This window comes from Tursiops truncatus, chromosome 1, assembly GCF_011762595.2.
Source record: "Tursiops truncatus isolate mTurTru1 chromosome 1, mTurTru1.mat.Y, whole genome shotgun sequence".
Classification (NCBI taxonomy): Eukaryota; Metazoa; Chordata; class Mammalia; order Artiodactyla; family Delphinidae; genus Tursiops; species Tursiops truncatus.
In genome coordinates this window covers 153,608,743-153,749,588 of record NC_047034.1, presented here as the reverse complement: position 1 = coordinate 153,749,588, position 140,846 = coordinate 153,608,743, and the positions used below count along the sequence as shown (strand labels likewise).

Genomic DNA, 140,846 nt, shown 5'->3' with positions numbered 1-140,846 from the left:
GGTAGTGCAGCCAAACTCCCTAAGTTCAAGTCCTGGCTCCACTGTTTATAAGCTGTGTGCCCCTGCTCACTTCCCTTTACCTCTTCGTGCCTCAGTTTTCTCATCTGAAAAATGGGCATAACAAAAGTACCCACGTCACAGAGCTGTGTTGAGGATGAAGTGAGGCGATGCAAGTAAAGGGCTTAGGATAGTGTAAGTGCTATATAGATGTTGGCCATTGTTATCATAAGTGTGTCTCCAACTATAACCGTAGCTTCGCAGCTTCGTAAGACTTGGGAAAGGACAGGAAATGCAAGAATGAATCCCACAGTCTCTGCTTTCAGGAGCTAACGTTGGGCTGGGGACACTTAGATGTGATAAAGGTTTATAGACAGTCCATAGAAACACAGAGGGAGGGCAGCACCTTCACATAAGATTCAATCTGGGGATGAAATATGAGTAGCTCCACAGATGAGACCATGGAGGAAGAACATTTTAGGGAGAGGGAACAGCATGGACAAAGGCACTGATGTTTGAAAGTTCATTGGTACTGGGCACCATTGAGTAGTTCTGGGCAGAAGAGTAGGTGGGATGGGGGATGGGAGTGGAGGGAGGTGACTCTGGTGAGCTGGGTTGTCACAACCAGTGGTGGCCAATGACAAAGAGATCTTGGTCCAGTGCCCTAATGAGCTTTGATGCTGGCCTTATTTTTACTCCCAGAAGGAAAATGGAGTAAGTCTTATCAATAGCTATGATCTCCAGGAATAATATGAGAATAACACATTCAAGCGAGACTTTTTCATTCATTCACTTTTTTGCATTCACTTGACAAACATCTAGCCTGCAATAACAAAAGACAAATGCAACTGGTGGAAAATATAGGGGACATGTGTACTGAGCAAGGCCTGGCTGTGAAGGACCTGGGGCTGCACATCGAAAGGAAAGAAAGACACAGAATGGTGGTGGGAGGGGGCTGGAAAAGCTCTGGGGGGAGCAGTAATGTTAAAGTTGGTCCACATGGAGAGGAATCAGAAGGACCAACAGGGTGAAGGAGGTTTTTTAGAAAAAGAGGGAAATGGGGAGAGGGGAAACCATGGGAATGCAAAGAGAATGTGTTTGTGGGAAATTGAGATGCAATGTCTGTGGACATTTTGTTGGTTTGGTGGTGGGAAAAGAATTATAAATATGCATGCTCGGCAAATACCTCATACAATAAAATACCTTGTGAGAATGGATGTGAGGGCATGGGAGAAATCAAACAGTCTTCAGCAATGGTTCTGCCCTTGGGAGACAGGCCAAGTACATATTCAAGGCAGTTGTTGCCCGTCTCCCAGCCGCTGGGTCAGATCCGAAGTCTGAACCAGAAGGGTTTTCTGGGTATCTCAACCGGCACAAGCAGCTGATGGGCCATCATCATGCTTTTCTGTCTGCTCCCTTCCTTCCATGTGGAGTCCAGCCTTTGAAAGGTGGCTGGAGAGACCAGGATTCCACTTGATGGCCAAAGAGAGGTGACTCCAGCTTCAGGCCAGTCCCAGAGTATGGCTCACTTTGGGCTTTGCTCTGCCTTTGGCTCCCCGGCCCCATGGCACAACAGATCAAATGAGTAGAGAGCAGTCCAGTGCCCTCTAGGATGTGGTTTCCTCATGCCCCAGGTGAAAAGCACAGAAATGACACACTGGCCCAAACCAGGAGCGATTATCCAAACGTAAATCCCTCAAAGATGAATCGAACGATAGAGATGTTCAGATGAAAATGCTGGGTTCTGCGATCACGAGCCTGCTCCTCACTTGGCCTTGACACCCGAGTCCTCCCCCTTTGAATCCTCCAAGATGAGACAGTGGGTTCGACAGCCCACATGGCCATCTGCACGTGCCCTCCCGGCAGCCCTGGGGCCAGCAGAGCCAGAGCTCATGGGGCCGTCAACTCAACTTCCCCAGCTTCTTTGCAAGTCAGTGTCTTGCTCCGGCTCCCAATCCTTGAAAGTACACTTCTCATGGTCCCTGGGATTGTGACACCCTCATTGTCACCACCATTGCCAAGGGAGCCATCCAGCACTGGCCTGGGAAAGCACTTTTCTTTGTTCCTTGAGCTGCCAGCTTATTTGACAGGCTTGGATCTGGTCTGGCTGTCCCAGCATCACTTAACCCCCTCCGCTGCTCCCAAATCCCTGTTCCCCCTCTTCCAGTTCCCCTGCCCTGAAGGCTGCCGGCTTATTCCTTTTGGAGATGAACTCATTGTTGACTTTAACTCACTTCGATGTTTCCCAGGGAAGCATGCTGGCGGGAGGCCCACCCCAGCTCCTAGAAGAAGACAGCAGGGCCGGTGCCAAGACTGGGTGCCAGGGGCCTTGGAACTGCCAAAATGCCTCCCATTTTATGGACAGGGCTGGCTCGACCTGAAGACATTCCAAGTACTTAATCAGCAGCCCATGGTACATATTGGGTTGCAGAGGGAGCCCTCAGAAGCCAGCCCTTTCAGGAGATGAAACTCAGCCAGAGGAAGGAACCGGCCTTCTCCATGGGCCAGGCTGATGCTCCGCAGATGGAAAAAGTGCCTCCCAATAACAATAATCAATAACCAAAGGCTGGCAGCTGCTGCGGCCTGGCCTGAGGGGCCCTTGGGGGCCTTGGCTCTGCCCTCTTTCCCGCACAGGACTGAGTCCAGCCAGGAATCCATCTCACCCGCTACCCTGCACCAAGCTCCGGGAGAGCGAACAGGCGAGGGAGGAACCATATTTCACATACTTTCTCTTTAAAAATGTAGCCCTGTTTCGCAATTTCCTACTTAAGCTCTGGAAGGCTCTAGGGTAGGACCCAAGCCACCCACTCCAACCACTGGTCTGGGTCTCTCGTCCTCCCCACCACTAACCTGATAAGCTAGAGGTGGGAGAGAAAGGTAGGGACCCAGGTTGAGCGGCTCTCCCACCCTCCCCATCAGGGCTGCTGACCCAGGGTCTATTTGATGCCGAAGCCAAGCAAGGCTCCAGGCAAAACCTGTTTATTCTTCCCCCTGTGTCAGCTCTTTCCCTAGGGAGAGCCAGGAGGGACACCACACCGAAGCAGGTGCACCCAGCTCTGGTATGCTCCGTCTCAGCAACCCCTGAGGCACCTGATCTCCAGATTTTCTCTACAGCCCTGTAACTAGGCTTTTGTTCCGGCTCACTTTTACTAGCCAGGCAGCACTTTAGTCCCTTTGCAATGAATCCATCTAATCCTTCAGAAATGGGACCTGTTCTCTCTGGTTGTTTTCTCCTTCCTTACCGCCGTTCATCAGGGTTTTCACCGTTTAGATCTAATCTGGACCACAGCTGGAATCAGGGGCAAAAACCCGCCAGCACCTGGATTACTGGCCCTGGGTCAGGGACTTGAATTGGGCCCAGGAAGCTGACCTTTTTCCTAAATTCTCTCTGTGCTTCCAAACCAAACCAAACCAAACAAACCAGGGTGGAGCGGGGGGAACACACTTAAAAAAACAAACTCAGAAAACATAATCCCATCACCCGAAATACTGAAATGGAAAACAAATGCATTCTCTGGAGAATTGATCTGAAACATACCAGAGCTGGCACTGGGTAAGGTGGCCAGAAATGTGTTAGTCCGAGCAAGTCTGCGACCCTGTAGAGGAAAAACTTAACATTTTCCAAATGACACTGTGGCCAGCTAACAGCAGTATACACATCACATGCTATTGTTGCCTAAACCTGGGAGTAGGGTTAGGAATTTTTTCTCTTTTTAAATATTTATTTATTTGGCTGCGTTGGGTCTTAGTTGCAGCATGTGGGATCTTCGTTGCGGTATGTGGGCTTCTCTCTAGTTCCAGAGCACTGGCTCTCTAGTTGTGGCGTGCGGCCTCAGTAGTTGCGGCACGTGGGCTTAGTTGCCCCTCAGCACAGTGGATTAGTTGCCCCGTGACATGTGGGATCTTAGTTCCCCAACCAGGGATCAAACCCACGTCCCCTGCATTGGAAGGCCAATTCTTAACCACTGGACCGCCAGGGAAGTCCCCGTGTTAGGAATCCTGACATGACTCCTCTCTCCAGCACACCCTCACTCTGAAAATCACAAAGTGTGACTTCTCATCCAACCTATGGTCTCTGGCCTCAGGTGGGTTGCTTCTAAGGCTGCGAGCAGGTAACTGCCCCCCCCCCCATCTTGAAACCCATACCCTACCTCCAGCTCAAAAAAAGCATTGTTAGTCTTGAAAGGACAGAGTGAGGCAGATGGGGGTAGATCCAGGTGGGAATGTTTGCAAGGACACACTGGAATTGTACCTGAACGCACCTGTATATCCGTACCAGGAGAATTCCCTCCCACCGGTAATTCTGCAGATGTGGAAGCTCAGGACCCCCTGGAGCTCCTATTAAGTTCCCTCCCTTAATTGCTAAAGCATCAAGAGTGGCGTTAGGAGGGATGCGGAGAAGTGGAATGCCTCAGCGTCACCCGGGTGATGCAGGAGACACAGGAGGATCCAGCTCACTCTGATTCTAAGACTCTGGGTTTTGGTTTTGATGTTTTAGAGGAAAGCTGAGGACAGTGCTTCTGAAACGTTTAACATGCATGTGAATTACCTGGGGGATCTGTTACGAGGCAGATTCCGATTTCTAGGGCTGGGAGGGGCCTGAGAGTCTGCATTTTTAGCAAACTTTCAGGTGAGGCTGAGGTTGCTGACCCATGGCCACCCTTCAAGTAGCAGGGACCTGAGGTTCTGGGAGATGGGGACAAATCAGAGCCAGAGACAGCCAAGACATGCAGGGCCTGATACCCAGACAAAGACAGAAAAACAGAGAAGCAATGGCACACACAGACAGAGCTAGGGGCTGATGAGGTGGGAACAGAGAAAGACACGGTGACAAGAAGTGGGACAGAGAAGGGACAGAGTCAGAGAAGCAGGAGGGGCAAAGGCAGAGAGACCAAATCAGAGATGGACGATGCATAGGGCTAGAGAGACTGGCAAAGACAGAGCCGGGGCAGAGAGAGAAGGCAAAGTAAGGGGTTAGGGGAGAGGCCGGAGCCAGCCCGTGACCACCCAGGCTCCTAACCAGCAGCGAAGGGGCTCAGAGATATGGGTGGGTCGATCCCCACAGTGTGTCAGGTGCACAGACCTGAGATTCCCCACTTCCAAATCTCCCAGCCTTCCCGCTCCGGCACCCCCGTCTCTTTGCTCCTATAAGAGCTGTCCCTCCCCACAGAGTCTTTCAGTACTGATTTCCCCTTCTCTCTCCTGTGTGTTCAACCTCTTCCTCTTAACTGGACCCTTCCCAGCAGGTTTTAAACATTTTCAAATCTTTCCCACCTAAAAAAAAAAAAAAAAGACACTCTCTTGAGCCCATATCTCTTTCTAGCTCCTGTCTTACTTCTCTGTCTCTCGACTAAACTTCTGGAAAGAATTTGTGCTGAATTCTGCCTCCATCACCTTCTCCAAACAGCTCTGGCTGAGGCCACTACTGGTGCACATGTTGTAAGTCAGTGGTCAGTTCCCAGGCCTCGTTTATTTGCATCTAGCAGCTTTTGGTCCTCTTGATCTCCCCTCCTGCTTGCTGGCTTCTGGGACGTGACACTCCCTTGGTTTTTCCTTTGCCTGCTTGTTCTCTGACTCTTCTGCCAACCGATCCTCTGTTATCTGATCTTTATCCTTGGAGGGCCCAGAGCTGGGTGCTGAGGCCTCTCTTCACCCAGGGCTCTTCCCAACCCACAGCCCCAGCGATCTTCTCTACGCCAGTTGGCATTCCAGCTCAGATGTCCCCTGTGCACTCTAGACCCGTATCTGTGTCAACGCAACGTCTACCCACCCTCGTCACCAGGATGTCTCATGGGCACCTCAAACTCTACACGGTCAAAACCAAAGTTTTGGTCTTCTTTCTCCTTCCAAACTGGTCTTCCTCACGAGTTCCACATCTCGGAACACAGCACCATCCTCTGTCTGGATGTTCAAGCCAGAAATGGGGACTTCATCCTTGATACCTCCCTCTCCCTTTCTCCCCTTTTCCATGTCCGGTTTATCACCAAACTCTGCCAACTTTATTTTCCAGATACCTCTGATTGTGTCCTCTTCTCTCCATTTCCACTGTGACCACCACATCTCACCTGGATGACAGCAACAGCCTCCTGAACAACTTCCCGAAAATCTGTCGTCTATACAACGGCCGACATGATCAGACTTGCCTTTTGCAAATCTGGTCCTGTGGGCTGGCTGCTTAAAACTCTTCAGCGGCCTCTCTTGGCTCTGAGAATAAGGACCCAGCTCTAGGCGACCTTTCTGGGGACATCTCACCTTTCTTGCCCTCCAGGCCTCCCAGCTGTATTGGCCTTCTTTCAGTTCATTGAACACCAAGCTCCTGGCTGCCACAGGACATTTGTATGTGCTGTGCCCTCTATCTAGGACTATGCTGTCCAATACAGTAGCCATGAGCCACATACGGCTAGTGAGCAATTGAAACGTGGCCAGTGCAACTGAAGAACTGAATTCTTAATGTTATTTCATTTCAATTAATTAAATTAAAATTTTTAAACACATTCAATTCAGTTATCAGAAAATTTTAACCTAGTCTTTAAACACTTTGGGTATGTGAATCTACTTTTCGACTTGAATTTTTATTAAATCAAAATACATATCAAGTATTCCTGGTGAAAATTTAGTATCTGAATTAAGATACGCTGTAAGTGTAAATATATACACAGAATGTTGAAGACTTAGTTTAAAAAAAGAATGTAAAATATCTCACTAATAATTTTTTATATTGATCACATGTTAAAAAGATAACATTTTGCATATATTTGGTTAAATATAAGATATAATTAAAATTAGCTTCACCTGTTTCTTTTTACGCTTTAAATGTGGCTGTTAGAAAACGGTTAAATGAGATAAATGGCTCATATTGTATTTCTGTTGGACAGCACTGGTCTAGAATGCCGTTCCTCGTCTTTGTGTCAACTCTTATATTTATCCTTCAGAGCTTGGCTCAAAGGTCACCCCCTCTAAAAAGCTTCCCCGAGATAGGGTCTTTTATTTTTATTTAGTTTTCTTTACTTTCATAGCTCTGTGTATGTTTCAGTGGTTGCCTGCCTTTAACTCCTCTCATTTATAATTATACATTTATTCAAATGATTACTTGATTCATGCCTGTTCCCCCACCAACCTCTAAGTTCCATGAGAGCACGGCACCTGTCTGGCTCCCCTCTGCAAACCAAACATTCATCCAGAGCCTGGTGCCCGGATGGCTGCCAGTGGACACTTCAGAATACCGCAAGAAGTGATTTTATCCACTGTTCTACCTTCCCGTCCAACGGTCCCCAACCATCTCAGAGAGCCTGAGCACTCCCTCCCCCTAGAAGTGCTCCTATAGCCCTTCCGTATATAGATTCTACCTCTCCCAGGTGGGAAGTCTCCCTTTACAGCCGACCAGGATCCTTCCTGCTGCAAGCTGGCCGAGACCTTCGTTCCATCCTTAGAGGTAATTAAAGCAGTGTTTCTCAAACTTGAACGTGCATGCCAGTCACTTGGAAAAATGCAGACTCTGGTTCATCAGGTCTGGGATGGGACCTGAGATTCTCATTTCTCACAAGCTGCCTACTGATAATTTTGATGCTGGTCCGCAGACCACACTCTGAGTGACAAAGATGCAGAGAATCTGGTTACTGCTCTACATATCCCCCAAGTTTCCTTCCTGCTCTGGACCTTCTGTAAATTAGACCAGGAGGGGTCTCTTGAAATTCATTTCCTGCTCCCGTGTCCTCTACCAACCCCATACCCTGAAAAGAAACGTGGTACCTGTGGCTACTGTGGTCATTTGGTTTTCGTTTTTAATTTGAAATAAACCTTTAAGCAGTTTTCAGAGTCAGGAAAGCCCTGATATGGATCATGGAGGTGTAACAATACTCTCCAAAGATAAAGTCACACAGCTGGAGATGCTGAACACCTCTCAAGCTTTGGCTGCGGTCCACCGGGCTGGTCCTATCAGCTCCTCCAGAAGGCTCCACTCTGCAGTCTGGGCTCGGAGGCTGGAAAATGTTCTCTCTGATGTGCCCACTGGGGGCATCACAAACCAAGTGTGCGCCACTAGGCCCTCTGCAGGGCAGAGACGACCCCTCTGCCTCCGTGCCCTGCTGACCCAGTGATGTCCGAGGGACAGAAGTGTCTTCCGGTAACCTCGATTGTGTGTGTGTGTGTGTGTCCGCGTGTGCGCGCGCACACGTTTGCATGTATGTCAGTTACACGTTTGGACGTGGGGTCTGTGTGCACGTATCTGCGTGTACGTGTAGGTAGGGAGAGTGTGTGTATGCGTTGCCCCCAGTGCTCGAGTTCGGTAAAGCTCTCATCACACAGAGCAGTGCTGGACTCTTTCTGCACGGGCCCGGACGCTGAACAGTGTCCCTAGGTGGACCCCGCAGAGGTGACCGGCCCCACTGTCCCTTGCTGCTGCCGCTGCTGGCCCTTGCGTCTCCGAGCACCGGCGCCCGCCTCCTTGTTCTCCTTCCGGCCGGGGTTCCTGTTGGCATGCTCCCGCCGGCCCTGGCCGCCCTTCCTCCTCTTCTGCCCTGTAAGAGTCAACAAAGGGCGTCCTGACACAGCAGGGAGGCCCTGGGCATGGCCAAGGGCCGGAGGAGGAATGTGGTGAGGAAGCTGGGCAGGGGGAGGTGGGGAGGAGGCCCATAGGCAATCGGGGTCCCCTCAAGGCCTCCTCTGAGAAGCAGCCACTGCAGAGGGCGCTGCAACATGGGTACTGAGAAGGGGTCCCGTGAGCCTTTTCACCCTGCACCCCTCGATGAACCAGACGCCCTCCTCTTCCTCACGTCTTCCTCAGACCTTTGATCCCAATGGGCCGAGGGCATCTCCCAGATGGTCACTGCAGCTCTCGGGACAGGCAGGACGCCCCCCCCCCCACCACTCCTCCACCCCAGGACACTGCCACATCATTGTCACCTGCAGGCTGTGTGACCTTGGACAAATCACTGCACCTCTCTGGGTCTTAACACCCCCTTCTACGTCCCCATCATCTGACCTCTGAGGGCGCTTCCAGTGCCGACATCCACTGGCTCAGAAGAAATGGGGAGGGATAGGGCCATAGCAGCTTCCCAGCCCATCACACAGCTGCGGGGCCCACTCTCTGCCTGACATGGGTTTGCACAGTATGGAGTCCTGGCCTGAGCCCTCTCCTGGGCCACAGGCAGGAAGCAGAGGGGGTCAGAGCTCTTGTGGCTGTGCTGACCCCCGACCCCAGGGAGGTGAGGCCGCAGCTCACCCTCCGGGCAGGGTGTCCTCCGCCCCGTGCACCTCCGGGTCTCCTTGGTGTCGGAGCAGACGGTGTGGTCCCCCCCAGGGGCGTGCAGCACTCTCCGTGTCCGCTCCTCCGAGCCCCTCCGGAAGCCACAGAGCTTCTTCTTCTTGGAGCACGGCCCCCACAGAGACCACTCGCTCATTTCACATTGCGCTGGCAGGAGGGGAGGGAAGCAAGAGGACAAGGGGGTCACGTCTCCTCCCCTGGCCCCGGGTACCCCAGGGGAGCCCCTCCCATCTGCTCTCAGCCGCAGCCCCAGGCTAGAGGCGTCTTTAGCCCAGAAGGCAGAAGAGTCCTGAGGGGAAGCTCAGAGGGTGGTGGTGATGCGCTTTCGCTGCACAGGGCCCAGCCCACGCTCGCCCTGGCCGGATCCCCCCAGCCCGCTCCTCCTCCGGGGTCCTGGACCCTGGGCCGCAGCGTTTGCCCGCCGTGCCTTCCTGCCTTACCGGGGCTGCTGCACTCCATGGTGCCGTTGGCAGCCGCAGAGCCCTCGGGACAGGCGGGATAGCAGCGGCCCTTGTGCAGGTACAAGCTCTCCTTACACTTGGTGCAGAAGTTGTGGCTGAAGCAGGCCTCACAGTGTTCGATCTTGCATTCTGAGGAGAGGGCCAGATTGGGGGCCTCTGGCTCAGCCGCGGATAGACGCCTCCCCGGGTCCCCGTGGCCACCCAGCCACGCCCACTCACGCAGGGCAGGACAGGGGTCTGGGGCTGCAATTACCGCAGGGGAGTCTTGGGACGGAGAGAAAGGAAGGCAAGGGGATGGGGGGAGAGGAGGTCAAAGCAGTCTCTCTTGAGGGCTGGCTGGGACTCCTGCCACGGTCAGCCAACCTCAGCCCCAACCCAATCCCAGGCCCGGGAGCCCAAGGGGAGGCCCAAGAGAGCCGGTTTCAGAGGAGAGGAGATTAGTGGGGGCGAGAGGAGTGTCCCAGCCTCTCACGGCACCCCGAGGACCACCTAGTCAGAGCTGAACCGAGGGATACAATGACACCCCGAGAGTGGCTGTGTGGTCTCCTCTCCCCCTATTGCCGGGCATCCACAGGACCCCAGAGCCCGGTTCTCCTCCTGCCTGGGGCAGCAAGAGTCTGCCTGGAGTAGGGGAGAGCGATCCCGGGGCAAATTCCTCTGCCTCTACAAGGCCGGCTTCCAGGAACCACCTTGGTTGGACTCCTGGGTCCCTCCCCAAAGCCGTCCTGCCAGCTCTCCCTCCTCTGGGGAAGTGGGGGGAGGGTGGGTGGCCGGGCTAGGCTAGAAGCTGGAGGGGTCTTTCACAATCTCTCCCCTCCTGGATTGTGGGTGGAGCTGACTTCTCCCCAGTCTCCGCCCCTGAAGCCTGGGATGACAGTTTCCCAGAAGCTGACACAGCCAGGAACGCCCTACCCCAAATCCCTGAGGACCAGGGTTCCAAAGGACCAGTCCCAGGGTCCTACCTCCATGCTCACAAGCTTCCCAACGCCACCCCACCCTCCTCTGTGCCTCCTGGCCTCTGATTCCTGGGTTTGGTGGCAGGCAAAATATGAACAAAAGTAAGAATAACAGTAGCTGTTTATTGAGTGCCAGACCCTGAGGACCTCCACATGCCTCTTACAACAGCCCTAGGGGGGTAAAAGCAAGCAGCCACGTTTTGAAGATGAGGTTTTGAGAGGCTGCGACTTGCCCAAGGTCACACAATGAATAAGCAGCAGAGCTGGGATTAGAACCCAAGTCGGCTGAACTTGGATCAGTCATTTCCCCTGAGACCTCGACGTTATCAGCTATGAAAAGGGTACCATCACTTAAGTCCGTCTCCCTCCAAAGGTGGTTGGGAGGCTCAACTGATAGGAGGTCTGGAAATGCCTTCTAAACTCCAAGGCTCTGAACAGAATGGGAAGGTCACTGGCATTGTTTACAGGAGAGTGTTCGCTGCATGTCCCCCAGCCGAGAGGGAGGTGTGACAGCATGTGTCTTGGAGCATGTGGGACGGTAGCTGGTGTGAGAGAGCGGAGCAGAGTGAGAAGAGTGGGGGGAAAAGGGTGGGGAGAGAAGGCTGACCAGGGCTTGAATTTCCCTGCCCTCAGTGGAGCCAGCAGTGATTTTCTGGTTATGTGTCTCAGAGGCATCTTTCTGGCTGCAGTGCAGAGGGAGGGTGGAAGGGAACCAGATGAGGGTTGGGGGACAGATGAATAGGCTATTGCAATGGTCAAGGAGAGACGTGATGGGACCCTGAATAAGACCATGGCAGTGAGGATGGAAAGAAGATGAAGGAGGCACAATTTGGTTATTGGATGGATGGGGTGGGGGCATAAATGAGAGGTTGGCTCTCAGGTCTGTGGCCTGGGTGATGGGTTGGGACACTGAGAGTGACCCAATACAGGTCAGCGCAGGTTTGGAGGGAGGAGATGTGGCTACGGTATGGGTTGGAAACGTGGGTGGGATGTCTGGGGAGAGGTCTGGTCAGCAGCTGGATTTTTAAATCAAGAACTCCCCTCCTCAGTATCCCTCTATTTCTCTTGTAGTACATCAACAGTTCAAAGCACCGCCCCGCCCCACCCCCGCCCCATGTCCAGAGCTTCCGGTGCCCTTACCCAGCCCCGCCCACACTCACTGATGCACTTGTTCATGTCAGGGTTGCGGGCATCAAAGTATCCAGGTGGGCAGGACGGCAAGCAGACGCCCACCTGGCGGATGTCGCTCCTCTCCAGCAAGATGAACAGCTTGGGTGAGCACTTAAGGCAGCCGTTGACCTCCGAACAGAGCTCACAGCCTTTGGCACAGGCCTGGCTCCCCTCGGCGCTGACTGCAAGGATGGGGCAAGGGTGAGAGGCAGCTGTGGGAGAGACCTCCATCTTTCCCAGAATCCCACAAGGATGGGAAGTGAGTAGACAGGAGTTTCAGCCCGTAGAATGAATGTGCTTCTCAGAAAGCACAGGCCAGGCTGGTAGCTCTCTGCAAGGCTGCGTTATAAACCTCCCCAGTATCTGCTTTCAAGGGAGCTAGCACAGCAAGAGCTGCCACCCACCCTAAATGCCTCTTTAGGTCCAGGTGCAACACAAACTCACCCTCCAGGCTTGCCCCGTCATCCCCAGAGGAGGCACTGAAGCTGCACCCATCCTGGAATTTACACATTCCCTCATCCCCACCCCCACCCCAGAGGAAGGAACGCTCAGCCTCAGGTATGGATGGAGGGCTTTCATCCTTGAGAAAAGTTCAAGGACAAGAGGCATAATGAGAAAGAGGCCACCTGCCCAGAGACAGGAAGACAGCTGGAATAACCTGCATCTAGAACAGTGCTCTCGAGCAGAGATGAGTCTGCTCCCCAGAGGACATTTGGCAAAGTCTAGAGACGTTTCGATTATCACACTGGGGGGGGGTGGGTTGCTAGTGGCATCTGGGGGACAGAGGCCAGGGAGGCCGTTAAACATCCTACGATGCGGGGGGGCAGCTCCTACAAAAACAATGTGGCCCAAGATGTCAAAGGCGCTGAGGTTGGAACCATCCTTTGAGCCAACGTGGTCCCCAGCCCCAGCGTCGAGTCTCAGACCTTTGATCTTGTTTCCTCATTCACTTGTTCAACCAACACTCACCCGGCCCCTCCCAGGTACCATGTGCAGTGTGAGTGCTGGCGACGTGGAGGGAAAGACGTCCGGCCAAGCTGAACTAATCTCTCAGGGGTGCAGACAGACCCGCAACCAGGAACATGCTGGCAGCCACAAGGCCAAGCAATAGAGGACCCAGAAATAAGGGAGGAAGGAGTCACAGAGGAGGCGCCATTTGGGCCAGCTCTTGAAGAATAAGTAGCGATTTGTCCATTGGGAAGTGGAGACAAGGGCCCTCCAGGGGCAAGACCACAGAGGCGCAGAATGACCCCAAGGGAATTGCGGATAATTTGGAGTACAAGTGAAAGATAAGGTGTCCTATCAGGAGGGGCCTTTTATATCATGCCAATGGCCTTGAATTCCATCCTGTCGGGCAGCTTTTCCCAAAGAGTATTCCTTGGAACGTGACTCCCCTAAATGTTCATAGAAGGATGTGGAGAAAAGGCCATTGCACCAGGTGAGACTGAGAACCACTGGGTCCGACAAGTCTAAGCAGGATTCTTTACAGCAGGGCTTTTTGCAGCCTTTATTAGGCTCCTGTGAATTAGAGTGACTCCGTAAAATGGGGAAAGAGTGAACTGCACCTCTGAGACATTTTGGCCACAGAACCCTTGTTTTGCAGAGTTTGGGGGCCATCTTTCTGAGAGCTGATAAGACAACAGGAAGTCATTGGCAAGTTTTAAGCAGGAGAAACACCCAGTCTGATTTACACGTTGGAAAGCTTCCTCTGCAGCCTGGGGAGAGACCAGAGACTGGAGGACCTTTAGGGAGGAAGCTGACCTGATCATCCAGGTGAGAAAGATGAGAAAGTCTTAAACCAAGTTCTGTTCAGGGGAGATAAAGAGAAAACGATCTGAGAGTTGCTTAGGGGAAGCAATCAGTGTGGTCATGGTGACCAAGCGTAGCGGGAGGAGGCTGCGGTGCTTCCCGGGGTTCTGGCATAGGGGATGAGCGGGGCCAGTCACTAAAAGAGGAACCAGGCAGCGAGGTGCTGTAGATACAGGCTGGAGGCAGAGAGCCAGGGGAATCAGAGCAGAGATGGCAGGGGGTCGTGCTGCAACGGAGGACCCAGAGCTCAGGCTTCAGCTGGCTGGACCTGAGCCGATGGCCCAGCCTGTGACCCTGGGAGAAATACCGCATCTTGTGGGCCTCCCTTCCCACCACCAAAATAGGGAGATCAGGAGGCCCACTCTGCAGGGTTGCGGGAAGGAGCATGTGCTCCAGGAATGATCCCTGATTTCGGAACAGGGGAACGAGTAAGAGAAAGGTGAACAGAAGAGAAGAGGGGAATAACAAACACAACAATAAAACAACAACAACAAAATCATAATCATAATCATGACAGCTTATTCCTAAAGGTTGAACACTTATTCTGGGGCAGGCACTGCTCTCAGTGCTTTACAAATAGTAACTCATTTGAGCCTCACAACCCGTGAGGGGGGTGCTACTACTTTTATTTCATCCTGTTTCTCACAGATGAGGAAATGGAGAGGTCGAATTACTTAAACAAGGCTTCACCGCCAGTATGTGTTCCAGGCAGAGGGGACAAAGTTTATGAAAGCCAGGGGGTAGGACAATACAAGGTGACATGCAAACTGAAAGCATGGCCAGACTGATTTTTTTAAATAGAGAATTTATTTATTTATATAGAGTCAACGTTACCATTTAATTAATCAATGAATTTAAAACTTAATATCAGGGCTTCCCTGGTGGCGCAGTGGTTGAGAGTCCGCCTGCCGATGCAGGGGACGCGGGTTCGTGCCCCGGTCCGGGAAGATCCCACATGCCGCGGAGCGGCTGGGCCCGTGAGCCATGGCCACTGAGCCTGCGCGTCCGGAGCCTGTGCTCCGCTGCGGGAGGGGCCACAGCAGTGAGAGGCCCGCGTACCACAAAAAAAAAACATAAAACTTAATATCACTCTTGTTGGTTGGGTCATTGTAAAAGAAAAAAACAAGGCTCCCAATGTGGTGTCGAAGTTACGAGGGAGCCCCCTTGGGATTAGTTTTCTAGTTCGGGCCGTTATTCAGCTGTATTACAAATTAATGTCACTGTAGATTTTAGTACCGCTTTTGCTTCAAAGATATGAAGTTGTCTATACTCAAGGTTTTTATTTAAGTCATTATTGAAATGAATGCTCCTTCTAGGTTTTTGCCTTGGTTTCGAAAACCAAAGTCATCCAGGTGTCCCAGCTGTGGGCCTCTATCACTATGCTCCCGTAACTCATTTATTCCTTCCTTATCACTTCTGTTAAGGACAGATTTGCAAAGGGCCTTCTCAGAATCCTGCTGCCCAACCCCACTCAACCAACAACAGATCTCTGTGTGCATCTCCCTTCAGAGCTCTCAGTGACACGCAAGAGAAAGTGCGGCCCGTGGGGGATCTGAAATTAGTTCAGCATGGCTGGTGTGTGGAGTGAGTGGAGAGGGAAGCAGGGGCCAAAGCAGGAACAGCCTCGAACCCTTATAAAGGAGTATGGACATTACCCTAAAGGCCATGAGGAATCCCTGGGGCCTTTAAAACAGGAGACATGGCCAGGATTCCGTTTTAGAAAGATCACTCTGTGGTGTGGAGACCAGATTGTAGGGATGGCAAACCTGGAGGGAGGAGGACTCCCAGGTTCAAAGAGATGGAGCTGAACCAAGAGGATGGACAGGTGTAGACACAGGTGAGATATTCAGGCGGTAGAATCAATGAGACTAGGTGATGAACTGGACGTGGGGTGAGAGCCCGGGGAAAGCACACGTCAAGGGTGATGCCTAGGCGTTGGGCTTGGGTGGTGGGGTAGCCGTTGGTCCTTCACCAAGAGAGGGCCCACAGGAGGAAGAGCAGATCTGGGTGGAGGAAATGATGCCTTGTGTTGAGTTTGTGGTTCTCATGAGACATCTGGGGGGATCTACTAGGCAGCTGAACCTGTGGGTCTGGAAGTCAAGAGAAACATTTTGCCTGGAGATGGAGACACGGAGCCCTTAATATAAAACAGTCATCAAAGGCCTAGAGGTCCGTGAGATGACTAGGAGAGAGGGTACAGACAGTGAGAAAAGGCATTAGCCATTGAAGAGAAGAACAGAAAAAGAAGGGCCAACTAAGGGGCTGAGGAGGACCCAGACAGGTAGGGACACTCAGAAGCTCGCTGCATCACGGAAGCCAAGAGAAGAGGACCCTCAAGGGGGGAGCGGGGAGTCCAACGCCAAACGCTTCTGAGATGTCACGTAAGGAATCAGCCACAAATCAGCCACGTAAGGAATGGCGTCCCTGGTGGGGGTGGAGAGTGGAGGGCAGTGGCTGAAGGGTAAAGGAAGGTGAGGAAAGAGAACCATCTCATTCAAGAGACCGGCTATGGAGAAGGGAGAGAACTCAGGGATCCGTCCTGGGAGACATCACTGGGGCTTAAATCCCTGGGAGAGGAAAGCGTCCCGGGGGAAGGAGCTGTGCAGCTTGAGAAGAGGATCAAGAACTGCGGCCCGGGCAGTCCTCGCATTCAACACACAAGTAGAGGAAGGTGCCCGGAAAGAAGCTGAGAAGGAATAGTGGGAGAGATGGAAGGACATTGACGGGGGTGGGGGGTGGAAACCGAGTGGAAAAGGGCGAGATCTGCGGGGACCGGGGCTGGGAGGAGACCGTGAGTGGGGAGCCCTGGGCAAATCTACAACACGTGCACTAAGAGGTGATTGGGTGACCTCAACAAAGGCAGTTTGGTGGAGTGGTGGGATGCCAGACAAACCACAGGGGGCTGAAGAGTGAGTGGAGGGGATAGAGGTGGGGGGGGTAAAGTGAGGAGAGGGACAGAGGGGGTCAGGGAACACAGACAGAAAGGAGAGACCAGCTGGGGGTGGGGAATGTGATCACAAGACAGAGGCAGGGTGAAGTGATGGAGTGAAGACCCAAGGATACGAGAGGGTCAAGATACAGAGCTCAGGTGGTAAGACAGGCCTTGAGGCTTGGGGCTGGGGTCAAGGACAAGAGACTAGGGAGCTGAGCTCCATGAGGTTTGGGGGCTCAGGAAGGGAGAGTGGTGCTCAGCAAGGAGGAGGGGGCTTGGCGATGGGCAGGGCCAGTCCGATGAGGAAAGAGACACTTATCAAGGGGAAGGGGAACCAAAGGGTGTTCTCGGCTCAGTGAGGCGAATAGATGGGCAGCGAGCGGATGGAAAGCCAGAGTGGAGGGGGCTCTGTGCGTGCCGGGCTGGGGGTGTCCAAGGAAGATGCTGGGTATGGGCAGAGGTTACATAATGATTCAAAGGGAGAAACAGGCTCATTCATTCCACGGACGTTCACCACACACCTAACACGTGTCAGAACTGCTAGGAACTGGGGATGTGGAGATGCAGCAACAGACGCCCACCTAGGGCTGGCTACACACTGTGAGGACTGTAGGAGCGATGAAGGGCATGCCCTTATGCAGCAGGCTAGGTGAAGAGGGAGTGCAGACAGGAGAAACAGCCTGTGCAAAGGCTCTGAGGCACTGACCATCCGAGGGCATCCACAGAATGGAAAATAGGGCTTTAGTCTATTGACAGGGAAAAGGACCTCAGAAGGGCGTGGTCAGATTCACAATCTGAAATGCTGCCTCGGGCTTCTGTGCCCCTGACAGGAGGGTTGCATGCAGCGGAGGCAGCCTGGCAGGGCTGGAGCCTGGCTGAGGATGGGTGGGCTCAGTGATGGGGAGGGCGCTCAGGGAGCTGACGGAACCTCCTTCCAAGCTCTTCACAAAACCCCCTCATGCAGTTCTGCCCTTCCCACCCCCACCCTACTGCCCCCGCTCCCAGGCACTCAGTGGAGCCTGAGTGCATGAGCCAGGAAGGCAAGGCTGTGTCCTCCTCCCTTCCCTGGTGCTTCTCGCCCCCTTCAGCCCCATGCAAACCCCTTTCGGGCTGATGTTTCTACAGTCAGGCCTTGCCCCAGGGTGGCTCAGCCCCCACCCCGCTGAAGAATGGCTTCTGGCCACAGTGCCTCCTCTCCAGGGACTTCACTTCTCCCAGGTCCCCAACTTTGTCATCTCGAGATCTTTCCAAAACCCCCATTCTGATGGTGTCACACCCCTGCCTAAAACCCATCAATAGCTCCCTATTGGCTGCAGAATTAATACCCAGCTCTTCCACCTGGCCTAAAAAGCTTCCATAGGCAGATCCCATCCACCTCATGTCTTCACACTACTTCTAAGCAATATGGAATTATTTTTGTTCCTCTGAACACATCACACTACTTCACACTTCTGTGCCTTTGCTCAAGTTGTTCCTTCTGCCTGGAACACCCTCTGCCTCCTCTTGAGTTTAACTTTTTCAAGTCTCAGAACTAAGGTCACCTCCTACAGGAAGTCTCCATTGATCTCACCTCCATGTAAAATCTGGATGGAGTATTTCTGTGTGTTCCCTGCCCCCAGTACTTGAATCCATCATGGTAGACGTCACCTTGTGTCGTTATTATCTGCTAATATGTCTTTGCCTCTCATTAGAAAGAGCTTTGGAGGGTGGAGCCTGTCTTGTTTCTGAATGGGAGCCCAGTAAGGGGTGAGGCTCCACAGGGATAGGGCTACGCCAGAATGTAGGGCTGAGGATGTGATGAGTGAGGCAGAGGCTCAGGGAGGGGGTTATACGGATGGAGCTTACTGGGGGGCTTGATAAAGTGTGGGGAGCAGGACAGGATAGGAATGAGGAGTTACGGGGGGTTGGGTGAAGGTCAATGCCAAGGGAGGGGAACTCTCCATGACCCAGCGGAGGGCTGACCTTTGTTTAGGGTGGTATCTAGTCTTGGAGGAATTAGACTCAGTGAGAGAGCCCTGAGTTAAGTGGGCGGGGGCAAGGACAGGGCAGGGGGGGTGACAGGAACTGGCACCTCGCTGAGCGTGCTGAGGCCACATGGTCTCCCAGGAGATGTGCCCATTCCTGGTGCCCTGCGCACATCCCCCGGGAAGATCTGGCATCCTTTAACTCAGCTGTGAGCTTAGTTTAGACCTACACTTTTTCCTCGACTGGGCCCAAATAGCCTTTAACTGGCCTGTTTGCCTCCCATCTCGAACCACCTCCCCTCGCCCGGTCCTGCAGCTGGACCACACTGCACCCCTAATTCAGACCTCTCCGTGGGTCCTCATTACCCACAGCTCAAGTCAGGTCAAGGGCCAACTCCTCAGTCTGGCGGGTACCAAGCGCTCCACCCTCCGACCTCTGCCCACTTGTGCGGCATCGCTCCCAGGATGCTCCCTCAGCTCCAGGCAGCTTTCGTTGCTCTACCCTGATGGGCGTTCAGCTTTTTGTTTTAACAGCACAACCCTTCTTTTCAGTAGAAAAGAGCGTCCACGTACAACACAGAATGAGCAGAGCGGCTCCAGTGAAAACCTCAGGGCTCCCTAGAACTGCACCCAGAAACCACTCCTCCAGCTACCCCTAGCCGCACCCCACTTCCTGCACAGTCTGTGCCGCGTCCCAACTCCTCACCTTCGGACAGGCTGGTCCCCTGCCTGGAGTGCCCTCTGCCTCCCCCACCCCCCCACTCCCTTGCCTGCACATCAACTACTCATCTTTAAAATCACATCTCAGGAGTCACTCCCTCTGGGCCCTCGCAGCCCTCCTGGTTCCTTTCCACATCCTCTACACCAGGTTAAATTGCCTCTTCCCCCTTCACCCACGGGCTCCTCATGACCCGTCTCTGCCACCCGGGGCTGGGCTCTGGGGGTTCGCAACAGGCGAGTGGGGAATGGCCCAAGGAGTGAATGGGGCTTCAGCCAGGGAAGAGGGATTCTACAGATGGTTAGTGGCAGAGGGGAGGAAGGCTCCAGTTGGAGGACGGGGCAGTGAGAAGGGGCAAAAAGGGGAGTCCAGAGAAAGACAAATATGATATGATATCCTTACATATGCAATCTAAAAAAGTGGTACAAATGAACATATTTACAAAACAGGAATAGAGTCACAGCTGTAGAAAACAAACTTATAGTTACCAAGGGGGAAGGGGAGGGGAGGGATGAATTGGGAGACTGGGATTGACATATACACACTAGTATATATAAAATAGAGAACTAAAAAGGACCTGCTGTATAGCACAGGGAACTCTACTCAGTGTTCTGTCGTGACCTGGATGGGAGGAGAATCTGGAAGAGAGTGGATTTACGTACACGTGTGGCTGGTTCCCTTTGCTGTGAGGCGGAAGCTAACACAGCATTGGGGATCGACTATATTCCAATAAAAATTAATTTAAAAAACGGGGAGTCCAGCTTCTGGAAGAGTCAGGGTTCCGTGAAGGAAGGCAGGCTTCATGGGGGGCAGGACTGAGTGAAGGGGCCCAGGAATCAGACGGGAGAAGGGTCTCAGTAAGGGGAGGGGCACTCAGTGAGAGGCATGGTGAGGGAAAGACGGCTCCGTGATGCAGGAAATCCAGGTGGGGAGGCGGTCAGCAGAGGGCAAGGGCCAGTGAGGGTGAGTGAGGAGAGGGTTCGGGGAGGGGAGGTGTCCTCAGTGAGTGGGACAGGAGGAGGACGCCCTGTCAGGGTTTAGGACTCACAGCTGAACTCCTCCCCTCTGTGCAGGGACACCATCTCTCAGACCTGAGATCACACATTTCTGGGCTCAAAACTGGTGTATGGCTCAGAGCTATACTGGGTGGCTTCTGGTGGCCCCACTGGCATGCAGTCACGGGATGGCAGAGTCGGCAGACCTGAGGCTCATATTCACAGCAAGGCTGCCTCTGCCCCCCAGGCTGCCCACTGCCCTTGCACGTGGGGGGGGGCCAGAGCAGCCACACGTGCTGTCTCCATCCTTTCTTCCCTCCTCCACTCCCATGGAAACCCTGGGGCAAAATGGTCCACAGCTTGTTTATATAATAATGACACGCATCTAAAAGAGCGGATATATGTATATGTATAACTGCTTCACTTTGCTGTATGCCTGAAACTAACACAACATTGTAAATCAACTATACTCCAATCAAAATTTTTTAAAAAGGGGCTTCCCTGGTGGCGCAGTGGTTGAGAGTCCGCCTGCCGATGCAGGGGACACGGGTTCGTGCCCCGGTCCGGGAAGATACCACATGCCGCGGAGCGGCTGGGCCCGTGAGCCATGGCCGCTGAGCCTGCGCGTCCGGAGCCTGTGCTCCGCGACGGGAGAGGCCACAGCAGTGAGAGGACCGCGTACCGCAAAAAAAAAAATAAAAACCATGACATGCATCCTGACCATACAGAGCTTGATATTTCACAAAGGTGTCACAATATGTGGACCTGTTATCTCACGTAACCCTCGCTGTATTCCTGTACAGTCACACTTGCAGGTTTATGGTTATTTATGGTGTTGCCTAGCAACGTCTACCCCCATATCCCCCCCGAGCCTCTGTCCATTTTGGACCCTCGTTGCATCTTGAGTCTTTCCCACACCTCTCCCCAACCTCGTCGCCCCCTTGATGGTGATCAAGGATGTCTGTCAGTGACGCCGTTTGGTAATAAACACTGGGCTAAATGCTGTCGAGGCTGTGAGATGCGGCTCTATCAAAAGCGGGCACATCAAAATCGCTGCATTTGACTGGCTGTTGCTGGGAGTGGCCCATTCTGATGGCCAGACCAGCACTTTTCTCTTTTTTTAGTGCAAGAGATGAACCCAGGTCTTCTGACCCCCCCTGGTGTAGGTGAGTGTGCGGCTCACCAGTGGAAGCGTGACCACTAGTGCACATCCCATGAGGATGAGTGGCCTCTCCCGTTCTTTCTCTCCTCTCGGAAATAGAGGAGACTGATTATAAATCGCTAAACCGCATCTGGCCCGTGGAGTCCAAACTACTGGCCACGACAGATGAGAAGGGAGGAAAATCAAGGCCTCGCTGCTGATTAAACCTAACCGTCTCTAATTGTTTGTTAAGCCAGGGATTTTCAGCTTCACCAGTTCACTGAGCTTCTCTCTCTGGGCTGGGTTCTGGCCTTGGCCACTCCCGTGGAGACCCAACAAAACTCCATTGCCTTTCAGCCTTTCCTGGCGGACCTCAGTCAGAAGGCCTCAGAAGTGAAGCAAGAGATGGTCGGACTAGACTTCGGAGGACCTGTCTGCCTGGGGGCGTGACATCTCTTCCGGGGGATGCTGAGAGACAGATAGGCTTGGGTCGGGCCTCCACCCCACTCCCTGGCACTGTCCCTCACACGCAGTGGCCACTCCCACCACACGATGGCAGGTACTGAACCCCCATCCCTGGAGGCGTCAAGTGGAGCATGGGGGACCTGCTCTCAGGACTGCCTAGGATGGGATCCTGGGAGGGACGGCGAGGATGGTGGGGACAGGTAAACTCCTTCAGGCTCTGTTTTCAAGAAGACTGGGCTCACGGGGACCAGGAGACCTGGGTTCCAATACTGACTGTGTGTCCTTTGGAATGTCATCTCTTCCCCTTTCTTAGCCTCAGTTTTCCCATCTGTACAATGACAGGATTTAATTTTTTTTAGGCTGTGAAGACCCTTTCCTCCAATGACATCTTACGTGGAATCTTCCCAAAAGCAGGGAAGAGGGAAGCTGCTCTGGTTTGAAGGTGGGGGGCCAGCCTCCTGCCCACGGCCTCCCCTTCACCCCCCAGCACACATCTTTGAATCCCACTGGGCAGGTTTAAAAGCCACAGCAGTGGACTGTCCCACGACCTTCTCTGCTCCATTGTTTCTGCCCCATGATCTGGGCAGGGACATCTGTTGCCCACCACGAGGCTGTGTGGGGTTCCTGGCCCCAAGGGGTTAAGGGCTGCACTTCAGACACCACTAAAAGAAAGGAGCCCTGAACTCCTGTCCATAAATGGGAGGACACAGCACCCCAGGAGCACCGGGCCGAGAAGCACTTCCATGGATACCACACAAAGCTGGTGTTATATCAAAGGGCAGAATCCACAAACTGGACCCTCACAAGAGAGGGGTTAATCTAGAAAGCAGAGTCTACAAAGGGGAAAACAGACAGAGTGAGTAATCTACAGAGTGGGTAATCTCAACAAATTAACCCACAAACTGGATAATCTACTGAGCAATGTAATAGACAAAGTAGAAATCTGCAATGGTCATCATAGAATGAAACGACCAAAGGCCCTAGTCCCCAGACAGCACCCTCACCACCACCACTCCCAAGGCCCACGGTGGTCCAGCCGCATCCGTTACTCACTCCGCCTCTGCCTCTTCCCCTTGATCCCCCGGCTGCCGGCAGCGAGATGCATCCAGCTCAGAACCAGGGCCACCACACACAGCCCAAGCCGCATAGTCACTCGCCAGCTCGGGCCCCTGGTGGGAGGGGTGGTCTCTGGGGGGTGGATGGCACAGGGCTCTTGCTAACGCCTCCGGGGCTGGGTCAGCAGCAGGAGGCCCAGGCCTGGGCTGTATCCCAAATCCACCATAATCTCAGCTGGGGACAGAGAGGGTGTGGGGAGCCCACTTCTCCATCAGCCCATAAGGAGGTCCAGAGAGCTTTCCTCAAAGGCACCTTGGGGTGTCACATGGGAGAACTCTTTGTCCTTCAGCAGGGACACCTCCAAAAACCAACCTGTTGGGGGAGGAGAGAGAAGGGTTAATTCTGGGGAAACATGGGGCCCCCCAACCTATGCCACCTACGCTCCCATGTGGTCCCCTACCCAGGAGACTGTGAGAACTCAGAATGTTTGGACATTACAAGTTACCCACCTGGCGCCCCTGTAGGAGAAATCTGTCCCTCTTCCTATCTTGTAAGAGTCCCTAACATGGGATGGGAGTTGGCTACCCAAGTGGTTGGAATATTGTGGACACTCAGATCAAACTTGTGGATCCCTGGAAACCAGCTGCCTGGCTTCCGACCTGCCCAATGTTAGGAAGTCCTTCTTTAGGTCTACCCTACAGACTTCATGCTGCAGTAACATCGTGTCTCTTAAAGAACAGCTCTCTCTGTCCTTCTGTGAGTGACCCCTCAGCCTTCTCTCCCCAGTGCTGAGTCACCAATGTGCCTTTCACCTGCCTGGAGCTAGAGCAGTGGCCCCCGACAAGCTGGCAGACCCTGCGTGGCCCTCTGGGCTTGGCGGGAGAAAAGGAAGTAAGGCTTCCCCTGGCCACAGAAACTCTGACACAGCAGGCCCTGCGGGCCTGGCCTTTGTGAAAGGATAAAAGAGGCAGCGACGCCCGCCCTGGCCAGAGACACAGAGAATGGGGATAATCCCCCTGCCCAGCGAGAGCCAGGTCTGTGGACCCGCTGGCCCGGGTGATGGGGGCAGGGGGAGCTGGTCCCTCCCCGGTGAAATGTGTCTGGGAAGTTGGAGCCCAACCTGGGAGTCGGGGGACGAAAATCCACTTCCCACTCCCAGTATTGCACACTTTCACAACAGATGCCTGCACGTCCATTGGCCCACACACTTGCTGCACACACACCCACACCCACACAGGGACGGGAGGAAACAGAGAGCCTTAGAGAAGCTTTGTAGATGCCAGAGAAGCATCACCCTCCCACCGGCTGCTTAAGATGCCTTTGGACAAGTCACTTAGCCTCTCTGAACCTCAGTTTCCTCATCTATGAAATGGGGATAAATATTTCACAGGTTTGCTCTGAGAGCCGGCTGAGTTTTGGCTTAACGAATGAGAAAGCTGAAATGCTAGAGCGGAGGTGTCCCTCCCAACCCCGTCCCAATCCTTTCCCCCTTCGCCTCCAGGGAGGCCCCAGGAGAGCCCACCTGCATGGGAGATAAATCATTATCCCACAGGGGAGTTCAGCACTCCCTCCTTGGCCTCTCCCACCGGCTTTGAAGGCCAGACACACTCAAGTGGTTAAGCTGCTTGTGAGAAGTGTTTACATGAGACTGATGGATCCCACCTGGTGCTGTGGCCAGAGCCTGCGGAGATGCCCCCAGCCACCCCCAAGCGCCCCGTCAGCTGCCAGCCCCTACCTGCCCTTCCAGTACTCCCTGCGGGAACCACCAGAGCCTTCCCGCCTTCTCCAGCCCCCACCACACACTTCCATCACCCACAGATTGCAGACATCCGGCTGAGCTTATCAAACCGGGGTCTTCAGCTCCAAGTACACAATCCCAGACGCTGGCCGTGGAGTATGATGGTTAAGGTCATAAACTTCAGAGTCAGACTGCCTGGCTTTGAATGTTGCCTCTGCTACTTATTAGTTGTTACCTTAGGCTAGTTGCTTAGCTGGTCTGAGCCTCCGTTTCTTTATCTACAAGAGGGTGGTTGTTGTTTTTAGAGCTTAAGTGAGTTAATACATGAAACTGCTTAGAACAGTGCCTGGCACGTAGGGACTCAATAAATGCTGTATTTTCTATGACCAAGACTGCATTTTGTGTCCACCTTCTGATGGCCGTCTAAAAAGCAATAGAAACAGTTTTCCTACCATCTGGATACTAATCTTAACACTGAGCACGGTTATGCCATTTCCATATTTGCATTTATCTTTATGGTTGATTGCCTTGGCCCCAGTGATCACTCGAAGTGATAGGGTTAAACTTTAATGGTGGCCTGTCTCAAACCGAGGTCTGAGGACCCCTGGCAGATGCATCCTCAGGGTGCCCTGAGTCCTTAAACTTGACAAACACTGGAGGAAGACCGCATCGGACAAAGCTGGTGTTAAATCCGGAGTGCGTGAGACTTTGGTCTCACTGTGTGATCAGTAGCCCTGGGTCCTTGGGGCAGAACAGGTCTGTGCATCTCTGCACTCCCTCTGCCTGCCCAGCACGGTGCCTGGTACTTCAGAGTTAGTGCACAGCAAATGTTATCACCCTTCCTCTCCCTCCCTCTACTTCCCCCTCAGTCCTCCTGGGTCTTAGCTTTCAGTCTGGCCCTTGCCAGGCTCACCCAACCCTTGCCAGGGAGGATCTTCCAACCCACTCCCACCAGTATCCCCATCAAACCATGATCTCAGCAGGGAAATGGGGAGGAGGCTGCAGATCTGCATGTCACTGGAGCAAGTGGCACTGGCCCTCCTTGCCCATCACTGGATAGGAAGAGTTTCAATACAGAATCAACCCTGGAAGGGAGCTAAGAGTTCATTCTATCAGGGATACAAGCAACAAATAGGAGGGACACTGGGTGTGGAGAGGGTGAACTGGAGGGCAAATGTCCCATCCAAAGGGAGCCTCTGCTATTCCATTCCAACTGATAGTTGATAGGCAGAAATACTGGTTCCACATTGCTAGATCTGATTTTTTAAAAGAGAAGTGGAAAACTCTGAATTTTATGTGATATCTGATTTTAAAGGCAGGACAGGTCTCAGACTAGGAATGCTGCAGTACCAAGCCCCAGAAGGTCACAGGTCCCTGAATCCACATCCTTCCAGAGTGGTGGTCCCTGCCCCGCCCCGCCCCCCCCCCCCCCGTCCCCGTCCCCACACACACATATGCAGTGGGTACACACACAGAGACAACCTTGGATCGAGGCTGAGAGAGGGGATAGGAGCTAATGACTCTCTTCTAAGTAGGCTGTCTCATTCCCCTCGGTTCCTCTGCCTGATTTCCTCTGCCCCTTTGGCTACATGGCACAGACAGGTCCTATCTGGAGGCCCATCGCTCTGCACCGGCAGAGCCAGCAATGGGAACTGCTGGCAGTGATCAAGGTCTCAGGCATCCATGGGAGTGAGGAGGGGCATTTTGTCTCTGCCAGGGTCGGGGTGAGGGATTCACATTCATGACATGCCTGCACCACCTGCCGTGCGCCAGGCCCTCACTGACTCCTCACCACAAGGCTAAGAGGAAAGCAGAATTACTCCCACTTTATGGGCACGGACAGGTTAAGGGTCTTGGGGTTACAAACCTCGTCAGTGAGCGAAGGGTTTGCTGCTCAGGACTGGGGATCTGGAGGGCAGAGCAAAAGGCGCAGGGAGAGGAGGGGTGTAGGGCACAACCCAGCTTGGGGAAGGGGTGGAAGGCAGAGGCAGAGGCTGGGGCCCAGGAGAGAGGCCCCGCGTGCTAGGTGGTCCGAGGAGGGGAGGACAGACTGGGGAGGGGCGCACGGCTAGGGGTGGTGCTGAGGGCAGGGACTCAGTGCCCCCAGAAGTCTGGATAAACTTTCACCTTCTTCCCTGCAACGCTATTTGGATAAATTGGTACCCGGTCCGGGGCCGGATACAGACCCAGAAATGTAAACCATCCAGATAATTTCTCCTTAGCCCTCCCCAGGACCAGCTACGGGTGGAGAGGGCTGGCAGGCGGGGGCAGAAGGATTGCTGGGCTGGGGGCGGGACCTAGTACGTGCCGGCCCGACCTGTCGGGATTAGCGTGTCTGCCGGAGCCAAGCCAGGTGCTGGGGCCCCCCGCCCCCCCGCCCCCCAACGCCAAGGGCAGCGGGGAAGGGCTCCTTCGCGCCCCTTCATCACGACTTCAAGCGCTCAGAGCCTTCCTCCCTATTATCGGGAGAGGCCCAACAGGTGCAGGGGGAGGGGAGGTGGACCTGAAGTCCCCCTGACTGCCCCCCAAAATCCAAGAGAATTCTCCAAGTCCAATAGGTGGGTTTCACAAGAAAACCCTTGCCCCAAGCTCGCGCACCCGGAATCCGACCCGGCCCTCCTGGGAGCCGTGGGTTAACAAACAGCCCCCATCTTTCCCCAACCAAGCAAGACCGTCTGTCCCTCAGCCCCCCGAACCCGCGGGACAGTGAGCCGCGCCACCCCGCAGCGCACCGTGGGGGCGCGGCACACACCGCCTGCCACGTCGGACCCGGGCCCGGGCTGCGGCACTGGGGGTGGTAACTGGAGGCCGTGGGACTCGGGGGAATCCGAGGCGAAGACACCAGGAATCAAGAGCTTCTGGATCGGGGGTGCTGGACAATAGGTCTGGTGGATTTGGGGAGTTCAGAACTTCGAGTGAGCACGATCACCGGGGGCTGTCGGGTTGAAGGCAGCCCGAGGCAACACCGCGAGGAGGCTGCCCACTGGCTTAAGGGATGCCGGGGGTGGGGACGGCAGGATTCGCAGGAGGGACTCCAGAAGGTGCCCTCCCCCGCCCTCGCTGACCCGACAGCAGTCATAAGTCCCCTTGCTCTGGCGGTCTCCCCGCCCCCCCTCCCCCCGCGCTCAGCTCGGTCAAGCCCAGATGAGAGGGCCCACGGCGCCCCAGGTCCCAGTGGAAGGGGGCGCTAGGGAGGAGGACGGGGCAGCTCCGTGGGGACTCACCTCCGCGCTGCCAGCCGCGGCGGGGGCAGGCCCGGGAGGGGCGAGGGCGCGGCCGGCTCACCCGCTCGCCGCGGAACTGTCCTGGGCGCCCAGCGCGCCCGCGCTCCGCCCGCCGGTTTCCAAGTTGCTCAATCTGCGGGCGGCTCACGCCCTCCGGGGCCAGCGCCCCACCCGGCGCATCGGTCCTCCGGGGCGGCCCGGTCCGGCCCTCCTCTCCACAGTGCCCCACTCGGCCGATCCGCTCCCGGCTCTCTGCCCGCGCCGGGGCTCTCCGTTGCGCCTCGGCTCCGCCGGAGCTCCCAGCCGGGAGAGGGGCTAGTCCTCCTAGCGCACGAGGGAGGGAATCCCCCCCCCCTTTGCAGTCCCACCCCCGAGCCGGCCCCCCTTCCCGGGATCCGCAGCAAAAAACGGACTGGAGCGCCAGGCCCGGGAGTTCGTAGCCCCCCTCCCGCGCGCACTTGCCCCCAGCTGGGGCGCTGCGCTTGGAGCGCAGGGCGGGCACCCGCACACTTGGTCTGGACCCTGGCGCAGACCCTCTGTCCTTGTCTCCTCCCCTTCCCCCACTCCGCATCCTGGGGATTCCACGCAGCTGGAGCACCGGCTGCAGCTCCAGGCATCTTGGGGTCAGAACAGGGCCGGGGAGCCTCTCGAAACCTCAGTTTCCCCATCAGGAACCTGGAAAGTGACAAGGAACAGGCTCAACGGGGCCTGTGGTCCCGGCCACGCCCTCCTCTTCTCAGAGTCAACTCTTCATAGCATCTTCCCAGTTCAGAGGAAATGTGAGGCTATAACGTCCCAGGAACCCAGGTGAGGACCCTCCACTGGGACCTGGTGCAGGAGAGCGAGGTAGATTTTGAAATAAGACGGAGATTCAAATCCCTGCTCTATTACTTACCAGCTGTGTGGCCATGCCTAAGTTACTTAACCTCTCTGAGCTTCAGAGTTCTCATCTGTTTTTTAGGGGCAGTGAAATGAAGGGTGCAAATGCCCGGTAAACGGTAGGGACCCTATGCATGTTTGTGGACTGGGTCTTGAAGGGCTGCAGGCACCTGCAGTGACCCAGATGCTGTTGAAGTCAAGCCTGAAGAAGGGAGGGAGGGAAACACTTCTTAGGGTGGCAAACAGCTGTTTTCCAGCATCATTTCAGATTGGGTAAAGGGAAATGGGCTAAAACTATAGTTAGCAGGAGTTAAGTTAGAGCAGAAAAGCTATACTGATGGGGGGGGGAGGGGAGAGGGGAGGGGGTAGGAGTAATCAAGACAGGCTGTGGAATCTCCTTCTCAGGAGAGGAGGGGGGAGCCCTAACTATGGAGACAAGGGAACAGGGTCTTTTACAGTGACAGGGGCATGGACGGAGTGACCTCTGGTGTGTCCTGATGGCCAGGGAGCAGAGCTGGTGGATGGCCAGAGAAAGTAGAGCAGTTGGGTCCCAAATACCAGGATTTGGGCTCATTCAGCCAGATCCTTGCCAAGTTTGCAGGGGGCAAACAGCCATTTCTGAGTTGGTCCTGGGCCCCCTCCACCCCTGCTCTCCAGCCCCTCCCCTCTCCCCTCTGCCCTGAGCCTTTCCTCCATCTCACCGGCCCTTGGCTCTGCTCTGTGCCTAATCAAACAGCCCCAAATGCCGAAAACTCGATGTTTATTTTATTTTATTTTTTTACACACTTGCATAACTCCCTGACAAGCCACGCCAGTCGTTGGGCTTTTTGTTTGGTTTTATTTTGTTGCATTTAGGGGAAAAAAAAGAGAGAGAGAGAGAAAGAGAGAGAGAATGAATAACACAAACCACCCAGCCCCAGAAGCTGTCCCAGGCCAGGCAGTGGGTCGGGTTTCCTGCCTGAGGAAAAGTCTGTAGGAGTTGGGGGGCCTCGCTACTAGGCTCAGGAATGAGTGCGAAAGGGAAGAAAGCCACCTGGGTCAGAGAAGATAATGAATTAGAACCATGTGAAAAAAATGGATGAATGAGAAAGAGAATTTCTTGTGCATCTAATATATGCCAAGCACTGTGCTTTGCATCTAAATTCCGTTACCTAATTTTGCAACCATTTTACTTTCTTTTTTCTTTTTCTCACAAATGTGAATTCCAAGCCTCAGAGACATCAGGTAATTTGCTCAGAGACACACAGCCTGTAAGTGGCCAGCCCGGTTCCCATTATGCTAAATAACTTGTAATTTCCCTGAAAGAGTCATGGTCCCCTGGGTTTGCATATGCTGGTCATTCTGCCTAGAAATGCCTTCTTCTCTGGCCCTTCTCTTACCATCCTTCAAAATGTTTATGTGAAGTTTCACCCAGCCACCTTGCACATCAGCCTCCGGACCTCGTGTAGACCTATTCATCACTCATCACTGGCCTGTGGTCATCTCTCCCACTGCAGTGTGAGCCCCTTGAGGGCAAAGGCTGTGTCTGATTCAGCCTTATGATCCCAGCACCATAAACATACTTAACTGATGTTTGGTAAACTGAACCCCTAGACAGCCAGGATTGCATCTTTTGTAGTTCCTGCAAGCTTATTCAGATGATGTCCCAGGTCACTGTTACTATTCACCCAGGCCAAGATCATCATTCTCATTAGAAGACCTAAGGTCAGTGGACTCAGGCCAGGGCAGTAGCTCCTAGAGATTAGTGAAATTCTTTATACTTCATGTCATCCTCTATCAGACAAGAACCACTGTACCACCTGCAGTGTCAGTATCAATATACTTTTAGCTACAAGTAATAGAAGACCAGCTCAAAATGGCTTAGAGAGCAGGGTGGTGTATTATCTCATGTATCGGGAAGAGCTGAGGTAGGAATGATCCAGCAGCTGAGGAACCACACACATCAGATTCTGTCCTCTAACCTCATTCCACCACCCTCAGTATGTTGGCCATTATCCTCATGATCACAAAATGGCTGCAGCAGCTCCAGGCACTACATCTTCAACCAAGTCCAGCAATAACTTAAAGAGTTACGTGCCACTCTAAAATGGTTAAAAAGATAACACTGTGTTATTTTATCCCAATTAAAAAGAAATTTAAAAGCGCTAACTGGATCACATGCCCACCACTGAACCAACCAGACAAGAGGGATAATGTTACTAAAATTATCTTAGACCAGTCAAGATTTACCTGAATTATGGGGGGTAGGGTGTTCACAGACAAAAGCAAAACTCTGACAGCACTGAAGAAGGGGAGATGGGCTTTTGGGTAGGCAACAAACAGTCCTTGTGATCACACTGTGACTCAAAGAAAAGATGACTTTGTTATTGTCAATTTATTGCAGACTCTCCTGCAAACCTCAGTCTCCGTGACCCCATTGTCCTCTGAGACCTTGTCCTCTGCCTCTCTTTCATGGAGGCAATATAGGACAGTGGTCAAGTGCACCGACACTGGAATCAGGCTTGTCTGAGTTAGCAGCCCATCTCTAGCACCAAGTAGCTCAATGTCCTTGGACCAGTCACTTCACCTCCCTGAGCCTCAGTGTCCTCATCTGTAAAATCAGTATAGTAACACTGCCTGCTCCACCACAGTTCTTATGGGCCTAACATAAGGAAATGCATTTAAAGAGCTCACCGCAGTGCTAGGAATCTTAGTATTTAGTACATACTGTTTTTTTATAATTAGCTATAATTTTATCCTGTCATTCATAAATATTAACTGCTTTTGTATCCCAGGCATTGGGCTGGGAATGGAGGATAGAGAAATGGATATAAGGGAATTCCCTGGCGGCTCGGTGATTAGGACTCAGCGCTTTCACCGCGGTCCTGTAAGCCGCATGGTACAGAAAAAAAAAAAGAGAGAGAAATGGATATCATACTGTCCTCCTAAGGCACTCCTGGTCGTTGGGGAGATAGATTTATGAAACAAGGTAGATGAGGAAGAGTGACGGCACAAAGAAAGGGGCAATCGTGGCTCCTTGAGGGCATCAGAGAAGCTTCTCCAAAGAGGAGATGCTTGCTTGAAAGACTTGGCATTTTCTAGGCACGTGAGATGAAAAAGGCATTCCAGGCAGAGGGAATGGTGTGTGCAAAGGGCCAGAGGCCTGATGCATCATGGTGCCCTTAGAGGTATAAGTTCATCCTGCTTTGTGGGGATTTAGGATGAGAGAGGTGGGAAGGAGGGCAGCAGGTGAGATCCTTCCAGAAGGGCCTCGTGGACCAGGCTAAAGGACAGGGACTTTACCCTGAGCGCAGTGGGGTTTATGAAGTGGATAAGAGGCAGGGTGGAGTCGTGCATTAGAAGGAGTGCCTGGCAGCTCTTGTGAAGGCTGGCTTTGAAGGGGAGAGTCTGGAGGGGGTGAGGAGCCCCAGAGAGGGAGGATGGGGGGTGGAAATTTCCTGCTCTTCCCCTTTCCTCTCTCATTCTCCCTTCCGAAGGGCCGGTGTGTCCTCTGGAAGCCTGCTCCCACCACAAACCCACCGTCCCAGAGTCTCTGCCTTGTAGGGAGCTTGGGCTCCCCTAACACACCTCTGGGATGCCGCAGCCCCCACCCCGCTGGGTCTGGAAAACCCACCGATTCTCGCCCGGGGCGGGGGTGGGGGAGCACGAGCCATCAGCCTCCTTCCCCTCGCCCCCCCTTCGTGGCCCTCCCTGCAGTATTCTGGGAAATTCCTGCTCTTTTCCATTCCTGCTGTTCTGCATCCCCCCTCTCCTCACTGGGGTTACCTGCCCTCCAGTAACTTCTTTGGTTACCCAGGACGCTGATGTCTGTCTCAAGGTCCTCTTCTCCATCGCAGGCACAAGCGTCACCTCAGGGACCTCACGCTCTGTGTCAATGCCATGTTCAGCACCTCCCGGACCTCCCAGACAGTGTCAATAGTCCACTTCAGCCTCCTGCTCACGTGGCCACTCCCTCCTCTTGGCCTCACCCAAACTGCTCCATCCCTGAGATCCCAGACTCCCCTCACGGGCCCCCACCATACCCTCCCCCCCTAATTCAGATTCTTGACGTTTTGACCACTGGATAATGATTTCTGCCCTGGCCTCACCTCAACATCTCAACTGCCCTGCAAACCCTCAGCGCCTTCCCACTGAGCTCTGCAGAAGAAGCCCCCAGCTACCTGCCAGCCTCTACTGGGCACTCTGCCACAGTGTCGCCCCACGCTCAAGCCACCCAGGCCCACCCTCATCAAGACAGCTAAGACAGCTAAGAGTGACCCCTTCAGTGTCCTGCCCCTAAAACTAAACTCGTGACCCAGAACCTCTTTCTCTGCTGATTTCCCCCTTCTTGGTAAACAGCAGTGAACCTGACAAACAGGAAACTGGGAGTGGTTTTCCATTCTTCTCCGTCTCTCACCTCCCACATCCACTCCATTGGCAAATTCTGTCGGTTCTACCTCCAGACCATTTCCCAAACCCACCTACTGCTTACCTCACTGCTACCCCTTTATGCCATCTATGCGGCTTACCTGGTCCATTGTAAGCGTCCCTGATGGCTTCCCCTCTATCCCCGCTCCCTCCCAGCACAGGCTTCACACAGTAGCCGCAATAAACTTTAAAAATTATAAAGCAGATCTCATCACTTACTTCCCTGCTTAAACCTTCTAGTGATTTTCCATCACACTTAGAATAAAATGCAAACACCATCCCTTATAAGGCCACATCCCTCCGGCTTCATCTATTGCCCCTCTCTCGGCTTCAGCCTTACCGAGCTTCTTCCAGCTTCTTGATCACTCCAAACTCTTTCTCATCTCAGGGCCTTTGCACTGGTCCCCTGCCGGCTCATCCTTCCCACAGACCTTCACGTGGGCAGCTTCTTTTCTTCCTTCCAATCTCAGCTTAAACATCATTTTGTTTGAAGGGCCTTTCCTGACCACTCCATCCAAGTAGTTCCAGTAACATTCCCTATCACAGCTTCCTTTCTATTTCATTGGATGTTGTATTTTTTAAAATTTATTTATTTAATTTATTTATTTTTAAACTATAAATTTTAGACAATTTTTATTGGAGTATAGCTGGTTTAAAACGTCATGTTAGTTTCTGCTGTACAGCAAAGTGAATCAGTTATACATGTATCCAGTCTTTTTTAGATTCTGTTCCCCTATAGGTCATCACACGGTATTGAGAAGAGTTCCCTGTGCTATACAGTAAGTCCTTATTAGTTAACTATTTTAAATATAAAAGAGTGTTTATGTCAATCGCAATCTCCGAATTTATTTCTCCCCCCCTTCCCCCCAGTAACCATAAGTTTGTTTTCTTCATCTGCGACTCTATTTCTGTTTTGTAAATAAGTTCATTTATACCACTATTTTAGGTTCCACATATAAGTGATATCATATGATATTTGTCTTTCTCTGTCTGACTTACTTCATTCAGTATGACAATCTCTAGTGGGCATTGTATTTTGTAATCATTCACTTGCTGGCTCCCCTGTGGGACTCGAGTTCCCATTGCTTGCATGTGAAGAGCCCTTCTTCCTTTCATAGTCCCTGCGTGGTCCGTTGCTAAGGTCACCAGCAACCTCCTAATCGCCACATTCTGTAACTCCTTTGTCTTCCTTTTCTATCTCTCTGCAACTTTTTTTTTTCTTTTGGCCGCACCCCGCGGCATGCGGGGATCTTAGTTCCCAGGGATCGAACCTGTGCCCCCTGCAGTGGGATCTCAGAGTCGCAACCACTGAAATGTCAGGGAAGACCCTCTCTGCAGCTCTTGATACCCCCTCCTTCTTGGAAGGCTTCTCTCCACGGTCCTGGCTCCTGTTCTCTGTCCTTTGCCAACCTCTTCTCCCAGCCCTTAAGGGTTTTTCTTGGCCCTCTGTGCTACTCTTTGACCATGAACTAAAATAGATAAAAAACACAATGTCTGATAGTAAGAAAAGTAAGTGTGATGGTTAATTTTGTGTGTCTACTTGGGCAGGCCATGGTGCAAACATTATTCTAGATGTTTCTGTGAAGGTACTCTTAAGATGAGATGAACATTTAAGACTTTGAGGAAAGCAGATTACCCTCCATAATGTAGGTGGGTCTCGTCTGATCAGTTGAAGGCCTTGATAGAATAAAAACTGACATCCACTGAGCAAGAAGGAATTCTGTCAGTAGATGGCCTTTGGACTTGAACTGCAACACCAGCTCTTCCTTGGGTTTCCACCTTCAGCCTATCCTGCAGATTTTGGACTTGCCAAGCATCCACAATTGTGTGAGCCAATTCCTTATACTACACACACACAAAACACATTGGTTCTCCTTCTTTGGAGAGCTCCACTAATAGAGTGTTAACTAAATGTTAACTAAAAATCTCCTAAAGTCTTTTCCTTTGTGAGATCATCCTCACAGATTCAAACGTGTTGGGGCTGAGAGTTCTAGTCCTGGGTTTGCCACTTTCTGGCTGGGTGACCTTTTCTGAGTCCCTTGACACTTCTAAATCTGTTTCTCCCACAGTCTTTCCCATACCAATAAATCCAATTGCTGAAGGTAAAACCCAGAGGCATTCTGGATTGCCATCTCCTTACTCCCCAGGCTGTTGCACTTCTGCCTCCAGAGGGTGTCTGAACCCATGCACTGGGCTCCATCTCCTCTCCCATCACCCTGGTCCAGGCACTGTCATTGCCTGCCTGGTGATGCTGGTCTCCTGGCTTCCTTTTGTCCCCACAATCCATAGCAGCCAGGGTGATTTTTTTTTAAAATATAAATCAAATCATAGCACTTGTATGAGTTTCCTATTGCTGCTGTAACAAATTACCACAACCTCAGTGGCTTAAAATAACACAAATTTATTATCTTTACTCTTCGAGAGGTCAGAAGCCCAATGTAGGGCTGCGTTACCCCTGGAGGCTCTGGGGAAGACTCTGTTTCCTTGCCTTTTCCACCTTCTAGAGGCCACCCACATTCCGTGGCTCGTGGCCCCTTCCTTGCATCGCTTTGACTGCTGGCACTGTCATCACATCTTGTTCTCTGACTCTGAGGCTCCTGCCTCCCTTTTATAAGGACCCCTGTGATTATACCGGGCCCACCTGGATGATTTAAGATAATCTCTCCATCTCGAGAGCCTTAACTTAGTCAAGCTGTGAAATCCCTTTTTCCAGGTCAGGTAACACATTCACAGGTTTTGGGGATGCATGTAGGAATCTCTGGGGGGCTGTCTACCATGGCACTCTTAAATCTTCCCAGTGCACTTAGAATTAAGGCTGAACACTTCCCCTGATTCACAAAACCCTTGGTGGCCTGCCCCTGCTCTCCGACTCTGCCATTGTGACCTCTTGCTGTCCCCTGAGAGCCCCAGACTCAATCCTGCCGGACAGTCTTTTTTTGCTTTTCCCTCTGCGTTGAATGTTCTTTTCCCAGGTCCGTACATGGCCTGCCCTTCTTGTCATTTACGTCTCAGCTCAAGTGTCACCTCCTCAGAGAGGATTTCTCCGGCCTAAAGTAGCTCTAACAGGCCGTTCTGTATTATTTTCTTCACAGCACTTTATTTCTGCCTGGTGTTTTCTTGTTTATTATTTGTTTGTTTGGTGTCTGTCTCTGCCATGGGAATACAGGCATCTTCAAAGCCAGGCTCTTTTCTCTCCGGTATCTCCAGCACTGGAACTCAACTAGTATTTGTGGAATGCATCAGTGAGCCTCAATTTCCCCATCTTTCCAATGGGTATGATAATACCTTCTGTCTTACCAGGTTACTTTGAGGAGTAAATGAGATAATAATAGCTACCATTTTTGTTGTTGCCAGTAATGAGCCAAGCACTACACTAGGCACTTTACACTTAAGACAGAATGTTCATGTGTCAATTCGATGTCATTTGGTGGCAAAGAACAGAAACCCTCTTAAGCCAGCTCAAGGAAAATGAGGTTTACCAGAACGCAACAACTGATAATCTGGTGAGTATCCAAGGAGAAGAATCAAAACGCCAGAGAGATGGGCTGCCTCCCGGGAACCAGAAAGGTGACAGTCATCGCTCTCCATCTGTCCCTCTGTGGGGTCACATGGTCCCTTATCACCACTTCTGTCTGTGCAGCTGTGCCTTCTCTCTGAAGACCAGCTTCTACAAGGCTACTTCCATCCCAACCCGGCCTCAGCTCTCTGTGACCTAACAGCGTGGCTGCCCAGGATCTACTTCTGTCTCCCAGGGTCCCAGCCCATTCCAGGGAGAGAGCGTTCATGTGGCTGCCTGGGCACGTGCCTTCAGGAGGGATTGTGGGAAATTCCCTGGCAGTCCAGTGGTTAGGACCCGGCACTGGGTGCAATCCCTGTGCAGGGAACTAAGATCCCGCAAGCAGCGAGGCATGACCAAAAAAAAATTTCCTTCCAGGAGGGATTGTGGATAGAGGACAATTCCAAAGAACAGGGTGTGACTGGGCAGACACTCCAAGACACAGCGGCCATAAAACAGAGTACTTAGCACGTTCTGGCACGTAGTACCTCCTCAACGAACACTCTCCCTTCTCCAACTGCCCTGCCATCTTCTTAGTCCAGAGCCCTCTGTCTCCTTCGTATATCTATCTCCAGCTTGGTTCGCCTATCTTCACACCTGTCAATACTTCAAGCTGCCGGCCATCTCTCCAAATTCAACCTAGAAAAACTCAGATTACTCCTTCCCTAGAAACGAGCCCAGCTCCCTAGTCCTCCTGTCTCTGACCCAGCTGACCTCTTCCAGGCAGCCCAGCTCCAAATCCCCACGCCTCCCGTCACCTGTCTCAGGGCTTCGGAAGGTGTCCGTACTTTCCTATCCTCTCCCCGGCCCCCGTGGTTAGTCATCTCTCCATCTCTTGTCTCCAGCACCAGAGAGTTAGTGAGTGTTTGTTCTCCCACAGCGTGGCAGGGCAAAGTGGCAAAGCCCAGCGCTTTGGAGCCAGGCTAAAGCTGGGTTCAAATCTCAGCTCTGTCTGTTAATTTTGAGACCTTGGCAAGTCTCGTGAACTTGACAAGTTCTGTTTCCTCATGTGTAAAAATGACAGTAATTATAGCTCGCCGCTTACAGGGTTGTTGGGAGAACTGATAAGATGCGTGTAAAGCAGGCATATAGGTATTTTCTCAATGACAGATTTTTGTGGGTGTGTGGTACGTGGGCCTCTCACTGTTGTGGCCTCTCCTGTTGCAGAGCACAGGCTCCAGACGCGCAGGTTCAGTGGCCATGGCTCATGGGCCCAGCCGCTCCGCGGCATGTGGGATCTTCCCGGACCGGGGCACGAACCCGTGTCCCCTGCATCGGCAGGCGGACTCTCAACCACTGCGCCACCAGGAAAGCCCCCTGAAGTAACCTTTTGAGTGGCTTCTATACGTGATGTCATCAATGTAACAACATATATTTGCCACTCTTCCATTGTTAGACACTTGGGTGGGGAAATCCCCCATGATAAACAATGCGCAATGGACGTCACGTGTTCATAGGCTCTGCTACTGACGGGGCAGTCGCTTGAGGCCTGGCGTCATATACCTGTTGGCTTGCTTAGTGCTCAACAACGCTGTGGGCTGGATATGATCATCCTCATTGTACAGACAAGGAAACAGGGCGTGACCACGCGGGCAGCTCCCCTCAGGTGCCACAGCCACTAATGACACACCCAGGTTTGCATCCACGTCTCTGTGAACCATCACCCGACTCAACCATGTCAATCAGCGCCGCAGACACGACTTCTAACTGCACTGCTGCTGTGCGTGCTTGGAAAGTTCCTTGTCCGCTTCGCCAACCTGCTTCCCAGCACACAGAACGGTGCCTGGTGCGTCATATGTGTCTGAGAAATATTGAATGATGGGCTTCCCTTGTGGCGCAGTGGTTAAGAATCCTCCTGCCAATGCGGGGGACACAGGTTCGAGCCCTGGTACAGGAAGATCCCACATGCCGCAGAGCAACTAAGCCCATGCTCCACAGCTACTGAGCCTGCGCTCTAGAACCCGTGAGCCACAACAACTGAGCCCGTGTGCCACAACTACTGAAGCCCGCGTGCCTAGAGCCCGTGCTCCACAACAAGACAAGCCACGCACTGCAACGAAGAGTAGCCTCCGCTTGCAGCAACTAGAGAAAGCCTTCGCGCAGCAACAAAGACCCAACACAGCCAAAAATAAATAAGTAAAACAAATAAATTTTTAAATAATAATAATAATAAATATAGAATGATGAATGGAAAAGGTGGCTGTGTTTGAGGTTGTTCTCATCATGATTTTACCTCCACTGGGTATTCTCTTTAAAGAAAAAAAAACTTTGCTAATTTGACAGGCAGAAGTGTTACCATTGCTTTAATTTGCGTTTCTTTGATGACTGATAAGATGGAATATATTTTACAAACATCTGCCACTAAACATTTATAATTTCTCTCTTGTGAATTAAAAAAAATTTTATTGAGGTATAGTTGATCTGCAGTATTATATTCTCTCCTGTGAATTTTGTATCCGTATCGTGTGCCCATTAATCTATGGAAGTCTTTGTGGGGTGTTTGCCCCTTAAGTTGTATGATTGTTAGATGGCAAGAATATTCATTATTTGCTTGTCATATTCATTGCAGCTATTTCCCCCAGCCTGTCCTTTGCCCCTTCCCTCAGATGACATTTTTTTCCCACGGGGCTCCTGGGTTTGCATCCATTCTCTTGGTTAGATCATGAGTCCCCAAGAGTAGGCAGCAACTTTCCCAAATCTCTCAGCTCCTTGTCAGGGGCCTGAGCACAGAGCGGGTTTCTGATGAATCATTCTTCAGGGTCACACGACATTCAGTGTGCTTTGCAGACACTTGCTTCCTTTGATCGAAGGCGTCCCCACAGGGAAGGTATTAGCATTTACATCTTTCTGATGAGGACACTGAGGCACAGAGAGGCTAAGTGCCCTACCCACGAGCGGCCAAGCCTGGATCTGAACTCAAATCGTCTGACTCCGTCCCACCGAGATGCTGATGGCGGTTCAGTGACCAGCAGCTGGTACAGCCCTGAAGCCCCTTTTTCTTGTGGACCTGTTGTTTTGCATGGTGTCCATGAGTGTGTGTGTGTGTGTGTGTGTGTGTGTGTGTGTGTGTTGCATGGGCTGAGGGGAGGGAATGAAATAAAGAAGCAGTTGGGGCTGAGACTGGATGGTGGAAGGTCTTGAATGCCAAACCAGGGTCAGACTTTATCCTGTCAAGGATACTCAGATTCTCCACTCATGTCCCTGCCCCTCCATGAAAACAAGGGCCAGCACTGCCCAGACTGCAGGGCCCACGATTGGTGGCAGAGCTGGAAGGACATCAGGAAGCACCTGGCCATCAGCTCTCCTGTACCTCATGGAGGAGGGGACCAGGCCCAGTGAAGGGAGGTGAATTGCCCAAGGTCACTCTGCCGCTTAGAGATTAGAAGCCAGGTGTCCCGATTCCCAGCTGAAGAGCGCATCTTCTATCACCCAGCCCCTCCAAGCAAAACCAGAGTGTCTAGAAGGAGATTGGGCTGAAGCTCTCATTCATTCATTCACTCATTTCATGTATTCAATTAGTATTTATGAGGTGCTTACTATACATCAAGTTCTAAACTAAAACAAAAAAAAAAAACCTAGAAAACAATGACAGATAAGACAGACTTGGCCCCTCTCCTTGAGGGCAGCACAGATGAGGAGAGGAACAAGTCATGCAGCAATTACATTTCAGAGGAAAGGTGCACCCTTTGGGATGAATTGGAGGCAGTGGGACTCCCAAGCAGAGGTGGACAAGCCATAAAAATTCCCGGAGAAAATGACTCTCAGCTGGGACCAGAGAGCACAAGTTGTTTAGGCCAAGAGCGGGAGGGAAAGGTTCGTATTGAGAGCAAGAGCTCGTGGGAAGTCCCAGAGGCTGAAGGTAAGTCATCGTCAGAGACCCAGAGGAAGTAGGACATGGCCAAGTGTGCACTGTGGGGTTGGCGTAATGAGAGATGATGCTCCCTAAGTCCCTGCAGGACTTACACAGACCAAGCTGGACAGCCAATGAGGTTCAGGTGCTCCGGTCCCTGGACTCTGTGGGGAGGGGATGGGCAATGGAGAGCCCTCACTCATCCTGCAGAGTAAACCTTCAGTTCAGTATGGCCCAAGCAAGCTCAGGGGAAAGGAGGGTATTGGTGGAGGGAGAAGGTGGATGGGGCAGGTAGATGAGTCAGGCAGGGGCTCATATGATGAGATTGGATCTGTTCATTGTGATGTGTGTGTCTGTGGATCTGCGTGCTCATCAGGAGTGTGTGTGTGTGTGTGTGTGTGCGTGTGCGTGTTTCTGTGTGCATAGGAGTCCATGTCAGTGCATGTGTCCAGGCACGTTTGCACACATAAACCCATCTGTGTTTGTCTTTGTGGGAATCAGTGGTTATGGGTGTGTACCTGCATCAGTGTGTGTGTGTGTGTGTGTGTGTGTGTGTCTGTACATATGTGTATGTGCTCTCACTTGACCCTAGCTCTGATGTACCCCTCCTTTTCGGGGATGGAAGGAGGAGGGTGGGGATTTGCTAACCCCCATCCCAAGCATTACTCCCTGCCCCCTGGCTCCCTGAGCCTGTGCCCATCCCACTGCCCGCTCCGTGATGCACTCCCACCCAGGCGGCACCAGGCCGAGAGCTGACTTCTTCCAGCTTCTCTGTCAGCCTTCCCAGGACCCCATTTTGTCTGTGAAGAGTTGGACCCTGAGGTAGGGCAGGCCAGGATCTCTGAGGCAGAAGCAACTCAGGTTCACATGCATACACGTGCACACCCAACACACACACATGCACGGAAGTGTGTGCACACACACCATGCACAACTGAAAATATGCACACGCAATCACATCCTCTGGGCACTGGTGCAAGAGAGACAGGAGAAGCCAGCTAGGTCCGGTGTGCCCCAGAGAGGCCTGGGTGCCCTGTCCTGTGTCTTACATCTTGCATCCCGTGTCCAGTCCATATTCAGTGGGTGTCCAGGAACACTGATGCTGGGGCTGGTGGAGGGGCCGGTTTCTGAGTGCAGAGCAAACATGGGAGCCCTCACAGGTACCCTGAGGCACCAGAACACACAAGAACATCTATGTCTGTTTATGAGACTGTAGGGGCAATGCGCCCCATGCAGGGGCACCTATGCACACAGAGTAACTGTGGTCATCTGGGCCTGCTCATGAGTGAAGTGGACAGAGGAAGGGCTTTGACAGCCAGACAGGCCAGTTCTTCTATTTACCTGGCTGTGTGACCTTGAGCAAGTCACTTACCCTCTCTGAGCCTCCGGTAAAGACAATGTAACATGGAGATAATAACTGCACCTCCCTCATAGAGTTATGAGAGAATGACAGGTACAAACTCGTTCATTCAGTGTATATTTATTGAGTGCCTACCACTTACCAGGCACCCTGCTAGACGCTGGGGTTATAACACTGAACAAAACAGAAAAGTCTCTGCCCTCATGGAATTACATTCTGGTACATGCAGACTAGCAGGCACATTGCTCTGGGGCAAGGCCTGGCACACAGTATGTTCTCAATAAATATTTACTCCTTACGCTCTCCTCCCACCTGATGTTAGTTCCCGGGTGAGGAGCACGGCAGAAGCCCCTCTACCGGCCCGCTCTCCTCCCTCTGCAGTTTCTGACTCCAGCTCAAGTACCTGCAGAAGCCTTCTTCAAGGGTAGGAACAGGGAGGACGCACAGATGCAAACCCTGCAGATGTGCAATAGTTGAAGTCATAGCGGTAGCATGTGCTGCCCTTGGCCTTGGGATGGGGGGGGGAGGGCTATGTCCTGACTGCCCTCCCTGTGGCTGGGAGGAGAGATCCGTTTCAGAGGGCACTGGGCAGCTCCAAGCACCAGCAGCACCCCTGCTTCCCCAAGGGCCTATGGTCCTTCAGATTCGGGGGACTGACAGGAAAACTGGGGGAGCCAGGGAAGGCTCTTTGGGAGAGATGCTGCCCTTCCTCATCCAGGCAGACCCCCTCCTACTGAAGTGGAGGCCCCAATGGGAGTGTCTGCTGAAAGAAGAAGTTCCCCAGGGCGCAGCGTCGGGACAGGTCACCTGGCTTCAGGATGGAGTCTGCAAGCTCTCACTGAGCACCTACTGGGGGCCAGGCCCTTTGGTGGCCATGACCTCAATGGGTCCTCACCACAAAGACTATCATTTGCCCATTTTGCTGGGGAGCAAAGCAAAGCTTGGGGAAGTTAAATGTTTTGTCCCCAATCACGGCGCAAGTCAGCGGCTCAGAGGATCTGAACTCGGGTCTGTTCTGATTCCAAGAACAGAGGAGAGAAGAAGGAGGTGGCCCTAAAGCTTGGGCAGGGAAGGGAGGGGAGCTGGGGGGCCCCTGGCAGATGGGCTGTGACTCAGACCCCCCAACACACACATGTGCTGAGCTGGCTGCTCTGAGCTCATCGGGGTCTAACAAGGAAAACCCCTCCTCCCACCTGCTTTGGGGTCTGGGTTGAAGGAGCAAAAGGGCCGTGACTCACAGACAGCTGGAGGGTCAGCTTGGGGGAAGTGGAGCGAGGCATGGTGGGCCTCGGAGACCCCCTCTGCTTGCTCTCTGGTGGTCAGAGCTCCTCTGCCCCACAGCAGTCCACGGCCAGGCCCACCCTACCCGGGACTCAGGGGAGCTGACGGAGGGATGGGCTAAGCCTGCCTGGAGCACCCCAGGCCGGAGCGGCCCTGGGTTGGTCTGGCTGAGCCGTGATGGAAGCCACCTGTGGTTGGCGGGAACAGGGGTAGATGGGAGGGCAGAGAGAGAGAGGGGCTCTTGTTTCCAAGTTCATGGCCCAGACCTGGGGGCTGGGGTTGGTGAACAGGAGGTGCCAATCAGTGGACCATCTGGGCAGAGAAGTCATCACCCTGACCTTTCACCCTACTGATCTGTGCCCCCCTCCCAGCCTCCCTTTTCCCTGGAGCTGCTTGAGAGTTCCTCCAGAGGTGGGGTGACCCGGGTGAGCACTGCCAGGCATTAGAGAGGCGCGTATCATCGCCCTGCCCTCCCCGCTCCGGGCCCCCAGAGTTGAGCGGGGCTGTCCTCCCCTCCCCCCTTCAATAGTGCTCCCAGCCTGCCTAGTAGCAGGAGAGGTGACTTTCTCCTTCAGCCCCAAGCCAGATGTCCAGCCCTAGGCCCTAGGAACCCAGACCACCCCTACCCGGCTGATCCCCAGCCCCGCCCCCAGGCATTCCGTGTGTAGCTGGGTGTGAGTGTGTGAACCAGCTGAGAAGGGAGTGCAAGTGTGCGCCGCGGCGGTGGCGGGGGTGCGTGTGAATGTGTAGGGAAGTGTGGGTGTGTTAAGGATTGTGTATGGGAAGGTTTTGCTCCTGAGTGCACGTGCCTTTGTTTACGCCTGCACGTGTGTGTGTGTGTGTGTGTTGGCCTGGGTTGCTGAGCACGCAGCCACATCCAGCTGTATACATTTGGGGGGCAGGTGTCAAGAATTGCAGGACCTCAAGGTTCTCAGGGACCCTAGAGCTCTTTCAATCCCACCCCGTGCCCGTGTATTCAGCATAGGAGCAGATGTGTGGGGGGTGCGCGTGTGCGTAGGGGAAGGTGGAAGCAGCAGCTGTAACAATGACCTGCGGTCTAGCCCGGGAGCACCCGCTCGCTGCCAGGCATCAGGCCAGGTGCTCACGTGCAAGATTTGAACCAGCATGATAGCCCCCTGAGAAAGGAAGGAGACGACATCCTTCTGTAGACAAGGGAACTGAGGCTCAGAGGACGGGCATGGTCCCTGGGCTCAGAGGGTCAGCGTCTAAACCAGAAGCCAAGACTCGATCCGGGCCACCCCTCTACCCCACCGGGGGGCTGTGAGGCTCACCCGCAACCTGTCAGGTGTTCAGATAGCGGAGGACCCGCGGCGGGGAGCTACGAGGGGACAGGTGCAGGGGGCGCGTGGGCACGAGCGCACACTCTAGGGTGTGTGTGTCAACTGGGTGTGTTGGGTGTGAGCACATCTGTGGAAGCTGAGCAAGCATGAGCATGTGGAGTGAAAGTAAGTGGGATGTGAGTGTGGCGAGGATGTGGGGGTGGATTGTGGGGGTCTCTGGGAGGGAGGGGTGTGTGTGCCAGTCCATGTGCATTTGAGTAGGGTGTGTGAAACACATCGAGTTTTCCTTTTTGCTTTTTAGTTTCTGACTTCAACCAGGAACAGATGTGTGAGCAGGCTAACGAATTGGAAACATCTGAAACAACTGTCCGAGCTGAAGTATAATAAATAGGGCTTTCATCACATTCCCTGGAAGGGGGTCGCTGGGGACCAGCTCCAGGGAGCATTTAGGGGGGTTGGGGGTTGAAAGTGGCTTGAAGATGGGTGGGTGGAAGAACAGACAGACCAGCCTCCCTTCCACTGTCCCGGGAAGATGGAAAGAGAGAACTGCGCCCGGCCCCTCCTAGCAGCCACAGGCCTCAGTTTTCCTACCTGTGTACTGGGCTTGGTGTTTGTTCTGGGGTCGGAGACCTGGCACCCTAAGGAATAAGCATTTGTAATTTGGAAACAGGCTGACAATTGGCCAGACATGGGGCTGAGGGCCATCAGCCAGGCCTGAGCAACCGTCAGACATGCTGGTACCCTGGCCCCCTGGCCCTGAGCTCCTTGGCCCTGGACTCTGTGCTCCCCCACAATGCACACGAGGCCTCCTCCTGGACTTCAGCTTTCCAAAGGGAGACACACTGTCGTTTCTGTGCCCAGATGTGTCACTTTGAAGCATCTGATAAGAAAATTACAGCTGGGACGGAGGAGGCAGACAGGGGCTTGGAGAGGGGTACTGGCCATGGGGTGTCCTGGCAGGCCTCACCCTCACCCCTCATGATGGCTTCATCCCAGGCCCACAGCTGCCACAGCTGCAGACACACGGTCCTGAGCACGGCCCAGGGAACAGAGGCCCAGAGGCCTCATTCTGACAGGAGCCAGATGCAGCCCCCAGGAATTGCAGGGAAGGAGAGGTGGGAAGGGGTGAGACCCTCTGAGCTTGGGTCTCCAGCCTAGGCCATCGAGAGGCTGAGTATGGGAGGAGGTCAGACCACAGGCTCAGGATGGACAATGGTGGCCCAGAAATTTGGGCTCCAGGCATTTTGATCTCAGATCCCAGGGGCTACATCTCAAAGGAAAGGGCCTTGTGGGCCTGTCCCCAGCCTGCCGGGTCATGCCTGGTCTTTGTTCAGGGCTCCTCTGCAGTAGCAGCAAAGAAACATTCCCATGACCCTCCAAAGCCAGCTGAGGGGTAGACTATCCTGAATCGACCACTGAGTCACCGCTAGCTGTGTGCCCTTGGCCACCGATGCAAGGGCCTCAGTGTCTCTCTGTGAAATGGGATACGTTAGCCCCATCTCACAAGGTCGCTACAGAGATTCCGTGGGATGAAGTGTGTGTCCACTGCAGGAGCTAGAAAAAATCAGTGCTTGGTCAATAAATAACGACTGAAGACTTACCCTGGGCCAGGCTCTGGCTAAACCCTGGAGCTCATAACAGTGATCTAGACATCCTGCCTCCAGGCCTTTACACACACTGTTCCCTCTGCCTGGAACACTCTGCTTCTGGCTCTTTACCTGACTATTCCAACTCACCCTCCAGGTCCTACCTTGAACATCCCTGCCTTAGGAGGCCCCTCTCCAGCCCTCTGCCCAGGTTGGGACCCCATGACCCTAAAATCCTGCCTTCACCCATTACAACAGCCATCACGCATTACTGTGACTACTGCATCAGGATGACACCCCATCCCATGCCCAGGCCCCCAAGGCTTTGAGCTTTGTGTCCACCTTACTCACTCGTGTGTCCCCAGCCTTCCGTGTCTGGTGTGCATCTGTACATTTTTTAAGCTAGCATTTACACAGCACTTACTCTGTGTCAGGTGATGTCCTGTGAGTTTTACGTCTATAATAACTCATTTGATCTTAACAATCCTGAGGAGGGTGCTATCATTAGCCATCTTTTAGAGAAGAGAATGAATGGCCCCAGGTTACACAGCTCGTAACAAATGACTGACTGAATGAATGAATGACATAAAATAAGGTCACCCTGTAGTGAGGGAGGCAGGTAATTGTTTACAATACAGAGAGACACTTTGCAGTCCGGGAGCCGGAGGAATGAATCGGAGTGGGGGAGTAATTAGAGAAGCCCAGGTGACTTGGAGCTCAGGCCTTGGGCCCCAATAGAAGCAAGTCTTATTCGAGATCACGCTCACGGTGCTCGCTCTGGACCCTCTGGCCTCGGACGAGTGGGGCCTCTCTTCCTTTACACAACCCTGGTCCCTTCCCTCCCTGCTCCCTCAAAGCCCCGGACCCTGCCTCTCCCCTCCAAGCCGTGCTGCCCAGACTGGGGGGCCTACACCAGCCGTCCTGCGCAGGTTTGCTGACCTGCCCTTGCCTTGGTCCCCACCCCACATTTTCCCTGTCTGCTGGCAGCATCATGGGAACAGGAGCCTGGGCCACTTGCTCCTCCTCCTTTTGTCTAAGCAACCAGATAAGCCCAATATTCTCAGCTGGGATGGGACAAGGTGTCCTCCCTAATCCAAGCCAGTGCTTCTCTTTGGCAAGGCCCCCTGTGAATCCTCCTCCCCGCCCACCTCCCCCCAGAGCCCCTTCCTTTTGAGAGCCAGCCCCGGACTCTAGTACCTGAGGTTTTGAGTCACCGGAGGTGATTTCCAAAGGACCAGATCAACAGGGTCCATCCGGCAAAATTCAGATGTCGTGAGAACTCCTTGACCTTGGAGCCTGGACCGAGAGCTGGGTCTCTCTGTGGGTGCTACTGCAGCCGCTGGGCAGAGCTGGCGAGGGCCTGCCAGGAGGGGCTGGGCAAGTGCATTTTCAAAGTCCCTTCCCGCGCTTGAAACCTAGGGTTCCTTGCATGTAATCCTGCCCTGAGGACGAGGACACTCCTGCATGCGTCTGCAATGCATGTCCGTGTGTGTATCTGCAGGTGTGCCTATTGACATGTGTGTGCCTCAGCGTATGCTCCAGAAGTGTGTTTGAGTGTGTGACTCTCAGTGCCTACATGGAGTGGCTGCGTGTGTGTCCGTGTGTGTTAGCACACAGCATTGTGTTTGTGTGTCAGGAAGTGCAGACATCTGTGTGTCTGGGGGGAGCGCATCTGTGAGGGCAGGTGTGCGCGTGCACATGTCAGGAACTGGGAGTGAGGGTCCTGTGTGGGTCTCCGTGTGCCTCTGCAGCTGTGACAGAGGTGTGTGTGCCCTGGGAAGTGATGGGAGCTCCGGCAGCTCAACAGTTACACCCTGCCCCGTCAGGGCGGTGGCGGAGGAGGTGGGAGGGCCTGGCTCAGACTCACAGAGATTTCAGAATGTTCGAGAAGGAGGCATCCCGGCCGCCTCACAGTCACCCCGACAGACCCGCTGGGTGGGGAGGAAACCGGAGCCTTCGGAGCCCTCGTTACACAGCTTCTCCACTGTGAACCCAGCACTGTGGAACAGCGTGGGGTGCATGTCCTCCTGCTGGGAGTGGGGAAAGGTTGAGGAGGGGGCCCGGGTCCTGGAAGACTGTCCCGAGGGGCCCAGCCCTGCCCTCAGGGAGCCCTAATCAGAGGCGAGGTAACTAGAGGAGCCTAGAGCCGATGCCTCTTCCAGCCCCCAATGGGTGCAGGTGAAGGCAGTGTGGCCTGGTTCTAAACGACTTCTCTTGGGAAGCCCGTTCCCTGCCCCTCTGGGCTGGCGCTAGGTGAAGGCATGGGCACAGCTGTGTCCACCGTGCTGGGAGTCCCCTCCCACCCCCAGGGAGGTGGGAGAGGCCTGACTGCTCTTCTCACGGGAGATGCGCCCTTACTCCCCCAACCCTTCGCAATTAGACGGTGTGGTTTGCAAACCCAACACCAGCCTGATAAGAAGCACATTGCCTCCCAGAAGAAGCTGGGAGGACAGGAGAGGGCAGCTCATCACGCTGCCACCTTAGGGAGGGCCTCGGAGCTGAGCTGGAGGGAAGAAGGCCAGGCGGTCCTTCGGCCCACCCGCTCCAGCCCCCTCCCCTCCCCCTGCAGCGTGGTCCCCAGGCCTTTGCCTTCCCTCCTGGGGGGTCATTTGGGAGCCAGATGTAGAGCTCCAGCCTCTGCGAGGGAGGGGAGCAGAGGGAGAGAGAGAGAACGGGCTTCGGAATCAAACAGATGTAGACACTGGAATTTGGGCTTCACCACTTGCACACACACTGTGTGATCTTGGGCAAGTTTCCGAACCTCTCTGAGCCTTTGTACCAACATTCAGGGGTTGCTGAAGACTAAAGTAGATTGTGGATGCCACGCCTGTGAAGCCGTGCCCGACACAGTAGCCCGCTGGTGCTCTATGCTTGGAGACTCCGCAGGGACGGAGAGGAGAGAGGAGACATGGGGCGTGGGTGGGGTGGATTTGTAGCTAATTGCAGCAGGCCCTGTGAGTGGAGGTAAGTGCTGGGTGCTGAGAGCGAGGGGCTGGTGGGAATTCCAGCTCTGTCCCTGATGCTCTCTTGGGGGCCGGGTGCAGGTCCTGGACAGCCGAGTAGCTGCTGCAGTGCTGGGGCCAACTGCACAGGCTCACACGGTCCCAGCTCCACACTTACTGGGTGTGATCACAGACAAGCCAGTCTCTCCTCCAAGCTGTGGTTTTCTTCTCCCTAAAGCAGACAGGATAGTAGAATGACCTACCCCGGGGTGGTGATGTGAGAAGCAAATTACTACAAAGGGCTCCCAACTCTGACTGCCTTTGTAAGCCTGCAAGGAAATTTCTCTCTCTCTCTCCTTAATCTATTTAAAATTATCTGATATTGACTGATCTAATCACTTTACACACAGTATCATATTTAACTCTTTTTCTAAAAAATTTTATCTATCTATTTATTTATTTTGGGCTGCGTTGTGTCTTCATCGCTGCACGCAGGCTTTCTCTAGTTGCGGTTAGCGGGGTCTACTCTTTGTTGCGATGCACGAGCTTCTCATTGTGGTGGCTTCTCTTGTTGCGGAGCACGGCCTCTAGGCGCCCGGGCTTCAGTAGTTGTGGTGCGTGGGCTCAGCAGTTGTGGCGCACGGGCTGTGTGGGACCTTCCCGGACCAGAGCTCAAACCCGTGTTCCCTGCATTGGTAGGCAGATTCTTAACCACTGGGTCACCTGGGAAGTCCCATATTTAACTCTTAAAATACCCTTTGAACAACCCGTGTCTATCAAATGGTGAATGGATGGACAACATGGGGTACACCCATAAATGGAAGACTACTCAACAGTAAAAGGGGGTAAAGGCGTGCTACCTGCTACAACACAGATGCATCTCAAAATACGATACTAAGTGAGAGAAGTCAGACACCAAAGACCACACACTATATGATTCCATTTATAGGAAATGTCCAGAAAAGGCAAATCAGTAGAAAGAGAAAATAGATTAGTAGGTGCTTGGGGTTCAGAGTGACTCACACGGGCATGAGGGATATTTTGGGGGTGATAGAAATGCTCTAAAACTGGACTGTTGCACAACTCCATACACTTACTAAAGATCATTGAACTGTACACTTAAAGTGGCTGGGTTTTACAAGGGAACTTTATAACAAGATTTTTTTTTAAACCTATGAGATAAACATTATTAGCCCTTTGCCCTTAAAAAAATTCATAGTAAATTTCTGGAATTCAGTGCCAGGGCTGTTTGCTTCCAAAGCCTTTCATTTGGGAGAGAAAAGAAAAAACAAACAACCTGAGATGGATGATCTCTGACTCCAGTTTCCTTCAGGAACCAAGAACTGGCTCAGAGAAGTGAGGTGAGGAACAGGGAAGGGGGATTGTTCCAGAATGCCTCACCCAGGGAATAACTGAGAACAGTTATTCCCTGGGTGAGGCATTCTGACACTCCCAGTCCTGTCCCGTGGGCCGTGCCTGGGCACTTCCCCAGGCACCACTGAGTTCTCGCTGCCATTCTTCCCCCGGCCCATACATACACACAGAACATATAATATATATAAGGCCATGTTCTGAGCAACATTAAGCTCCAGGCTTTGCACTCAGTATTGTACAGACATTATTTATACGTGACAAGGTGATGCTACAAAATAAGAATGATTATTTCCATTTTGCAGATGAGGTAAGTGAGGCCCAAGGAGCTGTGACTTGAAATGCCGCCAAAAGTTCCCAAACCTCCTTTCTCCCTCCTACACCAAGTGGCCTCGGATCTCTCCATCTATTTCTCGTGGGCTCTAGAAGTCTCTATGCGAACCTCCTTCTGTCTCCGTCTTCCCAGCTCCCTCTTCAATCAGTCTGTCTTTTCTTTGTCTCTCTTTGCTTGCCTCTGTCTCTCAGTCTCTCTGTCTCTGTGTGTGTGTGTCTCTGTCCCTGGCTCATTTATTTTTTAATAACCACAATAATGAGAAAAGCTCCTTTCCGAACCTCCTGGGGAGGGAGACAAAAGGAGGGGAGCCTGGGGAAGAGGGGGAGGGATAACCTCCCTTCTTGCTCCTGAGAAATTTAATAAAGGGCCTGAGAAAGTGCTGGGCTCCAGGGCCGGCCAGTACCCTGGGAAAGGGGGCAGCCCCTCCCCCACCACAGACACGGCTCTGCACGGGCCTGGGGTCAGGGGAGGGAATGTCTCCATGCTGGGCCCCCCTTCTCCAGCTCCCAGGCTTTATCTCTCCCCTCCCTGCTGGTGGGAGCAGTTCCCCCAGCTAATCCGCCCCTGAATATGGTCCATACCAGACTCCCTCCCCTTGACCCAGACCTGCCAGCTTTCCCAGGAGAGCTGCTCAGAGGGGAGAATCACTCAGGAATTGCAGCCTCTGGGCTCACAGGAGGTCAGGCGGTCCAGCCTCCTGCCTTCTGCCGCGTCCAGGCCAGCTCCCCACAAGGCTGTGCCCAGCCCCCCAGCAATGTCTGGCAAGAGGGGGCTAGGCCTGCCCACTCCCATCCTGGCCTGCATGGAACCTGATGTCAAAGTATTCAGCTGTCCCTGAGAGCCTCCCCAAAGGCCCCAGCCCCTGGCCAGAGAGCCCAGGATCCCGGGAGGGAGAAGACTGAGCCCTTCCCCTGCTCCCTTGAGGACCAGCATCAGACAAGAGAAGAGAGAGCGGGTTACAGGTGTCTCGCAGCCAGTCCCCAGCCTCACCTCCCCCTCCAGGGGTGACCTGGAGAGGGCATTAGCAGCTCAGAGGTGGAAGAATGCCCTCATCTGATCTCCTGCAACTTTTGGGGGAACCAAGGTGCTGAGAGTGGCTGGTTGATGGGTGAGAAGGGACTTCTCACTTCTGACAGTCAGGGAAAGGAAGGCCAGGTCCTGCTGCGCAGCTGACACAGACCCACAGCGAGGGGCGGAGCAGCGGGTTGGTAAGATGCTCCAGCTCATCAGACAACGTTGAGGCCAAGTTCAGTGGTGCAGGTGGGCACATCCAGCTCCCCACGCACGAATGTGCTCCAAGGTCCTGTCTACCCAGGGAGGCCGAGGGCCCTGAGGCTGCCTGGGTATAGTCACCATGCTGCTCCCAGTTGTCTGGACAGCCTTTCCCAGGCCGGGAAGCCACAATCCGGCAGAGCTGACAGCATCTCTCACCTGGCCAGGAGCCGGAAGGAGGGGCTGGGGAGCTGGGGCCTGGGGCCTGGGACTGAATCTGGGACTGGATATTCGCCAGGCCTGCTGCTGTGTTGCAGGGCTAGGGGGAAAGTAACAATAGCAGCTTATCCCTCAGAGGGCTTGCAAAGTGCAGATGCATTATCTCACTAGATCTTCATGGCAATGTGCTATTTGCACTTTAAAGATGAGTGAATTAGAGGTAAGGAGAAGTTGGGGCCCTTGTCTAAGGCTACACAGCCCATTAAGAAGAGAGTCACAGGGCTTCCCTGGTGGCGCAGTGGTTAAGAATCTGCCTGCCAATGCACAGGACACGGGTTTGAGCCCTGGTGCAGGAAGACCCCACACAGCCCATGCGCCACAACTACTGAGCCCACGCACCACAACTACTGAAGCCCGTGCGCCTAGAGCCCATGCTCTGCAACAAGAGAAGCCACCGCAGTGAGAAGCCCGTGCACCGCAACGAAGAGTAGCCCCCGCTCGCCGCAACTAGAGAGAGCCCGCGTGCAGCAACGAAGATCCAATGCAGCCAAAAATAAATAAATTTATTTAAAAAAATAAGAGAGTCACAATTCAGGCTTGGCACTGAATGGCACTGGATGGAGCATGGCTGACTGCAGGGCCCGGGCAGCACTGCTTACCCAGGGATCATGAGATACCCTTTCTGTCTCAAGAAGCTCACAGACAAGAGAAGAAGTAAAGTGGGGCTGGGGTGTTGGGAGGGGTAAGGAGGGGCACTAGGGTGGGAGCCAAGGGACAAAAGGTTTCAGAGACGGCTTGAGCCGGGACTTAGTCCTATTTCATTAGAAACTGGAAGGCAGAGCAGTGACCTCACAGGCACTGCCGACAGATGCCAGCTGCCGACAGGCTCTTCCCAGACTAATAGAGCTGCCTGGTGCCTGGGGGCAGCCAGAAACAGCCCACACTCCTGCACACCTGGGCCGAAGGGCTGGCCTTGCCTTTTCTGGGCCCTCTTGCCTGGGGCCACAGGCAGAGGAAGGGAAAAAGGGGCCAAGAGATAGAATGAAGAGACAAACGCATCCCCAGCTCCCAGCCTGACTCTGCTGTGTGCCAGGGCCTGCCCGGGGCATTGTGCGGGTGTTAGATGAGGCCACCGGGCAGCTCCCTGCCTGACCTCGAGGAGCTGACGATCTGGCATCCTAGAATCTTCTCAGAGAGCTATGGCCATGGGAAGTAGAGTGTGGTAGGCATAGAAGGGAAGGCCGATGAGCCAATGCCAGAGAGTCTGAGCTGCCAAAGTCCCCTCTTCGGCTATAGGGAAGGCCTGCCTGCTTCCTCTCCTAAATCTGTAGGAGCAAAGGTCAGAAAAGTAAAATATTTCCCAAATGTCCTACCCCACTGGCAAAGCACTTTGTGCCTTTTAAGACCTTCCCTGGTTCTCTCAGATCATTTTGGTCCTCCAATCCTTCAAGCCAGGGATTATAAACTCCATTTAAAAAAAAAAGAATCTGAGGCCCAGAGAGGTAAAGAGCTTTGCCTGAAGATGCACAGCCTGTGAGGAGAACTGTGCAAAAGCTGCCTCTCCCAGATCCTTGTCTGGTGTGTTTGGGGTGGGGGGGCTGGTATAGGCTGAGCTTGGCGGAACTCGGGGGGAGCTGAGCTGGTCCTGACCCCACCTCTCGCCAGGGGGTGGCTGCAGGTGGATGGGCACAGCTCCCACCTGGAGTTTAGCACCAGCCCAATAGAGGCTGATGGGCAAGGGAGGCTCTTCAGGACACGTGTTTCCACTTTCACTGGAGTTGGGAACTAATAGCAGAAAAACCTGTGAAGCTGCTAATGGGATAATAGAGAAAGTATTTATTTATTTTTCGAAGGAGGCCTGAGAGGATCTGGAGAAGGCTCAGTGTGAGGCCACTGAGGCGGGAGGTCAGCCTGCTGTGAACAGGGATTAAGCAGACACCGTGGAATGAGGGGGTTTCCGGAGAGGAGGCTGGAGACAGGGTCTGGTCGGGTGTCTCAAAGTCACTCCCCCTGGAGGGGGGCAAGGCTGGCCTGAGGACTCAAGTCTCTTCTCGGTAGGGGCGTTCGTGCTCCAAGCTTTCCTCCACACCTGCCATCCCCACCCAAGGTGTCGGGGCCCGGGGAGGCCATCAAATCGATCTCCTGCCTCTAGGCAGTGTGTCCTCAGCCCCTCGAGGGCAAAGCCCGGGACCCGTCTCCCTCTGTGTGCGCTGCTTCAGGAGGGTGGCGGTTCTTATTACTCCTTCAGCTGGAGCTGGGACCATCTGCAGGAAGCTAGTTCTATTTCATGATCAAGGTACAACGAGCCTAGCCTCCCCCATCCTGCTGTTGAACTAGTTGTCAACAATTTTCCAGCTGATAGCACTGCCCTTGGACCTCCCAGTGCTAACCCACTTAGGAGCCCCGTTGAACTTGAGGGCAGCAAGTCTCTTAAAGGTCATGAGGTCCTGTGACTTTCAGCCGTGGGTCTGGGGGAGGCTGAGCAGGTGGGGTCCCAGACCCTTCCCCCACTCCAACCAGAGCAGCTCTGCTTTTCTTTGTTTTAAACATCGACATTCCAACTCAGATTTTTCGCCAAAATACTGAAGCGTCTGTTACTGTAAAAAACAAAAAGCATGTAAATATCCTTGTCCTTGCCCACTCTGTGCAGGGAAATAACTCAGGACTCAGAGAGAAGAGACTTGTCCAAGGTCACATAAAGCAAGCCACCGCCTCCTGGCCCCGAGCTGTCCCTCCATCCTCTGCCGGAGTAACCAACGTGACTTTGGGAAAACCAGAGACAGATGGAAAACAGCTCTTTAGGGCGCGAGGAGGCAGGAAGGAGTGTGTGGGCTGGTGTTCCCGGGCCCTTGTGAGTACTTTGCTTCATGCCTCCAGGCCGCAGGAGGCCTGCGCGGCAGAGGAGACAGTGAACACCGGGGTGAGGGCGGAGAGGACGCAGTGGCCCGGCTGTAGTCTAGCTGGGGGGCTTTGGGGTTGACCCAGACTGACGATGGGGCCCTTCCTTCTTGTAGTGGTCCCTGCCTGAGGCTCCTGCTCGCTGGCCTGCTGGGTGGCAAGTTATCCTGGTCCAGGCCAGGCTGACTTTCTCCTTTCAACCCCAGCCCAGCCTGGGAAGGCTGGGTTTCTGGAGACTCCCACTCGGACTCTGCCCAGTAGGCATTCCAGGATTCCTGATGCCCCACACCGGGCACCCAGCTGGTGAGAGCTCACCCCTCTTGGTTGCCAGTGCCTCTCCACCAGGAAAGCTCTTAAGATTCTGGTCAGATGCAGGCCCGAGTCTCCAAGCCCCACTCGCCACAACTACATTCTGTTTCCTCGGGGACATGTGCTTGACCTTTGTCAGTCCCATTTCCAACCCACCCCCACCCCCAGGCACTTTCCTGTTCTGGTCCCTCATGCAGTCTTTTCCTTGGGGGAGCAGGGAGAGGCATTCAGGGAGGATGCCCGTCTGCCTCTGTGCTGCCTGGCTCTGGGACAGCAGGCTTAAGTTATTCCTGGAGATATAGGCAGACACTGGGAAGAACTTCCTGACCGACAGGGGCTTAGCGGCTGGAATGGGAGCCAGAGGAAGACAGTGAAATCGTTGGCCCTGGAGACATTCCACAGGGGCTGGGCATGGGGGCAGGTCCGAGGGGCTGTCCAAGGTGGAGGTAGGTTACCTCTCAGAGGCCCCAGTCCTACACCTGACCACAGGGCCAAAGTCCGTGCCTCACCCCTTTGTTTGACAAATATCTGTCGAGTATCTATTCCATGCCAGGCATCCGCTAGGTTCTGCAGAAGAGCAGAAAACAAGAGACATGGCGCCTGCTCATCCTAGGTCATGGACAAAGTACCGGCAACTTCAAGATACGCATTGTTAGTGACAGACAAAGAATCAGGAGCTAAGGACAGGCCACCTGACCTTAGCTGAGGAGTCTCAGCTGAGACTAGAAAAAGAGGGAAGGCATAAACAGAGGAAGGTCCTAGAAACATGTCACCCAGGACCTGAGCCCCATGGAGATACCCCAGAAGCTCCGCTGCGGTGGTGTCAAGGAACCTCTTTCCTTTCACTGGTGATTTTTAAAAGAATCAATAGCCCAGCGAAGAGAAAAATAAAATCACCAGATCACATGAATGACAGTAATCCAGATAGGCGTTCCTATCAACGCTACATTTTTAGCCCGGTGCTTGGCACACAGTAGTACCTCAATAAACATTCGTGAAATGAACATTTGGTCAGTCTGGAACTCAGCCCTCCCACTCGTCCTCTTTCTCCTCCCAAACTGCAACTTGTCTCAACTCGGAACCCCACCAAGGAGAGGATTAACCTCCAAAGCATCCCAAATAATACATTGACTAGGGCTTTCTCCTATAACTGTGACCTACAAAGGAGTAAAAACAATGACGACTAATGTGTATCAAGTGCTTATCACGTGCCAGGCACCCTTCTAATCACTTTGCATGTGTTAACCTCATTTAGTCCTCACAACTGTCACATGAGATGGGTTCTCTCGTGGTCTCATTTTACATGAGGAAATCGAATCCCAGAGAAGTTATGTATGTCACCCAAGGTCACACAGCTAGTACATAGGTGGAAAGAAGCACTTTCTGTGTATCTACAGGGTGTCAGGCATAGTTGGGGCCTTAATTCTTAGGATAATTAAGAGAAGTAGGTATCATCCTGTTTCGACAAACGAGAAAACCAAAGCTCAGAGAGTTAAGTAACTCACCCAACCTGGACTGCTCCTCTGGAATTTGACTCCCAATGCAGTGCTCTCTCTCCCCTGCACCCCATCAGTTTCCTGAGGTCTTTCCTGAACTGGGGGGCAAACAGCTGCCCCTGGTGAGCTACGGGGAAGAAGCAGCTCCAGGAGGAGAGCTGGCCCAGTGACTCGCCAATGGGATTTATGTCCTGTCCAGGGTGGACATTTTGGCTGCTGAATGAAAGGCTGAGCAGAGCTCAAAGATGGAACTTATTCCCATTAAACGATTGCAAATGTCAGGCAGCACGGCCTCGGAGCTCCTTGCGCACGCACCCAGGCGGCTGGAGGCCAGGCTGCCCATAACAAGCATGCCCGCTGACCTCATGGTTACTCCTGATGCAATTGGAGCCCACTAGGAGACAGCGGGTTCCGACAAGAGCCTGAGCAACGTGCTGTCCGGGGGACACTGGGGCCCCTCCTGCCTGAGAGATGGCGCTGGGACAGAGGCTGTTGTTCTAATTGATTGAATGAGATCTGTTCCAGTGCAGATGGATGCAGAAATTACCTGCAGATGTGACTATGCACAACCATTTTAACTGTCTGGGCTGTCACGCAGGCTCAGGGAGCCAGGGCCTCTTAGAGCAGGATTCATTTCATGCAGCCCCCCGCCTCTGGGCAGGGCAGGCTGGTGCCAGACTGAGCTGATGAGTGATGACTACCTCTTTAGGGCTTCCCAGCCATCAGTGCTTCTCGGTCCTGGGCTGTCCAGAGGCCCAGCTGGCAGGATGGGACTCCCAGGGGTCCTGCCTAGTGGCTTCGTGGAGAGCTTCTGCCGGGGCACGGGGAAGCCAGGTGCCAGTTGTCCTCTGTGCAGGCTCCCGAGATTCCTCTTCCGTGGGCTCTGCAAAGCCCACCTCCCTGGGTCTTTGAATCCCTATGCATTTCTGGGTTGTATAATACTGGATAACGCATTTTTTTAAAAAATCCATATAACTATAGCAGTGGTTCCCACACTGATGACACAAGATCCATGAGAATACTGACTCATTCATTCATTTCAGCACCCACGAGCCTCCAAACTCTGGTCCTTGCTGGGACGTAGCAGAGGATCAGCCCTGGCCCCTGTCCTGGAGGAGCTCACAGCCCAGGGAAAGGAGGTGTATGTATAAATAGCCGGTTATCACAAAGTGGGATGGGCTACTCTACTGGAGTACAGGGTACTGTGGGGACTTAGATGAGGGAGGTGACTCAGCGTGGGTGGTCAAGGCCAACTTTACGAAGGAGGTGACATTTCAATTGAGCCCTGAAAGGTGAATAGAATTCCCCCAGCCCTGCAGATGGATAAGGGGAGTAGGGTTTCCCTGGCAGGAGAACTCCCATGAACAAAGGCATGGGGGCAGAGGAGACCTGAGGAGTGCTGGGAGATGAAGTGGGGTTGGTGGGCCAATGAGGGGCCTTGAACACCACGCTGAAGAGTTTGGGTCTTGGGACTTCCCTGACGGTCCAGTGGTTAAGACTCCGTGCTTCCAATGCAGGGGACGTAGGTTCGATCCCTGCTCGGGGAACTAAGATACCACATGCCATGTGGCGTGGCCAAAAAAAAAATTAAATAAAGAAAAAAAGAGTTTGGGGGACTTCCCTGGTGGCGCAGTGGTTAAGAATCTGCCTGCCAATGCAGGGGACACAGGTTCAAGCCCTGGTCCAGGAAGATCCCACATGCCGCGGAACAACTAAGCCCGTGCGCCACAACTACTGAGCCTGCGCTCTAGAGCCCGTGAGCCACAACGACTGAGCCCGTGCGCCATAACTACTGAAGCCCACATGCCTAGAGCCTGTGCTCTGCAACAAATGAAGCTACCGCAATGAGAAGCTCGCGCACCACAATGAAGAGTAGCCCCTGCTCGCCACAACTAGAGAAAGCCCACATGCATCAACGAAGATCCAACACAGCAAAAAATTAATTAATTTTTTTTAAAAAAGAGTTTGGGTCTCTACCTAGACACCCTGGGAATCTTTGAAAGACTTCAGGAGTAAGAGGATACATGGTTAGATTTACGTATAGTCTAGAACAATCCTCTTGGCAGAGGGTGGACTGGAAGGACAGACTGGAGGCTGAGGCCAGCAGTAGTCCTGGCACTGAGAAAGGAGGGGAAAGGACAGACTCCTGAGAGGCGTGGACAGTGCCACCATCTTGGGGACTGATATGCTGGAGCTGGGGCAGGGGTACGGGGACCAAAAGGCAGAAGAGAGGGAGGTGTCAAGGCTGATAAGCCTGGAGGGATGGTGGGAGGAAGGTGGCCATGGAGGGAAGGAGGAAGAGGACCATCAAAGCACTGCTGCCCAGTGGTCCGGTTCAGGGAACCAGGATTTCCATATTATGATCCTGACTGCTTTCAGAAGTGTTTTGAGAGTTTCTCTGCTCTTTCCTCACATTAAGTCAGCATGTTAATCCCTACTCCTCTTCTATGCATTTCCTCTCAATATGGTGAAAATAATCGGGAAACATCTGGGGAAAAGTATGAGGAGCTCTTTGAGGGGAATCACTGCTTAAAGGCAGTCTATCTGGTGTTTTCTGAGCCCTCTGGATCCACTCTGGGTGAGGGGCAGAGAAGTCCCAAGCCCAGCCTTGCCGCTGAGCCCAGAAGCTTCCTCACCCAGCATCCTTAGTGGCGGTCCAAACCTTCCCCTCCCTCTCCAAGCCTCCACCTGCCTGATCGCCCCTTCTACAAACCACCTTGCCTGCTACCTGCCACTCAGATGGCCCTTCCTCCACTATCCACCTTCCACCCAAACTCACTGTAACTGTTTCTGCTCTTCCTTCCCCCGGCCCTGAGCCAGCCTCTCCACCAGTTCCGGGACTTTGTGCCGCCAACCATCCCCTCAGCTTACATAACATTTCCTACCTCCTCCATCCCAAAAGACCCCCTCCGCACCTCCTTCAAGCTATTTTCTTCCTTCCCTTCCTTCCCTTCCTGGAAGTCTTTCCGCACACATCACTTCCATGTCCTCATCTCTTTTCACCCCTCAACCCGCTGCAAACTAGCGTTCCTGCAACCCAAGAAACTTCTTACAGCGGTCACAGCCATCCTCATCCAACACGACCCCTCTGCACTCTTACCAGCCCAGACCTTCCTTCCTTCTTGAAACAGTCTCCTTCTTTGGCTTCTGGCCCCCAGGACCTTCTGGTTCTCCCCCGACCCCCTCTGGCATCAACCTGTTCCATGTCCTGCAGGTTGGGGTTCCCCAGCAAAGTTCCTCCCTTCTGCACACATTCTCCCAAAACTTGATCACTGCAGCCCTGACTCCTCCAGTGACATCCAAACCCACCTCTCCAGAAGCCAGCTGGACATCCCCCACCCCTGACACCTCTCACATTCTGTCCTCCACCACCCACCCTAAAACTCTTCCAGTTCCTGTGTCCCCTGCCTTGACGAATGGCCAGCAAGCTGGAGCCATCCTCCTCCATTCTACATTTCATTTATCACCAGGTCCTGGTGACTCCACCTTCCAGATATCTCTGGAATCGACTTCTCTCCGTCTGCACGGCTGTCATCCTGGTTCAATCTTTTATTTCACACCCGGACAGCGTCTCGGTCCTCCTCTGCCTGCAGTAGTCCTCCCTCCAGATTCCTGCATGCCTGGTCTCTACCTTCCCCTCTGACCTCACCTGCCACCAACCCCTTTCTCTCTTCACTCTAATCTCCTTGCCTTCCTACTGTTTCCTGGACACACCAAGCTGGTTCCCATACCTCAGGACCCTCTGGAAGCCTTTGCCCCTGGATCAGCAGTTTTCAAACTTTTTGGTCTCATGACTCTATTGCATTCTTAAAAATTGAGGACCCCAGAGAACTTCTGCTGGGGTTCATATGGCTTGTATCTATCAACATTTGCCAAAATAGACATTAAATCTGAGAATGTTTTAAAACACTGGAACACACAAGCACATGCCTCGTTAGCTGTCAGAGTAAGGATGTCATTACACAACACAGGGCACCTGAAAACTCCCCTGTACACTTGTGAGAGAATGAGAATAGAAGAGGCAAACAGTGTCTTAGTACAGTTAGCCCTCCGTATCCACGGTTCTGCATCTGCAAACTCAACCAACCAAGGATCAAAAATATTTGGAAAAAAAATGCCAGAAGGTTCCAAAAAGTAAAACTTGAATTTGCCATGCTGGCAACTACTTACATAGCGTTTACGTTGTATTAGGTATTGTAAGTAATCTAGAGATGATTTAAAGTGTACATACGTGAGGATGTGTGTAGGCTATATGCAAAAACTATGCCGTTTTATATAAGGGACTTGAGTACCTGTGGATTCTGGTATCCTCGTGGGTTCCGGAAACAATCCCCCATGGATACCAAGGGACCACTATGTTATAAAACGTTTCCACCTTGTAGATCCCCTGACAGGGCCTCAGAGTCCCCAGACGACACTTTGAGAACTGCAGCCGCAGCTAATACCCATCTCTTTCACTGCATTACTGCTCCATGTCCCTTACAGCATTTATTCCCATCTGCAAGTACCCACTCCCTTGCTGCTTATTTTGTCTCCCCACTAGAATACAGGCCCCGTGAGGGCAGAGGCCCAGACTCTTGCTCACCTTGGAGCCTAGCAGAGCGTGTGACACATGGTGACATTCAAAAGCAAGGTTCTTCAATGAATGAGTTGTATCAATGCAGTTGTTCTCTACCTTTGCTGCATATTAAAGTCACAGGGAGGGGGTGCTTTCAAAATGCCTGCATCCCAGCCAATTAAACCAGAATCTGGGGGTGGACACAGGCATTGGTGCTTTACAAAGCTCCCCCAGTGACTCCCATTGCAGCCAAGAATAAGAACCACTGGTCTCAATCCTTCAGTCCTCACCAAGGGAGAGACTGTTTATTCCTTGTTTGTTCAGAGTTACACAGGGTCTAAATGATGGCCGCTCTACATCTTGCCTGTCTCCTGCTGGGCCAGGCAGCCAGGGCGAGAGGGACTGGATAGAGGATGCTACTAGGCTGGGATCCTCAGCCAGAAATAAGTGCCCTCCTCAGACCCCGGGCCTTGGATCAGTGTGCTGGGGTCCACAGCTTGCACAGGAGGTGCTGGTTATTCCCACAAACTGGTCTACGAGGCTGGCTCACTGGGTGCACTTTCCCCCACACAGTGGTGTGGAATTCTGCTGCTTGGGTGACTCGTGGAGCATGATGGAGACTTCAGTGGATGGAGACAGAAATGAGGCAGGTCCCAGATTGCCCTGGGCAGCGGGGTGTCTCACATCCGCCAGCCTTGCCTCTGAGGAGTTGCCAAGCGTAGCCGGGAAATGACACAGCCTTATGCTCCTACCTGAGCCAGGCTTCCCTCACTGAGTGGTCCCCAGAAACCCTGCCTGTGATGGGCGGATCGCAGGCCTTGCTGGGAACCACTGCTGTGGGTAGAGTCAGCCACCATCCCACCCGCCCTGCACTGTGCCAGCCACACTCCTCTCCTGGGCTCACTTCCTCTCCTCCACTGCACAGGGGAGGGAACCAAGGCACAGAGGAGTCTTGTTGACTGGCTGAGGACACTGGCCAGGGCTGTCTTGGATGGCTATGTAGTAGACAGGAACGCTGGAGCTCCTCAAGGATTAAATCCCAGACCAGCTATGCGACTTTGGAGAGCCAAGTCACCTGAGCCTCCTAAACCAGACTCATCTGTAAACCGGGGGAATAAATCTACCCCACAGGGCAGTTGTAATGGATCTAAAAGCACTAGACGTAAGCCTGAAGCAGAGAAACTGCTCAGTAAAGAGTGATTATGGTATAATTCTCGTTGGACTCCCAAATCCCCCTTCTTTCCGTCACACCCCGCTGCTTCTCAGAGGAACGTTCCTTCTCTGTGTATATGATTTGAAGCTCTTTTACATTTATTAGCCCATTTAATTCTTGCAGCAGAATTCTTGTTAAGTTGAAACTTTCGTTTACTATCCTACTTTGTTTTTGCTTTTTTGATGAAGACACCGGGCTCCAGAGAGGTCGGGTCACCTGCTCAGGTCCCACAGGGGCGAGTGGTGGATGTCCTGATTCCCCGTCCAGAACCTTCTCCACCTCACGGCAGCAGCTGCCACAGGGGCCTGTGGCCGACCCCGGCCCCAGGGAGAGGTTCCACCCTGGGTTCTCTGGGGAGGAAAGAGGCTGGGAAGCCTGAGGTGGGAGGGGGTGCAGGAAAGAGGGTGGAGCTCTGTCCTTGATGTGGTGGCCAGGCCCATTCAGGGCTGTCGCCAGAGTCCTGGGGTTTGGCTGGGACAGCAACCATCATAAGGCAACCACCATTTCCGCTGGTGTGGCAATGCCGGGTGGATCTGGGAAGCCAAGCCAGGCAGGGCTGGGGAAGGGAGGAGGTTTTGCCTTGCCTGGCCTGAGGCTCTTCGTCATTGGGGTGGGGGGTCCGCTCCTGCCTTGTTTCACTTCTGTCACCAGCCCAGCTCCCAGACACAGGTAGCCAGGGACAATACCCTCAGCCCAGCTGATACCTGACAGAGGAGGAAAGGCCTCAGCTTTAAGTCCTCCAGAGGGTGGAGGAGGGCAGCATAAAACAGTTACTAAGAACCTACTGTGCGCTGGGCCTTATCCTCTATGCTTTGAATAAATTAGCTCACTTAATTTTCCTAATAGTCCGGTGAGTCAGGTACTGTCCTCATTTCACAGGAAGAGAGGTAAAGCCAAGGCCCTACAGTCCTAGGTGGTACAGCCAGGATTCTGTCGAAGCTCGTGATCTTTCCAGGACACCATGGCTTTAGGGGAGGCCACGGCCACCGGTGGCCGGTCAGCTCTGCCAAGGACCAGCCCCCCGACCCCGCACAACCCCACCAGGTGGGGCAAGTCCACCTTCTCCGAGCCGGGCAGCTGCAAAATCTCTGCAGCATTTCTGCCACTCGGTTCAGTCCCCAGAGGTGCTGAGCACCTTGCTGGGCCAGTAGGGGTGTAAGGATGGATACAAAAAATGAAGTGATAGAGATACAAGGAACATGCTGGAAAAGGAAGGGTTGTTCTTAGTAGGGGAATAAGAGAAGACATCACAGAGTAGATGGTGTCCCAGCTGGGCTTGGAGAAAGAAGGTGGGTTCCCCCTCCCGTGCAGGGAACTGTGTCTTGCCTTTGGGGCGGGGATGGGGATTAGCAGCTGTTTTTTTCTAGCAGAGGCTTCAGTCCCTCCATCAGAGCAGGCAGCTTCCTCCTAGCATTAACCGAAGTCTTTTCTGGTGAAGGTGAAGGTGATGAAGGGCCAGGAGCAGGTGACGACACTCAATGAGTTAGGATTGGAAGAGGCCTCTTCAGGGCTTTTCGAGATGCTGTCACGTGATAGGAAGTGGCTGAAACCGGAAGACTGGATAACGGGAGCCCTGGGGAGGGGGAAAGGCCAGATTCCTCCTGGACAGGCGAGGAACCTGCTCTCCACAGTCTCGGACTTGGACTTGGGAGGAGAGAGAGGGTCTGTCCACAGACCTGGGGCAGCTCCTTACAGCAGGACCAGAGGGAAGTGGGGCAGGGCTGGCAACGTAATTGGCACGGCCCCATGCAAAATGAAAATCCAGCCTTTTGTTCAAAAACTATTAAAAATTTCAAGAGGGTGACAGCAGAGCCTTAGGCTGAGCTGGGGGACCCTTATAAGCACGGGTCACACGCCCAGGAAGCTGCCCTGAAGTGGGGTCTAGGGAAAGTGAGCAAGAGATGAGGCCACGTGAAGGGCAGCCCCAGGGGTCTTCTTCGGGCCTAGTGGTCGCCTGACCAAAACCAAGAGACCCTGCAAACAGAGAGGTGAATGATTCTGAGAGCACAGCCTTGGGCCACATAGCATTTCCTAGACAGACAACCTGCTCTGCTGAGGCGTCTGTAGCCTTCCCAAGGAACCAGTCCGCCTCTGCCAGCCAGCATCCTCAGAGAGGCCAGGTCTTGCCTTATTTGGAGGAGGGAGGGCATTTAAATTTCCTCTCTGTGTTGGGGGAGCTCTCGAAATGCTGGGAAAAGATGTCATGCTTGGAGACCATCTGGGGAAAAGGCCTCTGGAGCTGCTCCTTTAATTTACGGAACTGACAACTGAGGATTCGGGTCTTTGGCAAGTACAAAGGGTGACGGCCCAGAAAAGAATCAAAGTATTAACAGTGGACTCAGTTGGCACTGTCCTTCAGTCCCTGGCCCTGGGGTTCGTGTGGCTGGGAAGCCTGATCTCTGTTTCAGCAGTGGGATCAAAACCAGCTTTCAGGGCAACATAAGCCAGACGTAATTTTTAGCACAGACATAACTTTCTAGTTCCTTTTTCCTACCCCTCATTTTTCAGTTGCCTTTAAAGAGGCCGCAGAGAGCTGAAAAACAAATCCAAGTTTAAAGAGACAAGTGCAGAAATGCAAACTGGGCAAGGGGACAGAGCCGCCAGCTGGACAAAATGTGCCTGGAAAACAGCATCCTCTGCTTGGCAGGTGCCGGGGATTTATGGTTGAGTTTTGCAGACGTTTCATCGCGTTATGAGCCAGCTCAGGAGACCCTCATAAAACTCTGCTTATGTGAAAGAACAAACGAGCTGATAAAAGTCAGCTGCTGCCTATAAACGCGCTGTGGGGACTGCAGCTGAGTAGTGGATTTATTAGTCTGGGCTTTCTGTGCAAATTAAGAACTACTGCGCACGTCTGAATCGGGAAGATGATACTCCCTGCTCACATGAGGGCAAATGGGCCGGGCTGACCCCCTCCTCCATCTCTCAGTCCGTTAGAGACCGGAGGGAAGATTCTGGCTGAATTTAAGTTGCTGGACACCTACTTTTACGTTCCCTTTTCTTGCCTCCCACAACCGCCCAGAGAAAGGATCCGTCTCTCTCCATCCACTGCATCACCAGCACATCTTTATGACAGCACATCTCACGATGGGCTTACGTATCTGCCGGACCTACCAACTGTGTACTTCCCCCTATTTATCTCTGTGTCACCGGCAATTTGTCCTGTGCCGGGCACACAGGGAGGCCTCCGAATGAATGAATATGGAGGTGGCAGACTGTCAGGTGCCGTGTACGTAAGCCACTACTACCCCGCTCCAAACAGCACAGAGGGGTTGCGGGAACAGAGCCGAGGTGTCCGTTGGAATTGAGGACCAGCTAGGTGCTGGGAAGCCACAAAAAGGGAAGAAGAGGTGCAATGAGAAAGTTAAGTCTGGTTTCTTCCCCAGAGAAGCACAATCTTTGTGGCTATCCTACCCAGCTCTCTCTCTCTGTGCTGCTGCTTTTTCTCAGGACTAAGGCTATTTCTTCAAGAATGACCCTGCAAGAGAATGGGGGGGTACTTGCTAAGCATACAGCTACCTCACCCCTGCCCACACATACTGGATCAGAATCTCTGGGGCTGGGACTCTCATACGCTGTACCAGGCACCAGTCTCAGAAAAAGTGACTTTCCTTTGCACTCGGCAGAAACCAAGAAGGAGCCTTCCAGGAACGATGTGGAGGAGGGAGAGTGCCTGGAAGGACTGGCTTTCTCCTCCCAGCGCCTGGCATAAAGGGCACAAGTGTAAGACTCTGGCAGACGGCCCCAGGACGCACTCCAACCCTCCTGGCTATGGGATCAGAAAGGAGGGTAACTGGCAAGGTTGTAGTGCCCTGAGCCTTGGACGCCTCACGGGCCCCTGCCAAGCCAGACCGGGGCAGCGCTGCACTCACCGCTGCATTTGGAGGACTCACGGCCCAGGCATGGCTGGGTATTCGGGAAACCAACTCCTGTCACAGCTGAGGAGGTGTGAGGGAGCTTCTGCCTTCTGTGGCAGAGAGGAAACAGTGGTGTAAGGAAAAGACTCCTTTCACCAGAACCAAGAAAACCCTGGTACGAATCCCGGCAATGCCACTGATAAGCTGTGGCCACGTAGAAAACTTTCTCAAAGCATACTTATTTCACGGCTTGTTAAGGGTTGAGGAACATGTTAAAGGGCACAGCCCAGAGCTATGCACTCAGTAGGTGACTAATCAACCTCAAGTGAATTTCAGCTCCTTCAATGTTTATAAAATTACCAAAAGCCCTCACACGTCTCCTCCCACTTGAGCCTTACAACTCTGTAAGGACAAACGTCATTATTTCATTGTAGAGATGAAGAAGCTGAAACTTAGAGGAAGGAAAACAACTCGCCCAAGATCACCTGTCTAGTAAGAGGCTGACCTGAGATTGGACCCAGGTCTGGGTCACTTGAATTCAGCAAGGTTTCCCCAGAGTTGGCTATCAACACACTAGCTCCTTCCCCATATCCCTGAATCTGCTCCTCCAAATGTGCGCTCTCCCCACCTTCTCACAGGGAGAAAGAATTACAAACAACCCAATGCTTGAACAAGCTGGAGATGGTCCCCGGCCTCCATCATCCTGAGTAAAGTCAGACCACACAGCCTGGATTCTCCCTAGGCAGGGAGAAGTTCTTTTCTTCAGAGCCTAGGGTCCCACTGGCTTTGAAAACCCTCTACTCTGCCTGAGAGAAGAATTCTGAGGTCCATTCTAAATGTGGATGGGGTAGAGACAGGAAAGAAACACAAATTCTTCATTCCGTCCCAACAGATTGTCTCACGGACAGGGAAGAGGGTTCTGAGCACCAAGAGTCTATTTCCCCACCTGAGGGAAACAGAGAAAAGAACTCACATTTAATATCTCAACCCATGAGCCAGTGGCATGCTTAAAGGAGAGCAAGAAGGATTCCCACTATGATAATTCTCCCTAAATTAGTTTATAAATTTAATACGATTCCAGTAAAAATACCAACAGAATTCTTTTTTTATTGGGGGTGAGTGCGTGGGGTGGTATTAACTAACTGAAAATTCCAAGGAAAAAACCATGAGCAGGGGTGGCAGTGAGAGGGAGGGCTACCAAAACCTAACAAGTGTCAAGACTTTGGAAACAACCTAAATGGCCATCAGTAAGGGGCTAAATAAATTATGTTATACCCACACAACAGAAAACTATGCAACTGTTTTTAGAAAAAATTAAGGAAGCTCTTTACGCATTCGTATGGAATGATCTCTAAGATACAGTAGGTGGAAAACACGAGGTGCAAAACTGGATACACAGCATGCTACCATTTGTATGAAGTTACAGAGAATACAAAAATACTTGCTTCTTGCATTAGTCACCTATCATTGTGTAACAAATTACCCCAAAACTTAATGACTTAAGACAAACATTTATTATCTGTTTCCATGGGTCAGGAATCCGGGTCCGGCGGAGCTAGGTTGCCTTTGGCTTAGGTCCTCATGAGGTTGTAGTCAAGCTGTTAGCTGGGACTGTGGTCTCATCTGAAGGCTCAGCTCGGGAAGAGGGTCTGCTCCCAAGTTCACTCGGGGTTGCTGGCAGGCATCAGGCTCTCGTGTGAGCTCTCCACAGGGCGGCCTCACAGACGACTTCCCCAGGAGAGCAAGGGACAGCACCCACCATGGAAGCCAGTCTTTCCTCATAACCTAGCTCCAGAAATGACCACCACTACCACTGTCTTCTATTCATCAGAAGCGAATCTGTAAGGTCAGCCCACACTGAAGGGGAGGGGAGTATACAGGGCATGGATCATTGGGGTCTATGGGGCTATCTTGGAGGGTAACCACCCCTGCACTCATAGAGGCAAAGAATATTTTTGGAAGGACACATAGGAAACATTTAACATTGGCTGCCTCCAGGGAGGGGGACTGAGTAACGGGGAACTTTCACTGAATATGCACTTGCACCCTATGAATTTTGTACAATGTGAAAGTATCACTTACTCAAAAAATAAACCAAATTAATTGTAAATTTAAAAAGGACAATTAGAGGGACTCCCTTGGTAGTCCAGTGGTAAAGAATCCACCTTCCACTGCAGGGGACGCAGGCTCGATCCCTGGTCGGGGAACCTACATGCCGCGGGGCACCTAAGCCTGCATGCTGCAACTACTGAGCTCGTGCACCTCAACGAGAGCCCATGAGCCACAAACTACAGAGCGCACGTGCTCTGGAACCCACGCACAACTAGAGAGAGAAGCCCATGCGCTGCAGTGAAGAGCCCAAGCCACAACGAAAAGATCCTGTACACCTCAACGAAGACTCCGAGTACCGCAACTAAGACCCAACGCAACCAAAAAAATAAGGAAAATAAATAAAATGGAAAATTAGGATAGCAATTTAACAGCAGAAGAAAAAAGCTAAGAAGGAAAAATTATACTTAAATAATACAGTTATTACTTAGCACCTTAAACATACTTGTGTCTATTCAGTCATGATTACTTGCTTCAATGAGGGAGGTTTAAAAAGCTCATTTTTACACACACACACACACACACACACACACACACACACACACACACATACACACACACACACAAACAAGCAAGCAACTCCCATTTGCAAAATACATACTCTTGATCATGGCATTCACAAATTCATTCCAGTTCACCTTTACAGACCCATTTCCTGCCACTCTTCCGTCCCCCTGTGAACTCCAGTGACTTGCTATAGTCAACTGTTAATGCTTCCAGTTCTAGGGGGTACAAGCCACAAGCACGATGCCCACACACTTCCAGGAGGTATCAGCTTCCATTCTTTCTCAAATACTGCCTTTGCTTAGACTGTCCCTGTACGTGCAGCACCCTGCACTCCTTTCTGAGCCTCAAGGCCTGACTCAGATGTCACAGTCACCACGAAGGAGTCCCACAAGCAGTTGGCTGTCACCTCTATTCTCTCATGGAATTCTGTTTTGATCTCAAATACAGCATTATTATATTACAGTTTAAATCTATCCACTTAAAGTCTGGTCCTTGGACCATCAGCATCACCTGGGACCTCATTAGAAATGCAGAGTCCAGGGCCCCACCCCAGGACCTACAGAATGGGAATCTAAATTTTAACCAGATACCAGTGATTTACATACATTTTCAAACTTGAGAAACACTGGTTTAAATCTTTCCCTGGTTTAACTATAAATCTTTTTAGGGCTCTCCTTCACCTCTGTACCCACAGCACATCATAAGACCTGATACCAAATGTCCTGAGTTAAGTTATTTACAATTATTATATATGTGATAGATTTTTTTAAATTTCTGGAAGAAAAAAAAAATTCCTGGAAGAATATACACCACATTATTAAAAATGATTACGTATCTGGTAGGTGGACATTGTGCATTTTTCACTTTCTGTAATACTTCAATCTTTCACAGCCAGAATGTATTATCCTTACAGGTAGAAAAACATGATGACTTAAAAAGATACATGTAAAATATAACATTATAATACATTCATAAAATGATATATAATTGTATTGAGCTATATTCACGGATATGAAAAACTGGCCAAACTATATTAAGATTTTTTAAAAAGATAATTTAAACAACAATATTTATCAATAACACCCTAATTGTTTTGTTAAAAAAACTTGTGAATATGGACACTAAAAAGATACTTAACAAAATATCTCTGGTGGAGCTTGTTTTATACTTTTCTGCATTTTAAATGTTTTCTACAATTTTTCTGTTTTTTTTTTTTTTTTTTTTTGCCGTACGCGGGCCTCTCACTGTTGTGGCCTCTCCCGTTGCGGAACACAGGCTCCAGACGCGCAGGCTCAGCGGCCATGGCTCACGGGCCCAGCCACTCCGCGGCATGTGGGATCTTCCCGGACCGGGACACGAACCCACGTCCCCTGCATTGGCAGGCGGACTCTCAACCACTGCGCCACCAGGGAAGCCCTCTACTGTTTTTTAAAAAGCATATATCACTTTTGTAATACGAAAAAAGTCATTTTCATTTTGAAAAATATCTATATTCTTTATTAAGCCTCTTTACATCCAATGACCCAGATTTTTACACCAGCCCAGGAAGTTGACAGGTCGGGAAGTACCACGACCATTTCACTGATGAAGGCACTGGGCCTCAGAAACCCAACCCTGAACACCTGACTGTGAGCTGGTGTTCTCCCATCTACGCAGCCACCCCAAGATCACAGAACTGTAGCAAGTCAGTCACCAGCTTTGGTTTAAAAAAAACAAAAAACTGTTATTTGAGGAGTCCCACTATCCCCAGTTACTTACTCTCAGTAAGAGCAACAAGAGAACCCCTCCAAACACAAAGCATTCAGAATAATTCATGCTGCACCACCTCCCCCTGGTGGTAGGCTCTGGAAACGAAAATTGTTTTGATGATAAGGAGCTACTGCAATTCGAAAACAGTAATTGTTTTCCACCAATATCACCTCTACTTCTTTATTTTTCTAAAGTATCTATTATTTATTTGGCTGTGTCAGGTCTTAGTTGCGGCACACGGGATCTTTCGTTGCAGCACGCAGGCTTCCCTCTAGTTGTGGCACGCAGGCTTAGCTGCCCCTCGGCATGTGGGATCTTAGTTCCCTGACCAGGGTTCAAACCTGTGTTCCCTGCATTGGAAGGAGGATTCTTCAGCACTGGACCACCAGGGAAGTCCCACCCCTTCCTTCTTTAAATCATCAAAGCCACTTTTTTTCATCAAGGAGTTGGATACTGACACAAATACACGAAACCAGGACCTGGTGTCAACGAGGCTCAGAGCTCTGGATGATGCTGGGGGCAGCGGCACTCTCTACCCCTGTCCTTTCCTTCCTTACCACTTCTGTGGCTGTTGCTTCTGCACCCAGTGTTCTTCTGCACGGCCTTTCCTGCATCCTCTCTGTCTCTGTTCACTCCCCTGAGCCTTAGGAAAGGGCAAGGTGTGACCATGTGCCCTCACCCAGGACCTGGCATGAAGAAGACCCAACATCCAGTACAATCCTCAGGCTCTAGGCACTGACATTTCCAATAAGTCCAGTTGCAATGCTGACATTTCTTTAGAAATATCAGAGCGCAGTAAGGTCGGTCTTCAACTGCGTCCCCTTAGTCTCCCGATAAACACACGGCTTCTTCACTCTTCCAGGAAGAAGGAAACATTCAACAGGATATCTGGAACAGGAAGAGAGAGAACACATGGCATACCACCTCTCCAGAAAACACAAAACATCAGATTTGTAAAAGCTACAAAGGCACCATGAGGGCATCTCTACATGCTTTCAAAGAGGTGAGACACAGAAAGAAAGGAGGGGAGGAGACACGAAGGACTAAATGAAAACCAGTACCTCGTACAAGGTCTGGGTGTTCGTCTTCCGAAATTCGGTCCCAGGCTTTGGGCAAAGCTTGGATGTTTCCCAAGTCTCCCCACTGGATTGAGGACAGAAGGTACTTCCTCTTCAGGTACCTTCCTGGGAGTTAAGGAAGGTGCTCAAAAAGAAAATGAAATATGCTGAAGGAAGAAAATACCCTGGAGAGAGCTCCTGGGAGCGAGAAAAGTGAAGGCGCAGCTACTGCTACATTTACCAGGTGGGCAGGACTCGCCTCTGCTACACATCTTTACCGAGCCCTTCTTTACACACATGGCTCTGGGCTACAGGGAAAAGGACAGAAACACTGTCCCTGCAATCTGGGATCTCACCGTGGTGAGAAAAAAACAGAAACTGAAAAGACTCTTAAGTGACAGGAAAGATAAAACTCAGTGGAAGTTCAGAGGATGAGTTCATCGCTTTTAGAGGACAGGAGGAGGATTCCAGCACATAATGGATTCAGGGGCAGGACATTTCCAGTGCGGCTGGCATGGAACGATGTGCAGAGTAGCAGGAAAGGTGGCTGAGAGGGCAGGTGGAGCCAGAACACAAAGACCAGCACGGGGGTTCTCGTCCTCAGAGCACCAGAAGCTACTGAAAACTCCTACACAAGCAACAGGATCAAAACGAGACTTCCGGAAGATAGATCTGCGGAGTGAGGCCACTGCCCGGGGGTGGCTTAGAGGGAAAGAAGCCAGGGTCAGGGAAACCTGTCTAGAGACTGCATGTGACTAAGGGTCCAAGTGAGAAACAATGGTAGAGTCAGTGGGGATAGAGAAGGAAACTACAAGAAGCACCAAGGAAACAGAATGGAAGGACTTAACAGCTGAGTGCTAACATTCTTACAACGGCAGCTGGCACACCATAAGCGCTCAGTGAGGGTGGCCCCAGCTACTGCTCCCACTGCCCACGCTGCTGCTGCCACCACTGTGGCCGATGCTGCTACGCTGCAAGCAGAAAACAGCAGGAAGGGGGGAAAATGCTGCTTAAGTTTCCAGACTAAGCGATCAGACAGGTTTGATGCTACAACTTAAGGAAACAGGAGCTGCACGGGAGGGCTGGACGGAGGATTTCAATTCTCCATTTCAGCTTGCAGTTCCGCGAGATTCCAGTGGGAGGCATCTGCAGGAAACTGAAAATCAAAACTAGAGGCAAGAATAAAGGTTGGCTTGGGAGTGATTCAAATGAAGGTAGAAACTCCAGCCAGAGGGTAGATGCGACTAACAGGCAAGAATTGAGAGGAAAAAGGTGAGAGAACTCCAACTAACAGGTCTTTCTGCTTCCACCCAAGTCCTTCCTCAGAACATAGCTGGGTGATACTGTTGAAAACATAGGTCTGATTAGGTTACTCCTCTACTCAAAATCTTCTATAGCTTTCCATCTCACTCAGAGTAAAAGCCAAAATCCTTTCAAAGACCTTGGAGGCCCCACCAGGCCTAGCTCTGCCTCTCTGACCACATCTCCTGTTAGACCACCCCCCTTTCACTCGGCTCAAGCCCCACTGGCCGCCTTGCTACTTCCTGAACATACCAGGCTCGCTGTCACCTCAGGGCCTTTACGCTTGCTGTTTCTTCTACCTGGAACACTCTTCCCCCAAATACCCCCATGGTTCTCTCCCTCACCCTCTTCAGGTCTTTTCTCAAATACCACTTTCTCAGTGAGGCCTTCCCAGACCACCCTATTTAAAACCACAAGCCCACCCTCACCCCTCGCTTTCCTCATTCCCTGCTCTATTTTTCTCCAAGGCACTTATCACCATCTGACATTCTATATAATTTCCTTTTTTTAATGCCTATCTTCTAGCACCTAGAGCAATGCCTGGCAGGGAGCAGTTACTCAATAAGTGATTTAAGGAATGACTGTACAAAGGAATGCAGAAAGAATCCAAGTTCAAGAACCAAAGAGAACTGACCCATACTATATATTTTTGGGCAATCTTGTGAAAACTGAAATTAAAAAGACTTCCTGGAACAGTTCTGGAACTACCTGAAATGTGTGCAAAGGATACAAACTTCGATAATGTCTCTCGATATCCTGTAACCACTCCAACATTTCAGCCACAGAGGGGCTTGCAGCTGAAGCCTGCAGGACAGCATCGAGGCTGATCATGTCTGCATGCTGCTCATAGACCTGAAGCACGTGTTCCACGTGGCTGCTGACTACATCACGCACCTTGAGGAGGGCAGCTCTGGGGGAAGAGTCTGATATTAGGCAATATCATGAGAAAGGCCTAAGGCCAGGTTCCTTAACCTCAGCACTAAGGACGTCTTGGACCAGATGATTCTTTGTGGTGGAGGGCTGCCCTGTGCATTGCAGGATGTTCAGAAGCATCCCCGACCTCTACTTACTAGACGACAAGAACAAACCATGCCTCCACCGTTCCCAAGGTGTGACAATCAATAACGTCTCCAGATATTTACTGCCACACATCCCAGTGGGAAAAACTGCTCCAAATGAGATCCATTCGTCTACGGAGATTGATGATGGTGCCTTGGAGGCAGGGGTGGCTCAAGAATTCAGAACTGACTTAAAGATGGAGAGGCTGAAGTTACATGGCTCTCAAAGCTATGTGATGATGTTATTCCCAGCTGCCAAAGAAAGTAAAGACCAAGCGGCCCTTCTGGGGCTGCCATACAGGACAGCAAATGCTCACACACAGTCCAATGCAATGTACGTGAGAGGAATAAGCAAGACGAAACTGAAGCAACAAACCAGCAGTGTTCTCATGCTACCTCGTGCCCCATCCTAGTGAATTCTTGAACAGGTAAGATTTGGGCTCTTGACACACCCAGACTACTGTGGATCTTAGGAAAGTTACTTATTCTCAATCACGAATAAAAACAGTCTCTTTTGTTCACTGTGCATCCTAAGTACCTAAAACATCGAGACCGGCAGACAGAACAACAAACAATTGTCCAATGAATGAAAAGGATTGCTGTGAAGAGTAAATGCAACAATGCATATTAAGTGCTTCGCGAAGTGCCTAGCTTATGGTAAATTTTGTTATTGTTCCATTGGTGACTCCAAGGGGCCCAGCCACCAAGACGAAGGCTACAACTTCCCAAAGGGCAAGGCAGTCCCTAGCCTAGAACTGCAGCTTTCAAAAATGTTTGACTGTGACTCACAATGAAAAAATAGACTTAAAAGTAACAGCCCGATACTCACACACAAACACGTAATCAATTGAAATAAAAGTTCACAATCTTAGAACGTACCGTGACCTAATTTAATTGACTGTCTTGTCTCTCTCTTTTACTCAGCTTAGGAACTAAGTCTGCTTCATTGTTGTATTCCTAGCACCTGTGCTTGGCATCCCACAGGTGCTTAATAAATGTTTTTTGTACAAATGAATACAAAGAAGGCCCCATCTTTGACAGTTTCCTATTAGTCTATGGCACAGACTCTACACACTAGAACCTTCTCTTGTCCTGGTCAAGGAAAGGCCATACGTGCCCTGTCTCTTCTCTATCCTCAATTACCTGTAACTCTAAGGTAGAGGGTCTAACATTAGGCATAGTAAGAGCTTAGAGACGTGCTACTCGTGGCACGCAGACACCAATGAACAGCTGAACAAGTGGCCCTGGTGTCAGGCATACTTGGGTTAGAATCCCAGTTTTACTATTTACTAACTGCACAACCACAGGCAATCTGCTTGAGCCTCAGTTTCCTCACCGGAAAAATTAATTAAGTGAGGTTAAGTCAAAGAGGTGTTGAAAAGATTTTATGAGATAATGTATGTAAAACCCTTAGCTCTGGCACCTAATAAGTTTACAGTATAGCTCCTCACTGCTTTTTACCTAAGAAAGACTATAGAGGAGGGCCAATAAGCGATCCCCATTGCTCTTCTGTTCTGCTTTGATAACTTTTACTAAGTCCACCACTGTCACGCCTAGTCTGACAAGGGAGGTGCCAGAAAATGCCTTCTTGACAGAGATCCCATTGCAACAAACGGAAAGGAGGTAAGGTTGACATATCCCTAAATACCACGCTCTCAAGTAAGAAGAAAAACACCCTTCCGACTGATCCTAGCTTATTAAACACGCAGTTTTAAAATCTTTCCGCCAAGAGCGAGCGCCACTGAGCCTCTTACAGCCTCTCCCCTAGCCTGTCCAGGAGGGTGTCACCAGCCGCCAGCTGCTTGCGCCTCAGCCGCTCCTGTAAGTCTGGGAAGGCCCGAAGTGACGGCACATCCTCAAATCGCAGGTTCTGTGCGGCCTGCAGCTGCTCTGCCAGGTTGCTGAGGGAGGCCAGGAGGGGCGGGCAGTCCCTGAGAGCGCTCTGCCACAGGCCCTGCTGCTCCTCCACCACGGGAAAGCACTTCCTCAGGGCCTCCTGCACCGCGAGCAAAGGCTGGTCTTGAGTCATCTTCCGTTGGGGGAAGGAAAAACAAAAAAACAAAAAAAGCATTAGGGTTCCAAATCGATAGGGGAAGGACCGGGTCATGGGTGGGAGTTATTTCCGTTCGCAGGTGAGAACAGCGTTTCCTCAGGTAGGGCCGTCTACTCCTCCCGACAGGAGTTTAACGCAAGGCGTTGTCTTACCTTTAGAGGGGCTCTCGGAAGGCAGGACCCTTGTTTCCCACCTCGGGAAGCGTTTCCTGACTATTCCTCGGAGGAGGCTCGTCCGGGTTCGGGCAGTTTCCTGTTTTAGACTGCGGGTTCCCCGGGCCTATCCGTGCATCCGGAGCCAGAAGCTTGTCTCCTCTCCTTGAGACTGCGCGTCGCTTTCCCTAAACCACCTGGAAAACTTAAAGCTAAAGCAATAAAAGTTTAAGAACCTTCCAAGGGCCCCAGCCTGCCTCCGAGTCTCTCTACGCATGCCCCAACATGGCTACCGAGTCGCGAAAATATGCCGTCAATGCCTTCTGGGTACTGTAGTCCTATATGTGGATTGGCTGTCCGATCGCAGAGCTTCCCTGTGATTGGTTATTGTGGGATCCTCCTAAGACGGCGGCTTCTCACTGGTCAGACTGTGGCAGTTTGAATTTGGTGGCGGCGGTCGCACGTCCGGTTAGCCCCGGAGCCGCTCTCTCTCAGCTGAAGCAGCCAGGTTTTTCTCAGCCCCTGTTTCGGGACCCACAGGTGGGTGCCTCGCAGATCTTTTATGCCCAGGCCCCGAAGGGCAGGGGTCCCCCTCCAAAGCCCCTGGGGTGCCCTCCGCCCTCTCCCTCACCCTTGCGGCCCCTTGTCCCTCCCCGTCTCCGCCGCTGACGCCTTGTGGCTCGGCCCCCTCTCCCCGCAGCCTCCATCGAAGCGCCATGGCTCCGGCTAGGAAGGGCGGCAGTCGGGTGACCAAGACCAGCTCGGTACGGAGCCGAAAGCTCGCCTCTTTTCTTAAGGACTTCGACCGTGAAGGTAAGGGGCGGAGCCCGGGTGGTCGCTAGCACCTGGGGCAGTCGCGGGGTGCTGGCGGATTGGGGCGCTGGCAGCACGGATTCCAGGCCGCATTCGCCCGCCGGGTGACCCGTGTCCCGTCCGCTCTGCCCTCTCGCAGTGCAAATACGATCCAAGCAGATTCAGTCAGACAGGCAGAACCTCCTCAAGGAGATGGATAACTTGTACAACATCGAGATCCTGCGACTCCCCAAGGCGCTGCGCGAGATGAACTGGCTCGACTACTTCGGTAAGAGCTGCTAGTCTTTCCCCAGGCCTCGGCCTGGAGCCCTTCTGTGGTTACCTTCGTCTTCTTAGTGAGGTCTTCCAAGATCACTGTAGGAAACTGCAGCCCTACTCCTTCCCCCCACTCCCTGTCTCACCTCCCGGCTTTACTTTTCTCCTTAGCTCTTGCCCTCATCTACCTCTGCAGGCAGGCAAACGTTTTCTCTAAAGGACCAGATAATAAGTATTTTAGGCTTTGTAGGCCAGAGGGTTCGCTGTCGAAACTACTCAACTTTGCTGTTATAGTTCCAAAACAGCTGCAATGAATGGGCATAGCTGTTTTACAATAAAAACTTACTTATGGACACACTGAAATGTGAATTTGACACAGATGTCACGTGTCATGAAATACTCTTTTTGGGGGGGGGCGGGGGGGATATTTTATCCAACCATTTGAAAATGAATGAGTGGCTTGGTTTATTACCAGACCTCAGGTGGAAGGATAATCCCAAGCAGGTCTTCCTGCAGCTTAGGGAAAATGCCAATTTAAAAATGGGCATATCAAATGGTGAAGTGCAGGACTCAAAGAGTTTTCCTGGCCAGAGAAAAATCCCAGCCTGTTCCCCACCCCTTGCTAAATGTCCAAGGAAATGCAAAAGGCTGTCCTTTTGCTGGGTTACCCTTACTTTTACTATTTTCCTTATTGTTCTTTACCCAGTATATAGCCTCCTTCCTGGATAGCAATGCATGTTCTGTTCACATAGTAGACGTTCAGTGATGCTTTTGACTTCCCCTTTTATTGATTAACCTATTTGTGCATCTCTGCAAATATTCATTGAGCATGTGTTAGGCACAGTGCTAGGTGCTGAAGATGCATTGGGAAATAAAACAGGCGTTGTCCTTGCCTCCAGGAACTTACAAGTTAGTAGAGAAGGATCATTTTTAAAATTTGGACATGATTATATATTTAAAATTATGAGTACTACTAAAGAGAATAGAGTAGTGGTCAATGAGCACATTTATATAGTGCTTTCTATGGCAGACAGGCACTGTACCAAGTGTTTTCCATATATTAACTAATTTCATCCTCATCACAACCATATTAATTGTTAATATTATCCCTGTTTTATAGACAACAAGATTAAAGCACAGAGATTGTATACTTTGCTCAAAGTCTCATAAGCTAGTTAGTGACAGAGTCTACTTGAACCTAGGCATTCTGGTTCCAAAGCCTGAGTTCTTAACTATTATAGGGGATACTACCAGTTTTTCCAGCCAGAGGACCTAACCTAAGTTTTTATTCTACATCTAAATCTGCAATACACATTTACTCCCTACTTACTGTGTGACATTTTTTTGTGTGTGTGTGTGGTACGCGGGCCTCCCACTGTTGTGGCCTCTCCTGTTGCGGAGCACAGGCTCCGGACACGCAGGCCCAGCGGCCATGGCTCACGGGCCCAGCCGCTCCACGGCATGAGGGATCTTCCCGGACCGGGGCACGAACCCGTGTCCCCTGCATCGGCAGGAGGACTCTCAACCACTGCGCCACCAGGGCAGCCCTGTGTGACGTATTTTTGCCAGAAGCTATGGGTATTATCTCTGTCCTCAAAGAGTTCAGTTCAAGGCAGGGCACTTTTACAGTTTTGAGTAGTTGTTGGATGTGACGATAGTGAGCAACTAACTCAGCACATTGCAGCGATCTGCTGAGAGAGAAAAATAAGCAGAGTTTGCGTTTGAGCTGAGTTTTGAAGTATGAATTAGAAATTTTTTGGATGCAGAGGAATATTTCGGGCAGAGGAAATAAGTACCAGGGCACTGAGTCATGAGAGACAGTGGCACATTTGGGAAATAACAGGCACTTTGGTGTGGTGGAACCTAGAATAAGCCATGAGGGGAACAGTCAAGCTTGGAGAGAGATTAAACTAGGTTGTAAAGGCTCCTGAGTGTTGGATCAAGGGCTTAATCTGTCAAGTGTAAGAAAAGTAAGTGGTCATATTAGGGAGGATGGTTTATTATTTAAATTATTAGAATCTGATAGTAACTAAACAAAACGTTCTTTTCAAAGCCCTTGGAGGAAACAAGCGGGCGCTGGAGGAAGCAGCAACAGTAAGTGACTTCTCCTATTTTTGAACTGTTGGTTAGTTTTAAGTTTAGTCTGTTCACAAAATTCAACCAGTGGGTGCTGACTGTGGAAGAGGTTCCAGAGGGGAAATATCTGTGTCAACAAAAAAATTATAGTTGTCAAATGCTGAGTACATGAAGCCCAGATAATTTCAAGGTTTATAAAGAGAGGTAGTTCTTTTCTTGGCAGGTTCCTTGCAGCTCTTTGCCTGGACCTTTGCAGGGGAAGAAGAAAGCCTAAAGTCCAAGTTCCTTTAAGCCCCTGCATCATTACACGGTGACCTGGCCTGCTAGCTGAGGCAGAGTAAAGAGTTTAGATCTGCACTGTCTGTTACAGTAGCCACCAACTACGTGTAGCTCTTTAAATTAATTATATGTATTCAGTTCCTCAGACACACCAGCCTCATTTCAAATGTTCAGGAGCCACGTTCCATTCCATCATCCGTTTCAGACAGCACTCGTCTGTCTAGCACAGCACTTTCTAAGCTAAGCCTTGAGAGCTTCAGAATCCCCGTCTGAGTACTCCATGTAGTCTCTGCCAGCCCAGAGATGAAACCTGTGTCATTCCTAGTCTGTAACGACTATTCTGATATTTACACATGCCCTGCAAGAAACGGCCTGTGAATCATGCCTGCTTTTGCCTATTCCCATACATATACTTACCACTGGGAACAAATTTAATTAGAATGGCGACTGGAAGCCTTTTTGAAGGCCCCAGGGGCAGAGTAAAAAAACTTTTGGCCCTCTAGACTTTAAAAAATAAAAAAAAGTTTTTTACAGTAACTGTGAGGTGCTGAATGTGTTAATTAACTTGATTGTGGTAATCATTTCACAATGTGTATGTATCACAAATCCTCATGTTGTACACTTTATATATGTTAGAATTTTATTTGTCAATTATACCTCAATAAAGCTGGAGGGAAAAAATGAGAAGGCTGACATAGCATCAAGTGTGGTAGAGAATATGGGTCATTAGGAACTTGTTTGCTCCTGGCATGTAAACAAGTACAATCACTTTGGAAAACAATTTTGCATAATATTAAGGCTGAACACTTGTGTACCCTACAACCCTGTAATGCCCCATCCCTAAGTATATAGCCAAGAGAAAACTTGGACAGGTGTGCATCAGACACATGTATAAGACAGTTCAAAGTAACAGTGTTTGTAATAGCAAAATACTGTTGAGAGGAGATTGGACAAATCCATCGTGATAGATATTACATAGCAGTGAAAACAAATTAACTACAACCACAAATAGTGATCAAAAACAAAAGCAAACAAAATATTGTTTAAGCACATACACATTTGTGGAGAAACACACACACACTTTCTTTCAAGCAAATGGAATGATGACAGTGGTTATCTCTAAGGAATGACAGAATTAGGAGACTGGTCACCTTTCGAGGAGAGGCAAGGAAATAGAACAGGGAAAAATACATAGCCTAGAAGCAAGTAATTGGCAATGTTTTAGGCCTTCGTTAGTATGGTGGGTTTATGGAAGTTCAATATTTTGTATTATAACTAACAACAATCTTTTGTATGTATCAAAGAATATGTTTTGGGTTTTTTTGTTTTTAATATTTTACTTATTTATTTATTTATTTGGTTGTGTGGGGTCTTATTTGCAGCAGGCAGGCTCCTTAGTTGCAGCTCATGGGCTCCTTAGTTGCATGTGAACTCTTAGTTGTGGCATGCATGTGGAATCTAGTTCCCTGACCAGGGATCGAACCCGGGCCCCCTGCATTGGGAGCACGGAGTCCTATCCACTGTGCCACCAGGGAAGTCCCAAGAATATGTTTTTTAATTAATGTTTTTAATCTTAAAATATTGTTCCTCATATTTGATGGAATATACCTTTTGTTTTCTGGCTGTGTTCATTACAGGCTGACCTGGATATCACAGAAATAAACAAACTAACAGCAGAAGCTGTTCAGACACCCCTGAAATCCGCCAAAAGTGAGTACTTTTCAAAACCCCTTGTTGAACTGTGAGAATGAAGGCCTAGTGTGGTTGGCTGGCTGGCTGCTTGGGGAGACCTCACTGGAGGAACCTCTTCCCTCTAATGCCTGGTCCTCAGTCTTGCAAATCCAAAAATTTGATTTTAGCCTCTGCATTCAGTTAGTGATATGCAGGACTGATAACTAACCGAACTCTTTAGACCAATGTGTGAGCTAAAGTGAAGGTGAAAGAAGAAAAACAAAAGCTGTGCTGGAAACCAAACAGTGTTGCCTGCTTGCTTCCCTGAGTTAGAGAGCTGAGCAAGGTTTGGAGAGGTGCTACGAGACACGTTAGTGCCGGCCAAGACTCTCCCTGATGTGATCAGAAGGGTTCAAAGAGCATTGTGAAAGGAGCAACTGTCTAAGCATGTCATTCCATGTTGCTCAATTCACTGACCCATCTGTGGAAAATTCTCTCACATACACGTCCAACACTCTGAGAAACACTATCTTAAAGGGTAAGTTTGGGGGAAGCTGGGTTGTAATTAGTGAGCATAGACTCAGGCCAGGGTGAGTTCTGTTATGGACGTGATTTCACTGTCATTAAGCTCCAGTAGCTCAATGCATCCAACTCCAGTGAGGATGAACCTGACCCAAGACCTGGAGTTTGGGGCTGCCCACCAAGCGGGCACCTTCTCCACTGGGCCAAGCCAGAAACACCGTCCAGTTCTTGTTCCAGCTTGCCTTCCATCAGAGCTGTCCTGTAGCATGAAGACGGCATGATGGGATTTTCACTTTCCTAGTGTCATGTTCCAGGCCTGCCCCAGCAAGGTTGTGACGTAATTGGACTTGGGTGTTCCTAGAGTTAGTTCCTTAGCTGCAAATCTGCAATCTGTTAGGTCGCTTTGGGTTATTTCTACATTTAGGTAATGTCCAATTTCTCTTTTGAATTCCACTTTTTTTTTTTCTTACTTGGTGTGTGGGGTGTGGGGGGGCTGATCTTCCGATTTCACCACTGGGAACTGAACACACTGGGACCCAGGTCGGACAACAGTAGAAACTGGTTTTGTGTCCTCTCGACTACTGGACTTCAACTACATTGTAAGCTATTTTTTTTTTAAGGTAAATATATTTAGATTCTTATTTGTGTCAGGGAGAAAAAAAAGCTTAAAAGTCATTAAGTCTGATCTCTCCTCCCATAATTAAATTTCTCTATGGAATCCCTGCTTGGGATTTTCTAGCCCATGGCTGCACGTATTTAGCAGTGAGACTACCTGTCATCGATAGACAGCTGTGATGGTTAGAACGTTTTTTCTAATTTTGAACCAGAGTTTCCTGTGGTATCTACATATTGATACTGGTTCTGCTCTTTGAGGTCCCATAGAGCTGTCTTCCATATGACAACCCCTTAAATATTAAAAATTGGTGCTATTTCCTCCGTTATCATCCATCTTAAACATCCCTCGTATCCCTTTTCCTTCTAAGATGACAGTTGTAATAATTTATTATTTATAAATAGTATTTTATTATAATAAATAGTAATACTTACAATGTGTTCAGTACCGTCCAAGGGACTTTACATTCATTTGTCCCACAAATATTTAATAAGCACTTATACAGTAGGTGCAATTCTAGGGTTTGGGATGAATAACAAAGACCGTGTTTTTGTGGAGCACACATTCCAGGTCTCATCATATCCCTATGAAGTGCCTCCTCCCTTTTAGATGATCACCATGAAAGCCATGTGACCTAGTCAGAGGCAGGGCCAGGCCTCAAGCTCAAGGCTGTCTGACTCCATGGTCTGCACTCTTATTCAGAATGCTGGGCTGCCGTACAAAGCATTATATGGGGTTTCTTAACCACTCTTGAGACCCTCTTTTTTGTCTACACCCTCTTTTTTTTTTAAAGTCATCTTTATATTGGATCTATTTCTTGATTACAGCCTAAGAGTGCATAAGTTTTATTTCCTATAAGAAATGTGAATGCATAAAAGTTTATTCCCATGAGAAATATCACTCTGTTAAAACTTTCTTATAGCACGAAAGGTGATGCAAGTGGATGACATGATAATGGAAGAAGAAGAGGAAGAAAATAAAAATAAGAATCCTCAAACTGCAAGAGTAAGTAGGCACTCAGATTCAGGGCTGGAGCCTGTCAGGAGAAAAAGGAAATACTTAAAATAAAGTATGCTCCCCCAGCTCCCTTGGGCACAGCCTTTAAAATGAGTGAGAATTCACTAGCTGGAGAAGAAAGGGAAGGGAATTCCAGGAAGAGGAATGAAAGTGCCCTTTAAGGAACAGGAAGCAGTTTGGTATGGCTGGGCTGTAAACTGTGAGGGTGATCTGGGGAGAGCAGGGGCCAGAAAATGAATGGCCTTGTGTGCCAAACTTGGAAGTTGCAGTTTCATGAGGTAGGTCTTGGTAAATGACATGACCAGATAGGTATTTCAGAATAGGATTCGGGATAAACGGGAGAGAGGAAAAACTAGAGACAAGGGAACCAGTCAGGAGGCTACTGTAATTCTTTTTTTTTTTTTTAATTTTTTTTTTAATTGAAGTTTAGTTGATTTACAGTGTAGTGCCAATCTCTGCTGTATAGCAAAGTGACTCATTTATACACATAGAGACATTCTTTTTTGTATATTTTCCATTACAGTTTATCACAGGATATTAAGTATAGTTCCCTGTGCTATATAGTAGGACCTTGTTGTTTATCCATCCTATATGTAATAGTTTACATATACTAATCCCAAACTCCCAGTCCTTCCCTCCCTCATCCCCCTCCGTCTTGGCAACCACAAGTCTGATCTCTATGTTGTGAGTCTGTTTCTGTTTTGTAGATAGTTTCATTTGTGCCATATTTTAGATTCCACATATAAGTGATCTCATATGGTATCTGCCTTTCTCTTTCTGACTCTTAGTTCACTTAGTATGATAATCTCTAGTTGCATCCATATTGCAGCAAATGGCATTATTTTGTTCTTTTTTATGGCTGAGTAGTATTCCATTGTATATATGTACCACATCTTCTTTATCCATTTCTCTGTCGACGGACATTGAGGTTGCTTCCATGTCTTGGCTATTGTGAATAGTGCTGCTATGAACATAGGGGTGCATGTATCTTTTTGAATTACAGTTTTGTCCGGGTATATGCCCAGGAGTAGGATTGCTGGATCATATGGTAATTCTGTCTTTTAGTTTTCTGAGGAACCTCCACACTGCTTTCCATAGTTGTTGTACCAGCTTACCTTCCCACCAATAGGGTAGGAGGGTTCCCTTTTCTCCACACCCTCTCCAGCATTTATTTGTAGACTTTTTAATGATGGCCGTTCTGACCAGTGTGAGGTGGATTTGATTTGCATTTCTCTAATAATTAATGATGTTGAGCATCTTTTCATGTGCCTACTGGCCATCTGTATGTCGTCTTTAGAGAGATGTCTATTAAGGTCTTTTGCCCATTTTTCGATTGGGTTGTTTGTTTTTTTGTTGTTGAGTTGTATGAGCTGTTTGTATATTTTGGAGATTAAGCCCTTGTCTGTCGCATCATTTGCAAATATAGTCTCCCATTCCGTAGGCTTTTTCCTTTTTTTTATGGTTTCCTTTGCTGTGCAAAAGCTTGTAAGTTTGATTAGGTCCCATTTGTTTAGTTTTGTTTTTACTTCTATTGCCTTGGGAGACTGACCTAAGAAAACACTGGTACAATTTATGTTAGAGAATGTTTTGCCTGTGCTCTCTTCTAGGACTTTTGTGGTGCCATGTCTCATGTTTAAGTCTTTAAAGCATTTTGAGTTTATTTTTGTGCATGTGTGAGGGTGTGTTCTAAGTTCATTGATTTACATGCAGAGGCTGCTGTAATTCTTGAACTGAGGCACTGACCCTGTAAAAAGAGAAGGGATGGTTCTGAGATAAGTTTTATAATGGAGAGTAGGCAAGACTGGTAGAGGGAAGGAGGGACCAGAGATGACTAGGTGGTTTCTAGTCTAGGGAACTGCCATCCGGTGGCATGTGGGGCACAGGAGGAGGAGGAGTGCTGGGTTAGGGCTAAGGGGAGCAGTCCCTGTGTCAGTTGTTTGGCCTGCTGAGTGTTCAGTACTTCTCCAGGACAGCTCGCCCTGACAGAAATCTCAGCCTGGAGCTCAGGCAGAAGTAAGAGACTGAGAGACAACGACTCCCAGATCTTTAGGTGGTTGTCCCAGCGAGGGAGTCGATGAGGTTGTACAGGGAGAACGTGGAGGGGAGGCTGAGGATGGACCCTAGGAGGGAAGGTAGAAAGAGGAGCTCGTGAGGCAGCCTGCAGAGGGCCAGCCAGAGAAGTGGGGAGGTGGGTGGATCTTAGAAACAAGGGAGGATGTCAGCAGGTAAAGAGTGATTCCTGTCAGGTACCTCCGAGGACTCAGCAAGGGTGAGGACTGCTGAGGGTTCCTTGGATTGGGCACCTGGGTGCCCTTAGTGACCGTCACAGCAGCACTTTGTGAGGGGGTGGGAGTGGGGTGGGGAGACCAACCAGGCTGTACTCAGTCCAGAAGACACTTACCTTTACTGTCAGTCAAAGGCCTCTATTCTGAAGACTCAGGCAGTATAGATTCTTAGTTGATCAATTATGTTCAGAATTATTTAAGTCACTGTGAATTCTGTGAGATAGACCTTCTGATGTTCGGTATTAGTTTTCTTTTCCAGAGCTGGTACCCCTTTCCCTTACCTTTCCCCTTTGCAGGGCCTTTTGTAACCTCAGTTTCATTTGCCTGTGACTTCAGGTTAAAAGGTGTCCTCCATCCAAGAAGAGAACCCAGTCTATACAAGGAAAAGGCAAAAGTAAAAGGTAACAGGTTTTCCAGATTTAGATGTGTTTTTGGTTTTATTGGAGAACCACATTCATCATGGCAGAAATAGGTGGTAAAGGGCTTTTGTGACTTGTGTTCAAGTTGAGCTTCACATCATCGAATCCTCCAGTATCCGAGCTGGAGGGGCCTCTAGAAACCGTCTGACCCAACACCTTCTCTGGTTCTTCTGCCCACGTTCTCTATCTCCCCCCGCCCTTTTTTTTTTTAATGCAAACAAGGAGATTAAGACCCAGAAACACAGAGTAAGCACTGCATATTTTGTTCAGTTACCTGACAGTCCACGTATAGAGCTACCCACAGTCGGTCACAAAGTGGCTGTCAGCTACCTGTAGTTAGTTTCTTAAAAGATTCCTCCTCGGGTTTCCCTGGTGGCGCAGTGGTTGAGAGTCCGCCTGCCGATGCAGGGAACACGGGTTCGTGCCCCGGTGCGGGAAGATCCCACATGCTGCGGAGCGGCTGGGCCCGTGAGCCATGGCCGCTGAGCCTGCGCGTCCAGAGCCTGTGCTCCGTAACGGGGGAGGCCACAACGGGGGAGGCCACAACGGTGAGAGGCCCGCGTACTGCAAAAAAAAAAAAAAAAAAAATTCCTCCTGTTCTTGCTAAATAATGAGTCACCGTAGACTTGGAACTGTTTATGCTGGGAGTTGGGGGGAGGGGCTGCCTCTTAACAGGCTCAGGAAAGTAGTCACTGGGGCGTGTGTCTGTGAAGCGGTGGGCTCCTCCCATTTCTCCCTGGGCAGTGGGAGCTGTCTGGCAGGAGGACAGGAGCTCCAGCTAGGGGGCCTGCAGGGTGCTGAGGGGCTGGCTCCTTCCCCTCATTCGTTAGCTTGATTGATAAGTCAGATTCTGGAGGCAGGCGGCCTGGGTTCGGAGTTCTGGCTCTGCCCTAATTGGCTGTATGATCTTGGGCAAGTTATTTAACTCAATATGCCTGAGTTTCTGCATCCGGAAATGAGGATCATGGTGCTTCTCAGAGGGTGGTTAGGAGGGCTGCACGAGCTAATGTGTGTAACGTGCCCAGGATAGGCTCTGACATGGTCAGTGTTACCTGCCTCTGCGGCTGCCGTCCCTGGACCTGAGAGTTGGCGTACCTAATGGTCATGTCTCACCTGTAGGTCAAACCATTGTGCCACTGTTACCCCAGCTGTGGGCCGACTGGAGTTGTCTATGGTGAAACCAACTCCGGGCCTGACACCCCGGTTTGACTCAAGGTGAGTATTGACAGCAGCACTTGGATTTTTGTGGGAGCCCAACATTTGATGTTTGCCAGAAAAGAAGGGTGTTTAAGAAAATACTGGGAAGCCCCTAACAGAGGAGGGTAACCGCCTGGGTTTCCTAATGTTTGCCTCTCCCCTGAGTGTAGGTTTGCGTGTTTTTGGTGACAAAATGATTCTTTACCTGTCCCTGATGACTAGGAGGCCTCTAGTGACTGTTTTGGTCTTTTCCGATTCTGATCAAGTTTATTTTAAATTGGTAGGTACTCTCCCACACTCTTGGTAGGAGTGAAAATGGACACCACCTTTTGGGAGACCAGTATAAACAAGGATGTTCTTATAGCATAAATTAATCCCTTCCATAGTGCTGGTCAACTAGATAGGACATGGGGTATAGCCATTAAATAAGTACATCTGCATGTGCTGATGGGGAAGAGCTTCATGATCACAAGCATCTCCAAAGCAGGTGGCAGGGCAGCGTGTCCTAGATGACCCCATTTGATAGGAAGTTTCTAGAAGGACGCATAAGGAACTGAGAGTGGTTATCTGGAGTGGGGAGAGTGAGGAAGACTTACCTTCTACTTCTAATTCTCTTCCTTAACTGCTTATTGCTTTTTTTTACATGAGTATATAGCAAAAGACATTTAGGGAAAAATAGATGGCAGCATTTTAAAGGTCTTGAGAAAGTCACTTTGGGAATTAATATAATGATGTAATCTCTGAATCATCCAACTTTGACCCTGGAAAAGTCCTCCTGATGGAAGCGCTTAGCCACTCTTGGAAGTATATTAACCACAGTTTATTTCTGACTTTGTGGATGGATGGATGGATGGATGGATGGATGGATGGAGACTGGTATCCATATGGAGCTCTGGACCTAAAATATACATGGATAAGAATTAACTTTCACTAGATGTATGTTTGATAATTACAACCTCCTTCCTCCAGCTGTGTTTAGTCAATACTGCTTTTTAACCCTAAATTTAGAATGCGCCTTCTTAGAAATGTGTGATTTGAAAACTGCAGCTTGAGGCCAGATGGGGTCAAGGTGTCATTCAGTCTGCCAAGCCATCTTTACAGAGATTTTCCCACTTTATAGGGTCTTCAAGACCCCAGGCCTGCGCACTCCAGCAGCCAGAGAGCGGATTTACAATGTCTCTGTAAATGGCAGTCCTCTTGCTGACAGCAAAGAGATATTCCTCACCGTGCCAGTGGGAGGCGGAGAGGTAAGTGTTCCAGAGGGCGATCAGGCCATGGCGTGCTGCTTACTCAGCATTTCTTCTCTTGTCCATCACTCACTTCCCTCCCAAAACCCAAAGTCCCTTTGGTTGCATGGCTTCTGATATCCACATTTCTGTAGGACTCAGAACCATTTCCTCTCCCAGGTTAGTGCCAAGATCCTTGCCCAGCTCTGGGTTTCATTTGTTCATCCACTAACATTTGCCCATCTGTCTTGTAGCAGGTTCAAGATGTAGAAGACATTCGATGTAGAAGACATTCCTGCCCTTGAGAAGCAGTTCAGTAGTCAAGCTAGGCTCCCAATTAACTGTAACATGTGATGTGTGCAGTAAGGGAGATATTAAAGGGCGTGCAGAGGAGGGCACTATCGGGGTGCGTGCGTGCTTAGTCTGGAAAGGGGAGCTCGAGCTGTGTCTTCCACTTTGTGTAGCTTCAAGGGGTCTGAAGCAGGCAGAGCAAGTTGCTGACCTCGGCTCCTGGGACGGAGGGGATGGTTTATCTCAGATGAGGTCTGCAGGGCGTTTCTAAGCTAACGTGTACCCCTTCTACTCAGCTGATCCAGCTATCGGCCCAGTGATAAACACCGACGGCACTGTCTCTTTCGGATTAACTCCCCTCCCGCCTGCCTTGCCATCCCCCTCCACAAGTGCAGGACATCAAGGGACCCCCGGAGCACACTGGGCTGCTGGGTGGAGGTTCCTGCCCTGAGGGACGTGCCACGTTAACCCTCTCCCCTCCACACAGAGCATGCGGTTATTGGCCAGTGACTTGCAGAGGATTGATATCGCACAGCTGGATCCAGAGGCCTTGGGAAACATTAAGAAGCTCTCTGTAAGTCTCGGGTTCCTCTCCACACACAGGAGGCCTCCAGTAGCCTTCTGGGTTTAGCCGTACTTAGGATCGCCTTTTGGGTCTGGCCTGCTGCTTTACACTTACAACTGTGTGGCCTCTTTCCCCCAAGGGATTTTGACTGTTATCCTGCTTACTGAGCAGCAGTTCTGTCCCTAAATTGATGCTGAGTTTTGGTCCAACCAGAGTGCCTGCCACAGAAGTTCCACAAGAGAATCAAATCCTGCCTCATTCAGGCAGTTGGTGCCTGTATGTTAGGGCACAATTGACCCCCTGGGGACTGAAACTTCCTCACAACAGTTCGGGAACAGGGTGAGGAGCTTGCTACCAGGAATCCCACAGAATCAAAGAAAGCACTGAACAGGCAGGCCCTCTGAGTGGTGGGACCACCAGTGCCAGGAGTTGATGGGGCTCCGCTCTGGTGCACCAGCTCCTTTAGCAACTCTGTCTTTGGGGCCCGTGCCCTCACCTCTCTGGCACCTCGTCCTTCCCCCACTCAGCGGGTAACCTTCTCCACGAGGCTCTTGGTTCTGTTGTCCCTTACCTTGAGTCAGTATGTGGCTCTGGGTAGCCACACTCCCAGCTCTGACTCTATTGCTCCATTGCCCAACGCGGACAGTCCAGTTTCAGTCTTATTTAAATTCTCAAGAGGAAGAATTGAATTAGCTCAGCTGTGGTCAGACGGGCCTCCCCGGTCCCTTCCGCTTTGATTTTGGCTGGTGGATGGGAACACCTAGTGCAAACATGACTGCTGTAGGTCCCCCCTCCTGGGGGGAGGTCTGTGAAGGGTACATCCAAGTAAGGGGACGGGCGGAGGTACTTTCCCAAACATGTTGTACAGAACAGAGGCCGGTGCTGAGATCAGGCACATACCCAGCCCCCCGGATCTGGTGACATGCATCATCTAGCTGGACCTACAGCATTGCTGTTCCCAAATTATACCTTCACTGTCTCATTTGAGATGGTATTTTGCTCCTTTGTTCAGATGAGAAATGGAGATTCAGAAAGGTTAGTTCGGTCTGCGTTGGTGGTATAGAGGAGAGCATAGCTGCCTTCCAGAAAGGTTAGTTTGTTCATGTTACCAATAGAGGATGGAGGGCTGAGATTCACTCAGACCAGCCCGGCCCCAAAGCCAGTGCTACCTGAGCAGACTACGTGCTAAGTGGGCAAGGCTCCCAGCTTCGTCCTCTCTAAAGGGCCTCTCTCCTTGTCCTTTCAGAGCCGTCTTGCTCAAATCTGCAGCAGCATACGGACTCACAAATGAGGCTGCTATTCCAAGAAGCCAGATTTCACAGGATGGACCTTCAATGGGCACTTTTGGGACCCTGAAGATACCTCTTCCCTTGGGCTTATTGTCTGTTTGAACGTGAAGTTCCAGAGCAGGGAGAAGCGTTCCTCTTGGAGAATTCAGGAAGCGTTGCTATTGGCACCTCCCAACCCAGATGACAGACACTGCCTCTGTGTCCATACAGTCCAAACCTCCTGCCGTTCTCCCAGCTGAATTCTCCTTCCTGCTCTCAGCTGCCGCCTCTGCCTGCCGTAGCTCCACGTCCTCTCCGCCCTGCCCTAACTCCAGCCGAGGCTGCACAGGGGAGCCTCCTGTTCTCGGGAAGACTGCCAACTCGCCCTCACCGGAGAGCCCGCTCCAGCTGGCGTTCCCGCCCTGTGCGTGCTTGAGGCTGGGAGCTAGGCTCAGAGAAGTGAGCTCCGTGAGAGGGCGGCTCCAGGAGCTGGGAGGGACTGTGCAGATGGGGCAGGACCTGTCACAGCAGTGACCACAGGAGGAAACACCTCCCCTCCTGCGCACATCCCCTCCCTTCTGTGGTGGGTACTGACAGGGCTCTGCAATCTTAACACCTGCCATGCCCAGTAGTTTGGTTTCAAGCTGACTTGTAGACTAGTATTTTGTATTATCCCTGTTTACCAAAGACCAAAACTTGGTTTGTGGGCAGTTTCCATGTCTTACTCCTCTACCTCTCTGGTTAGTCCAGTTAGTGGGAATCTGGATAAGGGAGCTGTAGGGTTTAGATTAATCAGGGGTTTTTTACATGACTGGCCGCAGAGGGACTCTAAGCTGTCCATGGCCCTGTGGTCCCCACCAGGCCTGTAGCCTTTGCAGAGAGCACTTCTGTCTTCTGAGGTTCATGGGGGAGTGGGCGTAGCTTGCCTGGTGGCCTCTGCCCTGGCGTGGGCTGCCACATGGGCACTGAGATCCCTGCGCTCCAGCCAGCACCTGTGCCCCAAAGAATCATTAGATGTGGTTTGAGAACGTGGGAGCTGAGAGTCCCCACCCCAAGCACAGTGAGAGCACAGTGTTCTGTGAATGGCTCTTTGTTGTACTCTATTATTTTCCTACATGACCATTCTAGTCCAGTCCTGTTCAAGATGTGTTCTTTTCAAGTTGTTTTATTCTCCCTTTCCTGAGACTTTTGTACATACTGTTTTCCTGAGTCATGGTATCTGTAAGCTGATTTATTCTAATCAGAGCTACTGAAAGGTACCTGTTTTCAATAAATTGTGGATTTGTTTTTAATTGATATTCCGCCCTGCCTGTCATCTCCAAGCTGTGCTACCTGGACCAGAGACAATTTTGGAGCTGAAGCTACTGGAGTGAGGGTCTGCAAGCAGCTACTTTCCTCAGAAGATGCGAAAACCTTTACTTCAGGCAGAACCTCTCTGATACCTGAAGAGGGGGCCCTCTCCCCAAGATCCAGGTCACAGGTAACCTAGCCCAAGAAGCTTTTCCCCAACATCTTCCTTCCATGAGCTAGAAATTTACATCATGGGGGCACAGTATCTAGGGTACCTATAGTTTACTTGTGTAGCAAGTCTCGTTGGCCAGGGACAAAGCAGGGGCCCAGGTGATTCAGTGATCGTGCTTCTCACTTCCCAAGCTCCAGGCTCTGGCAGATCTGCCTTCCTGGAATTTGCTCTTCGCCAAAATGATCGACGTGGGGCTCACGGCGGAAGAGAAGACAGACTGGGGTCACGGTTCAGCAGGTCATCGGTGTTGACAGTTTAGGGAGAAGGCCCTTCAGTCAGTGACAGCATTTAGACTAGAGGTTACTCATTTCAAGCGATTAAGTCACCAAAGCTGAGGCTTGTACCTTTTCCTTCACTGTCTGGTACACTGTTGTTAAGTAGAGCCTGACGTCAAGAAAACACTTAGGATCCAACATTCTTTACTCAAAGCCACCCTCACCCTAGTTTGGCTCCAGCTGCACTACTGCCTGGACCCAATTGCAGGGAATGTGTAGTAAATACCAGTCACACGACAAAGATGGAGCAGTCCTTCATTCCATACAAGAGCTGGCTGGGAGACGGTAATGAGCTCCCCATCCCAGGATTTAAGGCATGGGCTGAACTATCACAGGGCTGGCATGCGGCAAAGAAAATTCAAACCTTACCGCCAGCCCATAGACCAAAAAGGGCCGCAAACGCTTTTCACTGTTTGGATTTTGTCTTTTCAAATGAATTGCTAACAATTTAAAAATCATGAGATTTCACAAAAATAGTCACTAGCCACCAAAAAATATCTAGCAACACGGGCCACAGTCAAGAGGAGCTGTGTAGCACTTTTCCTTGGCCCTCAGAGGCCTCTTCCCATTCAAAGGAATTCTTACCTCATCCCTGTGGGCAGTTTACTTTGTAGCCTCTGCTGTGTGTATAAAGCGAATAAAAGCAGAGCTGCTCTGAGCTCAAGGGAGGATGAGGCCCTCCCCGCATCAGGGGCGTTTCCAATGAACAGTAGTTTCAATCTTTGCCCTACAGGCCCCCCGATCGTTCCAAAAGCCCTACTTGGGACGTCCTGTTGAAAGAAGTCCAAATGTGCTGCCTTACGAACAGTTAGGTTCAATCAGCCACATGAAGAGCTAGTTCTCGCGGAGTCTGTGCTAGGACACCACCTAAGCATCGTTTATTCACAGCGTCAGACACATTGCAGCCCGGTCCCAAACCGAGCTCGTCACTTCCCACATCGCTGCTTAACCTGCTCCCCTCCCCTTACGTGGTCCATCTCCGGCAATGGCACCGCCATCGCCACGGAGTGTTGCCCCCTCGGGGAAGCCACCCACTGCTCGCCCCTAGGGTAAACCCTGATCACACCGTCCTGTCATCTATTTCCTAAATGTGGCTCTTGCCCAGAGATCTCAGACACACACTTTGGAGACCCCTGTGGTGGGGCGCGGGGGGCGAAACCCTCCCACACAAGTTACTTAACAGTTAAGCAACTGTCACTGACAGAGGCACCATACCACAGACAAGTTTTTATTACTTTGTCCTGCATATAGAACCCAAGAACTATAAAAACACCTCCAGAATTAGTCAAAGGAACCACTCCCCCACCACCACCAACCAGCCCCTTCCCTCCCTGGATGGGCTCAGATATGGGTGCTGGGGGGTTGCGGGCCACCTCTCTATCCAGTGAATAAGGTCCATATAAAAATAGATCTGAAGAGGGCTCCCAGGGAGCCATCAGCCTGCATCTTGCCGGCACCTGTGCAGGGCTGAGGCCTGGGACCCATCAGGATGCTGGGACCTCACTCCTCAGTGGAAGGGAGGTCTACCCTGGACACCGAAGTCCTGCCAACACAGCCAGGGGACTCTGCAGAACGGCGGGGGGGAGGAGGAGGGGACTCTGACCTTCAGGGCATGACTGATGAGGCTGGAGATGGGAATGAGGCTCCCTCCACAGGATGCTGGTATGTCCTTTCCAGACTTCCCACGGGGCAGGGCCTGGAGGGCACCGGCAAGGGACCCTCCAGCTCTGTCAAAGGTAGAAGAAATATCTCGGCCTCCCCTAGCACCCCCCAGGACACTGAGCTGGGGCAGGTGCTCAGGAGATGGACAGCGGGGCTGGGGGGACGCCTGCCCTGCTGGCAGAATGAGGCCAAAGGCACTGCTGAGAGGCACCGTCCCCCACCACGGAGCACTCCCCAGAGATGTGCTGCATCTCCCACCCTCCAGGCTCCTTCTCATGCTGGCCCCTCTGCTTGGATTCCTCTTGTCCTAGGCCCTCCGTCTTGGCCTGCGGAAAACTCCACCAACCCTAAGGAAAGAGTCCTCCCCCAGCTCCTCCAAGGCCCTGTTCAATGGATGCGTCAGACTCTCAGTCAAGGAACCTTTCCAGACACCCCTCCATATACACACACCAGGAGTGTCCGGCCCACAGGCCCTAAGGTCTCCCGTGGGCGACGTGTAGTAGTTCCTGGAGCCTGAGTTCACTCCCCGCCTCGTCGGGGCCCTCCAAGGGCTGGCTGCGTCTCCTTCACCCCTTCCTGTAGCCCTTGTCTCCTTCCCAGCCCATCCCACCCGACCCACACGCAGCCAAACCACAGCAGGCATAGGTCAGGGGTGACCCTATCCAGACCCAGTTGCCTTCATTCTGTGCCACGAAAGCCCTGGCCTCACGATCACCCCCGCCTCCGGGAAGCCTTCCTGGATAAGGAACTCTGGACTCAGCTCAGGGCAACTGCTTCTGCCAAAGCCCCGCAGAAGAGGGGCCAGAGGGAGGAGGTACTCCACGGGAGGCTGGGTGCAGGGGATGGAGCCTGCAAGAGGGGGTCACCTCAGAGTACCCCTGGGCTGCCTCAGGAAAGAGTGTTGGTGACACAGGGCAGGACCAATGACTCTCTCCAGAGCCAGCCTCGGCTCTGGATCGGGAGTTGGGCACATGGGTTCAACGCCAGCTCTGGCCCTGACTCCTCACTAGGTCTTGTTTTCCCCACCTGTACGGTAAGGGTTGGACCGGCCTGTTAGAGAGAGAAGCTCCGTCTCTGAGAGTCATGTCTTCATCATCCCCCAAGTCTGGGGAGCAAAGCTCTTGGGGCCCCGGGGAGAAAGCTTCTCTCCTCATGCTCTTCCCAGATGTCCTGGCCAGTGAGTTTATAAAAGGAAAGCAAAGGGGGTGGGGGGCACCTAGTGGGGCCTTAGGGGAACACCGGGACCTCACCCTCACCCTGAATGGTCAGCTCAAGGGTGGGGGAAGCAGAAATGAGCTCCTAAGTCCAGGGCCCTCAGGGTCCAGCCCCTGATCTCAGCACCACCTTTGCCTGCCTGGGCCTCGGGACCAGTGTCCAGACAGAGCCCAGCTGGAATACGGGGAACTGAGGCCCCATGGCCCATCAGGATTGGCGGCCAGGCAGCGGTGGTCACTGACAGGAGCCCATCCATCAGGGACCTGTGCTGCCTGCTGGCCAATGGTCTGTGGGAAAGTGGGGCACCTTTTGGAGTAGGCCCCAGACCCCAGTGGGTATGGAAGACAGAAGGGCATGAATCGGGCCATTTAAAGCTATGTCTTCCTCCCTGCCCCTGCCCACCTTAGTCTCGGAGACCCTGCATTTCCTCCCACTGTTATCTCAGGGATCCTCCCCAGGTTTTGAACCTTTTTTCCAGGGGGACTGAGTCAGCCAAGGTGCTCAGACTGGGGGAAATGGGGGGAGAAGGCGGGGAAATGGAGGAAACCGGGGCTCCACACAAGCTCTGGGAGCTCACTTCCGCACGGGTGGAGTGCAGCTGGCGGGGGTCCTGGGCAAGGCTGGGGGCTGGAGCCCCCTGGGGTCCTGGCCTGGAAAAGTGGGGCCGCTCACACCTGCACCCCCCGGCCCTGCAGCTGGAGCACCCGGGCCCGTAGGGCACTGATCCCACTGAGGAGGTCCTCCCGGTGTTCCACCGATGAGATGCCCAGGCTCACCAGGTCCCTGCGAAGAAGAAGGGCGGGTCAGACCCAGCTGGCTCTTCCCCACCTTCTGCTGTCCCTCCCATCCCCTGCCCAGCCCGGGAACCGGAATCAGGACCGGCTGGGCCTCCCATGCTGGCAGGGGCAGGGCCCCCGGGCCCTTTAGACTCACTGGGCAGTCATGGCGGCCACAGCCTCTAGGCTCCCATAGCCGGCGGCAGCGAAGCTGTCCTTGTAGCGGCCCAGGTCCAGGGCCTCCAGCCACGCGCCCACGGAGCCAAAGGAGGGGAAGGTGGAGAAGGCACGGTCCGCCAGGGGCGTGGGAGGCCTGGGGAGCAGAAGAGCAGTGGTCAGTCGACAGCAGGGACCTGGGGCCCAGACCCGGTCACTCTCCTGAGGAGAGGTCGTCTGAGAACGGCCAGGAGGAGGGGAAGATGGCCGAGCCTCCGACAGGCCTGGCTCACACAGGGTTCTAGGTAACCTCAGAGCAGGCGCGGGTTTACGATGCTCTGGCTGGCAGAGAGTGAGCTGCATAGGAGCCAGGTAAAGGGAGTGTCTGCGACAGTCTAGGGTAGGATGTCCCTAGGAGAACTTGGGAAGTGACTGGTATTGGGGACAACTAACACTAATTGCACTTATTTATTGGAACTACAGATATGTTAGGACTATTACCACATTTATGTATGTGGTCGCTGTACCTGGGATACGTGGGGCAAAACCCAGGACAAGCAGAAGTGACTAAGATGAAAAGTTATACATGCCTAAGGCAGGTGGGAGTATTAGATCTATCTGGGGTACCTGAGTGAGTCGTCGTACCTGGACTGGTGGGGGAGGACAGGTGGGGCAGCTGTACTTGTACATGGTGGCGGGGGGGGGGCGTTCGTGGACAGGTGAGAGTTCTGCTACATCTGGTATGGTTGGAGATACCTGGGGATGTACCTGGGACACGCGAGGTGACAGCTGTACCTGGCACAGGTAGAGTCGGCACACGTCGGGGGCTCTGGATCCTGCACCATCTTGCTCAGGAGGCCATGGATCTGGCAGAACCTGGGCCGCTCACCTGGGTCCTTCTGCCAGCAGTCAAGCATCAGTCGGTGCAGGGGGGAGGGGCAGTGCCTGGGGGGTGGCAGCCGGAAGCCATCCTCCACGGCTTTGATCACCTAGGCCATGGGGGTGGCGGGCAGACAGGAGGTTTTAGGTCCCCCAATACACACACTCACCCCATCCCAAGGAAGGCTCAAGTGGTGACCAGGCAGGACTGGAAGCAAGTAGACAGTGAAGAGGGGCCTGGGGCTAACAGGTCAAGGGTTAATGGGCAGAGGTCAGGGAGCAACAAGATCAGAAGGCAAGGAGCAGAAGCCACGGGCGTCACTCACGTCTTGGCCAGACATGTCCCAGTAGGGCCGCTCCCCAAAGGCCATCACCTCCCACATGACGACACCGAAGCTCCAAACATCACTGGCGGAGCTGAAGTGGCCAAACTGAAGCGTCTCGGGGGCGGCCCACAGTGCCGGGCTCCGGCCGCTCTGCGGGCAGGCAGGCAGGTCAGGGGCAGGAGGGGACCAGGTCACACAGCCAGGGTTCCCCACCCGCAGAGCCACAGATCCAGCCCCCCCTGCCATCTCCCCGGCTGCTCATCTAGGCGAGGCCCACACTGGCAATGGACAACTGGATGGAGGGGCAGGAGTGACCCTGACACAGCCAGGAAGGGGGATGTGGGGAGACGGGGACTCCAGGGCAGCTTGCCGAGGGAAGGGCTCCTCACCATGGTGGTGTAGACAGCCTCTGCTCGGTCCCGAGGTCCCCGCCCAAAGCCGGAGATCTTGCAGATGAGGTCGCTGCTGACCAGCACCCGGCGGGCCGCCAGGCCCCGGTGGACGTAGCCCATTTCCGACAGATACTTCATGGCCGACGCCAGGCCGGGCAGCATCCCCATCAGCTGCACAGTCACCAGCTGGCCCTCGTGCCGCTGTGAGAGGAGGAGAGCGAGGCCAGGCTGCACTCTCGCTTCCCCTGTTGCTGGGTGACCCCGGGGAAGTCAACTGGCCCTCTCTGGGCTTCAGTTTGCCATGTGACCTGCCAGGTCAGCCTGGCCAGTGGTCATCTTTATAGGGAATGAGGCCAAGCCCAAGTCCCACCAAAGGGAAAAGTGAGGGACCAAGAATATCATGGTCATCAGTTCCCCGCAGGGCCCAGGCCACTCACCCTGAGGAAGCCGTCCAGGGCCCCATGGCTCATGTACTCAGTAACGATCATCAAGGTGCTTCCTGTACCCACGGAGGGGAACACACGCTAAAGTGCCTGCTGCCCTCTGTGAGCACATGTGCTCCCCCACCTGGGCCCCAGACCCCTCCAAGAAGGCCAGAACCAAGGCCAAGCTCCCTGAGTCTTGCCACCCTCCTGCCCAGCCCAGGACCCTCTGTGCTGAAGAACAAAAGAGGTGTCGTCTGAGGGGAACAAAGGCCAAGGTGAGGATCTGCACCAAGTTAGCTGAGGGCGATCACTCTGAAGGTTCAAGTGAGCCAACCCCACCGAGTGTCACCACACGCCCAAAGATCACGCAGGGTCCGAGAGGCCACCCAGAGTCAGTGAAGGAGGGCTGAGCCCTTCTCTCCATGGTGGGCAGCGTCAGGGCTCCCTCTCGTGACTGAGCAGAGGGCCTGGGGGCACGGCACACCTCCACCTCCCACCCCATCATCTCCTCCCACACTGGTGCAGCATGGGCCCTACCTCGGGTGACGACGCCCTCCAGCCGCACCACATGGCTGTGGTCGAACTGGCCCAAGGTGAGGGCCTCGGCCAGGAAGCTGAGCCTCTGCAAGTCGGAGCAGCCCTCCCTCAGCGTGTGCACGGCCACGGGGAGCTCCTGGCGGCCCGGAAGCTGCAGGCAGCCGAAGCACAGCTCCCCAAACCGCCCTGGGGGGAAAAGGCACCTCAGACACCCCCCGGAGGCCGCTCCCTCGGCCAACCTGGGCAGGGTGAGCCGAGGAGAAAGCCGCTTCTGGATCATGGGACTCGGGTCTCCTGATTTCAAATCCTGGTAAACTGAGTACCAGCCGTGTGACATGGGCTTCTGCTCTTTCCCTCTTTTGGCCCCAGTTTTCTCCTCTGTGAAATGGGAAGTCCTCCCTGCCTGCTTCAGCGGGAAATTCCAAAGCCTCAAAGAGAGGACGCTGCACATGCCAGCACACCAGAGGCGCAGGGTGACCCAGGAAGGGTAACGATGACACCTATTCTGCCACGCTGCCCCTTTCTGGTCTCTACCCAGCGAGTCTGCTGACAGTGCCAGGGAAGAGTGTCAGGCTCCTGGTGAAAGCACTCCCTTAGTGCAGGGGCTGAGGGTTTGCAGACAGGAAAAAAGGAAGCGAGGGGACTGACCGTTAGAGAGCACGCACCCACTGTGAACCCGGCCCTGGGCTGAGTGCTGGAAAGCCCCCACATCAGCTCTGTCTGAGGCAAATATCATGCCCATTTAACAGATGAGAAACTGAGGCTCAAAGCGGAAAAGGGACGTACCCCTGGTCACACAGCTGGTCAGTGGTAGAGCCAGGACTAGAACTCAGGTATGCCTGGTCCCCAAGCTTGCAAAGGCCCCTCCCCATCGTCCCTTGAAGGCCTGGGACCAAACTTCTGCCAGTGGCAGTCTGCAGAGCCAGCTCTGAAAGGGCCTGAATGGAGAGAATTCTGACCTTGGGGACAGGCCAAGGGTAGGAAGGCAGGGCCACAGACTCCTCTGCCACCTCCTTCCCTGGATCCTGGTGGACGGAGGTCCAGCTTGATGTGGAGGGGGCGCTTCCTGGACAGGGTGGGGACTGGGTAGAGGCGGGGCCTCCAGAAATGGGGGCGGGACTTGGGGTGGAGGCGGGCTTACAGGATAGAGACGGGTGGGGTGAAGGAGGGGCTTCTAGTGGGCGGGGCGGAGGCGGGGCTTACAGGATAGAGGCGGGGTAGGGTGGAGGACAGGCTTCTAGAGACGGCTGGGTGGGGGCGGAGGCGGGGCTTCCCAACGGACAAGGCTTCCGGGGTGCCTAGCTTGCCTGTTCCAAGGCTCCTCTCCAGCGTGACGCTTTTCGCATCCAGCTCCTTGGCAAACAGATGAACAGCCAGCAGCGGGTCCCCACAGCTCTGGGGATCCACGAATGTGCGGCGAGTTGGGACTTTGACTGGGAACGCAGGGAAAGAGAGGGGGGTGGGATAAGGGGCCTCCACGACTGGAGGAGTGGGGGTTATGCAATGGCAGCAAGGAAGAGGATTGAGGGGTAAGGTAGGGGGGTGCCCGCCCCGCCCCGCTCCGCGTCAGGCCCAGACAACTCACAGTGGAAATACAGCTCCTCCTCATCATGGGCATCCCGACCTCCTTTGCCATAGCTGCAGGTCCTGGGGTAGGGGGTTGGGGGTCGGGGGGGTCCGTAGTCATTCTTTGAGCCAGGCTGTCCCAGCCCTTCCCATCTCACCAGCACCCAGGGCGGCACCTCTCTGTTCCTCCAAAAGGATAAGGTCTGTGCCCCAGGGGAGGGGCCTTCTTGTCCTGCTGGTCTGAAAGCTTCTCCCCACATCACACACACAATCCTAGCCCCAGACCTAACCCCTCACCCGCCTCCGCATTCCTAGTTATTTTCACTCTGAGACACAGTGTATTCTTGCAACTCCAGAGGCACCCAAATCCATGCCCTGACTTCAAGCCCAAGCTGCCCCCCTGCCTACAGCTAACAAAACAGGCAGAGCTTGTGTCTAGTCAAGAAAATAAACATTGAGAAGGAACCACAAGCCCACTCACAGGTCCAAGCAAAGAAGGGTGGTGCGCCATGGGGAGCACCTCACAGATGGATCTGATGTGGCCGGGGCCGTCAAGGATGGCTTCCTGAGACAGAGGCAGCCATGGACCAAAGGACTGCATCATGATCAACAGAGCCACAGGCTGGCATCTGGGGCCCCCTGAGGCAGGGCCTTGCAGGCCCAGATAAAGACTTTGGTCTTATTCTGGGGGCAGAGGAGAGGCCCCAGAACCCCCTGGGGGGTTTTGAGCCAAGGTTCAATTTGCATTTTAGGAAGATCACCCCAGCTGCTGCTGTGTCCCCGCGGGAGATGGCAGTGGCTCGGGCTATGTGGTGACCATGGACTCGGAGAAAAGTAAGAGGACTCAAGTCACATTTAGGTGACAGGGCCACAGGGCTTGGAGATAGCTGGAAGGCAGAAAGGGAGGGGGGAAGGTTGGAACAACTCGGATTCCAGCTTGCCCAGCAGGGTGTGGGGTGTACCAGTTCCTGAGATCGGGAGTTCTCATTTAGACATTTGAGTTTGCAGGGCCTCTGGTAAAATCAGGGACAATCAATGAGCAGGGAGTTTGCTATGTGTGTGTCTGGAGTTTGGCAGAGGTGTGCTCTGGAGATACAAGTTCTGGAGCTGGGGGTATTGCCCAGGGAGAGGAGGGAGCCTGAGAAGTGGGACAGGGAACAAGTCTGAGGACCCCCACCATTTAAAAATTGGGTAGAGGAGAAGGATGCCATGGAGGAGATCATGAAAGAACCACCAGAGAAACTGGAGGGAAACAGAAGGGAAATCGGGGGCAGGGGTGGGGGGAGGTGGCGGGCGATATCACAGGAAGCAAGGAAAGAAAAAGTGGAGCAGAGGACCGAGGTCACGTGAAGGCTCTAGGAGGAGGGGTTAGGGGAGACTGGAGAGAGATGACCACGTTTCGATACCAGTGGGAAAGAGGAGGCTGTCCTGTAGTCTGGAGTGGTCATGATGGCGGTCGCCAGCATGGGCTCTGGAATCTGACGACCGGCTCCCTAGGTGGTCCACTCACTGTCTGTGGGACCAGGTGGCTGGGATTTCTCTTTAATAAAATCAGGATAAAGACATCCGTGCCTGATCACACTGGTGCCAAGAGCTTACTAAGCACTAAATAAATGTTAGCTATCGTGGGGAAGAAGTGGCCATTATCAATAGTAATGGGTTCCTGAGATGGTAGGAAGTATGGTCACAGGTAGAAGATCCTGGCCGGGAGAGTGGCACCTCCTCTAGAGCAAAAGGAGGGGGAGGATGGATGCAGAGATAGGCAGGTGTGTAGACTTGGGGGCAAGAAGTTGAGGGGTTAAAGTTGCTGTTAAAGGGCAGGTGCAGCAGACATGGCTGAGGGAGCGAGCTGCAAGGACGGGGAGTCTGCAGGGCAAAAGCAGAACTGGTGTCAGTGTTTGGGGTGATGGCCAGGTCCACGTCAGGAGGTGGGAGAGGGCAGCTGAGATGGAACAGGAGAGAAGGTCCGCGGAAACAAGGGAGTCAAAGAACCCAGAGGCCGAGGGGTGGGGCAGGTCCTCCAATGGCTACTGAAGTCATCCAGCACGGGAACAGGACTTCCATGAATGAGAGGAACACCTGGGAGAGGTAACGAGGGATGAAGGGGGCAAGGCTGAGTGGCTGGAGGAGTGGTGGCAGAGAAAATGAGAAGCTCCCACTGGGTGACGCAAGATGGACTGGGGAGGGAAAGCGGAGGTAAGGAGCCCGCCGCACAGAGCGGATACCGCAGAGACTGTGAGAGGAGGAGACGGCTGAGGGAGGTGTTACCGTCTGCAAAGCTGGGACACACGTGCTGGAGATGAGTGCCTCTCTGCACATCAGCGCTAGGCCAGGGAGATTCTCGTTTTGGTGCCGTTTGATTCTGAGCAGGTTTTGAAATCCACCCCTGGCTTACGCTGCCTGCTCTGGTGCATCTGTCTCCGAGGAGCTGCTGGGCAGCTGCCCCTGTTCTGTAGGGTCTGCCTGAAGAGGCCCTCCTTGCTCACCTCTCTCCCCTTTCCTCCTTCTGCCTCCCAGAGACCCTGAGCTCACAGCCAGGACAAGATGCTCTCAGCTCCTGTCCATTCCCGCTTTTCCAACAGGTCTCATATAAGGACCTTTAAGCTCTGTGAGGAAGGAGATTCCACTCCTGTCCTGCCTTCCTGACTCACCTGGCCCCGGGCAGAGCTGGCTCCCAGACTCACTCCTCCTCAGTCACTTTCAGCACCTTATTCAAGACCAAGCAAACAGTCCCCTCCGAGCCAAGTGAAAGCTCACGGTCCCTCCAGCCCGCAGGCGGTTCCAGGATGCTGATGTGTGGCTCCTGGGCCAGCCCATTCCTCTCCTGTGCTCCCCCCACTCCAGCCTGTCACATGCAGACTTTCCAGCCCCTCCAGTCGGCTGACCTCAGCCCCAGCCTGGAACCCACCCGGGTGCCTCTGCATGTGGCAGACTGTGGCCCTGGGGAGGAGGGCGATATATATGCATGAGATTTCTGCTGCATGCCAAAGGGCCGGACCCAAGCTCCACATCTTTGCCCCTCCTCCCATCCCCTTCCTCTGCCCACTCTGCCAGCTTCTTCTGCTGGGGGTTGGGGGTTTCTGGTTTATGAGTTCCCCTCCCTGTTCTCCCTGCACGCAGGCGCAGGCGCGCGCGCACACACACACACACACACACACACACACACACACACGATTTCTGCCTTTCTTCCTTTTGCCTGTGTTGAAGGGCCTCCAGATCCCTTTCGGGCAGGGGCCGGGGGCCTCTGAGTGCCTCAGGGGGATCCTAATCACAGCGGAGCAGCTGGAGCTTGATTCCATCCTCAGCGATGCCTTCTGACATTTAATGAGTTAAGGAGCTAAATCCCCTTCATCCCAGAGCGGCTGAGCTAGCTGCCGTGCTGGCTGCCACGCTGCCGACTGCAGGAGCAGGGGGTCAGGGCGGTGGGAGGAAGGCCAGGACCACACCAGCCACGCCTGTATCTACACAGCGGTGTGCTCGCCCGTGCACATCCGCACAGGTGCAAATGCAGATACAGACATGAGTGCCTGTGAGCACATGTGAATGTGCGCAGGGACACGGCCCACCAGGCATCATCCAGGCTGGGACCAGCCACCTACCTCCTCCAGATGGCCAGCACGCTCATCACAGAGCCCAGGACGAGGAGGGCTGAGATGGTCACGATGGTGACGACGACTGCGGGGCTCTGGTCCTTGGACCCCGAGGCAACTGGGAGGGAAACCACGAGGTTGAGAGAGGCAGAGGACCAGGCTCCCGGGGAAGCTCCAGGACAGACTCCTGTCCTCACCCCACAGCAGGATTCCCACAGCACCTCCGCACTCGGCCCGGCCTCCCGGCGGCAAGGGACCAAGGCAGCCCCACCAGCCACAGTGGCACCTGGAGCTTCCTCCTTTCCCAGGGCAAGGCACTTCCACTGCAGCCCAGCTCTGAGAGAGAGGAGCAGGCATCCAGATAGGCAGGCCCAGGCCTCCCTTTTTGCCTTTCTGATGCACAAGGAAGGTAGCTCTGCAGGGGGGTGGCCTCTCATCCAAGCTCCCCAGCCCCCATCCGGAAGTGTCACCAGCAAAAATGATGAGTTACCATTTAATGCACACTTGCTCCATTCAAGACTAAGTGGTCCAAGCCAGTAAGGTGTTACTGTTTCCATTTTATAGCTGAGGAAACTGACACTGAGAAAAGTTGTGTAATTTGCCCAAGGTCACACAGCTAACGAACAGTGAACCTAAGATTCGAACCTGATTCCTAAAGCCTCTGCTTTGAACTATTTCCCCAGGGGAAGAGCCAGGCCCTCAGCCCCATCCATCCATCCATCCAACATGTGCGCCAGGCTGGCACTAGTTCTGGGGAGATAGCAATGGATGAGCCAAAATCCCAGCTCTGGAGGGGTGTACCGACCAGTGCGGGAGACAGAAATGAAAAATCTTAACTGTAGAATGAAAAAAAACAGAGACATGAATGAGCAGAGCTGAGCAGAGGCATGATAATTTCTTCCTAAAGCCAGCGAGGAAGGTTTGTAGAAAAGGCGTCATCTGCACTGGACCTGGAAGATTGAAAGGGTTGTTGATGATGCTTAGATGCACCTGCTGGGTCTGGAAAACGGCAAGTCATCCCATGTGGCTGGAAAACAGACTGCCTGGAGGCAGAGATGCAGATGCAAGATATGAAGGTATGAAGCTGGAGGGCAGGAGGGTGAAGGGAGCTGGGGGAGGAGACAGAACCGGAAGGTCCTTGAATGCTAGGCCAGTATGAGCCAGGATATCCCGAGGGTAACAGGGAGCTCAAGCGATAGACAGAGTTCCTGCCCACAGGGAGAGGAGAGAGGAGTGAGGGGATCTGCTGGCTCGGGAGCGGGGAGAGAGGGGAGGTGTTTGGGAGACGTGACAAGAACGGGGAAAATGCTATGCAGCCCTGAAGACTAAACTGAGATTAGAAAAATACAACTCTGCAGGCAGCCTTGGCGAGGGACAGAGGAGGACAGCCAAGCCTGGGGACTAGCGGGGCAGGTGCAGCACGATGTCCGGGGAATGAGGGCCGGCAGAGGTGGGGCATGTTTCTGCCGGGAGAATCTGTGCTCACTGGGGAGAGATGATTGTGGGGACAGGAGGGGCTGAGAGCCTGGGAGATGAGGTCAGATCCCAAGAGCTGCTATTAGGATGTCACAGAGCAAGTGAGGAAGAGGGATAGAAGAGGAAGGAAGAGTTAGAGGCCAACAAGGTCAGGGTCAAAGAGCAGATTTCAGAGCCCACATTTTCAGAGATGGGGAACTGGGTCCAGGGTCCAGCTGGTGGCAGCAGGCAGTGGAGTTGCCAAGGACTGTTTGAAATGAAGTATCCATGTGGACGCGGAAACTGAGGATGGAGCTAAAAGTGGTTGTGGTCCGCAGCCTCTGAGATGGCCCTCCTGGGTTCGCCACCTCCTGGTGTTCCCTCCCCTTGAGTGTGGGCGGAACATAGTCACTTGCTTCTCATGAACAGAATACAACAAAAGTGATGGGATGTCACCTCCATGATTAGGTTACAAGAGACTGGCTTCTGTCTCGGGTGCCTTCTTGCGCTCGCTCGCGCTCTCTCTCTCTCTCTCTCTCTCTCTCTCTCTCTCTCAGTCTCTGGAAGAATCTAGTTGCTGGGTTATAAATAGCCCTTGGAGAAGCCCAGGAGGCATATGCCTGCCTCCCACAGACAGCCAGCAAGAGCCCGAGCAGGGGGGCAGACACCCGCTCCCCACTCCGCCCCAGGTAAGCCTGGAGATGACCGCAGCCCCAGAGGACACCTTGCTTGCATCCTTTGAGAGACCTGAGACAGGTGGCGCCCAGCTAAGCCTTGCCCATATTCCTGACCCAAGGAAACCATGAGATAATAAACATCTGTTGTTTTTGGCCGCTGAGTTTTGGGGGTAATTTGCTACAGAGCAACGGGTAACTAATACAGCGGTGAAGCATGCTCCTTCCTCGTGATCCTGATTTGGGGTCACAGCTCACTGGAAAAAGTACTCTGCAGATTGGGGAACCACTCCCCACAGCCAGGGCCACAGCAAAGGAGGCTGCCCGGAAGCTGAGCAGCGTATCTACCAACTAAGAAGCACCAAATTAAGGGAAGGCATCAGCCCTCTTCAGCTACCGGCTCCCAGCTCCCGCCCTCTGCCACACCCACTCCAGCCACACCCACTCCAGCCAAACCCGCGAGCCTTTGTTCTGATGGCTTCCTCTACCCAAAACGCCTTCCCTGCCCACCTCCACACACTCAGACGTTCCCCAGCCTTCAAGACACGGCTCTAATCTCTTGCCAGCACCTGGCCGAGGTCTGGCAGAGACACAGGCGTTCGAGCAAGAAGTGCTGTTTTCCTTTCCCAGAACTCAAACTCCCTCCACATTTTATCTCCACCTCCCTTTGGGCTCAGAACTCTTCCTATCTTGGATTAGACTCATGTAGCAGGTTGGAAAGAATTATTATCTAGACAGCTGGTGCCAGGATGCCTCTTAGGGGGAACTGCCTTTGTCCGGGAAAATACTTGCGTGAGCTGCTCGGGTAGATAGAGGTGAGATCCTGAGGGCTGGGGTAGCAGCAGGAGAACAACAAAAGAGAGCGCTAACTGCTCTGCACGCATCAGGAGGGGGGACTGGGGGTGGGTGGGGAGAAGAGGAACCAGGGGAGGGAAGCCAAGGGAAGAGGGGGTAGCGCCACACCATGCCGAGGAGCTGGAGCTGCGTTAGGATTGGGCATATCTGATGTTCAGCTTCTGTTTTGATAAGAGCGTTATTGAGAAATTATTCTCATACCGTGCAATTCACCCATTGAAAGCGTACAATTCTCCTGGTGTTTTTCTGTTTGTTTTGGGCCGCACTACGCAGCTCATGAGGTCTTAGTTCCCTGACCAGAGATTGAACCCAGGCCCTGGCAATGAACGTGCCGAATCCTAACCACTTCTCCCGGTGTTTTGTTTTGTTTACCGCTGCAGGTGCAACTCCCTTCGTGTGCCCCAACCCTCAGGGAAGGTTGGATGCTAGGATGGTGAGGGTGAGCTGGGCCTCACCCCTCTGCTTCACACTGTAAGGCCTAGTGGGAAGAGGGACGGGGGCCCACGTTTGAGTCTGTATCACGGCAGCGACAAAGCAGCAGGATGGGAACAAGAACTTAGCAGTCAATGGCAAGAAGTGACCAGGAGACAAAAATTTCTCCCAAGCAAAGAGAAGAATCTTGGAGAGGGCACAGGATGTTTCCACGAGACGTGGGAGGTTCTGGGGGGCAGGGAGACACCAGCTGAGACCTGGGTTATAGTTGTTCATGGGCCCCTCCCCTGTGAGTTCCTCCAGGACAGGTACCCAATGTAAGCCACTAGTTGTTGGATTCCAAATTCATGCTTTTTTTTTTTTTTTTGGCCACACTGAGCAGCACGTAGGATCTTAGTTCTCCCACCAGTTCCACCGTGCGCCCTGCAGTAGAATCGCAAAGTCTTAACCACTGAACCGCCAGGGAAGTCCAACCGAATTCATCCATTAATTAGGTTGTGACTGAACTGTTCTGCAGGTTCCCTTCATTGCACAGATAACGCCCCCCCCCCCCCGCCCCGCCCCAATTTGCCTCCCTGCTCCAGTCCCGGGCTGGGTTTTCTCTTCACTTGACACATCACTTACCCTCCCCCGGGGTCTGCACTTCAATGCTGGGGTTGAAGCTCTGGGTCTCCCAGGAGGGCCCCGGGGAAGCCGCCCGGATCTGAAAGACGTAGCGGGTAGCCGGCTTGAGGTTGGTGACGGTGACCGCAGGCTCCCCTGTCTTCACCGTGGAGTAAGTCTGCTCACTCTGACCCTGGGGAGGGACCGAGAAGTGAGGCCCAGACCCAGGGCTGGCCCCACGCTCCTGGGAGAATGTCGGGGGCAAGAAGTAGGGAGGAACCTGGGCTGGTGGAATAACTCCACTTGTCTTGGGGAGATCCCACAGCTTTCTTCCATAGGATCACCAGCCCCTTTCTCCACCACGAGCTCCCACCCCTACTCGGTGGTACTTGTAGCTGAGAACAGCCCCACCTCCAAGTAAGAGAAACTTTAGAGAAGATGCTGGCCTTCAAAGGGATGCTAGAATGAAGGGCATCAGGGCCTGGCAGTCCAGAGGGTGAGCTGCACCTGACCCCTCAGAGGAAAGAAGAAGACAAGGGCCTGACACCTGCTCGGCCCTTGTCGGATCACACAGCTTTTCCTTCCCCTTGGCATCGGACTTTCACAATGTCCTGCAAGGCATGGATTCACAGATAAGGAATAGGGCTCAGAGGGGTAGAGAGGCTCTCCCACGGCCCCCAGCAACGGTCCACTCACTGCCCGCTGCTGGGCTAGACCCTATAGGAGCCAACTTCCTACAGTCCTCACAGCAGCATTCCTATCTCCTTTAACAGGTGAGGCTCACATCAAAGAAGGGTTGGGGTGACACCTTCTCGATTCCCTCAGGTCCCGTGCTCTGTGCTCTACCTCGTCCTGCCCCCAACACATCTGATAATGGTACCTGCTGGACATGCCACCATTATTTTGTCTCTGCCCACACCCCCTTATTAGAGCCCCTGCCACACTCACAGCCCCCAGAGGTGCACCTCCCCTATACCTGTGGCCCCAGCTCTAGGGCCATGGTATTCAGGAATCAGGGAAGACTCTGACCCAAGCTGGGCCAATCAGAATCTCCCTTCCGGGCATTTGAACAAACCGCCGAAAGACAGCGCAATGACTGCATGACCTATGAGACGGGACAGGCTCGGGGTGGGGAGGGGGAAAGGGGCAAGGCTGCCAGCCTCGCAGCTGCCAGGTGCTAGGAGCAAGGCCCCCGCAGAGGAGGTGGAGCTGGTGCACAGAGAGAAGTCGGCGCGAGGAGCTCGTGACACCAGCCACACTTCTGGCCATCGGGCTCCGTGAGACGTTCCTGAAGGCTTTCAAACACAGCCCCTTTGGTACTGGCTCCTCTTCTCAAGGGTTTTTGTTCCCAGCAACTTCAAACTCCCTAAGGGCCTGGAAGCATCCACCCAGCTCAGTGCTGGGACTGTATCTATGCTGTGATCCCCAAGTGTCAGTTCAAGGAGCCCTTTCTAAGCAACTGCTGCATGCCTCGCTCCTTCCCAGTGACCTTCGCCGCGGTCTCCTAGACATCAGGGATCCCCAGAGCTCTGCCCTGACTTCTCTTCTCATTCATGCCCCGCTCCCTTGGTCATCCCTTCTGCTCCCTTGGCTTCAGCTACTATCTCTATGCTGAAAGCCCCCAACTCTCTTTCTCTCTCTGTCTTTCTCTCTCTGTCTCTCTCTCTCAACTCACAGCTCTCCAGACTTCTCGTACTCAAAATCTTTGACTGATTCAGCAAAGAACTCCCTGGAGTCACTGAGGAGGGAGTGAAGTCCTGACACATGTAGTGCTAAGTTGAAAGCGAGGTTTCGCAATTGGCACCAAGGTGAGAAAGAGTTTAACGGCAGATTACATGTCAAATTCAAACAGTTCGAATTTAAATTCATAAGTTTATTAACTTATGCGGAAAAGAGACAGTGGACCCGGATGTAACTCCACTCGCCAAACCATGGTTGGGCTGCAACCACAGATGGCAACAGATGCAAGAGGTCAGCAAAAATCAGCAAGAAGTATCCTATGAGAACCAATTGGCGATATGGAGTTCACAATAAGGATCGCTGTATATTTTCTATTCTTATTTGTAAATGATGGGTTACACATTCCTCACGTCAGCAAAATTATAATAATATTGCACACGTTCATTGTTCTGCAGAGCTGGCTGCTAAACGTTTACCAACACGGGGGTCCCATGACCTAGTGTGCTCCCACCGTGGTACCTTTCTGTAAAATTTGAAACAATGTATCTCTGCATTCTTTTTCTTAAAAGGATTGCAAATTGTAGGTACATGATTCCACCACACAAAATCTGGATCAGCCCCCAGAGAAGGCTTCTTGTCAACTGTACACACTAGGCAGAAGTGGTGAAAATGGACTTGATGACCAGTGATGAATGGAGACGTGGGGAAAGAGGGAGAGCAGTGGGGTCCATGGTGAGGAGAGGACAGGAAGAAACCCCGGCTGGGGAGGCCCCTGAGGGGGCCTGTGGAAATGTTTAGAAAGAAAGTAAGAAGGACTTCTGCTGGGAGGTGCTCATGAAGAGAAGGAAGCCAGCGGGTGAGGGGGGCAGATCACAGCCAGGAATGCAGCCCCAGGTCCCTCCCAGACCCCGACTCACCTTCTCATAGTATCTGATCTCATACTCCGTGCCGTTGGCCCCAGGGGCTCCAGCGGGGATGGGCTCCCGCCATGACAGGGACACACTCTGGGGCTCCACTCGGTCCCTGCGGATCTCATCCTCCTCCCATGGCGCTGAAAGTAAGTAATGCAAGGTTCTGGACCCAGATCTGACTGTGGGGCAGGGACAGGGGCTGGAAAGTCTGGACAAGAGGGGATTAGGGGCGGGGCTACTGGAGCCACAGAAGCATGACCAAAGGGTCTGTGGGGGACAGGATGCTCCTGAGGCACGGGGCTTGAGGGATAGCGACTTTGCGGGGCTAGGGGGAAGGGAGGCCCCTCTCACCCCACAGCTCTCTGCTCCCCTGGCTCCTAGGGGGAAAGCATCAGGTCACGTGCTGCTTGCCCACACCCTATACTCCAGCTTCCCTCATGGTGGCTGGTTCTAATCCCCCAGGCTCTTTCTACACTCTCTGCAGTTTGGAGACATTAGGGAGCACAGAAGGCAGGAAGACAAGCTACTCAACTATTCTAATAGTCTGGGCAAGAGGTAATATACTCAACCAACTAGGGATAGAAGGAAACTACCTCAACATAATAAAGGCCATATATGAAAAGCCCACAGCTAACATCATACTCAATGGTGAAACACCGAAAGTTTTCCCTTGAAGATCAGGAACAAGACAAGGATGCCCACTCTTGCCACTTCTATTCAACACAGTACTGGGAGCCCTAGACAGATCAATTAGGCAAGAAAAAGAAATAAAAGGCATCCAGATGGGAAAGGAGGAAGTAAAATGATCTCTCTCCACAGATGACATAATCTTATATGTAGAAAACCCCACAGATTCCACAGAAAACACTGTTAGAACAAATATAGCAAAGTTGCTGGATACAAAATCAAATCACAAAATCACTTGCATTTCTACACACTAACAATGAACAATATGAAACAGAAATTAAGTAAACAATCCCACTTACCATAGCATCAAAAAAGATAAAATATTTAGGAATAAACTTAACCAGAAAAGCAAAAGACTTGCACACTGAAAACTACAAGACACTGCTGAAAGAAACTGAAGAAGACACAAATAAACAGAAAGACATCCATATTTGTTGGGACTTCCCTGGTGGTCCAGTGGTTAAGAATCTTCCTTGCAATGCAGGGGACGTGGGTTCGATCCCTGTTCGGAGAAATAAGATCACAAATGCCGCGGGGCAACTAAACCTGCGCGCCGCAACCACTGAGCCCACATGCCACAACTACAGAGCCCACATGCTCTGGAGCCCACGTGCCACAACTACAGGGTCTGCACGTCACAGCTAGAGAGAAGTCCATGTGCCACAACTAGAGAGAAGCCCGCAGCACACCGCAATGAAAAGCCCGTGTACTGCAACAAAAGTTCCCACGTGCCACAGCTAAGACCCAACACAGCCATAAATAAATAAATAAATAAAATCTGTGTTTAAAAAAATAAGACATCCATATTTATGGAGTGTAGATTTAATATTGTCAAAATGTCCATACTACCGAAAGTGACCTAAAAAAATTCAGTGCAATTCCTATCAAAATCCCAATAGCATATTTTGCAAAAATAGAAAAAAATTCTAAAATCCACATGGAATCTCAAAGGACCATGAACAGTCAAAATTATGTTGAGAAAGAAAAGCAAACCTGGAAGCCTCACACTTTTTTACTTCAAAATGTTACAAACCTACAGTAAACAAAACAGTATGGTACTTGGCATAAAAACAGAACTATAGACCAATGGAACAGAACAGACAGCCCAAAAGTAAACCCTCACATATATGGTCAAATGCTCCTCTACAAGGATGTCAGGGCCACGCAACGGGAAAAGGAAAGTATCTTCAACAAATGATGCTGGAGAATTTGATTTTTGTTTTGTTTTGTTTTTTGGCCACGCTGTGCAGCATGTGGATCTTAGTTCCCCAACCAGGGATTGAACCCACGCCCCCTGCATTGGAAGCGCAGAGTCTTAACCACTGGACCACGAGGGAAGTCCCCAGTGCTGGGGAATTTGAATATCCACATGCAAAAGAATGAATTTGGGCCCTTACCTTCACCACATACAAAAATTAACTCAAAATGAATTACAGGCATAAATGTAAGACCTGAAACTATAAAACTCCTAGAAGAAAATATAGAGGAAAAGCTTCATGACATTGGATTTGGCAATGATTTCTTGAATATGACACCAAAACACAGGCAACAAAAGCGAAAATAGACAAATGGCACTACATCAAACTAAAAACATCTGTACAGTAAAGGAAACAATCAACAGAGTGAAAAAGCAACCTATGGAATGGGGGAATATATTTACTAACCACATATCTGATAAAGGCTTAATATCCAGGATATTAAAAGAACTCCTACAACTCAACAATAACAACAAAAACCCACAAATAACCCAATGGGCAGAGGACTTGAATAAACATTTCTCCAAAGAAGATGTGCCAATGGGCAATAAGCACATGAAAAGATACTCAATATCACTAATCATCAGGGAAATGGAAGTCAAAACCACAATGAGATATCACCTCATACCCGTTAGGATCAAAAACAAACAAACAACAACAGCAAACAAAACAAAACAAACAAACAGAAAATAACAAGTGTTGACGAGGCTATGGAGAAATTGGAACCCTGTGCACTGTTGCTGGGAATGTAAATTGGTACAGCCACTATGGAAAACAGTATGGAGGTTCCTTAAAAAAATAAAAATAGGATGCAACTAGAGATTATCATACTAAGTGAAGTCAGAAAGAGAAAGACAAATACCATATGATATCACTTAATATGTGGAATCTAAAATATAACACAAATGAACCTATCTATGAAAAATAAACAGAATCAAAGACATAGAGAACAGACTGGTAGTTGCCAAGGGGGAGGGGTGAAGTGGGAGGTTGGGTTTAGCAGATGTAAGCTTTTATACATAGAATGGATAAAAAACAAGGTCCTACTGAATAGCACAGAGAACTATATTCAGTATCCTATGATAAACTATAATGGAAAAAATATTTAAAAATGTATATATGCATATAACTGAATCACTTTGTACAGCAGAAATTAACACAACATTGTAAATCAACTATACTTCAATTAAAAAATCGATAAAAAAATACAATAAAATAAAAATAGAACTACCATGTGATGTAGCAAACCCTCTTCTGAGTATATAGCCCAAGGAAATGAAATCACAATTTTGAAGAAATTTCTGCACTTCCATGTTCACTGCAGCATTATTCACAATAGCCAAGATATGGAAACAACATAAGTGTCTGTTGACAGATGAACGGATAAAGACAAGAAAATTATATACGTATATATTTAATGATATGTTATTCAGTGATTAAAAAAAGATATCCTGCCACTAGCAAGACCACAGATGAACCTTGAAGGCATTATACTAAGTGAAATAAGACAAAGAGAGACAAATACTGCATGATCTCACTTATATGTAGAATCTAAAAATGCCAAACTCGGGACTTCCCTGGTGGCGCAGTGGTTAAGAATCCACCTGTCAATGCAGGGGACGCGGGTTCGAGCCCTGGTCTGGGAAGATCCCACATGCCACGGAGCAACTAAGCCCGTGAGCCACAACTACTGAGCCTGCGCTCTAGAGCCCGCGAGCCACGACTACTGAAGCCCACGTGCCACAACTACTGAAGCCTGCGCACCTAGAGACCGTGCTCCACAACAAGAGAAGCCACCGCAATCAGAAGCCCGCGTACCACAACGAAGAGTAGCCCCCACTCGCCACAACTAGAGAAAGCCCGTGCGCAGCAAAGAAGACCCAATGCAGCCATAAATAAATATATAATTAAAAAAAATAAAAATGCCAAACTCATAGAAACAGAGTAGATTGGTTTTTGACAAGAGCTAGGGGGTGGGGGAAATGGGGAGATGTTGGTCAAAGGTACAAACTTCCAATTATAAGATGAATTACATCTGGGGATCTAATGTATGGCATGGTGTAGTTGAAAACTGCTAAGAGAGATCTTGAATGTTTTCACCAGACTCATAAAACATACTTATGTGAGGTGATGGATGTGTTAACTAACCTTCCCATGGCCATCATTTCACAATACACACATACACCAAACCATCACATTGTACACCTTAGACTTACATAAAGGTGTAATTCAATTATATCTCAGTAAAGCTGGGGGAAAAAATAATGTGATGTAGACATCCAATGGAATACTATTCAGCCTACAAAATGAAATCCCATCACATGCAACAACATGGATGAACTTTGAGGACATTATGCTGAGTGAAATAAGCCAGTAGCGAAAAGACAGATTCTGCACGACTCCACTTCTATGAAGTATCTAAAGTAATCGAACTCTTAGAAAGTAGAATGGTGGTTGCCAGGGTCTGGGGGAAGGCGCAAGCGGAGCTGTTGTTCAAAGGGTATAGAGTTTGCATTTTGCAAGATGAAAAAGTTCTAGGGGTCTGTTGTACAATAATTGCATATAGTCAACACTACTGTACTGTACACTTAAAAATGGTTAATTTGGTAAATTATATGTTTTTTACCACAATTTAAAAAAGTATTGATGCCCAGGTCATAAACCCAAAGCAATTAAATCATAATTTCTGTGGGTTGGGACTCAGGCATTAGTATCTTTTTTAAAAGCTTCTCAATGATTCCAGTGTACAGACAGATTTGAGAACCTAGTCTAGATAATGTTGGGGGGGGACAGACAGTAGCAAACAAAAAGAAACAAACAGAAGTGTAATCATGCCAGAATAAGGTACCACCAGGTTACTGGGAGGAAAGATCATGACTTCACTTTAAGTGTGTTGAGCAGAGGGGTTCCCAAGAGAAGATGCCAGAAAGGCAGCTGGATAAGGGGTTCCAAGGCTCCCAAAAGGGACCTGGGAGGGTGATAGAGATCCGAGAGCCATCAGGAGGTGATTCGATGAAACTGCCCAGGGCAATGCACAGAGAGAGAGAAGGCAAAGCTTTCAGGAAACAAGCCCAAGAAAAGGCAGGCAAAGGAAGAGGAGCTTAGAAAGGAGAAGTCACAGAGGTAGGAGGAAAAGCCAGGAGCAAAGGAGGCTACAGAAGCCCAGGGAAGAGGACATTTAGGAAGGTTCCTTCCTGACTCTTCCAGTTATCAGCTACTGGGCCACAAGCAAGAGCCTCGGTTTCCTTATATGTAGACTGGAAACAAGAATGACCTCCTTAGGCCTGCTGTGAGAATTTTATGAATTAATGCATCTGGAGAGCTTAGCACAACACCTGACACAGAACAAGCATTCAATACCAAGTTTACCAGCAAGAGGAACCGCTGGTTGGCAGTGTCATATGCTGAGCAGAGACGGGGCAAGATGATTCAAAGTGCCCACTGGCTTTAACAGTGTGGAGGTTCCTGGTGACTTCAGGGGATAGAGGGGAAGTGGACGGCAGGTGGCAACGGGCCGAGGAAGTGGAGAGAAGGGCATAAGGAGATCACTCTTAGAAAAGCGTATAAACATGGCTTCCAGTTTTAAATGGTAACCATCTAACAGGCTCCACCTCCAGTCTCCCCCAAATTCTAATTAAGACCCAAAGATACAGAAAGAGTTGAAAACACAGAATGTCACCGTAAACTAGTCTTGACAGCTGACTGCCAGAATGGGGTGATGGGGAGTAGAGCGGCATATTTCCACCTACGCTAAAGCCAGTGGTACTGGACTGAAAAATACAATTGGAGTGCACCCCCCGGCTATGCTACTCACAGAGTGACGCTGCCTCCCGTCCTGAAAATAACTTGGAAGATACTTCATCCTTCCTCCCACTGCCTGACCCTTAAAATAAAAAAAAAAAGCAAGGTATTTTTCAACTGGACAACGAATGCACAGCCATCACTCTACCGCATAGTTGCTTTGGAGGAAAAGTGTTCTTCCCTGTCTCCGGAGAGTGCCTCTCAGCCTAGATACACTTGGAGATGGCAGCTCCCAGAAAAGATGTAGGCACAAAGGGAAGAAGAGTGATGAAACATCCTAGGAAGGGGCACAATCCCTTGTAGATACAGATGGAGGGCAGAGACAGGAAAGAGCCAGGAATGTCATTTTTAAAAACTACATTTGTTGAAAGTTATCAGATGGCCAGGATACAGAGGTAGAAGAAGGTTGAATTTCAGCCCCGCAGAGCTATGTTAGATGAAAGCCTGATAAATCCTGACAATGGAGCTAAAAACTGAGCCCAAGCACCTGCTCTCCCACTATAGATTGGTAATGAGATCAGTCAGCACCAAAGTGGGGCTGAGAGTACAGCAGACACTACTGGAAACCTATCCAACGGCCATGTCCCCCTTCCCCGCTGACTGAGCCCAGTTTTTGATTCAGGGTCTACTGTCTGCCCTGAGATGACTCAGGTTAATTCTGATTGTTCTAAAACATCTGTGTGCACTCATTCCCTTTGCCAATGATTGGGTTAGGGTTGAGTTCATAATCCAGTTCTGGCCAACAAAAGGAGAAGTCACCTAAGGGGAGGAGGGATTATGGGAAAGGTTTCTGGCTTTTAAAAAGATACCAACATTTTCTATGTCTACATCTTTATTCCTGCCCTGCAACTGAGGACATGGGGTGGGAGGGCGAAGCTGGGGCAAAGTGAGAGTAGCATTGACATATATACACTACCGAATGTAAAATAGCTGGCTGGTGGGAAGCATCAGCATAGCACAAGGAGATGGGCTCGGTACTTTGCGATGACCTAGAGGGGTGGGATAGGGAGGATGGGAGGGAGGCTCAAGAGGAAGGGGATATGCGGACATGTGTATGCATATGACTGATTCGCTTTGTTGTGCAACAGAAACTAACGCAGTATTGTGAAGCAATTATACTCCAATAAAGATCTATTAAGAAAAAAGAAATAAAGGAATAGAGTCACAACTTAAAATAAAAAAAGTACCAACGAGGAAGAAACAGTTCTTTTTCTGCCCTGGATGGTAAGGATATGATGATGTCTGGAGCAGCTGCATCCAACTTGCCACCATAAGGGAGCCAGCCTATGTTATAAGGATGGCAGAGTGGAGTGAAAGAAAGAACCTGGGTCCTTGAGGGCACTGTTGAGCTGCTGAATTAACCAAGCTCTAATTCCCCTCTTCTTAGGTAAGCTAATAAGTCATTTCAGTCAAATGTCATTTGCACTGAGACGTATTGTTACTTGCAGCTGAAAGCCTCACAAACTGGTAAAAAGGACAATTCATATATCTTGTTTTGGTTTTTGGGTTTTTTGGCAAACATCAGCTAGTTCCTTGTTCGAGAACAAGTAAACAGAAAACACTAAGAAATTGGGCATATGAAAAAATATTTCTGAATAAGCAAAAAAAAGTATTACACTAAAGACTCAGGAGGGGACTTCCCTGGTGGCGCAGTGGTTAAGAATCTGCCTGCCAATGCAGGGGACACAGGTTCGAGCCCTGGTCCGGGAAGATCCCACATGCCACGGAGCAACTAAGCCCGTGAGCCACAACTACTGAGCCTGCACTCTAGAGTCCGCAAGCCACAACTACTGAGCTTGCACGCCGCAACTACTGAAGCCCACACACCTAGATCCCATGCTCCACAGCAAAGAGAAGCCACCGCAATGAGAAGCCCGCGCACTGCAATGAAGACTAGCCCCCACTTGCCATACTAGAGAAAGCCCACACACAGCAACGAAGACCCAAAGCAGCCAAAAATAAATAAATAAATTTTTTTAAAAAATGAAGACTCAGGAGGAGCAGATCTTTAAGAGCGATTAATATGACAGTTAGAAGAACAAGTAAGGAGGCTGTTTGGCATCTTGAAGAAGATGAAAGAAAACACAGCCTTCTGAAATAGGAGCAGAAGGCCACGAAGAGAAAACAGATGGAGAAGAAAAAGAAACAGGATGAGATGAGATAAAAGTGGAGAAAGTGAGAAAGGCGTGTAGGGAAACTAAAAATGCATTAGCAAAATCAAAATATTTAAAAGTCATTACAAATATAAGGAATTTAACAAAATTACAAGCAGAATGGGAAAGTTAAACCTCTTAGTCCTTGGAACATCAAGTAAACAATAAGAAGGAAATAGAAGGATTAAATAATATACTTAATATATATGGAGATGGAGGGGGAGAGAGAGAACACTGCAGTATAAAAATAATACGCATTGCTTCAAGGTAGCCATAGAATAGTTAAAATGTTTACCATACCTTAGCCCTCAAAGAAAACCACAATAGTTACTTTAAAAAGTAAACATTGGGGACTTCCCTGGTGGCGCAATGGTTAAGAATCCGCCTGCCAACGCAGGTGACACGGGTTCGAGCCCTGGTCCGGGAAGATCCCACATGCCGCGGAGCAACTAAGCCCCTGCACCACAACTACTGAGCCTGCGCTCTAGAGCCCGCGAGCCACAACTACTGAGCCTGTGTGCCACAACTACTGAAGCCTGCATGCCTAGAGCCTGTGCTCTACAACAAGAGAAGCCACTGCAAGGAGAAGGCCACGCACTGCAACAAAGAGTAGCCCCTGCTCGCCGCAACTAGAGAAAGCCCGTGCGCAGTAACAAAGACCCAACGCAGCCAAAAATAAATTTAAAAATAAATGAATTAAATAAAATAATTTTAGTCGAAACTACAATACTAGAAGAAAACACAGGTGTAAGTCTTCATGACCTTGATTTAGGCAATGGTTTCTTAGATATGAAACCAAAAACACAAGCAACTAAAGAAAAATAAACTGGACTTGATCAAAATTTAAAACTCTGAGCTTCAAAGGACACTACTAAGAAAGTGAAAGACAGGTGGCCGCCATAGGTGGAGGTGAGAGGTGGGCAAAATGGGTGAAGGTTAATCATTAGAGAAATGCAACTCAAAACTACAATGAGGTATCACCTCACACCAGTCAGAATGGCCGTCATCAAAAAATCTACAAACAATAAATGCTGGAGAGGGTGTGGAGAAAAGGAAACCCTCTTGCACTGTTGTTGGGAATGTAAATTGATACAGCCACTATGGAGAACAGTATGGAGGTTCCTTAAAAAACTAAAAATAGGGCTTCCCTGGTGGCGCAGTGGTTGAGAATCTGCCTGCCAATGCAGGGGACATGGGTTCGAGCCCTGGTCTGGGAAGATCTCACATGCCGTGGAGCAACTAAGCCAGTGAGCCACAACTACTGAGCCTGCGTATCTGAAGCCTGTCCTCCGCAACAAGAGAGGCCGCGATAGTGAGAGGCCCGCGCACCGCGGTGAAGAGTGGCCTCCGCCTGCCGCAACTAGAGAAAGCCCTGGCACAGAAACGAAGACCCAACACAGCCAAAAATAAATAAATTAATTAAAAAAAAAAAAAAAACTAAAAATAGAACTACCATATGACCCAGCAATACCACTACGAGGCATATACCCTGAGAAAACCATAATTCAAAAAGAGTCATGGGGCTTCCCTGGTGGCGCAGTGGTTGGGTGTCCACCTGCCGATGCAGGGGACATGGGTTCGTGCCCCGGTCCGGGAAGATCCCACATGCCGCGGAGCGGCTGGGCCCGTGAGCCATGGCCGCTGAGCCTGCGCGTCCGGAGCCTGTGCTCCGCAACGGGATAGGCCACAGCAGTGAGAGGCCCGCGTGCCGCAAAAAGGAAAGGACAAAAACAAAAATGGGTGAAGGTGGTCAAAAGGTATAAACTTCCTGTTATAAAATAAATAAGTCCTGGAGATGTAATGTACAGCGTGGTGACTATAGTTAATAATACTATATTGTATATTTGAAAATTGCTGGGACTTCCCTGACGGTCCAGTGGTTAGGACTCCACATATTCACTGCCAAAGACCTGGGTTCAATCCCTGGTCAGGGAACTAAGATCCCACAAACCATGCAGTGTGGCCAAAAAAAAAAAACAATTGCTAAGAGAGTAGATCTTAAAGAGTTCTTATAACTATGTGTGGCTGTGGATGATCTAGACTTATTGTGTGATCATTTTACAATATATACAAATATCAAATCATTAAGTTGTATACCTGAAATTAATATCATGTTATATGTCAATTACATCTCCTTTGGAAAAAAAAGGTGAGTGGCAACCCACAGAGTAGGAGAAAATATTAGCAAACCATGTATCATAATGGTCATTATGTGTTGAACTGTGTCCCTCCAAAAAGATATTTTGAGGTCCTAACCCCCAGTACCTCTAGAATGTGACTTTATTTGGAAATATGGTCTTCACAGAGGTAATCAAGTCAACATGAAGTCATCTGGGTGGGCCCTAATCCAATGTGACTGGTGTTCTTCTGAATGGGGGGAAATTTAGACACAGAGAGGGTCTCTCATAGAGAGAAGATGATGTGGAGACACACAGGGAAAAGAGGGCCATGTGACTGGAGCGATGCATCTACAAACCATGGAAGGCCAAGGACTGCCAGCAAACCCCAGAGGCTAGAAGGAAGGAAGGATTCTCACTTAGAGCAGAGAAAGCATGGCCCAGCTGACACCTTGATTTCAAACTTCTAGCTTCCAGAAATGTGAGACAAGAAATTTCTTTTGTTTTAAGCCATCTAATTTTTGGTACTTTGTTATAGCAGCCCTAGGAAAGTAATACAAAGGTATACAGAATATACAGATTAGACAAAAAACCTCTTATAACTCAATGACAAAAAGAAAACCCAGTACATGAAAAGAGGTTCAACATCATTAGTCATTATGGAAATGTAAACTGAAACTGCAATGAGATACCATTTCATATCCACTGGGATGGCTAAAATCAGCAAGACAAACAAGTGTTGGTGAGGAGGTGGAGAAACTGGAAGCCTTGTACATTTGCTGGTGGGAATGGAAAAGGGTAGAGTTGCTTTGGGAGACAGTCTGGCAATTCCTCAAAAAGTTCAGCAGCTCCTCAAAAAGATAAAAAAGTTTCCATATGTATTGGTTAGCTCAGGCTGCCACAACAAGATACTGTAGACTGGGTGGCTTAAACAACAAAAATGTATTTTCTCATAGTTCTAAAGGCTAGAAATCCCAGATGATGCTTGCAGACTCATGTTTGTATTCTAGTGAGGGCTCTCTTCCTGACTTGCAGACAGCCACCTTCTTGTTGTGTCCTCACCTGTCTTTTCCTCTGTGTATGCACAAAGAGAGCAAATGAGCTCTGGTGTCTGTTCCTCTTCTCGTAAGGACACTAGTCCTTGGGATTAGGGCCTCGTCCTTAGGATCTCATTAACCTTAATTATTTCCTTAAAGGCCCTATCTCCAAATACAGTCACACTGGGGGTTAAGGCTTCAACATATGAACCTGGGAGAGACAATTCAGTCTATGACATCATATGACCTAGCAATTCCACTCCTAAGTATATACCCAAGAGGACTGAAAACCTGTTTCCACAAAAACTTGTACATGAATGTTCATAGCACCATTACTCTAATAGCCAAAAAGCAGAAACAGTCCAAAGTCCATAAACTGATGAATGAATACACAAAATTGTGGTATATCCATACAATGGAACATTAGTCAGCCATAAACAGAATGGCATACTGATACATATTACAACATGGACAAACCGTGAAAACATTATGCTAAGTGAAAAAAGACAGACATAAAAGTCCACATACTGTATAATTCCCTGTATATAAAATGCCCAGAATAGGCAAATCCATAGAAACAGAGAGTAGATTAGTAGTTATTAGGGGCTGGAGGGGGTGGGAGGAATGGGAAGTGACTGTTAATGGGTTTCTTTGGGGGATGATGAAAATGTTCTGGAATTAGAGAGTTTGTGATAGCTGCTAGGAAAAATGACTGAATTGTACACTTTAAAAGGTAAGTGAAATTTTATGGTATGTGAATTATATCTACAAAGAAAATGACAATACGAACAAAGTGATATATTATGTATAAAAACATACTGGATGTGACCAAAGCTATTCTTAGAGGAAATTTCATAGGCTTAAAATATTAAAACTATAATATAAAAACTAAGCACTGGGACTTCGCTGGTGGTCCAGCAGTTAAGACTCCGTGCTCCCAATGCGGGGTTCGATCCCTGGTCAGGGAACTAGATCCCACATGCATGCCACAACTAAAGATCCCGCATGCTGCAACTAAGCCCGCATGCTGCAATGAAGATCCTGCCTGCAGCAACAAAGATCCCACGTGCTGCAACTAAGACCTGGCACAGGCAAACACATAAATAAATATTAAAAAAAAACAACTAAGCACTGAAGCCACCTAGAAAAAGACTTCAGGAAATCAGGAGGATGGTAGTAATAAAGATAAAATCATAAAATAAGTGACAAAAGTAAAGAGCAGTGGAATTGATAAGTTCAAGAGCTGGTTATGTGTCATAACCAATAAAATAAACTTCTGACCAGAATAATTTTTAAAAAGACATCACAGGACACAATATGAAGAAAGAGAAAGTAAGCGTTAACTCCAGATACTATGGAAAGTTTTTAAATAAGCATTTCTGGGCTAATAAATTAGAAAAAGATCATCAAAAGATTTTCTATGAAAGTACAGATTAACAAAACTGATTCAAGAAGAAGTTATAGAAAAGATTGCGAACATCAGCAAGGTACAGTTTCCCAGGCAGTTTTGCATGCCTTCAAAGAATGATAATTATGCTATTTAAACTGTTCCAGAACAGAGAAAAAGAAGAGATTATTCCTGATGCCTTTTTCAAAGCCAGCCCAAAATGCTAAAACTTGACAAAGAACACAATAATTAAAAAAAAATCTACTCTCGGGGGCTTCCCTGGTGGCGCAGTGGTTGAGAGTCTGCCTGCCGGTGCAGGGGACACGGGTTCGGGACCTGGTCTGGGGGGATCCCGCATGCCGCGGAGCGGCTGGGCCCGTGAGCCACAGTTGCTAAGCCTGCGCATCTGGAGCCTGTGCTCCGCAACGGGAGAGGCCGCGATAGTGAGGGGCTCGCGCACCGCTGTGAGGAGTGGACCCCGCTTACCACAACTAGAGAAAGCCCTCGCACAGAAACGAAGACCCAACACAGCCATAAATAAATAAATTTTAAAAAAAAAACTACTCTCTCTTATAAATGTAGATGGAAAAAATATTAAAATATAAGCAAATTAATTCAGCAAATATTAAAAGAATAACACACTCATCTGCAGTAGGGTATAATCTAGGAAGGCAAAAAGAACTCACATTGAAAAAATCCATTAGTAGAATTCATCGTATCAAAAGGTCAAAGACAAAAAAACGTGGTCATCTTGAAAGATGCTCAAGAAGCATTTTGTAAAATTAACATCCATTGCTGATTTTTCTGAAAAGTTCAGTAAAAAGTGAAAGCATTATATGGCCAAGGGGCTAAAAGCAGGGCTTTGGTATTAGACAGACCTGAGTTCAAAGATGGGTCTCGACTACTAGCTGGCTGACTTTGGATAATTCACTTGGCCTCTCAGACTTCAGTTTCACCATCTGAAAGATGATTATCATTTGATTTAAATGAATTAATGTAGAAAATCATATTGCACAGTGCCAAACACAGAGCAGCACTCAATCAGTGAAAGTATTTTTATTAACAAAATGGAAACAGAAGAGTATTTCCTTAACATGATTTTTAAATCCATCTATATCAAAACAGGATTATTATCAGGAAATACCAGATAAAAATTTGTGTTACGTATATTATACAAAAGGGGTTTTACAGTAGATAGTTCTAGGTATGGATATAGAAATAGAAAAAAATGTGGAAGGATATACTCCAAGATATTAGTAGTTGTATATCTCTGGATAATAGGATTATGGGTGCTCATTTTCTTTTTCTATTCTGAATTTTTTAAAATATAAATGCAATGGCAAATGTTAAATCATAATAGAGATAGTAAAAAAAAAAAAAAAAAAGTGTTGTCCCAGAAAATCAGGCAAGTTGGGAAATCTCTCCCAAAAGGCAGAGGAAATGGATTAAGAGCTGAAAATGATAAAGGAAGCGACAAGATTTGAGAATCAGAAAATGGACGTACAACTCAAGGTTTAGAAAGAGTCTTAAGAGAGAGATCAGAGTTATTAGAAGTTCTAGTCAAAGTAATAACTGGAAATAAAAACTGAAAAAAAATTTTCCAGGAATAAAAAAAGGTATGCAGATCCAAAGTTTTACTATGTTCTAGCCAAACTCAATGAAAAGAGGTCAATATTGGTTAAAGTTTATTTTCACCAGTAGCCTAAGAATTATACAAACATCCATGCGTGTACACATTCGTATTCAAGTCACCTACAAAACAATGACGATTACCCTCGCCTCAGACTCTTCTGCAGTACAACTGCCATCAGACGGGGAAGCAGAGTCACAAACGGAACATATCTTCTCAGATATGAAAAGACCATACCACTCACTCACTTATCTTTCTTGCAAAGGATACTTGAAGGATTACTTGAAGCTGAGTGAGACAAATCAAAAGTAAATGTCAAGAATGAGGAAGATGTAGTATAAAAGGATTGTAGGTCTTCATTTATTCATCTCAATTCCAGACTCCGAAATGTGACTGTTATGTGCTGACCAGTGAATTCTATCGCCCCTGACAGTCTGACCCTCCGTGCTTCCTTGCTCTTTTCCAGGACTATGAAAGAGGGTGACAATGCAGCAAAACCCTTGCAGAGGCCGAGGGACGAAGTCAGAGGGATACACACAGGGTCCCTCTTTCTAAGACAGGAAAGAAGGCGGTATGATTCTGGTTCCCACTGAAATTTTTGAGAAGGGAGGGCAAAAAGATTGAGGAACCTTCCACCCCTTTTGCCGGGAAACGAGAGGCAAGGCAACTGCAGAGTTGGATGTGGGACATAGGCTTTCCGCGAGGTCAGAAGAAGGAGCACGCACTGGCTCCCGCAGAATCACTAACACTCATAACCTCTTTGGCCCAGAGGCACAGAGTCACCTGTATCCTCAATCTCTCCTCCATGGCCTTCGGGAAGGGGGCTGACCTCGATGGGGGGTCGCCAGGGTCGGGGATTTTTGTTTAAGACCAGCGATCGCAGTTTATCCGGGGTGGCTGCGGGCTGTGGGGATGCTCGCGGTGGGCCGGACGGGCGGGCGCGCGGGGTGCGGAAGGCCTTACCCCCGGCGCCGGTGGAGACGGTGACCTGCGCGTAGGTGGCTCCCGCGGCGGCCTCCGGGCCAGACACTCCGTTGAGCGCGGCTACGCGCACGGTGTAGCGCGCGCCGGGCCGCAGGTGCAGCAGTGTGGCGGCGCGCTCCCGCAGCCCCGCCTGGCGCGGCACGAAGGCCACGCGCGGCCCGCACGGTTCGCACGCGCCCGCCGGGTCCTCGCGGCCGCAGCGCAGGCACAGCAGCGAGTAGGTGACGTCCGAGCGGCCGCCCGAGTCGGCCGGAGGCAGCCAGCGCAGCCGCAGCGCCAGCGGCGAGCGGCTCAAGCTGTACTGCAAGTCCCGCGGCGCCGACGGCGGCCCTGGGGGCACAGAGGCGGGCGCCGTCAGGGGCGGGGAGAGGAAGGGCGGGATGGGGGCGGGGGCAGTGAGGGGGAGGGACGGGGGCGTGGAGCAGTGAGGGGCGGGATGTGGGAGTGGGGCGCGGTCAGTGATGGGGTGGGAGGATGTCAGTGAGGGGATGAGGTTGGGGATGCAGAGTGTGAGGGGCGGGTGTCCCCCGCCTGGCTGGAAAGTTGGGAGAGGTGAGGGCGGGGATGGTTGTAGGCGGCGCACACGGTGATCCCCCAACAAGCCTAACCTCATCCCTCCGTCTGGACTGTCTCTGTTGTCCTGCTTCTTCCAACCCCGGGCCCCGGGCCCCATCACCGCCCCAGGCTCCCCTCCCTCCACTCTGCCGTCTGGATCGCTGGCCCCCACGTGCGCCCTGGCGCCCCCGAGTGTGGAACCCCTGCCCTCACAACGCCTCGATTACGCCCTTATGGACCGCCCCACCCACCATCCGGAAGGCATTCAGGAGGGGGACTCACGGGTGCAGGACGCCGAGGGCGGGTCGCTGGGCGAGCGCGCGTAGCTTTCCTGGCACACGCAGAACGTGGACGCGTTTTCCAGGGCCCGGCTGTGCTCCGGGCACGGCGAGCAGAGGGGCCGCCGCGGGGACACCTTGTAAAACCCTGGGGGACAGGCTGCGGGGAGGAACTGCGTGAGGAGGGGGCTCCGCCACAGCTTCTGGCTCCCCCCCCCCCCCGCTTTCCTGACTGCCCCCACTGTGGTGGGCCTTATCTCCTCGAATTGTGATGGGGAAGTGGGGGGCGGGGGTCTCAGCTACTCCAGCACCGCCCCGGGGGTGGCAGCTCGTGACTGAACAATGCAGTATTACTTAACCCTTAGTAAGCGCTTAACGTGCAAACACTGCAGTGTTTCTCTTTTAGTAATTCATTAAATGCTCATAACAACCTGTGAGGTATGTTGCTTTATCCTCATTTTTTAAATGAGGGAGCTAAGGCTCAGAGAGGCTAAGTAACTTGCCCCATGTCCCACAGCCAGTGAATGGACGGATTCCAGCCAAAGCCGACTGGTTTGAGAGACCACACCACACTGCCCTAACGCCCACTGGGAGAAGAGGAACCAAACTTTCCGGTTTTGATGTGAGGACAGAAGAGAGAGGCCTCGAAGGGGTGTCCCACAGTTACCCAAGGACAGACACCCACACACTCCCAGTTACAGAGACAAAAACTCTGACGCACACAAACACACACACTTGTCAGAGCTTCCTCCCACCTCCACTATTTGGGGGCTAATGCATCATAAATTCTCTACTGACGCACTTGGTTCCCATTTGAAAGTGGAGCCAGCCAGGTGGAGAGAGGAGAGGGACAGTGAAAGTTCCCTGGTTCTAGCCTTGGCACCTCCTCAGTTACTTTGCTTCTCTCACCTCCCCCAGAAGTCAATGGTTAAGAGCAAAGGCTTTTATATCTAAACAACCTGGATTTGCAGCTGAGTCGCACCACTTATTTGCTGTGTGGCCTTGGGCAAGTTGGTGACCTCTCTGAGCCTTGTATAGAATACCTACCTCAAAAAGGTGCTTGGAAGATTGAGATAAAACATGCAAACTGCTTAGCCCAGTACAGACAACAGTTATACAATAATGGTAGTAATCACTCTTCCTCCAACTCAGGCCTGAAGTGGAAACAGCTAAGCACCCACTTTAAAAAATTCCTCACCAGCTGGGCCAGGGAGGGAAGCAATGGCTCTTGGCCCTCCTCTCAGAGCTTGGGTGGTCCTCACCTGGTTCCCTGCCCCCGCCAGGACTTCTCTATCCCTCTCCTCTGCTTTAGCTGCTTGTGGAAGGCTGGCTGCTCTCCAGCCCCAAGAAGACATAGTACAGAAGAAGGGACGCAGACTATAGCACTTGGGAAGAACTTTCAGAACTTTCCCTGTCTGGGAGGAGAGGGCAGAGGGCTGAGGGTTCCCATTATCTGGAAGGCTTAGGTTTGGGGGGGAGGGGCGTCCGTGTTGCCTAGAGTCCTGGGCTTTGGGCAGCTTTGGGCAGGGTCTCCAAAGCCCAGGAGGCTTTGGAAGTCTGCCTTCAGCATGAAGCACAGAGCTAGCTAACATCGTGGTCCAGTGGGCAACAGCCACCCGGACTGGGACTCAGGAGACCTGGGTTCCGGTGTTAGCTCGGCCACTTCCTGTGCCTCTCTGGCCTTGAGAAACCATCAGTCAAATGAGAACAATAAGCATGGCCTGCCCACCTCCATTGTGAAATAAGAGAGGGATCTGTTTGCGGGAGCAGGAGCGGGGTGGGGGGTGGGGTCCTCACCGCAGGAGGGAAAGAATGTGGGAGGCTCCTTTTCTCCGTGTGTATGTGGGTGTCTGGGGTCCTAGAGGTGGGTGGTCCCATCAGAGACAGCATTGCTTATTTCTACTTGGAGAGGCTCTGCTTAAAAGAGGTTGTATTGAGGGGCAGACTCAGGAAGTGACTCCTGACTCCCGGCCCCTGCCTTCTTCGGAGTCAGAATTTCAGGGGTCATCTAGTTCAGCTCCCACTGGCCCACCCTCCAGCAGCTTTCCTAGCAGTAGCCACAGTCTTTGCTCAGATACTTGGTAATGGGGAGCCAACCTCCCTCTGAGGCCGCCTCTGCTGAACAATGCTGGCAGTTAGAAAGTGCTTCCTTTATGTTGAGTCCAAAGCAGCCTCCCTGCCTGTAACCCGCCTCATGCCACCTCATTGCAGAGGATTGATGTGCCCTGTAGAGCTTAGCATGTCTGCTTGGGTCCCTCTGCTCCAGGGCAGTCCTACAGAGATCTGAAGACATGAGTCATACACTGATTTTTCCCCCAAGGGAAACCCCAAGTCTTTCAGTAATTCCTCTGGTGGCTGAGAGAGAAGGAACAAGAGTCACGGTCCCTAAAAAGAGAAGCCTCCGGGCTTCCCTGGTGGCGCAGTGGTTGAGAGTCCGCCTGCCGATGCAGGGGACACGGGTTCGTGCCCCGGGAAGATCCCACATGCCGCGGAGCGGCTGGGCCCGTGAGCCATGGCCGCTGAGCCTGCGCATCCGGAGCCTGTGCTCCGCAACGGGAGAGGCCACAACCGTGAGAGGCCCGCGTACCGCAAAAAAAAAAAAAAAAAAAAGAGAAGCCTCCACATCCATCTGCCTTTAGAGAGGGCTCTATAATAGCTGCAGAAGGCACTTGCAGGGTCTTCCTTCCCTTTTTTTTTTTTTTTGCGGTATGCAGGCCTCTCACTGTTGTGGCCTCTCCCGTTACAGAGCACAGACTCCGGACGCGCAGGCTCAGCGGCCATGGCTCACGGGTCCAGCCGCTCCCCGATCTTCCCGGACCGAGGCACGAACCCGTGTCCCCTGCATCGGCAGGCGGACTCTCAACCACTGCGCCACCAGGGAAGCCCGTTTCCTTCCTTTCTTGAAACCCTCCCACAGCTCCCCAATGCCAGCCACCCCACCCATCCGTACTGAACTTTTCCTTTCACACCTCTGGATCTTGTACTGTAATCTTACACCCCTTCTCTTCTGGTGAACTGCTATGTTCCTCCAAATCCTAGTTCAAAATAACACCTCCCTTGTGAAGCTTTCCCTGGCATCCTCCCCACCTCCATACTCCCCAAGGCAGAGTTGATGCCATTACAAATGGCCTTTGTCTGGTCTCAGCCAAAGTCAGAAGTGGGATTGGGTTCCCGGGTGTGTGTGTGTGTGTGTGTGTGTGTGTGTGTCCCTCTCATTGCCCAGAGTGTGTATCCAAACCCCCTCCTCCAACACCTGATCCAGTGATTCAACAATGTTTTAGCATCGAATATGAGCCAGGTGCTGTTCTAGGCTCTGAAGCTACAGCAGTGAATAAGGCAGACCAGGATTCTACTGTACACTGGTACAGATGCCCTTCTCCTACCTCACAGCGGGAAGAGAGGCCATCAGCTGGTCATTCCCTTCTCTACTAGCTCTTCCCGGTCACCGTACAGGGAGCGGAGCCATAAAAGCGGTCCGTTTAGGGTGTGGGCAGTAGGGCACTGTCTGTGGAGTATTTAAAAACAATGAAACTGACTAAAACGTGGTCTGCTTTTTGTTAGCAGCATGTGTCAGCAATTCTGATCCACATCAGTAATAAAATACTTCTTCCCCCGAGGCCTACTGCTCCCACCACCCCCTACTTGGTACCCCACTGGCTCCTCCCTCATGTGTAAAGAAGGCTCACATCTACAGTAAAAATTCTCTCTCCACCGAATGTCCTCCTCAAGAAACCAGGCCCTCTCCTGCCCTTTCAAACCCAGCCTCCAGAGAGTGTTTACGGTCCCCGACTCTAGCTCCTCAGCTGCCTTCGTCCTTCAGTCCACTGCAGCTGGTTGCTCTCTCCATCACTCAGCTGACACTGCTCTTACCAGGGCCACCAGGCAGACACTGGCCAATCCTCGCCTTATCTGACTGCTCGCCAACACTGCAGGCCATTCGTTCCTGGGTACCTCCATCGCCCTTGGCTGCCATGAAATCACACTCTCCCCCAGCCTCTGATCACTGCCTTGCAGTCTTTTTTACGGCCTCCATTTCTTCCACTTCCCCTCCTATAGTGCTGTTCTGTGAGAGTTCATCATTGGCCCTCTTGCTTCATACCCCACACATTCTCCCTGGTCTGTCCCAACCACACCTGTATCTTCAAGTCGCATCTATCTCTCTGTTGCTGAGCTCCAGACCCACTTTCTAGCTACCTCCACTTGAACGTACCATGGACACCGTCAATTTGATATGTCCATCCACGTCCTATGTTCTCTACCCCAGTCCGTTCAGTCCTCCAGATGCAGATAGCAGAGAGAAGGAGAGATCTGTTCCTGGTGCCCCACAGACCAGAGAGTCCAAAAGAACCCCCAACATGGAGGCTCTGCCCCAGGGGGTGCAGTGATTCTAGTTCAGAGAGTTGGGTGGGATCTTAGTAGTCATCCAGTGCAACCTCCCAGTCTCTCTCTCCAACTCAAGAATCCCCCTGCTTGGGCTTCCCTGGTGGTGCAGTGGTTACGAGTCTGCCTGCCAGTGCAGAGGACACGAGTTTGAGCCCTGGTCTGGGAAGATGCCACATGCCACAGAGCAACTAGGCCCGTGCACCACGACTGCTGGGCCTGCGCTCTGGAGCCCATGAGCCACAACTACTGAAGCCCGCGAGCCTGGAGCCCATGCTCCGCAGTGGGAGAGGCCACCGCAGTGAGAGGCCCGTGCACCGCAACGAAGAGTAGCGCCTGCTCACTGCAACTAAAGAAAGCCCGAGCGCAGCAACAAAGACCCAATGCAGCCAAAAATAAATAAATAAATTAATTAATTAATTTAAAGAAAATTAAAAAAGAATCCCCCTGCCAGCCTCTGACTTGCATATTGTCGGTGACAGGGAGCTCACTCCGTATAATGCAACCAACTCCACTAGCCCCTAGCTAATACAGTTGGCCAACTGTAACATTCTTCCTTATGCACAGGGGAGTCAGCATGGTGTAGTAGAAAGAACTTGAGAGTTGGGCAAATCTGGATTCAAATCCCAGTTCCCCACTTCCTAACTGCAAGTGAGGTGTTAATCTCTCTGAGCCTCTGTTTCCTCATCTGCAAAATAGGAATAATGATGACTTTATTGCTGTGAATAAAGGAGAAGGCCCGTGTGAGGTGCTTATCATGGTGCCTAAAATATAGGTCCTGATGCCCCCTTATATGGAGTCAAATTCACCTCCCATTAACTTCACTCACCGATTCTGGCTGGACCCACTGGAAGCACCGCAAAATGTCTGGACTCCCGGCTCCACATCCCGTGGCTTCCGCACTCCCCACCCTGCCTCTTTCATCTAGGACACTCTCTCTCCCAACTGCCACCTGCGCGCTACACTCCCACACCACACCCCCCAGTGCGCTGGATACCTTCACAGATGTCACCACGTTCCTGGAATCCCGCACTGCAGCTGCAGCGGCCCACGGGCACAAGCCACTCACCATCGGCGCCGCAGTGCATGCGCGGGGGGCTGCCGGGCTCCCCTTCTGAGTGCGCCACGCACGTTCCGGTCACCTCCACCAGCGTGGAGAAGGCGCTCTCGGCTGCGGTGGCTGGGAACGCCGCCAGACCCCGCACTGTAGCGCGGCACTGCTTGTAGTAGACGCGCACAGAGACCAGCGCCACGCATGCGCCCACGTCCTGGAAGGCTAGGTGGAAACCCCGCCGGCTCAGCGGACCGATCTCTCGCACCTCTGTGTTCAGCTTCATCTTGCGCTCGCCCAGGTCGCCCTGCGTGAAGCTCTCGTCCGCCGCGATCGTGTCGATCTTGCGGGGCCGGCTGCCGCCTGGGCGGGGATGCCCACGGCCCAGATCGGCCTCGGTTTCCAGATAGTAGACGTTGAAAGTCTCCTTGCAAGTGCCGGCGGCTCCAGGGATGCTGCTGCAGTCGCGCAGTGTGAACTGCAGCTCCACGAAGATGCGCTGCCCGCGCCCGCGGCTGATCCAGCCAGTCTGCAACCAGTTGTCCTGGTTGGGCTCCAGCACGTTGCACACCTGGTAGGTGCGAATGGGACGGTCGTGCTCGTCCACGCCGCTGATCTCCTCCCACTGGGGAGGAGAACAAAGATGTGGGCAGCTCAGAGCCAAGGCGCCCCCAAGAGGTCGAGCCCTGGCGGTGACTCGGGCTGAAACCCCCTTTCCCCATCATTTTGCATTCTCTTCTCCCCTCCTTCTCTATACACAACCCTAAAATTATAAGACGCAGAGCTGGGAGAAACGTTGGAGACAACTGAGTCCAACTGACGGGGAAACTGAGGCTCCAGAGAATGGTGACTTGAGTGGATATACACGTCGGGTTAGTAGCAGAGCTAGGAAAGGAGTCTCCTGGCTCTCCACCAGTGCCTTTCCACAACACCAAACTGCTGTCACACTGCCACATCTCCCCACCACTACCGCAAGCCTCTTTTAGGATTCCAAGTCTTGCTTGTTCTGTCAATCTATCGATCAACAGCACTGTTTGCTGGATCTATTGGGTGCAAGGCACCATCCAGCACTGGCTCCATCCAGATGCCACGTTTCTGTTCCTAGACACAGTCAGTTGTCTTCTTGCTTTTTCTGTCTGACTGAAGACTCAACGTTTTCTAATAGGTCACTCTGGCTTGAAGCCAGGGCTGCTGGAGACCACATGCTCTGAGGACCATTTCGATCTGATGTAACCATGGGGAGATAAAGGGACTGAATCCTGGACCACCAGAGGCTCCTTGGGACAGGGAAGGAAAGGTTTACACTTACCCCATTACTCGGCAGTGCAGTCCAGCCCAGATCAGCCTGGGAGGCTTTGGAATCCAGGAGGGTGACTAGAGAGAGGGGAGAATAGAAGTGTCAGAAAGCCAGAAGTTCAGGAGTACGAGATTCTTTGGCGAGTTCACTTTAAATTTGCTAACGGAGGGAATTCCCTGGCGGTCCAGTGGTTAGGACTCTGTGTTTTCACTGCCGAGGGTCCAGGTTCAATTCCTGGTGGGGCAACTAAGCCTCGCAGCGTGGCCAAAAAAAAAAAAAAAAAGCTAACTGAGGAAACAGAGAATGTGGTGAAGGACACAGACACGGTTTTTCCACTCCATACCTCCCCACGAGGAAGTGTGAGTAGCTCTAGTGTAAATAAAGGTAGCCATGATGATTTGGGAGGGAGCCTGTATTAGTTTCCTGTGGCTGCTGTGACAAATTACCACAAACAGTGGCTTAAAACAACAAAATTTTATTCTCTTACATTTCTGGGTGTCAGAAGTTGAAACTCGGTCTCACTGGTCTAAAGTGAGGGTGTCGGCAACACTGGAGGCTCAACGGGGAGAATCCATTTCCTTACCTTCTTCAGCTTCTAGTGGCCACACCTGGATTCCTTGGCTTGTGGCCCCTTCCTCCATCTTCAAAACACACCATTCCAATCTCTGCTTCTGTCATCACATTGCCTTCTCCTCTGATTCTGACTGACCCTGTGTCCCTCTTATAAAGACCATTGTGATGACAACTGGGCCACCCATATAATCCAGGGTAATCTCTCCAACTCAAGATCCTTAACCACATCTGCAAAGTCTATTGCCATTTATGATAATATACACAGATTCTGGGGATTAGGATATGGAAATATTTGGGGAGTCATTATTCAGCTTGGCACAGAATCCATGACAAGTACCATAAGACTGGCTTTTAAATGGGGGATCAGTGATCCCCCCCGCCTTCCCAGGTTCCCTAAATTATAACTGAGTGTCGAGAAGAGGGAGAAAGTGAGCATATCAAAGGATTCCTGTATATATCCCTGAATTCACTCATACTTAGGTGTTCTTCTGAGGTCTGGGGTCACCAGGGATGGAAAAGACTTGAACCTTTTTAGTTTGACTCCCAAGGTCTCTGGGGAAAACAAAGTAGAGAGACCCTGCCAGCAGCAACAGAGATAAAAACCTCTCATCTCCTCAGCCAGCCCCTTTCCCAGGGGCTGTCACCTCTACTGCCTTTTGGAAGACTGTCAGGGTTCCTTTAATATATAAAGCCATGGCCCCTTCTATACCAGAGAGGCTTGAAGTCACTTTCTTCCCCCAGGAGGCATCTGACCAGCAGTCTGGATTCCGCTCTCAGCATCGGTCCCAAGAAGCACTGGTTTGGACAGCACAGCAGCAACTCAGAGACAGGAGCCCAGGTCATCCCCAAATCTTGGAAGATTCCTCATCTGGAGCTTAAGCAAGGGGGTGGGGCTCCAAGGTGAGACCTTTAAGAGTGTTGGTCCCAGACGCGTCAGCGACAATGGGCAGGACCGCTGACAGCTTCCCGATTTCGGTATAACTTACAGCACATCAGAATTGCATATTGGAAAGCATCAGAGATCCAGCGCCCCGACCAACCCCGAGGCCAACGCCTCAGATTCCAGCTCCTCCGTATTCTGCACCTGGATATTACGCCTCTGGATTCAACTGAGGGTACAGTTCCCCCAAATCTAGGCAAGATGCGGGCTCTGGTCCAGTGGGCAGCCCCAAACCCGGCAACTCGGAGAGCGCTGGTTAGTCTACGCTTCAAAATCAGCACTGCGGACAGCTTCCTGGTCAGCACGTCGGGCAGCTCCCGGACCCAGACACACCCCGGCCCCCACCGCGCCCCGCCACCCTCGCCTCCAGACCCCGCGCCCCCGCCGCGGCACCAGCGCTCTACCTCCTGTTCGCCACGCAGTGGTCCCCTAGCCCCCCGCCGTTCGGGCTCCATCCCGTCTCCCCGTACTCTGATCTCACCTCCGCATCTCCCTGCCCCCACACCTCCCACATCCAATTGCTCAGCCTGTCCGTCTCACCGGCCCCTGAACCGCCGCCTCTGGCTCCCACGGTTCCTGGTCTCTTTCTTCCCCAGCCTCCCAGGTCTCCAGTCCCCAAGCTCCTCAATGCTCCTCTCTTCTCCGTTGTTTAGCCACCTTCCCTCCGTGTCTCCAGTTCTTTGCTTCCCGCTGCCCGCTTGCTTCGAACCCCAATACCGACTCCAGTCTCTCCATACGACTCCTTCTCCCAGCACCCCAGCTCTCCAGCCTCCTGTATTTTGGCATCCCAGGCTCCAAGAACAGCCGCCAGACTCCTCACCTTCCTCGGCGGTCCCGGGCCTCCCTGGTCCCAAAAGCAAGGCGAGACAGAGCGGCGTCAGGCAGATGAACAGGCGCAGCGGATGTGGGCCGACGCCGGTCTCCATGGTCCGCAAACCGAGCTGTCAGTGCGGCGGCGGCTCGAGCCGCGCCAGCCCCAGCACCGCTGAGCAGTGCCCCCAGACCCCAGCGCCGGCGGGGGGCGGGATCTCGCCGGTGACCATCATCCATGGGGACCAAGCATTATGCACCGCCGCGGGAAGTCCACCAATCCCCGCCAGCAGAAGGTGGAGGGGTGGAGTTTCAGAGGCCAGGGGCGGATCAGAGAATTGGAGGCGGGGGAAGGAAGGGGTCCCGCCAGTCTCCAAACCGTGGGGGTGGGGCAGCGCTGAGAGCCATTTGGGCTCATGGGGAGGGGGATGAGCCGACGTTGGTGGCCCAGAGCGCTGAACCTTAGCCTCTCATTCCTGAGAAGTAGGCGATGTGGGCGTGGCTTAAGGAGGAGCGAACCTCTGGGAGGCAACGACACTTGCAGCCTCAGAGCTAACCTGGAAGACCCCTTGTACCTAGGACTTGCAGGAGGTTTTGAAGCCTGGTATCCTGACCCCAAGCTCTGGGAAGCTCCTCTATCTCCCAGCCCTCGGTTTCTTCCAGTGTCTGCGGCTTCTCGTATCTCCACCCCGCCCCCTTTCTCCCCGCCCTCTTCACACACACACACACACACACACACACACACACACACACACACACACACACACACACACACACACAGCGGCTGGAGGAAGAGGCCAAGCCCGACCTCGAGAGCTACTCGAGAAAGGAGAGTAAAGTGGCAGACAGAGTCCCACCCTACCAGCAGCTCTTCCGAGGCTGGGAAACCATGTGGACGCCAGGACGGGCGGTGATAGATTTTGCATGAACTACCGGTTCCTCAGGTTCCTGCTCCTGCTGCCAGGACACAGGCAGCGCTCTCCACAACCACCCCTTTCCCCAGCCTGGAGTCCCCCCCCCCCCATAATCCCCCTCCGCCCGCCCCAGGGGACTGGTGAGGAGCGCAGCGGCCGGACTCCCAGGCATCAGCGAGAGGAGGAGCAATCCTCGCAGAGTTCACCCAGCGCTGAAGAAGCGAAAGGAAACGTGGAGCACGACCTCTATCTAGTGAAGGTCATTTACGTGCTAGCTGAGGGTTTAAGGCATTGATGCTGGGAAGGGCTGGGGCCCTCCAGGATGAGGGAGGCGGCTGTCGAGCGCCACCATCTGGACTGAACTTGAGCGGAGAAAGCTCCACCCACCCTGTGGCTTTTCAGAGCTCTTTTCTTGGGGGACGCAACCCCTCTCCTCTAGAGGCTATAGTAGCCGGAGAAACCTTGAGAATGAATGTGAGTCCTGCATGGCCTGGATGTCTGTGCATCTTGTATATATATATTCCACCCCTCTTCAGCCAACAGTTACTGGGTGCCATGCTCTGTGCTGAGGACACCTGGGTGAATCACACTGTCTCTACCACAATCCATACCTCTCTGAGCACCAAATCGAATGAAAATTTCTGGCATCATGGAGCACTGGTCATTTACAAGGCACTTTCATATGTCACTTCTGTGTGTGTGTGTGTGTGTGTGTGGTATGTGTACAAGCACACTTGCTCGCTCACAGACATAGTCGCTGGACAGCAGCAATAGGAATAGTGACTGGGAGGAATTGAGCTCCTTTGCCCATAGAAAGAAAGGTCATCAGGAGGGACTGAGGCTCGGACACAGCAGAAGACTGAAGCTCGCTGAGGAAGCAGAAGGAGATGTGGCATCCTGCTGGCCCTTGAATGCAGGCGGAGGCTCTGAAATCAGATCTACCTGAAGAAGGGCTCTTACACTCCCACCTCCTTCCCATCTTTATTCTCCGCACGCTCGATTTTCCCCTCCCCCTTCCCCCAGCGCTGGGAGAAGGTATTTTTAGAAGCTGCTTGGAGACCCAGGACTCCTTTCATTTCAAAAGGAGTCCTCACTCAACCACCCCTCATCCCTCTCTTCAAAACGGGGTCCCTTCCTCTTTGGAGTCTCTAAAGCTCCAGCCATGGTTTCTTCAGTCCCTGAGCTCCAGGGACTTCAGCCCAGAGGTTCTGACCATTTGCTAAAACAAAATGCAGACTCCCTATGATTCTCACAAGGATCATTCAGAAGGCAAACAGATGAAGGAAATTATCTGGGGAAAACCACATAGGATGGTCTGGTTGCCACCCTCTCTTACAACACACACCTACCTGCAGGTACCTCGGGGAAATCACCAGATTGAGACCCTAGGAATAAGGGAAAGAAGAGGAAAAGAAGGAGTGAAATAAATCTTCTCTTTCTTCGTTTGAACAATTCATTTATAATAAAAGCAGAACGGAGAAGCCCCAGTGTATGCGGATATATGCAAATCAGCCGGATCTTAATAAGAGTTGCTCCAAGGCAACTCTACTCTCACCAGGAGGCTGCGGAATAGACACCTCAGTGTAGAAATTCTGGAGGGATTTAGATGGAAACTAAACTGTGGTTTACTGCGAACTTTACGTGCTAGGGGCCAGTCAACCAGGGACCAGGTTAGATTCCTCCCTGGAATAGCAAGCGCGGGGCTGGGGGTGGTGGTGGTGGGGGGGGTGCTGCAGGGGGTTCTGACCTTGGTGCTTAATTATGAGCCCGAGGGCCAGCGGCAGTCTTGTTTCTGTCCGTGGTGCTGAACCTAGCAGGGTCTGGAGCCTCCATTTTCAACCGGACCTGGGACTTCTCTGCTGCTGCGCTGATTCTCTGCCTGCCCCTCCAGCCTATAACCAAGATCCAAATATTCGAGTCTCCAGGAGACAATCAGCCTTATTCCCTGGAATAAGAGTGTAGGTGCCTGGAACCCAGTTTTTGTTCTCCTTCATTTGCACTTTCTTTTTGAATGGTTGTTAATTATATAGAGACGCTTAAAAGATAATTATTATAGACTAAATATAATATCTTTTCAAATGCACTGTGTAGTATACCGGGAAATGCCTCAGAAACAGAATTTCAACTTACAGTTGATTTATCAGAAACTTGAATATGGGGTAAATATTGTATGTGAGAAGCAACCACAGTAGTGTAACATTTTAATCAGAAAAATGGTAGTTCTGTGGGATATTTGTTTGGAAATTTCATTGTTTCACAATTGAAATGTGATAATAAAACTATATTACAAGTACCTGACCAGAATGAGACTAAGGTGGAAGAGAAGAGATTGGGGAATCCTCTAAAATTAGGCCATGTAAGTTGTCATGGGTAATTTTGGTTAATCACAGAGAGTAGTGGTGTGCTTTACTAGGATATAATGTTGAAGTGATGTTTTTGGATAATATACAACTTCTTGAAATAGTTCTAAAGCTGATAATGAACGAAAATAAACTGAATTCAATTCTGAGCATTAAAAAAAACCCCAAAATTCCAGTTTTCTCTTCTACTCCTCTCAAACCCCATATGAGGTAATGATGGCAGGGGTGCTTCTCTCTACTTTTACCTCACTACCTCCAGCCTGCTGAGGAAACACCTGCTGGAGCTGAGAAGTTTAGTTCAACATCCAAATATAGAGAAGTGGTCTTCCAGGGAGCAGATCCAACTTCACTGCAACCTCCATCTCCAAGTTATTGAAAGTTACATAGCTGGTGGCTGAAAATTTGATCTATTCCTTTTGCACAGATACCGGAAGTACATTCATCCTGGCTGAACAGAGAAGGTCATCTCCTTCATGAAGAAGACTAAGATTGCTCCAGAGAAATCAAGGCCAAGCCCTGCTCTCAAGAAAGAGGAGAGGAAGGGTGCCAAAAGCAGTGGGGAGCCCTGCTGCTCAAAGAAACATCTCCAGTTAGTCTCTTTCCTCTTCCATCCCATCTCCCACTCTCCAGTCTAAGAAAGAAATAAACAGAGCTAAGGTGATTCTTTTCTAGGACAATAGACTCACAGGCAAAAATAATGTTCAAATTTTATTGCCTAAGATAAAGCAAATATAAAACTTTAAATTGGGGCATCCCTGGTGGCGCAGTGGTTGAGAGTCTGCCTGCCGATGCAGGGGACAGGGGTTCGTGCCCCGGTCCGGGAAGACCCCACATGCCACGGAGCAGCTGGGTCCATGAGCCATGGTTGCTGAGCCTGTGCGTCCGGAGCCTGTGTGTCCGGAGCCTGTGCTCCGCAACAGGAGAGGCCACAACAGTGAGAGGCCTGCGTACCGCAAAAAAAAAAAAAAAACACTTTAAATTTATTGACTTTGAAAATTAAGCAGTAAAACTTCAAATTATCAAACACATCTGCTTAGCTTTTATGAGCCTCTACTTTCCCCTCTGTAAAATAGAGATAAAAACATTTTCAAAGTTACTGTGAGGTCAAAATATATTTATATGTATGGCCCAGCGCAGTTCCTGGCGCATATTTCTGGTATATTTTATTATTCAAGTCCATGGTTAATTAAGGTGAAAAACAGAAAGAAGAAAGGAAAGGATAAAAGAAGGTTAGGTGGTGAGGTAGGAAGAGAGAGCAATAGAATTAGAGAGACAGTCATAGAGGAAAAGACAGAATGAAGGATAAAGAAAGAGACAGCTGGCTGACATGAATGTGGCTAGAAAGCACAGGAGCCTGAAGGAGATGTGCTTGAAGAGACAGGAGTGTCATCAGGGCAAGCTGGCTAGCCGGCTGCCAAGTGGCCTCAGAGGTGACACTTACCTTTGTGAATTCATCCTGGTCCAAGCTCATAAACCTCACCTTAACAGCATTAAGAGAGAGCCTATATGCTGGGGGTGGGGTGGGGGGGTTGGGAAGCAGATCATAGTAACAGCTCTTAGCTTGCTATCTGAGCCAAAGAACCAGTGGATTAATATACGATGAGAAATGCAACTACCAAAGGGACCAGAATGCTCACATTGCCACGTCCAGCAAATTCTTCCCCTGTAGGAAAATGTGCACAGGAAGCCAATTTATGATGTGAA

At 51.4% G+C, this 140,846-nt stretch overlaps 4 protein-coding genes across 4 annotated transcripts; 1 reads left to right on the top strand and 3 right to left on the bottom strand.

The window, feature by feature from the left end:
• Positions 1-7,726: 7,726 nt before the first annotated feature.
• RSPO1 (R-spondin 1) lies at positions 7,727-28,026 on the bottom strand. The gene is made up of 6 exons (XM_033837823.2): positions 27,889-28,026; positions 22,924-23,298; positions 11,837-12,028; positions 9,700-9,849; positions 9,218-9,406; positions 7,727-8,513 (listed from the first exon to the last, which is right to left on the bottom strand). The coding sequence occupies exons 2-6, from the start codon at positions 23,015-23,017 to the stop codon at positions 8,350-8,352; spliced, it is 789 nt and encodes a 262-aa protein (XP_033693714.1). The 5' UTR covers positions 23,018-23,298; positions 27,889-28,026; the 3' UTR covers positions 7,727-8,349.
• Positions 28,027-68,011: 39,985 nt separating this feature from the next.
• AIRIM (AFG2 interacting ribosome maturation factor) lies at positions 68,012-76,793 on the bottom strand. The gene is made up of 5 exons (XM_019938100.3): positions 76,505-76,793; positions 76,054-76,328; positions 73,972-74,151; positions 71,943-72,061; positions 68,012-71,769 (listed from the first exon to the last, which is right to left on the bottom strand). Exons 2-5 carry the CDS (start codon positions 76,326-76,328, stop codon positions 71,732-71,734), a joined length of 612 nt encoding a protein of 203 aa, XP_019793659.1. The 5' UTR covers positions 76,505-76,793; the 3' UTR covers positions 68,012-71,731.
• Positions 76,794-76,923: 130 nt separating this feature from the next.
• On the top strand, positions 76,924-92,297 carry CDCA8 (cell division cycle associated 8). The gene is made up of 11 exons (XM_004323108.4): positions 76,924-77,044; positions 77,205-77,317; positions 77,457-77,585; positions 79,626-79,666; positions 81,565-81,637; positions 83,656-83,738; positions 86,372-86,436; positions 87,574-87,669; positions 88,772-88,898; positions 89,656-89,742; positions 90,980-92,297. Exons 2-11 carry the CDS (start codon positions 77,221-77,223, stop codon positions 91,022-91,024), a joined length of 843 nt encoding a protein of 280 aa, XP_004323156.3. The 5' UTR covers positions 76,924-77,044; positions 77,205-77,220; the 3' UTR covers positions 91,025-92,297.
• A 119-nt stretch (positions 92,298-92,416) lies between these two features.
• Positions 92,417-136,578, bottom strand: EPHA10 (EPH receptor A10). The gene is made up of 17 exons (XM_033837815.2): positions 135,879-136,578; positions 133,558-133,622; positions 132,195-132,873; positions 126,822-126,977; positions 125,964-126,314; positions 110,939-111,072; positions 108,363-108,534; positions 104,332-104,440; positions 100,752-100,813; positions 100,474-100,599; positions 99,167-99,352; positions 98,642-98,703; positions 98,202-98,405; positions 97,813-97,962; positions 97,403-97,596; positions 96,609-96,764; positions 92,417-96,458 (listed from the first exon to the last, which is right to left on the bottom strand). Exons 1-17 carry the CDS (start codon positions 135,982-135,984, stop codon positions 96,344-96,346), a joined length of 3,027 nt encoding a protein of 1,008 aa, XP_033693706.1. The 5' UTR covers positions 135,985-136,578; the 3' UTR covers positions 92,417-96,343.
• Positions 136,579-140,846: the final 4,268 nt, after the last annotated feature.

Bases quoted from the DNA above. Each gene is read 5' to 3' on its own strand.
- RSPO1 (XM_033837823.2), bottom strand. From the start codon at position 23,017: ATGCGGCTTGGGCTGTGTGTGGTGGCCCTGGTTCTGAGCTGGATGCAT. The intron at 9,850-11,836 runs GTGAGTGTGGGC...CCCTCTCCTCAG, and splicing joins TGACATGAACAAGTGCATCA to AATGCAAGATCGAACACTGT. The intron at 8,514-9,217 runs GTGAGCTGCGGC...TGACTCTTACAG, and splicing joins GAGGACACCCTGCCCGGAGG to GGCAGAAGAGGAGGAAGGGC.
- AIRIM (XM_019938100.3), bottom strand. From the start codon at position 76,328: ATGACTCAAGACCAGCCTTTGCTCGCGGTGCAGGAGGCCCTGAGGAAG. The intron at 72,062-73,971 runs GTATCCTTTGCA...ACTCCCAGGAAG, and splicing joins GAGAGACATTATCGAAGTTT to GTACCTGAAGAGGAAGTACC. The intron at 71,770-71,942 runs GTACTGGTTTTC...TTCCTGTTCCAG, and splicing joins ACACCCAGACCTTGTACGAG to ATATCCTGTTGAATGTTTCC.
- CDCA8 (XM_004323108.4), top strand. From the start codon at position 77,221: ATGGCTCCGGCTAGGAAGGGCGGCAGTCGGGTGACCAAGACCAGCTCG. The intron at 77,318-77,456 runs GTAAGGGGCGGA...GCCCTCTCGCAG, and splicing joins TAAGGACTTCGACCGTGAAG to TGCAAATACGATCCAAGCAG. The intron at 79,667-81,564 runs GTAAGTGACTTC...TGTTCATTACAG, and splicing joins CGCTGGAGGAAGCAGCAACA to GCTGACCTGGATATCACAGA.
- EPHA10 (XM_033837815.2), bottom strand. From the start codon at position 135,984: ATGGAGACCGGCGTCGGCCCACATCCGCTGCGCCTGTTCATCTGCCTG. The intron at 133,623-135,878 runs GTGAGGAGTCTG...CCCTCTCTCTAG, and splicing joins GCCCGGGACCGCCGAGGAAG to TCACCCTCCTGGATTCCAAA. The intron at 98,704-99,166 runs GTAGGGCCCATG...CCGTGGGTACAG, and splicing joins GGAGGGCGTCGTCACCCGAG to GAAGCACCTTGATGATCGTT.